This window comes from Silene latifolia, chromosome 2 (genome assembly GCF_048544455.1).
Source record: "Silene latifolia isolate original U9 population chromosome 2, ASM4854445v1, whole genome shotgun sequence".
Taxonomy (NCBI): Eukaryota; Viridiplantae; Streptophyta; class Magnoliopsida; order Caryophyllales; family Caryophyllaceae; genus Silene; species Silene latifolia.
The window spans coordinates 51,864,821-52,008,999 of record NC_133527.1 but is presented as its reverse complement, the minus strand read 5'-3'; the positions used below and the strand labels follow the sequence as shown (position 1 = coordinate 52,008,999).

Below are 144,179 nucleotides of genomic sequence, written 5' to 3'. Positions count from 1 at the left end.
TAATCCATTTTCATATTTGTAATCGGTTTTTACCATTTCAAGTATTTTCGAAACCCTTTTGTTTCATTTCACATGTTTTAACCATAAAGCATTTTTCACCCTTGGTTCTTCATACCATGACGGTTAAAATCTGTGTTTCGGTGATAATATTTGGTTAATGACATTTAAGAGGTATTTTAAAGCCTTTTATTTCATTTCTTTACATTTGCAAAACATGCATATTAGTCACCAACACGAAATCATCCTTGGTTCCATATACCATGCCGGATTTTAACCCGGGTATGATGATGAGTAACGGCTAATTACATTCAAAATGGACATAAAACAATTAGTCCATAATCATCTTCAAAACTATTCATGTCAAGCTTGCCAAATCGAACCCGACATCGAATATTATCAAACAATGATGATTATTCGAGTCTAGTTCTTCAAATCAACAAATACGGTCTAAACGACCCTTTCAAAATCAAACCGGGTCCAAATACCCATTTTCAACACGTTTTATAACGTTTTCTAAACAACCAGAACACGGCATACAGCCGTTGGCTAACTCGCGCCTCAAGAAGGCCTTTTTTTTCTCATTTTCAAAACCAGAGGGAGGCCCCTTACACCGCCGGCTGGCTCGCGCCTCTTATAGCCGTCTGGTACAGGGCCTGTTCCCTTCCAGCATTAGTCTAGGACGATCCCGACTCCGGTTAACCCGGATATAGGACGGATCAGATGACTATTCAAACCATATTTGCCAAATGCCTTACTAAGACAAATGGATCATGTTATGCACCCTAAACCTAATACAGTAAATGGATGTTTAATTTCCGTCTTGCATGCAAATCAATCATTAATCCAACTCGACATCTTATAATTGATACTTGGATTAAATCAACCGACTTAGAAAGCTCACATGTTAGGTTTAAATCATTGGATGCGCATTCATGCATTTAAACCGTTTTATCAACTCTTGCATTCAACCAACCAAGATCGATCAATAGAGGCCGCTAAACGCGGGCGGGATTGGGTGTCTGATTAAAGGGCTTCCCAATACGTACCTTCACCTCTTACTCAGAAACTTTGGATATTGGACGACCTTATCCAGCGCGTACGAGAGTCATTCTAGAGATAGGATGCTAAAGAGGGACGATTTCCTTATCTTTAGTACCTATGTCAAAACGCTGCTTTGTGCTTCGTTTTGACCGATGTATAAAGTGGACTTCGAACGGGTTCCAGGCATCCCACAAATGCTTGGTGGCGACTCCGAACATCTCTAATCGTTTCGAGACCCTTACCGAGACGAAACCGACCGATCTAAAACGATCCGGTCGAAAGCACCTTTACGCCGCCGAGCGTGGCTTTCAAAAAGAGACCGCCATTGTCCACGGATCGGTGGGCATACGCAGTGGGCCCATGTCCACAGATTGGCGACTCACTGGGGATAACTAGGACACTTACGTCTTTGTGATCCCTAGATGGTGAGACTCGAACGAGGTCTTGGTTGGAATGCATTAATTGATATTACGGTCACGGTCGGGTTCCTTGTCCGGGCCCACAACCTAACCTTTATCGACCAATTGGCTCATCTCGTCGGCGTGAGTTTTCTCATCCCCGCGGTTCGAATCCCGATTGAGTCAAGCATACCATTGACGTTACACATTTCTGTTTCGTCAAAGAGCTTTCATCACTTTCGAGCACGAGGCTAGGGCACCCTCCTTACACATTTTGTTTGGATTGGTATCCCTCTCGCAAATCGGGGTTTGATTGCTTGGTGTGTAACCCACCCTTTTAAGCCAAAACCCGTGTCAGCATGATGCATAATATAATGAAACTATGAGTGCTTATGTGCTACTTGATCATAAGTCCTTCCGTGTCATTTTGCAAACTTTCAAAACACCTTTTTGCGCCGTTATAATGGCCATTTCAAACCTCGGCCTTTCGCCGACCGTTGCACGCCTTTCTAGGCCGTTGTAATGACGATTTTCAAACTCGGTTTTGTATAACCATTTCAACACGCCTTTCGAGGCCGTCGTAATGACGATTTCCAAACCCGGTTTTTGTAACCATTTCAACATGCCATTCGAGGCCGTCGTAATAACGATTTTCAAACCCGGTTTTGTATAACCATTTCAAATCACCTTTTTACGTCGTTATAATCACCGCGTCTAGACACGGATTTTAACCCGTTTCGCGCCGACAATGGCTCTTTCAAAACCCGAGAAAAGCACACCCCCTTTTCTCGAGACACTTTCGGGATCCCGAGGACCATACACCGTCCCCGAGACCTCTTCAAACATTTCAAACTCGATTTTCAAAACATACAATTTTGAATTTCAAAACCGTCTTGGGAAGCAACACACAGTTTCCCGAGCCGACTCAAACTCAAACCGTCTTTTGCAAATAAACTTAGGACAACCCTTTCCAACTGATTGACTTGCGGAGATTTCTATCTTCAGAAGCCGCCCATTAAAGCGACAAATGAATCTTTTAAAAATTGCTATTTTCGAAAACTTCAGTCCACCATTCCAATTCCGCCTCGTGTCTATCGAGTCAAAGCAAATGTACTTATGGGTCTTTACTTATGAGTCGTCTCACCACGAGACCCGTCCAATGGCGTCACGCCGTCATGTTGGACCCGTGTCAAAGGTTCGGTCAAACACCGTCACGTCATAAATCGAGTCAGCGCCGAGGGACCACACACGGTCACCCCGTCTTGTTGAGTCGATCTTCGTCTCGTCCTCTGTGTTGTCTGCGTTCTGTCTTGGAACCGTGTCGGATTGAGTTGTAATGTGAGCCGTTTATCTTCCTTAGAGCCATGGCCCCGTCTTCAGCTTCGTCCAACAACAACAATGATAACAACAGAGATGCCACAACTGATCAGCTAGCCAGCCTACTTACCGCTCTTAAGGTCACCCTAGATCGCGTCGAGACCCGTATCGACGCCCTGGAAAACAAGGAAATTGGGGAACATAATACCCCACCTCTGACTGAGACTGAGAAGCGGCTGAAACTTTTGGAAGAGCAACTCCTAGCCCGGGGTAACAACATCCACCTTGAAAATAACCGAAGGTTCGAACCTGTTGGAGACCAGTTACCTGACAACTTCACCCTGAGTGATGTGCCTAAATTCAAGGGAATGGAGGACCCACTCAACCACATCCGTGCTTTCAAAGACTACATGGCCATTAAGGGGGTCAAACAGGAACTTTTCACCAGGATCTTCCCATCCTCTTTGGAGCCAATACCTCGCCAATGGTACTAGTCCTTGGACCCGAAAAACCTTACCACTTGGGATGAGATCGCAGTTGAGTTTGCTAAACAGTATGCCGACAATGTCGAGATCCAGGCCAACACCCGTACTCTCGAGGTGTTAACCCAAAACGACACGGAGGGATTCACTGAGTTCCTAACCCGTTGGAAGAGGGTGAGTACTCAGTTGGTTAGTAAGCCGAGTGAATCAACTCTGGTGGAAAAATTTTTCAACAACCTCCGCCCGGTTTATGCCAACCTGCTAAGGTATTAGAATATCAAAACTTTTCAAGATCTGCACATTCTAGGGACACGTATTGAGGACGACCTCCGAAAGGGTGTCTTAGCAAAGACCACAGGCAGGGGTTACCAAGGATCCACCTCAACCGGATCTCGCCGTTACGGTCAGACAAACAAGATTGATGAGGTCAACCTCGTCGAACCATCTGCCAAGAAAATTGAACGCCCCCAGAGAGTGTTCACCAACATAGGGTCAACTTATGCAAGTGCCTTGAAAAGGCTCATGGACCAAGGGAAGCTACAACCGATCGGGCCCACCCCGGACCCGGCCGACGCCAAGAAATCCCGATTTTGGAATCCCAACGCTTACTGCCAATATCATCGAGGGAAAGGGCATGATACCGAAAATTGCTTCAAACTCAAGCACCTCATTCAAGACATGATTGAGAAGGGAGACTTGCCTATACCCCCACCAACTAAGCCAAACAACAAGATGAATCCTCTGAGAATTCACGCCATCTCTGACGATGAGCCGACCCTAGACTGCTCTCATCTCATCTTGCCAATTGACGATGAGGTAAATGCTCTGGAAAAGGACCCTTCAGACGGAGTGTTCGTGTTGATGGCCGCCACTATGCTCACTATGTTTCAGCAAGTTGAGGAGGCCATTGCCAGCCTTTCTGAGAGAATCACCCGACTCGACGACGCCTACCGTCGACTCATCTTCAATCCCCCGGCACCACGTCCGTGGGAGAATTCCCCAAGCATTCAAAACTACCCACCCAGGATGGATTGCTCCTGCGACCGTTCTGGCATAGGCCCCACGAAAACCACCTTCAAAATAACCACCTTCATGAGAACTACCCTCAAAATAACTACCCTCACAAAAATCGCCTTCACAAAAATATTCCCCACAAGAACTACCCACCGAGGAATACCCCTCCGAGGTATCCTCGAGACCCTGAAATTAACGGCATATGGCGGGATGATGTTGAGGATGTCTATGTCGTCCAAGGAAAGGAGAAGCGGACAAAGGAAATCAGACATCTCACCCAGTCCGGACGTCCCTATCAGAATCCGAGCAACCCAGCGGTCGTTCCAACAACGAATGACCAAATCGTCCCAGAGGTGGACCCCCAACCAAAGGCTCCCGAGAACTCAATCCTGAAACAGCTCCAGAAAGCAAAAGCCGAGATCTCTATCTGGCAACTGATCGCAACGTCTTTTGAGCATCGACAGGCCTTGCTGCAAGCCTTGGGAAAATTAACCGTGCCCTCCACCTCTTCCCCAGAAGAAATAGTGGCACACATGACAAGAGACGCCCCTGATCTAAGCAATCTGGTCGTCTTCTCCGACGAGGATATCCCCCTGTTCGGAGCCAACCATAACCTGGCCCTATGCATCACTGTGCAATGCCTCCAAAAGAACATACCAATGGTCCTCGCGGATGACGGCTCCGCCGTGAATGTCATTCCTCTCAAAACTGGCCACAGGCTGGGTATTAAGAAATATGATTTAATCCCAACGAATCAAGGAGTACGCGCCTACGACAGCACTCGTCGCAAGGTCGCTGGGCTTATCACTATAGCCGTCGCAACCGGGCCACTAGAAAGACAAACCAGTTTCCAAGTGGTCGACATTGACGCGTCCTTCAACATGCTCCTGGGTCGTCCCTGGATTCACGCCGTCAAGGCAGTCACATCAACGCTTCACCAAAAGATCAGGGTCCCCTTCAACGGGAAAACGATCACGATCCCCGCTTCCCCAATCAAAGCAGTCATGAGAAGAGGGGTAGCCTCCCAAGCCATTGAGGAGGAGGACAATGATATGTGGGGTTTCCAAGCCGTGAACGCCATAACTGATGAGCTAACAACCTCTGAATGTGACCCGTTCGCCAGCCTCACGATCAACCATATCATGATGCGTCAGGGTTATTTCCCGGGTTTGCCGCTCAATCCGCTAAAGGACCCATTGCCTCCCTTGAAACAAGCTAAGGTCCCCAACATTCCCTTTGGGCTGGGATACGAACCTACCAACGAAGACATCCAGGAGATGAACCTCCTAATCCGAAAACGCAAGAAACACGGAGTCATCCTCCGTCCCTACCACCTGACTCTCAACGGATACTTTGTCCCCGAGGGAGAGTCCGAACTTTACCACGGCTTTCCGGAGCCTATCTATGACTCTGTGGCGAAGGCTAGATACCCGGGAGTGGAAGTCTTCCAGGACTGCTACTTTATTCCCGACAACATCGAAGCTGCATCAACCGAGTCCAAACCGTCACCATGCCTCGACGGATAAGCTGTCACACTACTCTTTGGGGAAGATAACATCAAACGCCTCGACTATGAGGACATCATTAACATCGCCCTGAAAGACAATCAGTTTGATCCAACCGCCTTGATCTCCGAATCGACCAAGAAAGCCACCCAAGGCCGGAGGAAAACCATCAAGTGGACCGATCGCCAAGGCCGCATTCTCAAGATCACAAATGGAGAAGGCCCTATATTCAAGGAGGAAAGTCTTTGAAGGATCGAGTCCGAGTCGAGTCGGAGTCGAGTCTCGTTATAGCTCCTAACACTCCGGAAGTCCCAGTCAAGGTCCCCTTCCCACTGTTTTATCACAAAGTTGTGGCTGATTCAGAGGCTGAGTCTACTAAGGTCACCCCCACTTCAATGAAAGGTGACAACCTGGAGCCTATTCCAGGGGCCACTTCCTCTGTCATGTCGTCTCTGACTGACCACGAGATGTCTGTCCTTTCCGAGCTTTTCGCTCGTGTCGACTTAATGAACGCTAAGTTTGCTTATGACTCATCTCATTTTAACTGCAATGCAATTCTGAATGATCATGAGGAATTTGACTTGAGTAACTACCCACCTCACTTAGCCAAAGAACTTGACAAACGGGAAACCAGAACCCCCATCATTGAGGAAACCGAGCCAATTAACGTAGGAACCGACAATACACCTCAAGAATTTAGGATAGGGATAACCCTGGACCCCTCGGAAAGACAACAGTTCATTGACCTCCTCAAAGAATACAAGGACGTGTTCGCCTGGTCTTACAGAGACATGCCTGGGATTGACAGAGAAATTGCAGAGCATCGGATACCCATCAAACCCGGGGCTAAACCTGTGAAACAGAAGCTACGCCGGATGCGTCCTGAGTGGGCCTTAAAAATCAAAGAAGAGGTGGACAAACAGTTCAGGCTGGGTTCATCAAAGTAACTGAATACTCGGATTGGGTGGCCAACATTGTGCCGGTACCAAAGAAGGACAGACGAATTCGGGTTTGCGTCGACTTCAGGGATCTGAACAAGGCAAGTCCAAAAGACGACTTCCCTTTGCCGCATGTTGACATTCTGGTAGACAACACCGCCGAACATGCTCTCCTATCATTCATGGACGGGTATGCCGGGTACAACCAGATTAAAATGGCTGAGGAGGACATGCACAAAACTGCGTTCACCACACAGTGGGGGACATATTGCTACACGGTCATGCCTTTCGGCCTCATCAACGCCGGAGCGACCTATCAAAGAACCGCTACCACTCTCCTACACGACATGATGTACAAGGAAGTAGAGGTATATGTCGATGACATGATCGTCAAATCAAAAGAACAGGACGGCCACATCAATGCCCTCCGGAAATTCTTCGCTCGTCTGCGGAAATATAACATGAGACTAAATCCTCAGAAGTGTGCATTCGGGGTCACCTCCGGAAAACTCTTGGGACATGTCGTCAGCAAAAGAGGCATTGAGATTTATCCAACCAAAATCAAAGCCCTTCAACAAATGCCTCGGCCTAAGAACGAGAAGGAGATTCGGGGATTTCTCGGTCAGGTTCAGTACATCAGCCGGTTCATCGCCAAGCTCACTATGATTTGTAAACCGATATTCAAGAAGCTTCGCGCCTCCGATCACACCGATTGGGACGACGACTGTCAGAAGGCATTCGACAGGATAAATGAAATCCTATCCAAACCTCCTGTTCTCATGCCACCTCAACCGGGGATTCCTCTGTCCCTATACCTGACTGTAACCAACACAGCCATGGGAGCGATGCTAGCACAAACAGTTGGCAACGAGGAGCGAGCCATCTACTACATCAGCAAAAAATTCATTGAGTACGAGACGAAGTATACCCAACTGGAAAAGACATGCCTTGCCCTAGTATGGTCAACAAAGAAGCTGCGGCATTACAAGCTCAGCTACTCGGTCCACATCTACTCCAAGATGGACCCAGTCAAATACATCTTCGAAAAACCCGTACTAAACGGAAGGCTGTCTAGGTGGACACTTATGCTGTCTGAATTCGATCTCAAGTTTGTACCTCTTAAGGTTATCAAGGGAAGAGCGGTCGCCGATTTCCTAGCAGAAAATCCCGTCAACGAGGATCCAACGACCGACACTTGGTCACTTCCTGACAAAGACATCCTTTGTGCCGACTCCGACGCATGGGACCTATACTTTGATGGTGCATCTAATCTGAGAGGTTTCGGGGTAGGAATCCTTCTAATATCACCAGAGGGAGAACACGTTCCGATCTCGGTTAAGCTAGACTTCGCCGTCACCAACAACGCCGCTGAATATGAAGCATGTCTCATCGGCTTACAAGCAGCCATCACACTTGGCATCAAGAGACTGAGGGTCCATGGCGATTCCTCACTCATCATCAATCAAGTATCCGGATCATGGAAAATCCGATCTGACAGCTTAGCTCCCTACCGAGCAAAGATCAATCAAGAGGCCGAGTTCTTCGACCAAATCGACTACTTCCACTTGCCGCGGTAGGAAAATCAATTTGCTGATGCCCTAGCAAAACTCGCCGCGCTCGACAACATACCTGACGACATGGCGTCGATGCCCCTATGTGTCGAAAGACGGAGCGAGCCAGCTCACATTTGTTCCATTATCGACGACGAGGAAAGCCATGATGAACCTTGGTACCAAGCCATCCTCAATTACAAAACCAAAAACGAATTTCCTCCCAACTCTGATCAAAGAGGACAAAGAGCAATCCGTTTACTTGCATCACAATTCGTGATAAACAAAATCAACTCTACAAAAGAACACCACAAGGAATTCTCCTCCTTTGCGTTGACCATCACAAAGCCAAGAAAGTCATGGGAGAAATTCACAACGGAGAATGTGGCCCTCACATGAATGCAATGATGCTTACACGGAAAATCATGCGGCTGGGTTACTACTGGACAACCATGGAAGCCGATTGCCGTAACTACGTCAAACATTGCCACAAGTGCCAAATCTTCGCCAACATACAACACATACCACCATCCCTTTTATACACCATGACATCACCCTGGCCTTTCTCAACCTGGGGCATCGACATCATCGGGAAAGTCAACCCGGTAGGCACCAAGGGGCATTGCTTCGTCCTCGTCCCCATCGACTACTTCACCAAATGGGTGGAAGCACAGTTATATGCAGTATTGACCGCCAAACAAGTGGCCAAGTTCATCCAAAACAACATCATCTGCCGATATGGGGTACCCCATGAAATCATCAGCGATCAAGGCTCTCACTTCCGGGCGGAAACTCAAGCTCTGCTGGACAAGTACAAGATCAAACGACATCGATCATCCCTCTACTGTCCCCAAACCAACGGAGCGGTGGAGGCAGCGAACAAAACTCTTGTTACCATCATCAAGAAAATGCAAGACAACTACCGCGATTGACCGAGCAAACTCCCATTCGCACTCTGGGGATACCGAACCTCCATTCGAACACCGACAGGCGCTACACCCTTCTACCTAGCATACGGTATGGAGGCGGTTCAACCGGTGGAGTTAGAGGTCCCATCTCTACGCATTCTACTGGAGAGTCAAGTCCCTGAGGCGGAATGGACCCGTCGAAGGTACGAACAGCTCACTCTTCTAGATGAACGGCGACTCAACGCCTTGCACAACGTCCAGCTATACCAACGATGTATACAACAGGCATTCAACAAGAAGGTCAAACCCTGAAACATCCGGGAGGGCAACTTGGTCCTCAAGTCAGTCCGGGCACCATTACCCGTCGATCCGAGGGGAAAATTCAAACCCAACTGGGCCGGGCCATACCTGGTCAAGAAAATACTTTCGGGGGGCGCAGTGAGACTGAGTGACCTAGACGGGGAAGACTTTACAAACCCGACCAACCTAGAGCAACTCAAGAAATACTATCCTTGAACCCTATCAACAAACAACCTAGCCTAGTTTTGCAACTAGCACCAACCTCAACCCTTTTCAAGTCAAGTTCCTCAATATGTTCTGATTTGAAATTGCATGTTTTATCGAGTCTAATCTGCGGCACCTTGCCCGTTTCAAATGTCCTTTGATCCGTCAAAGGCAACGTCCATTTGCACTACAAAAACCAAACCCCCTGAACTACGAGCATGGTTTGATTTCACCTCTTCAGGTGGATACGTAGGTAGTCCCTCTTATGCTTGAGGGATACAACCACAAAACCCAATTCAAATTCACAAAACATTTCGAACTACGATCATGGTTTGATTTCACCTCTTTAGGTGGATACGTAGGCAGTCCTTTATTACACAAGAAGGATACAACCATCCCCACATACAAAAAAATCCCATCAAATAAAAGGAAAGGGAAAACTATTCCCTTTCCCCACAAAATACAAAATAAGCCTTTTCCCTTTCCACAAAATACCACTTTCCCAAGTGCAAGCGTTTAGGACGATTCAAATCGAATTTCCTTTACCAAACGGATGGAAGAAACAAGCGTTCACAATGTTCGACACGAGCAATCCTCTTATTTAATTAATAATGGGAGGGATTACAATTTCAACGACAAATAAAGCTCGACGAGTCTACAACTTGTCAAAGCTAAGGTGTCCACTAACACACCTCACATAGTAAAACTAGCACAAAACACACAATAACTAGCTAGTACAACATAATAAAAACTCACAACAATAATACAACATAATAATAAAGTGGGTAATGGGGGTCTTCACTCTTCCATTTTACCCTTGCCTTTTCCCTCGGGGTACATCTTCCCCTTGTTCTTCTTGTTGGCCCGCCTAGCATGAACTTCCTCTTTGGAATGGATCCTCAATGTTTGACCCAAGACGAGCCAATGCACGGCCTACCATACTCTTGGGGCCGGAACTCCTCCTCTTCGGTGGTCTCATCACATCAGGAGTAGCTCCATCAACATACTCTTCAAAGAAGGCACGGTTGGCCTTGCCAACCTCTCGGTACTTCAAGTCGACAACCTCGTCCTTACGGAATTTGGATCTCTCTTCCAAGGATGGAGCTCGTGACCACTTGACATAAGCGGGAGTCACCCATGTCGTGTCAACGGGGTTTGGCACCACCCAAAGCGGCCGAGTGGCCCACCACCTTTTAAAGAATTCCACAAGCTCGAAGTTCCGGAACACATTCTCTTGGACAAGAGTATCTTGAGCGGGCACCTTTTGTTGACGCCCCATTTGCCTCATGAGCCTTTCGGGATAAATGAAGGAAACAACCTTCAAACCCACCACCATCAAAGAACGAGGAATAGCACCCGAAGCGGGAAACCCCGTGAAGGACCTCAAGTGCCACCACGGCACCACCCAACGGATATGAGGACCACCCTCCTCCGCCAATCTTGCGGCCCAATAGGCCTCGGTGGAAGCAAAACTATCCGGATACAACTTCTTCCTCATATTAAAGTGACGGAAGGAGTAAGAAGAAGGATTAACCAGAGGCTCTACATACCTTAGCCTCTCCAATAGCCACACTTGGAGGATCCTTGGCGATCCAAACGAGGGAGCTTCTCCACAAGAGTCTTCCTTGTCCAAAGCTTGGATAATCTCTCCAAGCACCAACCACGATGGATCTCTACCATGCTCCATTTGCTCAATCACATGGATAAGGGTCATGCTACCATGGCATCTTGGCCCCTCCTTCTTCAAGACGTCAACAAAGAGGTACACATGGACAAGGCAAAATGCAAGAGCCCTTCTCCTAGCCACCTCCGAGACATTAGCATCTAACCGATTCGAGAAGATGTTAATAAGAGCCAACATATCCACACCATGGGGAGCAAGAAGAAAGTTGACTTGGCTTGTTGATAAGCCCAACATGGAACTGAATTTCTCCTTGTAGCACAACCGAGTCGGAGGAAGCACCGGAGTACAACCCGGCCACCCACCAATGACTCCAACTTCTTCGGCAAGAGGACAAATCTCACCCTTCGGGAAAACGAAAACATGATGTTTCGAATCCCAAAACCGAGAACATGCTTCAAGAAACGAAGGTTGCACCTTGACTTGACGAAGCACCAACAATTGACCAACTCCCATGCAATCGAGTTGATACTTCTCGGGAGGCGACAAATCCCGGCACCATTGTCGCAATGCATTCTCCAAAGCATCCATGAAATATTTTTGTGGAAGAAGAGGAGGTTTTGTAGAGATGTTTTTGTGTTTCGGATGCTGAAACAATGAAGCGCAAACGTCTCTATTTATACAAAATGATCAACGCATTTTTCAGAAAAAAGAGGAGAGCCGGCTTCCATCGCCAAGACGCTCGCGCCTCTTTGAGACTTCCCCAGGATTCCCGCTGTTGACTTGTCTCTTTCAACATGTGTTTGCTCCTGACACCTCAAACCTCCCGCCAGGAACCTCGCGCCTCTTCGGGATGGTCCGGAAAATTTTGTTTTTCTTCACACTCACATTTCATTTTTTGCGCGTTTTACGAAATCCGACACGGTTTCCATGACGCAGCTTTAAACATACGGATTTTTCTTTCTTTTTTTTAAGGGGGGAAGGGCTAGTCGCCCCGATCCACGACGGATCGTTTCCATGTCAGTCGAAATTCCGAAAATTTTTCGCTTTTTCGCAAATCAAAAATCAAAATCGAAAATTGATAACACGACATCAATTTCCCTCCAAAATTCAAGCACTCACAAATTCGAGTCTTGACCTCAAAAGCCAAATGCACTCGCAAAAATCCTTTTCTAAAAATTCTTTCCAGACGGCCTGAGTTTGAATTTTTCGAGTCAATATTCAAAATTTCGATGCAATTTAATTCACGACACGAGTTAATTGCTCAAATTTTCAAATCAATTCCTTTTAAATTCCAAACGTGGCGATTTTGCCACGGAATTTTCAAAAATTCATTTTCAATATTTCAATTTTAACTTCAAGTCATCTTGGTTAATTTTGATTTTTCAAAGAAATGCTTTACGTGATCAAATGCTTCTACGTGTTTATATGGTATCTGTTGCCTGTTTTTCTACACTAACGATGCAGGAACTAGTGCAAAGCAAAAGGAGAGTCAACAGCCAACAACGCTCCTCCGAAACACAACACAAAAAAAGCCAAAAATCACAAAACAAACCACAATCCAAAAACACATATATACAAACCGCCTCACGCAAAATGTAAATATGTACAGGCAAAAGTCCAAGACACGGACAAGCTACAACAACTACTCGACGTCTCCCGTCGGACCAGTCCTGGTCTCACTAGGAGTCGCCGCCAACGCAGACACCACCACCAGCTCAGACTCCCTCTCCGGGGAACTCTCTTGCGTCTCACGCTCCATCTCAACGTGAAGCTCCTCCGCTGCAGCCAACTGAGCCTTCAGAGAGGCAATCTCCGCGTCTCGACCCCGCAGCTCGTCCTCGTGACGCCTCAACTCCTGGTCTTGACGGGTAATCCCCAACCCCTGGGCCTTGATCATCGACCCGGCTGCCTCCAGCTCAGCACGGACCCGAGCAAGCTCCGCCGGATCCGTTGTGCCCTGCCAAACACAATAACAGATCCTCAAGATCTAAAAACGTGAAATACAACACCAAATATACAAAAATAACACACAAAACGTACCTGAGAAAGTCGAGCCTCACTCGTAGCCAGGTCACTAGCCAGCGCCCTCCAACGGTTAGCCATCCGCCACAAGTTCTGGTGACTAACAGTCGTCACCTACAAAACAAAATGTCCTTCAATACAAGGCAAAGAATAATTGGAGAAAGTGTTCAAGTCAGGAACTCACCCTCAGAACAGTCAACCTCCACTCCATGCCAGCATCGGCCACCGCAGGCTCCGGTAAGCGCAACTGAAGCTCCTCGCCACTCGGCCCCTGAAAAGTGGTCTCCGTCGGGAAAGCTGGGGGCTGAGTTCTCATCAGCGGATCGACTCCCTGCCATTTGGATCCACATCAAAAATGACGAACCCTCCTATCAAGGGAGGCAATGAAAACAAAGAAAAGAGGAAAACATACCTCGATCGGGTACCAAGCGAGCCTCGACAACCGGAAGGTGTCGTAGTCAGCGTCCCGCAGCAACAGCTCCTCACCTCCTCGACCGTGAAGGTGCTCCTCAACCTCATCAGGAGTCGACTTCTGGAACAACACCCCAGGCGGGTCAACCGGCACAACGAAAGTCTCGTTAAGGCACTGGCGAACTAGACGCTCGCCCAAGTACCAAACCGGCTCAATCGCCGTCTCTAAGTACAGGCGCAGGGAGCTGCGAGGTCGCAAACGCTCCGTGACGGCAGCTGGCACACCCGTGTAGTGCTCCCAAGGCCGCCCAACAAACTGCATTCAAAACCAAGCTACTCAGCTAACTGGGGGCTTCCTAAGCTACCTAGTCATCCTATCTCTAGCTACTGCTATAAAGGAGAAGGGAAAGCGGAAACTTACATCAGAAACCCGAAGCTTGTTCACGCGACGCCTGCAATCCTCGTAAGTCGACTTAGTCGACTTCTTCCGACCAACCGTCCAACCCCTCACAGCAGGGTAAGCCGAGGGAACACCGTCTGCAGTCCCCGGACGCAGAGGAGTGAAGTAAGCGTACAACAAAGCCTGTAATCAAACACAACAAACACAAATTAGCCAATTTCTCAAAAATTGCCAAAATCAAAACCAAAATCAAAAAACCACCAAAAAAAAAAAACTCGTACCTCAAGGATGAGGCCGGGACCAACCAAAGCTGGAACACTGCCTGCTCCCACTGTCTCCGGACGCACCGTCGCGTGCAAGTACCGGGTGAAACTCGCCAAAGCTGGCGTAACCCAGTCAAACCGGCCCAAAGCGTCAAGGTCGGCAAGAAGAGGAAGCACCTTGGTCGACAAGCGCTCGCCCTTGTCGCCAAAGTACGTGGCACCCAAGAAGTACCACAACCACAGCCGCGCCTCCCTCGCGTCGGCCTCAGCCTCTGCCTCCGGGCTCGCTAACGGCGCTGGAACAACACCTGCCACCTTCTCAGTGAAGTGGTCCTTCACGTAGGAACTCGCAATCAGGTACGGAGTGACGTCGGAAGGCTCCGGCAAAAGCAGTACCAATCAAAGCAAGTGACCGCAGGAGAGGACACTCTCTCCGGAGTCGCGGTAAACTCAATGGGCAGCTCGCCACAGGGAAGGCCGGACACCATGGCAAAGTCCTCTAAAGTCACACCGACCTCCCCAAACTCCATGTGGAACGACGACGTCGTGTCCCAGTACCGGTCCAACATAGCGCGGATCAAACACAGGTTCGACCTAATCGAGGGCCCATGAATATCCCGCCAAGCGGCCACCAACGGCCCAAACGCCGACCTCTCTATCAACGCTCTCGACCCAGCTCGGAGAACGTCGTAGAGGCCCAAGCAGGTAGAAAAGACCGAGAAAGTCCTCATGGTGCCGATCTCCTGAAATCAAAAAACAAACAAACGTCAGAACGCCTGTTTAGGCTCAACACTTCAAAAATGAATGACAAATTTCAACCGGGAACGTGACTCACCATGCCCTCGTGAGCACGGTAGGAAAGGTGTCGGTCCAGTCGAAGCAACAACAGGCTACCGTCAAAACCCTCGGCCCACTCTGGCGCCGCCCGTAAAAGCAACCCCCGCGGGGCTGTGACTCGCCTGGCACGGAAACTCGCGACGTCAGCGTCATCCTGGGCTGTCTCTGCTCTCCGCCTCTTGTGACCGCGAGAGTCAACGTGGTGGACAGGGCCCAAGTCAACAACCCTGTTGACGTCCCGCAACGTCCGCCTAGTCCCCCGAGGACGTCGCTCCCTCGAAGTAACCCTCCTCCCAGAGGTACCTGCCTCAGCCCCAGTGTGAGCTTTACCAGCACTAACAGCCCCAACAACGGGCTCTACACGCTCCCCAACGGCCCCTGAGGCCCCAGCAGTCTGCTCAGAAGGTCTCTTCTCCTCCGTAACGTCCTCCACGACCACGACAGGCGTGCTAACCGGAGTACTACCCGGGGCCGGCCCGAACAACTCCTCGAAAGTCGCAGCCATGAACCCGGCCTGCTCCGAACACTCTCCTAACAACAAAAAAACGTCAGCCGAAATTTCGGCATTACGACGGCATGAAATGGATAAATCCAAAAACAACAAAAACACAACCTGCAAACAAAAAAACAAGGGGCAATCCCGCCCTGAACCATTCACAAAAAAACAACACAAAAACGACTCGCCCCTCTTTTCAAGCAAAAGACGAGTCAAAACCACAAAAACGGCATTTCAAGACCCATACAAGGTCTGCCAACAACCCAAAGTACATTCCCGACACAATGGAGATTTTTCTATGGTTTAAAAAGGCAATTCATACGCTAATTTGAGCCCGAGCCGGTCAAAAATTCAAAACACGACCGCAAAAAGGCAAACGTGATTTTATCACGCCTCAAGGTGACCTAAAATACCAATAAGGTCCATTTTAAGGCTGACTGACTCAATTCAAGCCCAAACAAGCGCTTATTTTGTCAGACGTAAGACCGTCGCAAATGGCAAAAATTCAATTTTGCCCACAAACGTCCAATGAAGGTCCTTAAATGGCAAACACGGGTTTTCCCAACTACAATGCAACCTAGTGGGACCCACTACCCAAACAAATAAACTTGGCATTGTGAAATGAGACGGTTTCTCGCCTCAATCACGTTTTTCGAGCATAGGGAGCGGGAACGGGGACCAAAATGCAAACTAAAAGCACCCCTATACTCCTAAACAGGTTTCTAACCTAATGAAAACATCAATTTCACTCGAAATTGGCCCAAGCAAAAACGCCCAATTCGATTTTTAGGGCAAAATCCGCCCTAATTCAATCTAGCGAACAACCAACAAATTTGAAAGGATTCAAGAGGAAATACTTACCTTGAGATGACATTTGTTGACAATGGCACGGATGAAAGCAAGCTTGAAGGTCCGTCAACGGCAATTTTGGGCGATTTTTCGAGGTTCAAGATGAATGTTCATCCGCAACTCAACCTCGCGTCTTTTTAACAAAAAATAAGGAAGCCGGCTTGCATCGCCAGGTGGCTCGCGCCTAAACCAGGCCTCCCCTTTTCTTTTTCAGCGAAATTTGGGCTTTGGGCCCAATTTCCCTCAACAGACTTCAAAATTTTCGTTGACGATATTAAATATTGTCATTTCCTCGAAAACAAACAAAAACAAATAGTGAAAATTCAAAACTCGCTATTTTCAAGCAAACGGCGATCAAAACCGCCAATTTCAAAATAATGGCGAAAATTCAAAATCGCTATTTCAATCAACGGCGGCACATAAACCGTCACTTCAATCAATAGTGAAGATTCCAAATTCACTATTTATTTCAAATGTTGACGGCGGCACATAAACCGTCACTTCAATAAATAGTGAAGATTCCAAGTTCACTATTTCTTTCAAACGTCAACGGCGGCACATAAACCGTCACTTCAATCAATAGTGAAGATTCAAAATTCACTATTTATTTCAAATGTCGACGGCGGCACATAAACCGTCACTTCAATCAATAGTGAAGATTCCAAGTTCACTATTTCTTTCAAATGTCAACGGCGGCACATAAACCGTCACTTCAATCAATAGTGAAGATTCTAAATTCACTATTTCTTTCAAATGTCAACGGCGGCACATAAACCGTCACTTCAATCAATAGTGAAGATTCCAAGTTCACTATTTCTTTCAAATGTCAACGGCGGCACATAAACCGTCACTTCAATCAATAGTGAAGATTCCAAATTCACTATTTCTTTCAAATGTCAACGGCGGCACATAAATCGTCACTTCAAATATAATAGCAGATTTGAAATTTGCTATTTCCTTTCAAAATTAAGACAAACGGCGGTCAAAACCGCCACTACAAATTCAAACCGAATGGCGAAAATTCCAAATTCACTTTTCCTTCAAATGCCAGAAGGGGGCTTCCTCGCGGAACCCGCTCATTCCAAAAGCAGTGATAGTGAGGATCCATACTTACTATTTCCACAGCGACATCATGAGTTCGCTACTTTCAAAGCAAGCCCACTCGACGCGGCTATTCCCATGGTCCATTAACCGACCTTTACCATTGGCTGGCGAGCCTTTGTCCGCAACCTTTCAAGGACACATCCCGAAGATGCCTCAGGTACATTTCCTTGTCTCGGCTGGCGAGCCTTACAATGCACCGCGGCTGGCGAGCCCTCCTCATATACGCACCGCGGCTGACGAGCCTTACAACGCACCACGACTGGCGAGCCTTACAACGAACCACGGCTGGCGAGCCTTACAACGCATCGCGGCTGGCGAGACCTCCTCATATACGCACCACGGCTGGCGAGCCTTACAACGCACCGCGGCTGGCGAGCCTTACAACGCACCGCGGCTGGCGAGCTCTCCTCATATACGCACCGCGGCTGGCGAGCCTTACAACACACCACGGCTGGCGAGCCTTAAAACGCACCGCGGCTGGCGAGCCTTACAACGCACCGCGGCTGGCGAGCCTTACAACGCACCGCGGCTGGCGAGCCTTACAACGCACCGCGGCTGGCGAGCCCTCCTCATATACGCACCACAGCTGGCGAGCATTTATCCGCAACCATGCAAGGACATATCCGAAGATGCCTCAGGTATGACTCCTTCTTATGGCTGGCGAGCCTTTGCACGTAGTCTAACGGACTTTAAACGACCCGCACGGACAGTCGACAGACTCTAAACTGTTCCCGACGACAGGTCCTTGACTCGTACCCTCGAGTCGCCTCGGAGTCGCCCTTCCCGAAGGCAGGTCCGTGGCCCGAATCCTTTCGAGCCGCCTCGACGTCGCTTGGGTCTTCAGGTTGTAATCTTCGATTGACCTGGGGACTCTACTTTGACTTTCGCCCTGTCCAAGCCTCAGTCAAAGTGGGGGCTCTGTAGATACCCAGTATCTGCTGAGACTCAAACAAACACCCGATGATTATCGGACTACAACATGTTTTGGGATCGCATCGTTTGATCGACAGTTTGTGTACAACTTTACGTCGGAAAACTTAAAACGATTTCGAAAACAAAACATTTCAAAACATTTCAAAAATACCTGGAGTGTTTAATGCACGGCGACGGGGTCGCGATGACACTAACTAGAGTCAAAACCGACACCGAGCCAAAAACCGACTCGAAAATTCAAAATCCCGACTCCAACAACGAGTCAAACCGAGTCAACCACAAAAACAAAATATCTTCAAGCCTTCTATACTAAGTTTTCCCGGATTCATGAATGGTCAAGTACCAAACATGTGACTACAAAACCTAGGATAGAACAAATCATGATTGCGTTTGTTGTGATAGTGACAACACAACTCGAAGTGCCGCGACTTGGCTCGCGCCTCTTTGACCGGCCCAGGTGGCCACGTCGCTCAAAACTCACACAACCACTCATTCTCCTATAAATAACCCTTAAATGTCGCCCATTTGAGACTTACGCGAGTGTCCGCCCCCTCTTTTCTCCCTTAAAATTCTCGACTCGACTTCTAAAGTCACAATCCGACGCGTGTTTACGACCTACCGATCGTAAACACGAGCCTTACACATTGTTTGGTACCGTCATCGTGCATTAAACCACTTGTCCGACCACTTTGACCACTACACCATCACTAAACATTTAAAACATTCTTTTACTTACCAAAACGGTTTTAAACCGAGTTTTTTCCGATCAAACAAGTTGTTATACTTACGTCGGTCACTCGCCATAACCAAACATGTAAGTATGAGGGTGTAAAAATCCTCTTTTATTATGTTTTCATTCGTTTCATGACTTTAACATGCTAAAACATGCATAACATGAACCAAAACAGGGAATAAACGAGCTAAAACTGATTTTTGGTCCGAGGTAGAAGCCCCTTAGGTCGCCAACTGGCTCGCGCCTAAATGGGGTGTTCAGACCAGAGATCAACCGTGTTTGTTCTCGTCATTTCTCTTAATCCATTTTCATATTTGTAATAGGTTTTTACCATTTCAAGTATTTTCGAAACCCTTTTGTTTCATTTCACATGTTTTAACCATAAAACATTTTTCACCCTTGGTTCTTCATACCATGACGGTTAAAATCCGTGTTTCGGTGATAATATTTGGTTAATGACATTTAAGAGGTATTTTAAAGCCTTTATTTCTTTTCTTTACATTTGCAAAACATGCATATTAGTCACCAACACGAAATCATCCTTGGTTCCATATACCATGCTGGATTTTAACCCGGGTACGATGATGAGTAACGGCTAATTACATTCAAAATTGACTTAAAACAATTAGTCCATAATCATTTTCAGAACTATTCATGTCAAGCTTGCCAAATCGAACCCGACATCGAATATTATCAAACAATGATGATTATTCGAGTCTAGTTCTTCAAGTCAACAACCGGTCTAAACGACCCTTTCAAAATCAAACCGGGTCCAAATACCCATTTTCAACACGTTTTATAACGTTTTCTAAACAACCAGAACACGGCATACAGCCGTTGGCTAACCCGCGCCTCAAGCAGGCCTTATTTTCTCATTTTTAAAACTAGAGGGAGGCCCCTTACACCGCCGGCTGGCTCGCGCCTCTTATAGTCGTCTGGTACAGGGCCTGTTCCCTTCCAGCATTAGTCTAGGACGATCCCGACTCCGGTTAACCCGGATATAGGACGGATCAGATGACTATTAATACCATATTTGCCAAATGCCTTACTAAGACAAATGGATCATGTTATGCACCCTAAACCTAATTCGGTAAATGGATGTTTAATTTTCGTCTTGCATGCAAATCAATCATTAATCCAACTCGACATCTTATACTTGATACTTGGATTAAATCAACTGACTTAGAAAGCTTACATGTTAGGTTTAAATCATTGGATGCGCATTCATGCATTTATACTGTTTTATCAACTCTTGCATTCAACCAACCAAGATCGATTAGTAGAGGCCGCTAAACGCGGGCGGGATTGGGTGTCTGATTAAAGGGCTTCCTAATACGTACCTTCACCTCTTACTCAGAAACTTTGGATAGTGGACGACCTTATCCAGGGCGTACGAGAGTCATTCTAGAGATAGGATGCTAAAGAGGGACGATTTTCTTATCTTTAGTACCAATGTCAAAACGCTACTTTGTGCTTCGATTTGACCGAGGTATAAAGTGGAATTCGAACGGGTTCCAGGCATCCCACAAATGCTTGGTGGCGACTCCGAACATCTCTAATCGTTTCGAGACCCTTACCGAGACGAAACCGACCGATCTAAAACGATCCGGTCGAAAGCACCTTTACGCCGCCGAGCGTGGCTTTCAAAAAGACCGCTGCCATTGTCCACAGATCGGCTAGGCATACGCAGGTGGGCCCATGTCCACAAAAGTCTGCTAGAGCCTGGGACTTGATTGCTGCCCGAGGTTCGAATTTCAGATCATAGCCACTCAGGTGTATGGACCATTTGACCATTCTGCTTGATAACTCTGGTTTCCTCATTGTCTTAAGAGGATAGTTAGTTACCACAGAGATAGTATGGGATACAAAATAAGGTCGCAACTTATAGGAAGTTGTGACTAGCGCAAGTACAAGTTTTTCGAGTGAGGTGTACCTGGTCTCTGCAGGTAGTAGAGACTTACTGACGTAGTATACTGGATGTTGTATACCTTCTCGCTCTCGAACTAACACTGCACTGACAGCCACCTCCGTTACTGACAGGTACAGAGACAAGGGCTCTTCGGGTTCTGGCTTTGATAGGAGTGGCGGAGTGCTCAGATATCGTTTCAGCTCGCTGAGTGCTGCCTCATGCTCCTCTGTCCACTCGAACTTCTGGATCTTCCTTAGGATGTCATAAAATAACCTGCATTTGTCTGAGGACCTTGCTATGAACATGTTCAGAGCAGCTACCCGTCCAGTCAGGCGCTGCACGTCCTTCGGCTTTTGAGGTGACTCTAGCTAGAGTATGGCCTTGATTTGATCAGTGCTGGCTTCTATCCCCCTCTGGGTGACCATATATCCTAGGAACTTCCCACTGGAGACTTCGAAAGTGCACTTCGAGGGGTTCAGCTTCATTTCATATTTTCTCAGGGTGCTGAAAGTGTCAGCCAGATGTTCAGCATGCTGGGCAGCTAGCTTTGATTTTACCACCATGTCGTCGATGTATACCTCCATGGTACGGCCTATTTGTTCTTTGAACATAGCGTTTACCAGCCGTTGGTAGGTGGAACCTGCGTTCTTTAGACCAAAAGGCATCACGTTATAACAATAGATACCTCGCTCTGACCTGAATGCCGTTTTCTCTTGATCATCAGGGTGCATCTTGATCTGGTTGTAGCCGCTCCAAGCATCCAGGAATGTGAGCATCTCATGGCCTGCTGTGGCATCTACCATAGCGTCTATGTGCGGCAGCGGGAACGGATCTTTAGGGCAAGCTTTATTTAGGTCCGTAAAATCGACACAAACCCTCCATTTGCCATTCTTTTTTGGGACTACCACCATATTAGATAACCATTCCGGGTACTTCACTTCCCTGATCTTTCCAGCAGCGAGCAGGTTGTCTACCTCCTGGTTTATGACCTGGTTCCTCTCTTGAGCAATCTTCCTCCTCTTCTGCTGGATAGGTTTATAGCTTGGGTCCACGCTCAGCTTGTGTGTTATTATACTAGGATCTATCCCTACCATATCTTTATGGGACCAAGCAAAACAATCCATGTTAGTTTTCAACAATTGAACAAGTTCCTGACGGACTTTACCTGTGCATTCCGACCCAATAAGTATGGTTCGCTCTGGTTGCAGCTCGTCCAGGCTGACTTCGTCTAGCTCTGCCTGAGGTGGCTCGACATATTCCTCCTGGATGCGCTGGCTCTGTAATTGCTATGCTGGCGGTCTGGTTGTTGGTTTTAGGGCTATCTTGTAGCAATTCTTAGCATCCTCTTGATCCCCACGTATCTCTTGCACTCCCCGGGGTGTTGGGAATTTCAGACATTGGTGGTAGGTTGAAGGTACTGCCTTCATTTCGTGGATCCAGGGCCTGCCAAGAATCACATTGTAAGTAGAGGGCCCATCGATAACCAAGTACCTTACCTGTTTATTGACTCCTTTGGCATAGGTTGGGATGACGATTTCTCCTAGAGAGTGCTTTGTCTCGCCACTGAAACCGACTAGAGGTACCTCTTTCGTTGCTAAGTCCTTCTTGCTGAACCCCATGACCTTGAGTGTTTCCAGTATAATCAGGTTGACGGAGCTTCCTGTATCCACTAGGATCTTCCTTACCTCACAGTTGCCTATGGGGAGGGTGATGATCAGAGCGTCGTGGTGTTGTTCTGGGGCGTTTTGTGCATCTGCTTCGTCAAAGGTGATTGCTGGGAGGTCCTGGCGGCTGATTCTGCAGGAGTATTCTGGCTTATCTCCTTTGGTTTGCGTGGCGTGCCTTTTGGCTGCAGAGTAAGTCAGGCCGCACAGTTCCGAGCCTCCTGTAATAACATTCATAATTCTAGTGCACACAGGTGGAGGAGTAGGCAGAACCTGATTAGTTTAATTGACTTTGGTGGAGCCTCCTGGCAAGAGATGGTCCAGGTTTCCTCGATCGTACTGGAATTTGACTTCTCTTCTCAAGGTGTAACATTCGTCGGTGTCATGGCCTATGTCGTCATGATACTCGCACCTCTTGCTGGAATCTCTTTTATCATTAGGGCGCTCGTCAGTCGTCTTCCTAGGCCACCTGACTCCCCGTATCTCCTTAAGGGCCTTGAGTACTCCTGCAAGGTTAGTTGAGAATTTATACTCACTTACTTTCGGAGGTGGCTCAGAGTTATTCTTTCCTCCTGGGCCCTCGGAAACTTTGTTCACGAGCTTCTTTGTAAGGTTTGGCTCTTTCGCTCTGCTTCTCCACAGGCGCCTTTCTGGATATACTATCTGTGCTATAGGCAGCTCTCCTGGGCCCTGAGTCTTCCTCCAACCTCATGACTGCAATTGCCTTCGTTTGTACCTCCTCGAAGGTAGTGCATGGGTATTTGGTCAGGTCCTTGTATAAGTCTGAGTCCTGGCGGAGCCCTTGGCGGAAAGCTTCTATGGCTGTGGCTATGTCACACCGGGGAATTGCCACCTTCTCTCTGTTGAATCTGTTCAGAAAATCTCGGTGGCCTCCTCGGGCCCTGTCTATTCGATATAGGTCTTTGGTTTGTTTTTAAGTGCTGTGGTGCCGCGAAGCTGGTGGAAGGCATTGACTAAGTCGGCGAAGCAGGTTATGCTCTTGTTGGGCAGGCTGACGAACCATTGCAAGGCTGCTCCGGACAAGGTAGATCCAAACCCTTTGCACATGCAGGCTTCTTTCAAGGATCCTGTCGCGGTGATCACCATCATCTTTTGCTTGTAGTGGTTGACATGATCAAGAGGGTCCGTGGTCCCGTCGTAGAGCGTCATGGCTGGAGGCACACACCCTTTGGGGACGCCAACAAAGGCTATGTCATCCACGAAATGGGAGTCCGCGTAGCTATCACGTGTTGCCTTCTCAAGGGGTCGTGCTACATCCGGAATCCTGTACATCAGGTCCCTTAACTCCTGATACTGTTGTTCCAGCAAGCTGCCTATTCCTGCAAGAGGGTTAGATACAGGCGGATAGGAGCCAACAGGTGTACCTCCAAGCCAGGCTCCTCCTGGGATTTGACTGCCTGGCTGACTCGCCAAAGGTGTGGCATGGATGATGGTTCCTGGTTGCCATTCTGGTACCTGCTGAGGAGAGGTTCCTCCCACCCAGGTCCCTCCGGAGAAATGCCCGCTTGCTGGGTTCATCATACCGGTGCTGGGTCTTGGATTCCATCCTGCCACCTGCTGGATAGGTGTTCCTGCAAAAGATTGCAAGTTAGTTCCTGGTTGACTATTAGACAAAGCACTACCTGGGGTTGGCTGCAAGCTGAGTGGTCGATCAAAAGACAGGAATCCTAATCCACTGGGCTCGATGGCTCCTCTGGGTGGTATTCCTTCAAGATCCAGTCTGGTGATTAGCTCTGATGGGATCTGCCTGGGGCCCGTGCTGGTGACCGAGACTGGGGCCTCAGAAGGTGGAGGCAACGCAGCTGACGAAGTCCTTGGCCTGGTTACTGTTGCGATCTGGTTTCTGAGGTCTTGGTTGTCCTTCCTCAGGCTTTCGATGGCTCGGTGCAGGGTATCCATTCCTTCCAACACCACTCACATTGGGTCTAGTGATGAGGATCCTGACTTCTTCGGGATTCCTCTTGATGCAGTCTCCTGAATCTGGGTCCTGCTGGGACTGCTTTCCCTGCTGGATCTCGTAGCACTGGGTGCTGCTGACGCCTTAGGCGCTTGGGGTGGCTTGAAAGGTGGTGGTATGGCCTTCGGGGATGCGCTGACCGGGGCCATCTGGCTGGCTGCTGACGGTGCGGTGACTGATCCTGCGGTTGCTGGAAGAGATCTTCCAGAAGATTGAGAGGATACCCCCTGGGTGCTGGACGAACTTGAACTGGCTTCAGACATGATGACGAACGGATTGCTTAATTTCAACTTTATGAGAGATTGATCACTGATGCCCCACGGTGGGCGTCAAATTGTTTTGGTAAAAATTTACCGGTTAGTCGTTTTATGTTAAGCGGGTCAAAGTGATCGTCTGTGATTGCGAATGTAATAATAAATTACGGTGCAAGAAAAAATGGAAGACGGTAAAGAAAAATCAACACGAGGAAATTTTGGTGACGCGGAAAACCCGTTGTAGGAACAACCGCGGGGGGAATCTGAGTCCGACCAAGATATGCACTATGATCGGAATATTTTTGCAAGTAAGTAAATACACTGGAGGAAGCTCCGATGAATAACAGTAAAGGAGATTTCTCAAGTGCAAGACGGTAAGGTTTGGTCGCTGTTTTTGTATGCCCTCTCTTCGTTTTTTTCTTCTGATTGAACTTCCTCCCTATTTATAGTTGCCTCCTCTAGGGTTAGCTCCTGCTGGGCCTTCACGAAACAGCCTCCTCGCATCTAGGAGATGTTACCACTTTTTCAGGGGTCAAATGCGTGGATCCCTCTCTCCCTTTGACTGTCAAGCCCTTTATCATTAAGAGTGTGTTTCTTCAGTTGATCCAACGGGCTTCTCTTTGCCACACAATCAATCCCAGCCCAATTATTTCCTCCATTCGTTGCTTGACACGTGTCTCTGACAAAAATGCAATTTTTAGTCCCAACGGTCATCACATCGCATGTGCGCGCTGAAGTGCCATGTCCAACACAATCTCAAAGAAGTCCTCGTAAAATTCTAAAATCCTTAAGTCAAGTGATATGTCGCAATTTCCGTCTCAAATGACTTTGCGACGAACTACCTATCAAACAAAGCTTCCATCTGTGACTAGATTATGTGACAAGGGCACTCATCCATAAATTTCGTTCAAAGCATCATTTGCAACAGATTCTTTCTTTTTGCGACGGATTATGTATGTAGCTATGGCGGATTCGTTTTTTGGCGGATCACTCTTTCGTCCCCCTTTATGTGTTTTTGTGATCTTTATACAGTTAATCGTATCCTTTTTATATTTAATCATGATTTGTGCCTATTTGATTAGGTATGCTACCATTTTTTTAGAAATTATAAAGTAGTTTATACAATAAATTTATGGTGATACCGTGTATGCTTTGTAGATGGATTAGTAAGGACATTTTATAGATTTACAAACATAACCAAATATGAGGTAGTTAATTTATCTCAATGACAACATTTTAAAAACACAAACTCTTGAACATGTAAAAGAAAGTTGGGAAGTGTTCGAATAAAAACATCCAAACTTATCGCTCAACGTTCATCGTTCACAGTTATGGCGGAGAGAGAAAATCTTTAGTTCATCAATTTATTGTCATATTTATTTTAAATATAAAACATTGAAATTTTATAATTCTATTTTCATCTAAAAACAGCGAAGATTTTGGGGGTGCTACCTGAGATTTCGTTACGATAAAATAATTGTTTTTGTTTAAATTTGGTAGGCTTAACGTTTTTGTCTCTCCTTCTTTCATCTCTCTACCATTTCAAGCATACAATTTTTTCACAAAAATATATAGTTTTTGTTGTTAAACTAATTGTTTTTTTTATTTTATTTTTGTCATTTGGGTTTTCTCTATTTTGTCCAGACAAGAATATTATGACGAGTCTTTGAATGAGCATTCAAATTTTGCATTTTCTTTATGAAATTTGAAAGGGGTATTATGTAAAGTCGTTATTTGTATAATAATGGTATATTACCTTTCATCCTAACAGTTTTTATAAAATAAAATAAAACTGTATTGCAAGATGCACGTTGTTTGTTTAAGATTTATTTATGAGCTTAATCTTTAAGGTTTATTTACTGATTGTGTATAATTAATGTATGCATGTCATCAGTTTTGAAGATATAATTGGAGATTGAGCAAAAGAATAAAAAAATACTAGACATTTCAAAATGTCTGCTTTTGAAGGTGTTGTTGTGTCTGATGCTAGATTACAAAGTCAATTCACTCAAGTGGAGCTTAGAAGCCTCAAATCTAAGGTTTTACATACATTGATTTATTTTTATTTTTTATGCTATTTGTGTGTTAATTTTATTAGAATAATTGTTGGATTGTTTGAGAACACTAATCATATTGTGGGATTGATCACAGTTTTCCTCAATGAAATCCAAATCTGGTCATGTAAGTGTATCGGATTTGCCACCGGTTTTGGCAAAACTAAAAGGAATTACTGGATTGTATACTGAGGATGACCTCCGAGATGCATTGGAAGATTCATATCCAGACAATACTCATGAAATTGATTTTGAGTCTTTCCTAAGGGTGAGTTATTTATTTACTCCATGATTTAAGTATTCAATCATTAGAAGGAGATGTTTGCCATTCACTTTACGACATCACTATGACAAGGATGGTAATCAACATCAATGTTAGACACAGTGTCGAAAATGATTTGTAATAAAAATATTAGCAGCCAAAATGAAAGAAAAATGTTGCAATGATAGATTGATAGTTTTAGAGGTCGTTATTCAAATTTCTAAAGTAGCCCTTGCATATCAACTAAGAAAAAGTTAAGAAAATTTCCAATAGAGTACATGATATTTGACAAAATTCCATTATTGGTAGTTGGTACTTAAGATATGTTGAATTCCATTTAGAATACCTCACATTTAATCTTAGTTCACTTAAAGGTACGTTTGTGTTGTGTAATTTTGGATTCCTCCTCAATTCTAATTTTAGTTTAATTTTGTGTACAATTATTAATAACGTAACTTCACAAATATTTAATTCACATAACATTTACTGTCAAAACTAATTAAAAAACAAACTTTAGGGGAAAAAAAAAACAATTTACCTTGAAACAAACCCAAAAATGATAATTACTTTATATTATCCATTAATCATCCCTCGTAATATTTTGGTTCATTGAAAGGCGAGTGATGCATTTCACTATAAAAATACCAATATTTGCTGCTTACCTCGTCCTATTACCATCAAACCGACCATGCCTTGATTTTATTTTCTAAAGAGCTACCATTTTTTTTTGCAAGGAACCCTTATGCTCCGTAGTAATTTTATAGCTTACGTTGTCATTTTGTTGGTCAATACCTTGTTAGCTTTAATTTTGGAAAGGGAAATTGATAAAACTAAGGTGGTGGAAACAGAGAGAGAATTCTAGAGAGGGAAAGTATAGTGAGAGAAAATCATTATGTATAAACTGAGTAAAATGAGGAAGTTAGTTACAATCTATAACTACTATCTATTTATACTAAGTTGACTATTCTAGCTACATTACATAAATATACCAAATACATATATTTCTACACCCCCCCCTTCAAGTTGGACTTGGTGGATTAGATACAAGTCATAACTTGGATATCAAATAAAAATGTTGCTGCTCTCCAAGGGGCTTTGTGAGTACATCAGCCAGCTGCTCAGAACTTTGTACATGCCGGGTGCAGATCAGGCCTTCTTCTATTCTTTCTCGTATATAGTGACAGTCCAACCTTAAGTGTTTGGTCCGTTCATGAAAAACGGGATTGGCTGCAATATGTTGGGCTGCCTTGTTGTCACAGACAAGTGTGATAGGCAGAGGAACCTGAACATGTAAATCTTTGAGCAATCCTTCTAACCATACCAACTCCCCAGCTGTGTGACTCATACTCCTATATTCTGCCTCAGCTGAAGACTTGCTGACAGTATTTTGTTTCTTGGTTTTCCAAGAAATCAGTGCTCTCCCTAGAAAGACACAAAAACCAGTTAAAGATCGTCCTGTGAAGGCACATGTACCCCAGTCTGCATCACAGAAACTAGATAAACTCAAGTCATTGTCTGTAGGATAGAACAATCCAGTGTTTATTGTGTGCTTGAGGTATCTCACAAGATGCAAAGCTGCTTGCATATGGGGTAATATGGGCAAACTCAAGAACTGACTCAATTGTTGGACAGAATAAGAAATGTCAGGTCTTGATAAGTTCAAGTATAAAAGTCTCCCTCCCAATCTCCTGTGGATTTCAGGCTCAGGTAAAGGATCTCCTTCATCTGTTGATAACCTTAGTCCCCTTGGTAGTGGAAATGGCACATCTTTACACTCCTCCATGTGTGTATCCCTCAAATTATCAACTATGTACTTCCTTTGATTAAGTGTAATGCCTTTGGAGAATCTTGCCACTTCAATGCCAATAAAATACCTAAGTTGTCCTAGGCCTTTGATTGTGAATGCTTTGTCCAGGGATTCCTTTAACTGACTTATATGATGTTCATTTGTGCTTGTGATTAGCAGGTCATCAACGTATACTAATACTGCTGTGAAATCAATCTCCCCTAAGGATCTTATGAACAAAGAGTAATCTTGCCTTGACTGCTCATAACCTTGTTTTTTGAGAAACTTAGTTAGCTCCAAGTTCCATTGTCTTGACGCTTGTTTAAGACCATAAAGAGATCTTTTAAGTAAACACACATCCCCTGGTTTACCTCCTTTGTAGCCTTTAGGTAGCTGCATATATACCTTCTCATCTAAGTAGCCATGAAGGAAGGCATTGTTTATATCAAGTTGGTGTAAGGACCAACCCTTAGCCGCAGCTAGAGCAATTAAAGTTCTAACACTAGTAAACTTTGCCACTGGGCTGAAAGTGTGCTTAAAATCTTTCCCTTCAATCTGATTATATCCTTTAGCTACCAATCGGGCTTTGTATATCTCCACACTTCCATCTGGCTTGAATTTAATCTTGTACACCCATTTGGCACCTATTGCTCTCTGTCCAGCTGGTAACTGTGTTAATTCCCAAGTGTGATTAGAATCTAATGCTTCAAGTTCTTTGTCGATTGCTGCCACCCATTGAGGATCCTTTGAAGCTTGTGCATAGGAGACGGGCTCATGTAGATCAAGCACATTATGCAAAGAAGCCATGTACTCAGGACTGTAAAGAGTGGTGTCCATTGCTTGAGAAGCAAGAAAAACCACAGAGGAAGAAAGAGTATTTTATGTGTTTGATATATTTGTGAGTGAAGGAGGCAATCCTGTACAGATAAAATCTTTGTTCTGCAATATTATGGACTGCGGTCTGGGTCTGGTAGACCTTCTGAGTGCAGCTTCATTATTAATGTTTATTAATGAGCTGATATTTTGTGAAGTAGGAGAATTTTGGATAGGAGAATTTGTGGGAGAAAAGAAGTGTGACCCATTATTAGGTGAAGTAGTAGGATGGGTTGAAGAAGGAGTGATATTAGTGGGTGTGCTAGTAAAAGGACTGGTAGTACCAGTACAAGAAGAAACAGTATTTGTATCCTTCAAACAACCAACAGGAGAGTCTTGAGAATAGAGACTGAAGTTCTATTGTCTTTAAAAGGGAATATTTCCTCTTTAAGGAGAACATCTCTGCTAGTGATAATTTTCTGTTGATCTAAGTCAAATAATTTGTACCTTTTCTGACCAAATGGATAACCCAAGAGTATACATTTTCTTGCTCTTGGCTCAAACTTATCACCCAACTTCTGAGTAGTGTAACAAAGACAACCAATGACTTTAAGGTGGGAGTAATCTGGTTTAACCCCAAAGAGTTTTTCATAAGGTGTCTGCCACTGTAGAACTGAACTTGGCATAAGGTTGATAAGATGTGTAGCTGCTAGCACAAGTTCACCCCAAAACCTCTTAGGAAAGTTGGCTTGGAACCTAAGAGCTCTAGCTGTCTCCAGTAGGTGCATGTGTTTTCTTTCAACACGTCCATTTTGTTGTGGGTTACCAGCTATGCTCTTCTGGTGTATAATACCCTTAGAAGCAAACAGAGTGGAACATTCTTCCTGAACTACCTCAGTCCCATTATCACTTCTAATAGTCCTAACCTTAGTGTTAAACTGAGTCTCAACATAGGTAAGGAAATTAGTGATAGTGGAACAAACTTGGACTTTATCCTTTAATAAGAAGGTCCATGTGGTTCTAGTTGCATCATCAACAATAGTAAAGAAATAAGAGGCCCTTGAGAGGGATTTGACTCTATATGCCCCCCAAAGATCCACATGAATAAGGTCAAAAGGATGCAATGCTAATGATGCACTTTTAAGAAAAGGGAGCTTATGATGCTTGGCTAAAACACATACTTCACAATGAATGTCATGTGAAATTTTATTATTAATATGTAAATCAGGTACATGTTGCAAAGTGGAAAAGGAACTATGTCCCATTCTGGCATGTAACAACATGAAATCATTAGGGCTATCTGAGACCATAGTCTTAGTAGCATTACAAAAAAGCTTATCTAGCTTTGCATTATCACTACTAGCCTTATTTCCTAGCTTAGCATTATCAATGCTAGCCTTATTACAGACACTTTTAGTGATATGTAAACTATCCTGAGACTGATGCAGCATTGCTCTTGGTTGAAGACGATACAGTCCATCTATTCTCTTTCCAGTATCCACCACTTGATTACTGGTAAGGTCCTGGAAGGTACAACCAAGAGCATTAAAAACAACAGATAGACCTGTGTCTTGTAGCAATTTGCCTACAGACAAGAGTGTATGCTTGAAGGTAGGGGTATAAAGGACATCCTTTAAAACAAAGGTAGACAAACACACATTACCAGTCTTTTTAACTTCAACAACTTCACCATGAGGTAATGTGACAGTAATAGGCTTAATAAGACTCTTTACTTCATTAAAATGAGTCAAATCATAGGACATATGGCCAGAGGCTCCAGAATCAACTATCCAATCATTATGCATTGTGACATAATCAGATATGGAAGCATTAGAGGCATAAGCCATACCTGCCATATGAGTAGAAGTACTAGCAACAGCAGCAAATTTGCCAGAGGGAGCAGTCACATTAAAATCCTCTGGCGTTTTCCCTTTCAAAACTTGAAAGAGCTTATGAAAGACTGCATTAACAAGATCTGGATCCACCTCAGCTTCTATACTAGAATCATCTTGAGAAGAAAAATCCAGAGGAGAATCTTCATCATCATAAGTAGAAGTCTCCACATTACCAGCATATCTCTTGGGAGCATGCCTTCCCCTGCCTCTACCCTTGCCTTTCCCATTCTTTGGAAAACCAACAAGCTCATAGCACAATGGTCTGCTATGGTCATCTTTGTTATAATGAGAAAATTTGAGTGGCTTAGGTAGAGGTGGCTTATTATCTTCATTCAATTTAGGCTTCTTTGAGTCACCATAGTCAGAGGCAGGCTGAGAACCTTGAGGAAAACTATGGTCAAATGACCAGATTGAGAAGAATATGTCTGATGTGCAGCAAGAGCAGCTCCATCAGAAATAGAAACATGCTGATTGGCCTGGACAGATTGTTGAACCTCAAGTTGATGTATCTTAAAATAGACTTGATTGACTGTGGGCAAAGGATCAGTGGCCAAGATTTGATTTCTGACTTCTTTATACTGAATGTCCAATCCCATCAAGAAATCAAGCATCTTGTTTTTGTTATCCCTCTCCACGATCTTCTTGAGAATATTACAAGAACACTTGTTAATAGCACCACAAGTGCAGTCTGGTAAAGGATCCAAACTGAACAAATCTTCCCAGACAGATTTAAGAAGACCAAAATATTCAGCAACAGGCCTTCCATCCTGCCTAATATGCATCATATCATAGCGAAATTGATACAAGAAAGGTGCATTCAATTGGACATATCTCTCCTGAAGTTCATCCCACAATTGTTTGACAGAGGTAACATACATCATACAACCGGAAATAGAATTGGTCATGGAATGTAAAATCCATCTCATGACTGTATAATCGGTCCTCAGCCAATCAATGAAATAAGGATCTGTTTCAGGAGGTCGTGGAAAAGTACCAGTGATAAAGCCCAACTTATTCTTAGAAATCAAGGCAATCTTGACACCACGAGCCCAATTAAGGTACATAGTGCCATTAAATAGTTCAGAAACTAAAGAAAGAATAGCACTATCACCAGGAGCTAGGTAAATTGGATTAGAAGGTAAAAGAGGAGCAACAGCACCAGAAGTAGTAGAAGAAACAGCAGTAGTCATGTTGTCAAATAATTAATGGAAGAAAAATTGCACAAAATGCCGTGATTCAGAGATAGAGCAATCAATTAAGAATGAGAAACACAAGATCCTGAGAATGCCGTAAAACAAATCCAATAAAATCGCGGATGAAGAACAAGAATCAACGTGATTAAACAGAAATGAACGCGAATCGAAACAAAGACGAAAGACGAGAAGAAAGATAGCACCAATTCGTAGATCCACGGAGAAATATGAAGCGAAAGAAAGCGAAAACCAGAAAAGCTTCAAAAATCCCTAAATATGAAGCGAAACAAGAAGATCGCCAGAAAATCTCCAGAAATCCCCAAATTATCCACCAAAAATGATGAATAAACGTCAATTTCTGTAATCATTCATCGCAAAACCAACGAGATGATCGTCAAAGAAGAAATCGCGAGTGAAACGAGCTAGAAATTGAAGAAAATCGAAGAAAAATTACGGAAGAAATGAAGGATCGAGGAATCGAAGGTTCGAGAAAACCCTAATATTCCTGAAAACCTTTGGTTGCTGATACCATGATAAAATTAAGGTGGTGGAAACAAAGAGAGAATTCTAGAGAGGGAAAGTATAGTGAGAGAAAATGATTATGTATAAACTGAGTAAAATGAGGAAGTTAGTTACAATCTATAACTACTATCTATTTATACTAAGTTGACTATTCTAGCTACATTACATAAATATACCAAATACATATATTTCTACACCCCCCTTCAAGTTGGACTTGGTGGATTAGATACAAGTCATAACTTGGATATCAAATAAAAATGTTGCTGCTCTCCAAGGGGCTTTGTGAGTACATTGAAAGGCGAGTGATGCATTTCACTATAAAAATACCAATATTTGCTGCTTACCTCGTCCTATTACCATCAAACCGACCATGCCTTGATTTTATTTTCTAAAGAGCTACCATTTTTTTTTTTTTGCAAGGAACCCTTATGCTCCGTAGTAATTTTATAGCTTACGTTGTCATTTTGTTGGTCAATACCTTGTTAGCTTTAATTTTGGAAAGGGAAATTGATAAAACTAAGGTGGTGGAAACAGAGAGAGAATTCTAGAGAGGGAAAGTATAGTGAGAGAAAATCATTATGTATAAACTGAGTAAAATGAGGAAGTTAGTTACAATCTATAACTACCATCTATTTATACTAAGTTGACTATCCTAGCTATATTACATAAATATACCAAATACATATATTTCTAAAGAAATCATAGGCTTTATTTGACTTCTAATAATTATTATTTGTGGATGTTAACTTTCATGTCATAAATACCATTGATAAGGGGAAGCACAAGAACAACTTCACAGCTATCAAGCTTCAAATAAAGGTCATGAGTACTACCATTCATGATGTAACCAACTATGTAGGCTAACGTGTATGATCTGTTTCTGGAATTGACAAAGCACAACATGTATATTAAGAGGATTGTTTTGTTTTTGCACTTGTATATGGATTAGTTGCATGGAGTACAATAAGAGTTATATGACAACTTTGTGAAGCTGATCGAACAATCCAAATTTTGTGTTAATTTGCAGGAGTTTCTCAACTTTGCTGGACGAGCCAGTGCTAGCGCAAAAGGTCCAGGTTATAAACGTGCTTCTTCAATCCTTAGACAATCAACCACCACTCATTTCCATACCATTAGTGAATCTGAGAAGGCCTCATTTGTTGCACATATTAACAATCACCTTGCTGAGGACGCTTTCTTAAACAAGTATCTACCTATAGATCCAAAAACAAACCAGCTATTTGATTTGGCTAAAGGCGGAGTTCTTCTCTGGTATACTTTTATACTTAGGTTCATCAATTTATAGTAGTTTAATTTGTACACAACCTGTGACATTACCTCATCAATTAATGTTATAACTTATTGCAGTAAGCTGATTAATGTTGCGGTGCCTGGAACGATAGACGAAAGAGCGATAAACACGAAAAGTTCCCTTAATCCTTGGGAAATAAATGAGAATCATACACTGTGTCTTAATTCTGCTAAAGCCATTGGTTGCACTGTTGTTAATATAGGGACACAAGACTTGGTCGAGGGCCGTGTGAGTCATTGTGATTTGTATTTTCTATTTCTTGATATCTTCATTAATTTTAATTTGCTGATCAACTTTACTTTCATTTTGTAGCCTCATCTTATTATGGGACTTATTTCCCAAATGATCAAGGTATACATACAATCTCACTTAACCTCTCTACTTCCCCTATTGGGTTGCTATACGAATTTGATGCTAACTAGGTTACGTAAATCAGATACAATTACTAGCTGATCTCAATTTGAAGAAGACGCCTGAACTTGTTGAACTATTGGAGGATGATAATGTATGAAGCTATTTTTTCCCTGTTATTTTCAGGTATTCTGGTATATATTCTCATTGTAAAAAAATCTAGTAGTTTATTTTATTGTTTTTACGTGCAGGATGTAGAGGAACTTATGAGTTTGCCTCCAGAAAAGGTTTTATTAAAATGGATGAACTTCCAACTTAAGAAATCTGGATATACGAAAGAGGTCACTAACTTCTCCACAGATCTTAAGGTCAGCTCCATTTTTACCTCCAGCTTCTTGCATTTGTTTCACTTGCTACTTCTATTAATAATAGTATGGTTCTTTGGAGAATATATTGTATGTTAGATCTTGTTAATCATTCATTCTCTTTCTATTTTCGTAGTCGACATGTCATATAGGCGCCAGTAATTAAGCCTTCGAAACTGATGTGCCTCATAACATAGCATGACAAGAAGTAATTAGACTTGCAGTCGTGAAATAGAATAACAATCGATTTATTGAGGTTTAAAGTTTTATCACGTAATTAAATTGAGGCGGTATCAATAGCATTTTTTAGCGGTTACCCAGATCATGTTAAAACGACTGTTCTGAGATCTTAGACCAAAATATGATACTAAATGCATCAGCATTTGGTTCTAAATCATAGACGTGCGACTTGAGTTACTAAAGTTTCATAACATATTGAAATTTCAGACATGATAAGAACATGTCTAAAACCTAAAAAGTTATGTTATAGCAATTGCAGTTTGTTTAATATAACCTTAAGCTCACTATCATGTATTTTTGACGGTTCACTTGATTTATCAAATGCAATTTAGGCTATGACTCTATGATGAAGAGTCGTCTTACTGTGTAGATAAGTTAAGAATTTAACCCCAATTATGTTAACTGACAATTGAATTTAAATTTCGGAATCGAGATACTTCAAGCATTTGGGAAACTTTAGACTTTGGAATTGGAAATTTAGACTTTGGCATTGGACCCAATTCCTTATCAATTCCAACCTAGTTATAATTTGGGCACAAATTCTCATTATAGACGGACACTATCCGTCTATACGTATAGACGTATACCATTTCCTCTCACAAAATATCTATTTGCCTTAAAGTGGGAAGCACATGGGGGTGCCCCACCTTGTCCCCCCTATCCATTTTATTAGAGGTATTTACCCGTTTGTTCGCCCCACCCGTCTATACCAAGACCTATTGTAATTTGGGAGTCTTAAATCCTCACCATATAGTACTCATTTCAATTTCATCACTATTTAATTACGTTTTTTTTTTTTTTTGCAAATTTCATTCTAATATTTTTATTTATGATTTTTTTCTGAACGCAATTATTTTCCGTCACAATATTTATTTTTCATAACAAAAAATTCTGAAAATAAATTTGGTGACTTCGTCACATACCCGCCCCGCCCAGTTCCAAATCCAAATCCAATTTCATCGGTTTCCTAAACACCATTGAAAAATTGAAATCCGTAATCCAATTCCACGTGATCTCGAACCGAATTTTTAGAAATGAATTAAAACATTTTGATTTTTTACAATTCAAATCTTATAAATGAAATCAACTCCACATTTTCAAACAATCCCTAATGTGTAATTGGAAAGATCTTTTTATGTTAACATTTATGAATATTTTTTTTTTGATTCCTCACTAGTACAATGATGTGTTACATATATATACAGGATGGTGAAGCTTATGCTCGTTTACTTAATGTCCTCGCACCCGAACATAGTAGCACAGCAACTTTGGAAACTAAGGATCCGAATCAAAGAGCAAAATTGATTCTTGATCAAGCAGAAAAGTTAGATTGCAATAAGTATATAAGTGCAAAGGATATTGTAGATGGATCCACAAATTTAAATCTTACATTTGTTGCACAAATATTTCAACATAGGTAATTTATATGTTTTTCTTTTCTCTTCTATGATTTCCAACAGATAACATTATAATGAAGGATGAGTCTTGAATTAATCATTAAATATCGTGACTGCACAGAAATGGCCTCACTGTTCTTGACGACGAGAAGATAAACCTTGCAACTGTCTTAGACGATGACACCCAAACTTCGAGGGAGGAGAGATGCTTTCGTCTTTGGATTAATAGTCTTGGAACAGCGACATATGTGAATAATTTGTTTGAGGATGTTAGAACTGGGTAATTCTCTAACCACATGTCATTTTTTTTTATGTGAATGGACTAATTTGAAACAACCCATAGGTGGTAATAATTCAACTTAAATGAACATTTATGAAGCGTCACGAGTGTCATAAACTAATCTGTAACCGTCTTTTTTTAGGTGGGTTCTTCTGGAGGTACTTGATAAAGTTTCACCGGGATCAGTGAACTGGAAAACTGCTACTAAACCTCCTATCAAAATGCCTTTTAAGAAAGTTGAAAATTGCAATCAAGTCATTGATGTTGGAAAAGGATTGAACTTTTCCCTTGTAAACGTAGCTGGAAATGACTTTGTACAAGGGAATAAGAAGCTAATTTTAGGTCAGTTTATTGTCATTTACTATCTTTATATTAACAATAGATTGTATTATTGGCGTTTGTGAAATTTATACTCCCTATTAAATTATGAGTTTTAGTCTTGATATCAAAATAGCTTATCACGACCTAATCTTGATCATTTCACCACAAGTACTATTATTACCTCCTAAAAAATGAGATCACACCAAACTTCAAAACCATTATAACCAAGTTATATTATGGTGTCGAAACTCAGAGTCAATACATACATATGTTATGTTTTACAAATCTAGCGTGTCTAATTTCATTTTCAAGAATATGTCATGTCAATGACTTCTACCTGCTAATGTATGTGAAGTATTAAATTGTTTGCCTCTCAGCTTTTCTTTGGCAATTGATGAGGTTTTCAATGCTGCAACTCTTAAGAAATTTGAGATCTTTCTCTCAAGGAAGGGAGATAACAGATTCTGATATCCTGAATTGGGCAAACAAAAAGCTGAAAAGTGCAGGCAAATCTTCACAAATTGACAGCTTTAAGGTATAATGCTACTAACCCGTATGCAGACTTCACATTTTTACAAGTTTTCCTTCTAATCAACTTAAGTTACTCATTTTTTTTATTGAATCCAACATCTTTTCAGGATAAAACCCTTGCTGATGGGAAATTCTTTCTGGAACTTCTTAGTGCCGTGGAGCGTAGAGTTGTTAACTGGACAGTTGTCACCAGTGGAGAAACCGGTACTTTATATTATAGAATGATATGTAATTTCGTTACCAACTACATTAATATGCCTGAAACAATAAATAATTATTAGGATATTTTAATCAAGCGTATAAAAATGAAATGAACCAAGCGAGTACGAGACTATATTTGATATATAATCATTGTTAATGCAACTCTTATGTTTTAACGTATTCTTGCAAAGCACATTATCAATGTACACAAGTTCTTTACTGGGATTAATGGGAATTGCGGAAGTGAAGTAAAAATCTTCATTATCACTGTTGCAAGAGTGATATATAATGCATGTGCCTACACCTGTTTAATGTGTAATTACACTAACTTGGTTCCATGTGAAAGCAATGTAGAAATATTGTACTGACCGATTAAATAATTCATTTATGTATTCAGATGAGGATAAGAGGATGAACGCAAGTTACATCATAAGTGTTGCGAGAAAGCTTGGTTGTTCTATATTCTTGTTGCCTGAGGATATCGTTGAGGTAAAAGCTGGATGTGTTCCATTTCACAATTTATTGACTTGTTCTTCGTAACCATCTATTTTATACTATCTTCACGTTGTGGAGGCCTTTTTTAATACTTATCAGGCTACAAATATTTAGGTTTATTTTGAACTACCTTTCTGGGGGGACATGTTTATTTTTGCTCGTGTTCTTTTTTCTTTTTCTTTTTTTGCATGGATTGTTAAACCATGAAAATGGACTTGAGCCGAACTCACAAGGAGGAGAGAGATCCCACTTCATAAGTTCATGGAGAAAACCAATTTGTGATAGAATGAAACCTCCGTGAGCTTATGAAGTGACTCTCTCTCCTCCTTATGAGTGCGACCCAAGCCCGTTTTCATGGTTTAACATAGACGAAAACATACATAAATAAAGACTGATTCCAATGCATTATAAATGATTGATTGAGTGGTTTAAAGGTTTGATTTGTTGTTCAGAAAAAAATTAAAGATAAATTTCTCTATTTTATCACTTGATAGAACATACGATCAATTCAGGTAGTATACTGTTTTCTTAATCTGATAATTATAACACTTTTTACAATGTAATTTTATTTTGAATAAATCCAACATGTATAGTACACATGGTTGCAATATTACAAATTCTATATGTTCTATTGGTCAAGCTTAATCTTATGGGATTGTGGCTTTGAGACAGTTTGTTCTTGCTTATATTTTGAAAGTCGAAATTAAGAACTTATTATCAAATATTGTATTCATTTGTGCCCCACGTGTTACTTCTGGTCCTTGGTTAACACATTAGACAATTGATATTTTACATGAATCATAAAATTAGACTCCTAGTAATCGTCATCCTTTTAACAGGTAAACCAGAAGATGATCTTGACTTTAACAGCAAGCATAATGTACTGGAGCTTGCAAAAGAAACCAGAGCAGCTCCAAATGGTTGAAGAAAGTGAAACTTTTGAAGCATCAGTCTCTGCTGTTGATGACCTCAACGTCTCCTCAGATATCGTTCCATCGCCTCAAGCAGCAACAGATGGAACAGCTCAGTTACAACAAGAAGAATAATGAAATATAAATTTTGAAATTTGTTTTATTGTTTTAAAAAGTGATCAAATAGAAAAACTTGCAATAACATACACAAATGAATATTACAAATATACAGGAAGTAGGAACCTAAAAAAGGAAACCAAGACTTAGTATTTTTGGCAGTTAACTACATAAAGGACAGTGGTAATTGTTCGATATTTCGTAGTAAAATATGTTGTATAATGTAGTAAAGTAAAATTGATCATGTAAATTTTGTTGAGGATAGAAATGTTATTAGGTATACGTTGTTGTAAGGGTTGTTCAATTCATTGTCAACCGCACAAGCTTCTAATAAAAGAAATTTGTTTATATTGATTATACCTATGTGTTGTAATTGTGAATGCCTTTCACCCCTTGTTTCCATGCATTTTGTATTTAAAGTATGCTCTTAGCAGCAATTTGGAATTCATATATCTTTTGAGTGATGTTTTTACTCTTTTATTGTCATTTTATAGGAATTGGCATAATGGAGGTGCATTATTTAGCCTTTTCTCACTTGTTTCGATTAGAAATTGAGCAAAAAGAAGAAATACAACTAACTGACATGGCAGGAGGAGCTTTGTTGCATAGCTGATTTTATCACATAAAGCGAAGAGGTAATAAGGAGTGGGTCAGTTAACTAAGTTTGGAAAAAGGGGAGGAAACAAGAAGTAGGATGCGCAGCAGGAGATATTGGTTAAAGGAGTTCAGCTAGATTAAAGGGTGTTTTATTCAAAGGATTGGAATGGATTCTAGTACCATAGAGGTATAAAGTTAGAATCCCATACTTGGTCATCGGTGTTTGGTTAGATACTGGAATGGATAGAGTAGTAGTAATATGGTGGAACGAAGTTAGAAACTTGTGTGTATTGATGGGTACGGGTTTCAAAGGCGGTGAAATCATGACACCCAATTTACCCAAGAGCCTTTAACAAGACATTTCCAAGCAAATAAGGGTGTTACCATGTCGGTTGTGCGAGTTAGTAAAATAAAATAAACAATAAAGGACAATTTAACAACTTTATTAAACTGGAGATGAAATAAGATTACATCGACACCAACTTCTAAAACTAAACAAGCGGATGCATAGTTTCAATATTAAACCGTCTGATTAGTAATTTAATTAATCAAGTGAGAAACCCTGATGGTGATAACACATCCTCAATTCCAGCCAACCATCACACCGCATCCAAGCTAATCACCTGTCAGAACTCACTGCTCACCATTTGTCGAAAATATCAAATGGTTACCGCAGGTGATGCGATATTAGTTGATGAGGAAGTTAACTTAGACTTGGAGCAGCTAAATGAAACAGTCCTAAAGACTGTTCAATTTCATCAGCTATTTGGTGTCAGGTCCGAGTCAGCTAAATGAGTCGTGTGTTTACTTTGGCGCCAAGTATAGTCTTACCTTGGACGCCAAGCAACAAAGACCGAGTATGGAGAAGCAAGGAAACGTGCATAGGCAAGCACAAAGTCGATTGCCATATTTTTCGTTATTCAAATTTTCCTAATTAGTAGTCTATCCGGTTTTAGGAAAGTTTCCAATTTTCTTAAAATCTGGATTAGTTAATTATTCCATTGTTCTTATTTCCTTTAATTAATCTCTCTAAAGTATTAGGATTACAATAAGGCAAATTAGCCATAGCTTAAGTCGTGTAAGCTTAGGAAAGTCGTTGTTTCCTTATTTCCTTCTAGGAGTCAGTCTAGCTTAGTATAAATAGGGAGCTATTGTATCCTTATTTCACATCCAAGAGTTATCAATAAACTTTCAAGTTTCGTTTACATTGTGTAAGCATCAAGGTTCGACGAGTTTCGTTCCAAATCCCGTTATTGTTTGACGCGTTTTCGAACATTAACACGAGTTATAATCAATAGCTCTTGATTATAATTCACCATTGGTTGAGCTATAGGTCTAGCTCAAGCAAATATCCTTTTATTTACTTGTTTCGTTTATATCATAAAAATCAAGTTTCGTTTATATCATAAAAATTACTAAGTTCAAGTTCTGAATCAGATAGTTCACTAAACCGTTCAAATCATATAATCCGACAATCAGACAGTCCCAAGCACTGTCCAGTTTTATTAATTCCGCTGCAACTCTAACGAATCTTATTCTTTCGAGTAATTTTCGTATCATTTGGCATCAGAGACAGATTTGTTGATCCAAGACGGTGATCATGAATTTTGATGATCCAAATTTTCTTCTAAAACTCCAAGAGGCGTTAAAGAACATGAACGTTCACACTGGAGGACCTTGGAAGCAACCACGTAGAGAATCGGTCAAGTACATGGACGAGCTCAAAATCAATGAACTTCCAGAGTTTATTGCTGGCACAGATCTCGGGGAATATTTTGAATGGGAAAGGCATATGGAGAGGATGTTCGACTTCAAGGATATTGATGATGAAAAGCGTTGCAAATATGCGATCTTGAAGCTACGCAAGAACGCATCTTTATGGTACGAGAGTTTGAAGGCTGCTAGGGCATGTGAAGGGAAGGAAAAGCTAGCTTCGTGGGAGTCTTTAAAACGTAAGTTACATAAGAGGTTTGTTCCTAAAACTCATAAGATTGATTTATATCGTAAATTGGCTGAATTAATGCAAGGGAGGATGAGTGTTGCCGATTATATTGCTGAATTTGAAAGAATAACTCTTATGAGTGAAGTAGAGGAGATTGAGGAACAAAAGATGGCTCGTTTCTTTCGAGGGCTAAACCTTAATATTGCTCATGCGGTCGAGATGCACCCTTATTCTTCTTTCGACATGTTATGTGATCTTTGTATCAAGGCGGAAGGGCAAAATAAGGCTAAACGTGCTAATGTAATTAACTCATCTAGAGTTAATCCTTGGAGTAGACCTGATTCATCAAAAAACATGGGAGCTAGTTCGAGACCTAGCATGGAAGGTTTTGTGATGTTTGTTTTTTGTGTTTGACTCGTTATTAGAGTCGGGATTTGAATTTCGAGTCGGTTTTTAGTCCGGTGTCTGTTTTGACTCTAGTTAGTGTCATTGCGATCCCGTCGTCGTGCATAAAACACTCCAGGTACTTTTCAAATGTTTTGAAAATGTTTTGTTTTTGAAATCGTTTTGAGTTTTCCGATGCGTAATTTACCAAGACCACCTAATGGATGAGAATGCTACCATCTCGGTTGCCCGAGGTAAAATATTTCAAATAGACCATCAAAGAAAATGTCATTTTAATTAAAGTGTTACATCAAAATCAAACCGAGAAAATACGGTACAAGGGTTCCAAACTAAAAATCCAACTGAATAAACAAAATGTCATGACACAACAATGGAAGACCACTAGCTGACTCGTGGTGACTCATCCCCAACTAACCGTCGCGTATCCAAGTTATACCTGCTCTACAATTGCTCACCATCCCCGAATGGATCACCATAATTTTCAAAACAATTAAACGGGTCAGTTACTGTACAACGATATAAGTTAATACAACAACAAGTACACAGTCACAATCCTCCAACACCGTCATATCACCAATCATCTGACTAGCCTGAAGGTCTAGCCCTGCCAGATTACCACTCACAACTGGTAATCCACAGCGCTAGTGGGAGACCGCAACCTTTCCTACCTAAGCCCCGCTCATCTCCATCGAGCAAATAACACATGTTCCTTAATGTGCACATCCATCTTGTAACGGGAACCACAAGGAGCAAATCAAAGGCGTGGAGCCACTCCCAAAAGTGACTCCACTCAGCCGAGGGCGTACCTCGTGAACCACAGATAATCAACAACAACCAATTACAATATCAATAATACCAAAACCAATTACGATATATTCACATGTCAATCAACCATCAACCATCTCATAATCATGTATACAATAACTGAGTAGGGAAACCCTATCTGGAATGCAATAACCACAATCAACACAAGCAGCGGATTAAAAGTGTTCCTCTACGAAATCACCTCCTATCAACTATACTAGGATCTTACCCAAAATACAACGGTCTCAACGGTATAAAGAACTTTGCAATCCGACGATTCTAGCCCTTGGATTTGATAGCAATGTGAGATAAGGATCTTACGTTGTTTGTTTTCTCTTGTAAAGGTTTTAGAATAAGTAAAAAGGTAAAAGAAACTGACGGAAATATTTATATAACCTTTTCACGTGTTGCTATCAAACCCGGCAAAAACCCGTATAAACCAACTTACTCGATCGAGTAACTGAGATACTCGATCGAGTACTGCCTACTCGATCGAGTATCCATCAGGCAAAACACTCTCCAGAACGGAAAACTAACTTACTCGATAGAGTAAGCTTTACTCGATAGAGTACCCAACAGCTCGTAAATCTGAGGTATTACAGTCTTCCCTCCTTCAAAATAAACTACGTCCCCGAAGTTCAAATCCAACCTATAAAACATGTACACCTAATACTAACTCCACCAACCATGCCTACCTCCACAACGCAACTCTCGGCATAGCCTCTGGACACTAACTAGATAATACTATTTCCACAAATGCCGCTAACTCCGTCTCACTAACATATTATCCACTAGCAAATCCAATATCAAGACATTCCACCAAACGGAATGTTGCATTGTACCACCCTTTAAATGAACTTCGTTCTCGAAATTTACTCATACTCATAAATATCATCACCCAATCAATCAACATTATCGAAGTTTTCTCATACTCATAAACATCATACTACTACAAGCACTGCCATGACCTTTAATAATATCAACCACAACACAAGTCCATCCTTTATTCTACACCAAGGCTCAACTCCCAAATATATCGCAACATGTACAACTATCAAACTCTCTTTGTCGCATCCTACTCCTCTTAAGATAAATGTTACGTCCTCGTAATTCACTAATACTAGATCCTTTGTTATACCTCCCATAACCCTCATCACCACCGCATGTCAACGATAACTGACTATAACCTCAACACCTAAAACTATTCCTATATCTAGAGCTCTCTTTCTCTAACAGCTCTTGTGCCACCAATTATTCTGCACTCCATCTAACCTATACCATAAAATCCACAGCATAGCCACTACTCCAACTCTTCAGCATTACCACAAAACGACATACTTCTTATACATGCACTTATCTCCAAAATCTTAACTCACAACCCACAATGTTACACACACTCACACTAGATCCTCAAGTTCTTTTCTTTTATTACCGCAAAACTTACCCATAACTTAACATGATACTAAGTCCCAACACTCCGTACCTACTGTCCCTATAAAAGTTATAAACCACCTATAGTTTCAAGTTCAGTACAACACATGTTCCACAAATCACTTGCCACTACTATGTCAACCAATGCCTCCTCTAAAACAAGAGCAAAAGTACCTCAACAACCTCTCAAAACTGTGTCCCATCAACAGAATATCACTATACCATGACAACAACATAAACATACGCAACTCTATTTCATATCATACTCTACCCTCACTCCCAAGCCGAAGCTGGTAAGAAACATCAATAAACAAAACAACAGTCTATATATCTAAACCGAAACTCACAGGAAACAACAGTAAACAAAGCAACAATCTATATAACTGGTATACACTTTCGAAAGCTTGTCACATAAGTATCTCGCCTACTCCCCCACAACCGATGACGGCATCGCAACACCGCCACCAACAGCCGCACCATAGCGCGAAAGTACCCGCATCACAACATAAAGTACCGTGCCCTAATCGCCACCTGAGTCACAACAACCACATCGATAGTCATCGCAACTTATACAATCCCATAAACACTTACTCAGTATAACTTCCTTGACCAAAAAAAACTTCCTTAAAACCGCTTTACTAGATCACAACGCAACATATTACACGGAATAAACAGATAACGACTTAATGACTATCACACTATGCCGCTACTTGTGAGGTCAGAACCTCACACAAACACTTACACACATCATACACCCGTAATCACATCTAACTAGTCAATCCTTATCACGTAAGTTACCACTTGTTAATGGTTATCTCTCACCCAAGCTTAAACGCATATGCCCTACATAACTCATTCTCCCGTCACATAAATACGACCACCTGGCACATGTAACCATATCATCAATACCTAACTACTAGCAATCGCCTCCTATAACCATATCTTATACTCCCTCACAACCATACATATCAATCCGGCCTCTACAAAATAAACCTCTTTTGAATGGCTATCTTTCCTATTTATCATCACCCTTAACCACTAGTGACAACACCACAACAACAACACCACTGTTCGTATCACAAACCTCTTACACTCACCTCTAAATATAACAGTTCCTTTCCTATCTTAGGTTAACATCCCAAAAAACGAACATCAAATCCATCAATTAAAATTACCTCAACATTCATTCCAATTTTATCCTTAATTGTATCATCACCTAACTCTCCACCAAAATTTCATATCGTGCAAATACTCTACCAACTTCTTATTCCCTTAATTCCTCAAAACTCATGGCTAACATGTGTCTTGAAATCCCTATATAACCATTAACTCACACCCTCATGATAGTATCATACATCTCGACGATTCTTTACTTCCTTATCGCATAACTCCGGTCAACATTCTCTTAGTTTACTCCCCTCATTCTTTTCCCTTTATACTCGGCAAAATTAATTAACAATTCAACTCCTTATTCCTACCACCTAACTCTTTAGTGTTCTGAATACCTTCTCATTGCTCCAAAACTCAAATTTCATTAATTCATATCAGTACCTTCTCACTCTTTCTTACCATGGATTTTCTCTCATCATGCTACTCACTCGCACTTGCCACCATTAGCTCCACACAACCAACGGTTACTCTTCAGTTAGTTGTATCTTCCTTTCGTATCCCTAAAAAATCAAAAATTGACCTCATACCATTAATTACTCAAAGAATTACACACTAGGCTCACCTCTTAATAATGCAAATTCCCAAACTCAGTCACTATCTACAAATCCACGTCGCGGCATAGCTCAATCTAAGTTCACTGTATACCATTATTCTCCATCTCTTTACAACGACCTTCCATTATATATATTCTTAATCAACCCAGTTATCTCCCTCCATAAATCATTAAACATCCTAAGTTACCACCATTCGCATCTATCATTTCAATCTTTTCATTCTCACATTCCTTATACTTACATCACCCCTTGCCCATATTCACTTTCCTTCACATTACTCAAACTCGCGATTATATCACTCACCACATGTCGCAAAACATGCTCCTTGTCTCGATAAACTCACCAATCTTTCCTTTCCTTTTCTAGTATCCATCACAACCACATATAACCCATGCCCTCCCCACCAAACTCATACCCATCAAAAGGTGCTACTCCTTACATCATAATATTGGGTAACTTACGCATCAGAACCAACACATATGTAAAACAATGCATAAAGAAGTAAAAGAACATCTTTGAAATAACTATGACATGCAGGGAGGTCAAGAAGATAAGCATAAGACCAATAGAGGGGTCACTAGATCGAGTACGGTCTACTCGATCGAGTAGGTGAAGATCAGAAGCACGAATAATAAATTACCAGAGCTACTCGATCGAGTAAGGAGTGCTCAATCGAGTACCAAGAGGTGTACTCGATCGAGTAAGGGCTACTCGATCGAGTACCCTACGCAGTTCTCAGCATTGTCCAATTTTCGTAAAACGGTCATATCTCACTCGTTTCTTGGTCATTTTGGGCGTGTGACCTATCGTTAGAATCGTAAGAAAACAAGCTATCGCCTCCAAGTGAAGTCACATCAATATAATATATGTATCTCAAGTTATAATAGTTTAAAGACAACTTCTCTATAATCGGACAACATAGTACTACTTGATTTTTCCTTCCAACTAACTTAAACGACAACAAAGTAAACAAAAAACAACTCAATACTCATAAAACCAGTATCCTTAACCACATGTTACTATTTACAAAAGCCAAACAACAACATCCATCATCCACATATAATATTCAACTTATCAATCATGTACTACCCGCATGCTTACTTAGTATAATTTTAACACACGTCAACATATATATACATATCATCATATCCTCCTAATATCACATGCTACTAATATCAACCAAACAATAAACATCAATCATCACTTAAACATATACCGCATCATACTTCACATACTTCTATCATTCCATCCAAATTCAACCACATATGTCATCCAACACATATACTGATACGTGCATTTTGTATAGTCTTTTTAGCCTATTTTAGCACGTATTTCCATGTACTTTTGTACTATTTATATCGCATTATGCCCCGAATTGGCTACTTTGGTTCGTTTTGTCCGTTTTGTAGGAATGAACGTGAAAGTAGTGGAATCGTACCATTTTCGTCCTACTTTGCATGCATTTTGAGGAGACAGGATTTTTCAGAGTGAGATCTTGCATTGGGATGCGTGAAGGAACGGTCCACGAAGCAGTCGGCTACGAGTTGGAGCTGTTTCAGAGGAAAAGTACTCGATCGACCCCTTTTATTGGTCGATCGAGTGGTTTTTGTGGCTGAGTTTGTAACACCCCGTAAATTTGAAGACCTTTATTATATTTTAAAAGTAATATTTTAATCTATTTTAATTTAATTTTAATTTATTTGAAATAAAATTTATTTGATAAAATATAATCTTATTTTATTTTGAAGAAATGTAATTATTTTTGATAGTTTAGAAATGTTTAAAAGTGATTGAAACTATATTTAAACCTTTTCCTTTGATAAAATAGATTTCGGATAAAAGTCGTAAAATTGGGACTTTCCCATTTCTTACGGTCGTTGGGTAAACGAGTTTGGATATTGGGCATATGAGTACTTAATCTTTTAGTAAAATCGTGTTTAAGAACTTTAATATTCTCGGAAATCGCGTTCGACGGATATTTCTAATTACCGTCGAAGAAAACCCAAAACGTAAACAATTGACCCACCTCCCCTTGCCATTTGACCGGCCACCCCTCCTCCATTTATCTCCTCTTTCAATTTTCATTTCCTCCATTCTCAATCTATCTCCTCCTTCTCTCAAACACCAAAAACCTACCAAAAATCCTCCTTACAAACCCTAAATCCTTCATAATTCCTCCATTTCTCCACCAAATTTCATAAAAATTATATGCTTGGAATCCTCTTTTCATTCCTCATCCCCTAGTAAGCTTTATTTTCATTTCCCCCAATTTTTGTTTAAGGCTCATCTTTTAGGGTTTCGAATTTAAGCTTAATAATTGTGTTTTTGTTGTTCTTATAGGTGAAGAATTTGAAGATGAGTTAGGTGACTCATATGTGGTTGAAGATGGAGAGTAATTTTGGGTTTTAGAAGCTTTCTCAAGTTATTACTTGTCTCTTTGCTAGCTTAAGGTAACTATTCCGAGTTACTCGACGATTTAATGTCACATAGATGTTGTGTTTGTTGTTTGTTAAGTGTTTAGGTGATTGATAATGTGTTAGTTTCATTTTTCACATGACTTGTGTTGGATGCTTTGGATGCCTTATGCTTGAGTCTTGTTGCCTCTTTGCCATTTTAGCTTGTTCTCATGGATTATGGTACTGTTGGTTAGCTGAAATTTGGATTATTATTGATATTGGAGATATTGTTGGATTGTCAGCTGAATATGCTCTTGCGTAGCCTTTCATATGCTAGGGTGTGTATGATCATTTGTGTGTGCAAGTTTGGACTCTTTGCCCCTCTTATGGTTAAGTGGGTGTCCTACTTGTCCTGTGTGGTGTTGGTATCTTAGACCATCGTCATAGATAGGCCCTTATAGTCTTTGACGAGTATATGTTCACCGCTTAATAGCCTTTGTGTCTTAGCTTGGTGGGTTTATATCCAAGTTAGGGTATGACTTCCTGACGTACTCTTAGAAGTATGTAGTCAGCTTAAGTACTAGCCAACCCTTTGGTGGACTCCTTAGGGGTACTCATGTGTTGTTATCATGGGTCTTGGATGCAGCAGTTTTCCGCATGTCGCTAGGTCTGCGCAGGTTTAGGACTAGGGTGTTTACCTTACCTCGTGGTATAGACTCGAGTTACAGAGTGACTATTGACTGTACTAGGAACTTATGCCTGTCTCTAGATATATTATCCTTTCTTGTTTGATGATTCTATGAATCATAGAAGGTGAGATGCAAGCCGGCCATGGTTGATAGAGTTTGGATTCCTGGATGTTATGTGATTCACATGATAGTGTAGTATGAGTCGGTCTAGTATTCACATGCTAGGACTATGTGTTGTTATATTGTTGTTCACATGATAAGCACGATTGTCTAGCATCTATATGCTAAGGCTATTTGTTATTCATATTCATATTCTTATGTTTACATGTTATATTAATTATGACATTTCGTGGCTGGGAGAACTCGAAGTTACTCCCCACTGACTGTAGCTTTCGTATTTGTATAAAATGCGATCGACAGGTATGGTGATGCTTATATGGGGTTCATGGACGAGCTAGCGAGCAAAGTAACCTTGGGACTTACTTAGATTTGGTTTTATTTGTAGAGACTCTTATACGAGTTTTTATGTCACATGCATTTTAGGGACATATGTCTCCCTCTTTACATTTGGTTGTATAACTTTGCTATTCGCGACTTTAGCGATGGTTACGTTATGAAACTTCTATTTAGACCTTGTATGTTTTGACACCCTTCAATTTGGATATCTTTATAACAGGTTCAGGTTTTAAAAATTACAGGTTTTTACCCAAATGAACCTATTACAAACATATCCATGCAGTTTTATTCTAGAATTACGTGTTTACTTTTCCGCAATGAATGAGGGTGTCACAGTTGGTATCAGAGCATATTTGCTCCCGACGCACGTTTGTGCACCCCCAATATAAATAACTTGACCTTAAAATAATAAACTTGAGAGATGGGTAGGATGGGTAGACTTAGGACCTTATGTTGTAGTCTCTTTGTGATTGCCATTTGTTAGGTGTTAACCAATGTTCTCTTTTGCAAGATGGCTCCTCCAAGAGCCGTAGATAATGCAATCTTGCAAGCTCTTACTCAGATTCTTCAGAATCAGCAAAACCAACCAGCTCCTCCTCCCCCTCCTCAGTTTCCAGAAGGTGGTAGACCCGGTTCTTACACTTGGGTGGCAAGTCAATTGACTCGAAACAAGACTCAAACTTATGGTGGTGAAGTAGACCCGGTGGCACTCACCGAATGGTTTCAGGAATTGGAGAAGAGCTTTGTCTTGTATGATGTTCGTGAAGAGGACAAGGTGAAATTGGCTTCTCACTTCCTTGTGAAAGAAGCTGATAGATGGTGGACCATGACTAGTCCTACTTCCACTCTTGAGCCTGGTTTTGGTTGGGATCGCTTTAAGGATCTAGTTGAGACTAGGTTCTATCCAAAAGAGCTGAGACAACAAAGGCTTAAAGAGTTTATGAATTTGAAGCAAGAAAGTCTTTCTGTCCAAGCCTTTACCGACAAGTTTAATGAACTTGCTCACTATGCTTCTAGACTTGTCAAAAATGAAGAAGAAAAGGCTTTTTTTTACCTTGACAAGCTTACTCCAAAGCTTAAGAGCTTGATCCGTAGGGATTCTACTTCCTTTGTCTCAATCTATGATGATGCATTATGGGCCGAGAGCTCTATTCGGGCTATTGATGAAGAGGCTCGTGCTTCTCGTACTTCCCTTGGCAAGAGGCCACTCTACTCCACTTCTAGGCCTTATGTTGCTCCTTCTAGACCCTTTGTGCCTACTTCTTCCCCTTCTTATACTAACAAGAAGAGGTTTGTTCTGAGTGGACAAGCAAATCAAGGTGCTCGTGTTCTATCTCCTAGCAACGACAAAAATCCTAAGGGTCGTATGTGCTATCATTGTAAGAAGCCTTTGCATCCCGTAATTGGTTGCTTTGATAAGCAATTTGTGTGTTTCTCCTGCAACAAGCCTGGACACAAGGTTAATGAGTGTCCTGAGAAGAAGACTACTACTACTCCTGTTGTTCCTGAGAGGCCGAGAGGTCGCATCTTTGTGATGAGCCGTGCTGAGGCTGAGGCACACCCAGACATAGTCACTGGTACGTTCTTAATATTTGATGTCCCTTGTTTGGTTTTATTTGATACCGGTGCTTCTTTGTCATTTATATCGATGAAATTCTCCGACAAGTTACCTCTTGAACATTCACTTGGAGATAGTACATCAATATCTTTACCCTCCGGCGACATCTTCTCTTGTTCTTATTTTTATTCGGATGTCCCTATATCGATAGCGGAATCTATTTTCCCGGCTAATCTCCTTCGATTTCCACTTGAGGAGTTTGATGTTATTTTGGGCATGGATTGGTTATCTACCTATCATGCTCGATTTGAATGTCGAGATCAAAAGATTGTTCTTAAAAGCCCTTTGGGTACTCGCGTATCTTATCAAGGGGTTAGAAAGCAAACAGGTGTGAACTTGATCTCAGCTATGAAGATGGTGAATGCTTTGAAGAAGGGTCATCAAGCATTCCTATGTGTAGTGACTACTTCTAATTCTCCTTCTTTTCCTCCCTTGAAGGATATTCCCATTGTTTGTGAATTTAGGATGTATTTCCGATGAATTACCCGGATTCCTCCGAAAGAGATGTTGAATTTTCTATTGACCTAGTTCCGGAACCGGTCCTATTGCTAAAGCTCCTTATCGTATGGCACCTTCCGAATTGAAGGAGTTGAGAGTTCAACTTGATGACTTGATTGAGAAAGGCTTTATTAGGCCTAGTGCTTCTCCTTGGGGTTCCCCCGTCCTCTTTGTGAAGAAAAAGGATGGATCTATGCGACTTTGCATTGATTATCGTGAACTCAATCGTGTGACAATCAAGAACAAGTATCCTCTTCCACGAATTGATGATCTCTTTGACCAATTACGTGGTGCTTCTACTTTTTCCAAGATTGACCTCCGATCGGGTTATCATCAAATTCCGGTGCGTGAGTCCGATATTCTTAAGATCGCTTTCAAAGACGAGATATGGTCATTTCGAATTTAAAGTGATGCCTTTCGGATTGACTAATGCTCCGGCTATCTTCATGGATCAAATGAAACGTACCTTTAGTGAGTACCTCGATAAGTGTGTGGTGGTGTTCATTGATGATATCTTGATTTTCTCAAAGAATGATGAAGAACATGCCCTACACCTCCGTATCATCTTAGACATTCTACATCGTCAAAAGTGGTATGCTAAGTTCTCGAAATGTGAATTTTGGTTGCATCAAGTAACTTTTCTTGGACATGTCATATCCAAAGATGGTGTTATAGTAGATCCTTCTAAGATTGAGGCCGTTGTTGATTGGAAGAGTCCGAAAAATGTGACTGAGATTCGAAGCTTTCTCGGTTTGGCGGGTTATTACCGTCGATTCGTGAAAGATTTCTCTAAGTTAGCTAGACCAATGACTCAATTGTTGAAGAAGGAGTCTAAGTATGTGTGGACCGATGAGTGTGAGAATGCCTTCTTAGAGTTGAAGACTAGGTTGACTACCGCTCCGGTGTTGACCTTACCTGAGGATGGTGTGGACTACGATGTTTATTGTGATGCTTCAAAGCATGGCCTAGGTTGTGTCTTGATGCAAAACCGAAGGGTTATTGCTTATGCTTCTCGACAACTGAGGGTTCACGAGGTGAACTATCCGACTCATGATCTTGAATTAGCCGCCGTGGTACATGCCTTGAAGACATGGAGGCATTACCTTATTGGAGTTCATTGCCGCATTTATACCGATCATAAGAGTTTGAGGTGTATCTTTACCCAGAAAGAATTGAATATGAGTCAAAGAAGATGGCTAGAGTTGGTGAATGATTATGATGCCGAGTTGATTTATCATGAAGGGAAAGCAAATGTGGTGGCCGATGCTTTGAGTAGGATGACTAGTCACTCTTTGAGCACTATCCGTATGTTACCTGATGAACTTACCACGGAATTTCAAAAGTTAGGGATAAGCCTTGTTGGGAAGGGCTTTGACTATCTTAGTGCCTTGAGTGCAGAACCCGACTTTTACCGTGAGATCCGTACGTGCCTACCTGAGGATGCTACTTTCAAGTCCATTCAAGCAAAAATCCAACTTGGGCAAGCTAAGGATTGTGTGGTGGATAGTGATGGATACTTTCGTTACCAAGGTAGGATGTATGTTCCGAGAGTAGCCGAGTTGAGGAAGAAGATCCTTGATGAAGCTCACCTTTCTCCTTACTCTATTCATCCTGGTGGTGACAAGATGTATAAAGACTTGAGATTACAGTTTTGGTGGCCTAGGATGAAGATTGATGTCCTAGAGTATGTTAGCAAGTGTCTTACCTGTCAGAAAGTGAAGAGTGAGCATCAGAAACCCGGGGGTTTGCTACAACCTTTGGATGTTCCCCTTTGGAAATGGGAGTCCATCTCCATGGACTTTGTGATGGCTTTACCTAAGACTGTTAGCGGAAAAGATGCGGTTTGGGTGGTTGTAGATCGATTGACCAAATGTGCTAGGTTTGTACCTATCAAGGAGACATGGAGATTAGATGTCCTAGATGGTGCCTACGTGAAGGAGATAGTACGCTACCATGGAGTGCCTAAGGATATAGTTTCATATCGTGACCCCAGATTCTGTTCTCGTTTCTGGACTGCTTTGCAAGAAGCCATGGGTAGTAAGCTACTGATGAGTACCACTTTTCATGCCGCTACAGATGGACAGAGTGAGAGGACTATCCAGACTTTAGAGGACCTCCTCCGTGCTTGTGCTTTAGACTTCCACACTTCTTGGGAGAAGTGCTTACCTCTTGTTGAATTCTCCTACAACAATAGCTATCATACTTCTATCAAGATGTCACCTTATGAAGCTTTGTATGGTAGGAAGTGCCGTAGTCCGGTCTGTTGGGATCAAGTCCAAGATGCTCATGTGTTGGGACCCGATTTGGTGACTGAGACCATCAATCAGGTTCAGATCATTCGAGAGCATATGAAAACCGCTCAAGACCGACAGAAATCTTATGCCGATGTCCGTCGTCGACCACTTGCCTTTGAGGTTGATGATCGAGTGTTCCTTAAGGTATCACCTATGAAAGGGGTGAAACGGTTTGGTGTAAAAGGAAAGCTGAGTCCCAAATACATTGGACCTTTCCGTGTGCTTGAGAAGATTGGTCCCGTTGCTTACCGTTTGGAGTTGCCCCCGAATTTGAGCAAGGTTCATGATGTCTTCCATGTATCTCAGTTGAGGAAGTACATTAGTGATCCGAGCCATGTCATTCAAGAAGAAATCCCAGATTTGGAGCCTAACTTGACTTTGGAAGAAAGGCCAATCCGAATCCTCGAAAGAGCAAACAAGCAACTTAGAAACAAAGTTGTGCCCCTAGTTCGTATCCTTTGGCGTTGTGGAAATGTCGAAGAAGAAACTTGGGAGCCTGAATCCTCTATGTTAGCTAAATATCCCGAACTTTTCTCGTGAGGTAATTCTATTTCCTTTATCTAATTCTTGTGAGTTTTAGCTATCATTTCGAGTGTTCCTCTCCTTTTCTTAAATACTCTCCGCGTTAGTAGTCCTTGCTTAGTTGTTTAAAAGTCGTAGTTAGAGTTTGGTCATAGCTAGTGGAGTTATTATCCTTATTATAGAGTTTCGAACTAAAGATTTTTGAAAATGTTTTAATGTTTTCCACTGGTTTTAACGTCAATGAGTGGTAAAGCTCGTTATTGAAGACGTCTGATATATGGTTTTCTCATTTGTTGGTGTAAAAATATATATTTTTATGTCTTTGATTTGGAATGTTGATGTTCTTGAACGGCCGACGAGGATATTCCGTTCCATTGAAAAGACACTTATTTTTCATACGTTCATATTTTGAAGATTTTGTTTACTTGATTTTAAAGAGATAGACCTACATATATACAATGTTCCTTCTTCTAAGTTTCGGGGACGAAACTTCTTAAAAGGAGGGATGATTGTAACACCCCGTAAATTTGAAGACCTTTATTATATTTTAAAAGTAATATTTTAATCTATTTTAATTTAATATTAATTTATTTGAAATAAAATTTATTTGATAAAATATAATCTTATTTTATTTTGAAGAAATGTAATTATTTTTGATAGTTTAGAAATGTTTAAAAGTGATTTAAACTATATTTAAACCTTTTCCTTTGATAAAATAGATTTCGGATAAAAGTCGTAAAATTGGGATTTTCCCATTTCTTACGGTCGTTGGGTAAACGAGTTTGGATATTGGGCATATGAGTACTTAATCTTTTAGTAAAATCGTGTTTAAGAACTTTAATATTCTCGGAAATCGCGTTCGACGAATATTTCTAATTACCGTCGAAGCAAACCCAAAACGTAAACAATTGACCCACCTCCCCTTGCCATTTGACCGGCCACCCCTCCTCCATTTGTCTCTTCTTTCAATTTTCATTTCCTCCATTCTCAATCTATCTCCTCCTTCTCTCAAACACCAAAAACCTACCAAAAATCCTCCTTACAAACCCTAAATCCTTCATAATTCCTCCATTTCTCCACCAAATTTCATAAAAATTATATGCTTGGAATCCTCTTTTCATTCCTCATCCCCTAGTAAGCTTTATTTTTATTTCCCCCAATTTTTGTTTAAGGCTCATCTTTTAGGGTTTTGAATTTAAGCTTAATAATTGTGTTTTTGTTGTTCTTATAGGTGAAGAATTTGAAGATGAGTTAGGTGACTCATATGTGGTTGAAGATGGAGAGTAATTTTGGGTTTTAGAAGCTTTCTCAACTTATTACTTGTCTCTTTGCTAGCTTAAGGTAACTATTCCGAGTTACTCGACGATTTAATGTCACATAGATGTTGTGTTTGTTGTTTGTTAAGTGTTTAGGTGATTGATAATGTGTTAGTTTCATTTTTCACATGACTTGTGTTGTTAAAGTTTACTAATTTGTGGTTATTTCATATACTTGAGTATTGAAACGAAATGGGTATTGTTGATTGTTGCTTGAGACGGTATTAAATTGAGCTTGAAACGGGTTTTGGTATGAAAAAAGGGAAAAGGGGCGGAAAAACCGCCCAAAACAGCCCACAAAGGGGTGCGGCATGACCCGGCAGGCCCGGTGGGTCCGGCCCGGATTTTGACCCGTCACTTTGGGTCGGGTCTTGGGTCTATTGTTTGATGTTTTGGGCCTATGGTTCATGTTTTGAAGTATGTTGGTATTTTGGCATGTAGGAAATTGTTTAAGCTAATATTTCCGTTGAATTGGTTATTTTATAAGTTGGCATATTTTCTCTATGTCGATAGTTTTCACATGATAGAAATTAAAAATGGCAAGAGTATGACATTGTGGTAAATTCCGTGATGTGGGCCAAAATGGGCCAAGACTCTGAGCTGGGCCAATTTGACCAAATGAGTTTGGTCAAGCTAGGTTTAAACCGGTCATCCTCGATTTGACTGATGACCCATCGCGGGACTCGGGTCGAGGGTTTGTCTTTGAGGTGAGATTGGTTGTTATTGGATGTTTTATGTTGATGCCTTAATATTTGTGATTATCATTTCACATGTTGGTTGTTGGATGCTTTGGATGCCTTATGCTTGAGTCTTGTTGCCTCTTTGCCATTTTAGCTTGTTCTCATGGATTATGGTACTGTTGGTTAGCTGAAATTTGGATTATTATTGATATTGGAGATATTGTTGGATTGTCAGCTGAATATGCTCTTGCGTAGCCTTTCATATGCTAGGGTGTGTATGATCATTTGTGTGTGCAAGTTTGGACTCTTTGCCCCTCTTATGGTTAAGTGGGTGTCCTACTTGTCATGTGTGGTGTTGTTATCTTAGACCATCGTCATAGATAGGCCCTTATAATATTTGACGAGTATATGTTCACCGCTTAATAGCCTTTGTGTCTTAGCTTGGTGGGTTTATATCCAAGTTAGGGTATGACTTCTTGACGTACTCTTAGAAGTATGTAGTCAGCTTAAGTACTAGCCAACCCTTTGGTGGACTCCTTAGGGGTACTCATGTGTTGTTATCGTGGGTCTTGGATGCGGTAGTTTTCCGCATGTCGCTAGGTCTGCGCAGGTTTAGGACTAGGGTGTTTACCTTACCTCGTGGTATAGACTCGAGTTACAGAGTGACTATTGACTGTACTAGGAACTTATGCCTGTCTCTAGATATATTGTCCTTTCTTGTTTGATGATGCTATGAATCATAGAAGGTGAGATGCAAGCCGGCTATGGTTGATAGAGTTTGGATTCCTGGATGTTATGTGATTCACATGATAGTGTAGTATGAGTCGGTCTAGTATTCACATGCTAGGACTATGTGTTGTTATATTGTTGTTCACATGATAAGCACGATTGTCTAGCATCTATATGCTAAGGCTATGTGTTATCCATATTCATATTCTTATGTTTACATGTTATATTAATTATGACATTTCGTGGCCGGGAGAACTCCTGAGTTACTCCCCACCGACCGTGGCTTTCGTATTTGTATAAAATGCGATCGACAGGTATGGTGATGCTTATATGGGGTTCATGGACGAGCTAGCGAGCAAAGTAACCTTGGGACTTACTTAGATTTGGTTTTATTTGTAGAGACTCTTATACGAGTTTTTATGTCACATACATTTTAGGGACATATGTCTCCCTCTTTACATTTGGTTGTATAACTTTGCTATTCGCGACTTTAGCGATGGTTACGTTATGAAATTTCTATTTAGACCTTGTATATTTTGACACCCTTCGATTTGGATATCTTTATAACAGGTTCAGGTTTTAAAAATTACAGGTTTTTACCCAAATGAACCTATTACAAACATATCCATGCAGTTTTATTCTAGAATAACGTGTTTACTTTTCCGCAATGAATGAGGGTGTCACAGAGTTGGTCGATCGAGTGGTTTGTTTTACTCGATCGACAGTGCTGGATTTCAGAGTTACTCGTTCGAGTGGTATTTCTACTCGATCGAGTAGATTGCTGGAAGAAGTACTCGATCGAGCTGTTTCAAACTGCTCGATCGAGTGGTTTGGTCTTCAATGGGCTTTAATTAGTCTGTGAACTTATAATTAGCTTATGGACTGAGTTAATTTCTATATAATTAGGTCATTAGGAGGCTATTCCATTTTCTATCTTTCAACTTTCATTGCAAACACTACGTTGCTTTTTCCTCTTCAATGTAACTTTTGCTTTCGGATTATTTCTTGCTCGGATCTAGTGTTCTTTACGCCGGAATTCTTGCCTTTGTAATCTCTCTCTCTTCTTTAATCTTAATCTTTCATTTGATTACTTTAATTACTTTTTTGTTCCCTTTAATTTCCACCCTAATTTATTTATGCACAATTATTATTGTTTTGTCATGTTTAATATTAGTTATTTCGTTGTTATTAGTCTTGATAATATTAATAGCATGAGTAGCTAATTTATTTCATGTTGGGATTAGGGGATCTACGGTAGAAATGTGACGATATAGTGAATAGGTTAGATGAATTATTTGTGAGATTCTGTCCCCATGGCAATATAACTGTATTTACCGACTTAGATGAGTGCACGCTTCTGAGTCACCCTTTAATCTGGTTAAATTTAATCCTGGATCGGAAGATTGGACTAAATAGACCTGCTATGAACAGTAGACTACCCTGACGAGGACGGAATTTAAGTTAGTGGCAATCTAGGATAGAAAGTGAACCGGAAGGACCTTTCCATATCCGTCACACAGTAATTTATCTAGACTATTTGCAGTTGAGTCACTGGACTACCGTAGTGAACTGAAATCCAGACATGTTCCTTCTTTATTGATAGTTTATCTCTATTTTCTGCCTTCACTGCTCTTTCCTCGCTTCTCTTTCTTTTACACCTTTTAGTTTAGAAAATCAATTATAAACCCCCCCCCCCCCCCATTTTGTGACCAAATAGACGGACTCTTTACAGATATCTTGTCTCCCTGAGCAGATCGACCTGACTTCCCTAGCTATATAGTTAGTTTAGTTAGTTATTTTTGATAGGTATACGACTGCCCTGTCAAATTTTGGCGCCGTTGTCGGGGAGGCAATTGCCCTATCTGTTTTTTGTTTCGTTTATTTTATCCGTCTCAGGGAATTCTTATTCCTTGAGACAGTTCTTATTTATTTTCTTTCAGTGTTATATAGGCCCAGGTCAAACAGGTTGGAGTTAGTTTTAGCTGATTCTGAGCCAGAGAGACTGTTCAGGCATAGACTCCGTCTGCAAAGAGAATCACAAAAGGAAGACTTGAGTACTTTCGAACCCGAGCTGCAACATTTCCTATTTACAGAAGATCAATCTTTAGTAGAAGATAATCTCAGTTCTGTAAACCAACCAGTAAAGATGCCGAATATTGCAAGTCATTCGGAGCCTAAAGCATCATCTATTCCTAAGGGTTTCAATCTCCAGACTGAGGATGGGAATACTTTTGACATCCGTCCGTCCTATATCAATCTGGTGGAGAGAAATCTCTTTAGAGGTGTGGCAGGTGAAGACCCGAGGGAGCATATGGAGGTCTTTACGGACTACTGTTCTACTATCCCCGCCACAAAGAGGGTAACTCAAGACAAGATTAAGGAGGTGTTGTTTCCTTTTTCTTTGATTGACTCAGCCAGGGAGTGGCTGGCTGACTTGGACCGTACGGCTGCAGGGATCACAGACTGGGAGACCCTTGCTCTTGCTTTTTATAAGAGATATTTCCCTCCGCAGCGCACCAATCAGCTAAGAGCAAAGATCACTAGTTTCAAGCAGGCACCTGATGAGACTTTCTATGAAGCTTGTTGTCGGTTCAAGAGGTTGGTGAGGTCTCTTCCTCACCATGGTTTTGACCATGGTTTCTGTCCAATCAGTTCTACAATGGGTTGTACGATGACCACAGAGCTATACTTGACGCATCATCCAACGGAAGATTTCAAAAAAATACTGATGATGATGATAAGGGGTGGGCCATTATTGAGGAAATGGCGACCCATTGTGCCGAGTATGGGAACCCGAGGGACGATATTCGAATAGTTCACGCGGTTGATAAGGCAGTCGTGGCTCAGCTGGAAGCCATGAATGCTCGTTTTGATAAATTGGAGCTGCATTCTGCTGGGGAGCCTCAGACGGTCCATTTTCTTACTAGAGGGGAGACCGTTACATGTGAGAGGTGTGGGAGAAATGACGGTCATACTGCTATTGAATGTCTTACAGAGAAGGAACAGGTCCTTGCTTTTCAACAATACAGGCAAGGAGGAGGTTCCTATTATAATAACCAAGGGGCAGTCCATCCCAATTTGAGGTGGACAAGTCAAAATGTGCTCAATCCTACCCTCCTCCGCAGCAGCAGCAGCAGCCATATGTCCCTCCTCATAAGGCTCAACAAGGCTTTCAAAAGCCTTCTTCCTTTCCTACACCTAATCACGGTGCATCATCCTCAGGTGGGGTGAGCGAGTTATCTGAGTTGAAGATGATGTTGCAGTCTTTGACAAAGCAGTGGCAGCTAAGTGACCAACAAAAAGAAGCATCTATTAAGTCACTTAAAACCCAAGTTGCCCAGTTAGCCGCGAACCAATCCACGAGGAAGCAGGGTTATTTACCGTCACAAGCTGATAAGAATCCACACGAGACGGTGAATTTAATAAATCTGAGAAGCGGTCGTTTATATGAGGGACCGGAATTGTTGAAATCAGACCCGAGGAAAGTAATTACTGCTGATGAACAGTGTACTGTTGATGAAAAAGAGCTGACAACAAAGAAGATACTCGATCGACTGGTTTCAGGTGGTCGATCGAGTGAAAAAGCTGAAGAAAGGACTCGATCGAGTGGCGTTTCTGCTTGATCGAGTGACCAGGAAAAAGAACAGCTCGATCGAGTAATTTTGTTGAGGATTCTGCTCGATCGAGTAATATATTTGCTCGATCAAGTGATGCTGATAAAAAAGACCTCGATCGAGAGCCTGCTAGTGCTCGATCGAGTGAAATATCGCCTGAAAGACCCCGTTCAAGAGGAAAGAAGTCTCGATCGAAGGATGTAGAGCTTGATCCAGCCGACACGTTGGAAGAGAGGAACAAGGGGCTTGAAACACCCATTACGGTGCCCTTCCCGAGGTGACTACAGAACACAAAGGCTAATCAACAGTTCGGTAAATTTGTCGAACTCCTGAAAAGCTTGCAAGTCACCGTTCCGTTCGCCGAATTGCTGACACAGGTACCCTCTTCGCTTAAATTTATTAAAGAAATTTTATCACGTAAGAGGCACATTAACGATCATGAGACGGTAGCTTTAACCGAGGTAGGGACGGCCCTAGTTCAGAATAAGTTACCTCCCAAACAAACAGACCCGGGTAGTTTCTCGATTCCGTGTCATATTGGTACCCACTTAATTGATAACGCGTTATGCGATCTTGGCGCTAGCGTGAGTGTCTTACCGCTGTCTCTTGCTAAGAGACTTGGTTTGACCAAGTTTAATTGCCCAAATATGACTGTTGAGATGGCCGACCGTAGTATATCACGGCCGTTAGGTGTCATAGAAGACATACCTGTTAAGAACGGGAGATTCTTTATTCCCGTTGATTTCGTTGTACTTGACATCTTGTGGACAGCGGGCCGCCCACGGGGGCGCTTGGTGAGAACGAAACAAGCGTTTGCATTTTGTATGGAGTCGCCACCAATTTTTATGGGAAATTGGAACCGTTCGAATACCTCGTGTCATGTCAAGACACAAAGTAGAGACATGAACACTAAGCAATCGTTACCCTTAGCATTCTATGTCTAGAATGACTCTCGTGGATGCCAATGAACACGGGTGCTCACAGATATCTGGAGTAAGGGGTGAGGGTACGTATTAGGAAGCTCTTTTGATCGAACACCTAATCCCGCCCGCCTCGATAGCGGCCTCTACTAATGATTAGGGATATCATTTATACTTGATATATCGTCGGCTATATGCATGCAATGCAACATCCATAGATTTAATCCTAACATGTGAAGATTAACTAAGTCGGTGAACAATTAGTTTATCATACAATTGGGTCGAAGTTGGAATTTAAGTTCAATTACATGTGAAAACATTCAAGCAATAAAAGAAACACAATAATTATAAATTACAATAATGAAAATTACAATAATTACAAAGGATTAGGCGATTTATGTCGAAAATACCTTTAAAACGGATAATTTGATAAAAAGGAATAAAAGAATAAAAGGATAAAATTAACGAACAGGAATTAGCGATATTACGGATATTAGTTAGTTAATCACGTAAACTAAACAAACTATGTCAAGGCGTAAACGGAGTTCGAGAGGTAAATCATCTGGAACAGCAGCAGCAGAAGCCGCCCTCTGGAAGAGGCGCGCAGCGATTCTTTTCGTCTGTTTCAAGGGTGAGTTCGGGCTGTGAAGCCGGAACTGCAAATCGTTAATGTTAATTGTTAATTTTAAGGATTGATTAGATTATTTGACTCGGATGGAAGTGATTAACAGGTTATTTAACATGTGAATGGGTCATGAAAACAATAAAATATGAATGAGACGGATGCAAACGAATTAATTTACATGAATGAATGATGAAAATATTAATGAGTCCTCTGTTGAAATAAATCAATTAGGCTAAATACGACGGATATACAACGAATATGTGAATAAACAGATGAAAACTATATCAATGGCGAATTCCAGAAATTCAATATTGACGAATTGAACCTCTAAAATCCGGGTTTGAATTTAATGACGAAAACCCGCGAACATGAATTACTTGGGATTTAAGTCGAATTTTATGACAATTTAAACATGTGAATGAATTATGAATTATAATATACATGTGAATTAATATGATTATGAAAGAATTAAAGAGAAACATACGGAAACAAATAAGAAAGACGAATTACAGAAGACGAAGGAAGGAGAAAAGAAAAGAAGCTGGCGGCCCTCACGAAGAGGCGCAGCAGAATCGCGCTCCTTCAAAGACGCAGCAGCGATTCTTTGCGTCTTTTCTCGATCGTCGATCTTCGAAAATCCGTAAAAAGAGGTTTTAAAGACGGTTTTAGAAATCGGTTTTAATGAGGTATTTTCGACGTAAACCTTACAATAATGGTACGATAAATAAATACAATAAATAGATAAGGATTATACACCCTCAGACTTACATGTTGACGAAACGAGAAGGACTAAGAAAATCGATTAGTGATGCTCGACGCGAATGCAAAGAAAGTGCCCTCGTAAGAGGAAAACGATTAAGTTGATTGATTAAATTGATTGATTATTGTGTAGTTGGTCAAATTGGTCGGTCATGCAAACGGAGAGGCTGGTACCCGGAAGGATCCGAGCTTACGTGGTCGAATGTTCAAGCACGTAGGCGCCAATTAGTAAGAACAAAGTCTAGAATGCAAAGGGAGAAGAGAAGGGCGGACACTCGCGTGAGAAATATGAGGAGCGAATGCTCCTATTTATACTAATCACGTGAAGGAATAGGGTTTCGGAGACTCTTTGGAAGTGAATCTCGGAAAGATATGAAAAAGATACGTGGAACATGCAGAGAAGGGCCTGGGAAGAGGCGCAGCAGCCACTGCGTCTCTTGGAAGAGGCGCAGACTGACTTGCGTCTATTCCCAGGAGGTTTCCTCTTGAAGAAAGATTTCCGCGTTTGAGTTATGGTAGGACGGAAATAATCCGATCTTCCTTAATATTTAATATGAATATTACGGGATATTATTTGCCAAAAGATAAAACTTGTAAAATATGGAAATAGAAATATCCGGAACATTCCAGAACATTCCGACTCGGGATTTAACAGTTATCAGAAAATGGAGACGGTTTTTGACCCGGACTCCGAATGTACTCTAATTACTGCCAAAACGACCGTATCGGGACGTAGATGACAACTAAGAGGTCGACATTAATATTTGAGCAATCACTTGACGATAATATTACGAACTGTCACAAATCGTTCCGCGTATCAAACATGCGGCCCAATCATCACCGGGTGGTTTGCGGGAGGTGCATAAATGAGGTGTCTACAGAGCCCCCACTTTGACTGAGGCTTGGACAAGGCGAAAGTCAAAGTATAGCCATCAGGTCAATCGAAGATTACAACCTGACGACTATGGCGACGCGAGGCGGTTCAAGGGGTCTGAACCAAGGACCTGTCGTCGGGAACATTTTAGAGTCTATCGACTATCGGGGAGGGTCGTTTAAAGTCCATTAGACTACGTAAGGAAGCTCGCCAGCCATAAGAAGAGACCATACCTGAGATACCCCTGGGTGAAACGGGACTGAAGACGCTTCGGCAAAACTCTTTGGTTTGAAGATAACTTGGTGTCTGAAGGCATTAGGGGTCACAGGGATTATGAGAAAACTTCTTAATACTTCTGAAGGCTAACTCTGAAGGATATCTCTCTCTAAAGGGACAACTCTCTTTAAAGGGAAGGCTGAAGGATAATTCTCTCTAAAGGGAAGGACTGAAGGGATAGTTCTCTCTAAAGGGAAGGACTGAAGGATAATTATCTCTAAAGGGAAGGACTGAAGGGATAGTTCTCTCTAAAGGGAAGGCTGAAAGGGGACTTAACTGAAAAGGGGTTATTTGAAGGTTACTGAAAGGATCAACATATGAAAGATTATCTTGAAGGGATAAGGCTGAAGGAAGGATTATCCTGAAAGGGATATCTAAGGAGTTATCTGAAGGGTATCTGAAGGTTATCTGAATATAGGAAGGTTATCTGAAGGGATAAGGCTGAAGGAAGGATTATCCTGAAAGGTTATCTAAGGAGTTGTCTGAAAGATTAAGGTAAGTATCTGAAAGATCTGAAGGGTTTATCCTGGTGTATGAACCTGGGTATATGAAAGGCTTGTATGAGAACTTAAAGGTTTGTGAACCTAAGAGGATTTGGGATCCTAGGGTTAAGTTTAGGAACTTACTGGGTTACTAATTCTTGTTTTGAACGCATGCACTTAAGCTTTCTGAGGGGTACGAGAACTCCAAAAGGATTTATGGGTTTATGAACCTAAGGACGTTTGGTATGGTATCTTAAAGGTTTATGAACCTAAAGGAGGCCATTTGGGATCTAAGAATCTAGGGGTAAGAATCCTAACTTTGGGTTTACGAACCTAAGGAAGGAGGCCTGGGAACTTTTGGAGAACGACACCTTTGCCGAACTCTATGAGGAAACAAAAATGTCAAGGGTAGCAGGACACAACTGGGAACTGCTGGGGAAGCTGCTTGGGTCGTCTTCAAACAAACCTCAGAAGAATCTAGGGTCGATGGTGATCTCCATGTCTCGAGAGGAAGTGACTGTCGGTCGTGAACTCTCGTTGGGGAACATAATCGGGATTTTATTTCCATGTCTTGAGAGAGATTGTCTATCCGCTTACTCTCGCTTGGGGAAATATAATGAAGGCGTGTCGAAACACCTGTCGGGAAATACTCGCTCGTTGTGACAAGCAAGGTCTTGGTAAAGTACTGCTTCTAATACTTACCTGTATGGTTAGTAGCCACACAAGAATGCAATCTAATATATGCACGTAAGCGATTATCACATGGACCTCGAATGAGGGAACACATAGGTTTTGCAAAAGTCGTTTCTTTTTAAAATTTGTTTAAAACTTGTTCAAAGAAATTTGTCGTTTGTAATGCGTTATGCATATTCAATGGGCTTTAGAAATAGTTCTTAACATGACACAGACCTACTAGGACACGACGCGGAATGTAGACTTAGGTTTGACTGACGCGACACCAACTTAGATTTGACGCGACACAGGGATGACTTTGATAGACTTTGTTTAAGTATGCGCAACCCCTAGCCAAGTGTGGGTGACAATGCGTATCAGTTCCAAAGGTAGAATAATTGAGAGAATGATGACGTCATATAAGGTCAAGGCATGAGCCATGGATCAGCTGTCTACTTGGACATCTTTTGACATCGTTTGCTATAAAAGAGACTCCTCTTGAGGCACGATGACTTGGAGAATTGATCTAAGATCTTTGTCATTGTCTGGACCGAGCACTAGCTAGACTTAGAGGAACAAAGGAAGGGTGGCATCTTGGAAGAGAAGCCCCCAGGATGAGAAGATGACTCTGGAATTCGGTAAAAAGTAGACTGGGCGACAAGATGGAGCCCCCAGTATAGAGGTGTTGGTTGTGCAAGGGATGTTAATTGAGGTTGGGAGGTTGAAATAGAGGTTGAAAGTTGATGGTTGATAATTGAGGTGATTGAAAGTTGTTAATTGAGGTGGGGATGGTTGTGTCCTTGAGGACTGCCTACGTATTCACGTGAAGTGAAATCAAACCAGATCGTAGTTCTGAGGTTTGGTTAATTTTGTTTGGGTGTTGTGGTTGTATCCTTCTTGTGTAAGAAAGGACTGCCTACGTATCCACCTGAGTAGGTGAAATCAAACCATGCTCGTAGTTCAAGTGTGTGCCTAAGCTATATTGTTAGGGCCTTAAAGTGCAGGGGTCACAAGGGTATGTTCCTTTGGTGACTCGAAGAATCGATTTGAGATAACTCCCTCTGATTATAGACCAAAGAGGTATAACTAATTTTGTAAAAAATTCCCTTGTCGTGTGAGCACACTTAGTGGACCCTAAGGATGATATGGGTATGTCCCGTCCTAGGTAGCAAAGTTTTCGAAGACTCCGTGTCTGGGTCAAGGTGAAACTGGATTGGATATTTGGAATGTGGAGCTCGGTAATAAGAGGCTTTGATGAACAAATCTCTGGAGCTTGATTTTGTGGTGTTAAGGCTTTATGGAGTTACGGCTTGTAATGTGGCTTGGAAATGGAGTCTCTTGGCTTGATGTAGCCTGAGCACATATAGGTAGGTTAAAATGACGCGGGTTCAAATTTCCATGTCTTGGCCCTAAAGGATGGGTATACTTGACGAGCTTGAGAGGATTCTCAAAATTCCTAACTATCTCCCCGGTAACGGTCTCGAGAAGGACTTAGGGTGTGTGATGTGTGAAAGGCTAAGTGAGGGTGCTAGATGACCATCTTCATCGATGTCTTGATTCTATATAGACTTCAGTAGTATTTCGTATTTGATATTGTTCTTGATTCAGACACAGATTCTTGGTCTAGGGTATATCTCGGCTTCTTGCTCAAATTTTTGATCAGGTTTTTGAGGATGACATTGACTTTCGAAATTGACTTGTTTGATTGAGCCTTCTTCTTTGGACTCTTTTGTCTTGGATTACGGGCATAATTGTGGCCTTGGATATTGACCTCAGTTTCTCTTGATTGAGCCTTTGTCTTTGATCGTGGCTCATATCGTCTTGGACTTTTTTGCTACCATGGATTTGGGTCAGACTAGCACCTTTGGTGTGAAATAGGGTTGGTCTTTAGTAACACGGGTTGTTTATTGTAGGGAATGGGCTTGCCTTCCGTCATGGATTGTTAACAAGGGAGATGGTCTGGATTCGTCCTAGAATCTCTTGAGATAGGCTCGTCCTAAAATGGGGTTATATTGTGGTTTCTATTGCCAGACATGGAATAGGTAAGAAAAGAACACGGAGTTTCAGGTCCTCTACAACTTGGAATGGAACATCGTTTAAGTGCACTCACATCGACTGTCATGTGTTGTTTTAAAAAAAATGTCTCAAACCAATTCTTGTTGTCACAGGAAAAGGGTAGAGGAAGAGATATGATAGAATATGTGGATTGAAGATTGTGATTTTATTGAAATGGATAATAAATGTACTTAACATAGACTCGAGAAGACATGTGACTCGTGGGACAGCCCCCAGGTTGTCACTAGAAATGGAAATGGACACAAAGAAAGATACTATAACAAATATGGGATAGAAAGCCTAAGACTCGGACTCGGACTCGGACTTTGACGTGATCTCAGACCCAGACTCGTAATCATCGGCCCATGCTTGAACATTTTCTCTTCCAGCAACTGGCTTTGGCATTTGACTTTGAGCATTCACCCATTTGAGCACCCCATCCTCATCATTGGGAACTTTGGAAGGATAACAGTTAAGAAGAGTTTCTTGATAAGTGGTATATCCATGAGGATTGCCTAAGTTGTCTTGTGAATTAAAAGTTGAGAGGGACAACTTTCCGCTTTCGATCATATCCTGAATGGCGTTTTTTAATTTGTAACATTTCTCTGTATCATGCCCTTTGCCTCTATGGTATTTGCAGTATGAGTTCTCGTCCCAAAACTTGGACTTCCTTTCGGGTTCGGGTGTAGGTCCTATAGGCTTTAACATTCGTTGTTCCATGAGTCTCTGAAAGGCATCGGTGTATGTAATACCAATGTTGGTAAATTTCCTAGGAGGTGTACCCTTATTTTCGGAAGCCTTTGTAAATGACCTTGGAGGGTTGTTAGGTTTCTTTGACGAAGGATCCATGAGGATGCCTTTATTGATTTTGATTCCTTGATGATAAGAACTAAGAATAGATTGCCCACTTGTTGCTTTCTCCTTAGGACTGTCAAGTTGAGGGTTTGTCTGGACACTTTTCATTTTGAGAGGTTGGGCATCAAGCTTCTTACCCATTTCGGCAAACTGGTTTTCTATGTTGGAAAGCCGAGAGTTTAAGCGATCAATAGCTCCCTCTATTTTGGAGAATTTGTTGTTAAAGGCCATGGAAAGCATGAGCATTCCATTTTGGATATCTTCGTCTTCGAGGACATTGATCGCTTCGTTATCATGACGATCGAGGAGATGAGAACAATCTAGAGATGATTCTTCATCATGTTTAATGATATTAGACCCAAGAGGGTCGGTCTTCTTGGATTTTTTGGCGGAAGGTGGCACAGGAAGCTTGCCCTCTTCGATCATATCTTGAATAATATGCTTTAAACAAAAGCATTCCTCCGTATCGTGTCCCCTACCTCTATGGTACTGACAATATGAATCGCCCTTCCATCTAGGGAATATCTTTTCAGGGTCTGGGGTTGGACCGATTGGATGAAGTTTTCCCTGGGAAACAAGTCTTCGTAGAGCTACTTCATATGTGGTTCCGAGGTCAACGAATTCCCTATAAGCTCGTTCCGGCCTTCTGGGTGGAGTTTCCAAGAGGTTAACTCCCTTGTCTTCATTGGCCTTCTTAGATGGGTTAGTTGTGTTGAAGCTATAACTTAGCCTTGAGGTATGAGAGGATGGTAAAGGTTTCATCATATCTATCTCGTCTTCCATATTGATGACACGAGTTCTCAAGTCTTCGACGGTGGCTTGGAGCTTAATGATTGCAGCACTTAGTCCCTCGACGATGACAGATAAACGTTCTTGAACTCTTTCATTGGAAATTGCGGAATTCCTACCGAGAAGAAAATGATGCGCATTACAACTTGATTTGACATGGGATCATGCATACTAAGGCAACAAACAAAGGAAGGGATAAGATGATAAATCTAGACTTGACTTGTGAATTCGTGAAATATCGTGAGTGACTTCTCGTGTTTGAATTCACGGTGCTTGACGTTGACCTTTAGACTAGAGTGTTGACTTTGACAGAGTGACATTTATGTGGTTGACTTTATTGACGGGATTGGCGACACGTGTTAACTCTAATTCGTGTGTTTAAGACAGACTTGACTCGAGGTTCGGGTAGGTGTGTCTTGAACGTGTCATTAGGAGAGTTCAAGAGACGGATTTTGGAATGACTCGATGTGTTAGCCCCGAGTGCATGAGTCGAGGTGTGGAAACGTTTAGACCAATTTTTATGGGAAATTGGAACCGTTCGAATACCTCGTGTCATGTCAAGACACAAAGTAGAGACATGAACACTAAGCAATCGTTACCCTTAGCATTCTATGTCTAGAATGACTCTCGTGGATGCCAATGAACACGGGTGCTCACAGATATCTGGAGTAAGGGGTGAGGGTACGTATTAGGAAGCTCTTTTGATCGAACACCTAATCCCGCCCGCCTCGATAGCGGCCTCTACTAATGATTAGGGATATCATTTATACTTGATATATCGTCGGCTATATGCATGCAATGCAACATCCATAGATTTAATCCTAACATGTGAAGATTAACTAAGTCGGTGAACAATTAGTTTATCATACAATTGGGTCGAAGTTGGAATTTAAGTTCAATTACATGTGAAAACATTCAAGCAATAAAAGAAACACAATAATTATAAATTACAATAATGAAAATTACAATAATTACAAAGGATTAGGCGATTTATGTCGAAAATACCTTTAAAACGGATAATTTGATAAAAAGGAATAAAAGAATAAAAGGATAAAATTAACGAACAGGAATTAGCGATATTACGGATATTAGTTAGTTAATCACGTAAACTAAACAAACTATGTCAAGGCAGAAACGGAGTTCAGAGACAGAAATCATCCTGGAACAGGCGCAGCAGAGCTGCGCCCTCTGGAAGAGGCGCAGCAGTTGCTGCGTCTGTTCCAAGGGTGAGTTCTGGCTGTGAAGCCGGAACTGCAAATCGTTAATGTTAATTGTTAATTTTAAGGATTGATTAGATTATTTGACTCGGATGGAAGTGATTAACAGGTTATTTAACATGTGAATGGGTCATGAAAACAATAAAATATGAATGAGACGGATGCAAACGAAATAATTTACATGAATGAATGATGAAAATATTAATGAGTCCTCTGTTGAAATAAATCAATTAGGCTAAATACGACGGATATACAACGAATATGTGAATAAACAGATGAAAACTATATCAATGGCGAATTCCAGAAATTCAATATTGACGAATTGAACCTCTAAAATCCGGGTTTGAATTTAATGACGAAAACCCGCGAACATGAATTACTTGGGATTTAAGTCGAATTTTATGACAATTTAAACATGTGAATGAATTATGAATTATAATATACATGTGAATTAATATGATTATGAAAGAATTAAAGAGAAACATAGGGAAACAAATAAGAAAGACGAATTACAGAAGACGAAGGAAGGAGAAAAGAATCAGGAACTGCGGCAGCCTCACGAAGAGGCGCAGCAGGAACTGCGCTCCTTAGAAGAGGCGCAGCAGTTGCTGCGTCTTTTCTCGACTGTCAGTCTTCTGAAAATCCGTAAAAAGAGGTTTTAAAGACGGTTTTAGAAATCGGTTTTAATGAGGTATTTTCGACGTAAACCTTACAATAATGGTACGATAAATAAATACAATAAATAGATAAGGATTATACACCCTCAGACTTACATGTTGACGAAACGAGAAGGACTAAGAAAATCGATTAGTGATGCTCGACGCGAATGCAAAGAAAGTGCCCTCGTAAGAGGAAAACGATTAAGTTGATTGATTAAATTGATTGATTATTGTGTAGTTGGTCAAATTGGTCGGTCATGCAAACGGAGAGGCTGGTACCCGGAAGGATCTGAGCTTACGTGGTCGAATGTTCAAGCACGTAGGCGCCAATTAGTAAGAACAAAGTCTAGAATGCAAAGGGAGAAGAGAAGGGCGGACACTCGCGTGAGAAATATGAGGAGCGAATGCTCCTATTTATACTAATCACGTGAAGGAATAGGGTTTCGGAGACTCTTTGGAAGTGAATCTCGGAAAGATATGAAAAAGATACGTGGAACATGCAGAGAAGGGCCTGGGAAGAGGCGCAGCAGCCACTGCGTCTCTTGAAAGAGGCGCAAAGACTGCCTTGCGTCTATTCCCGGGAGGTTTCCTCTTTGAAGAAAGATTTCCGCGTTTGAGTTATGGTAGGACGGAAATAATCCGATCTTCCTTAATATTTAATATGAATATTACGGGATATTATTTGCCAAAAGATAAAACTTGTAAAATATGGAAATAGAAATATCCGGAACATTCCAGAACATTCCGACTCGGGATTTAACAGTTATCAGAAAATGGAGACGGTTTTTGACCCGGACTCCGAATGTACTCTAATTACTGCCAAAACGACCGTATCGGGACGTAGATGACAACTAAGAGGTCGACATTTATATTTGAGCAATCACTTGACGATAATATTACGAACTGTCACAAATCGTTCCGCGTATCAAACATGCGGCCCAATCATCACCGGGTGATTTGCGGGAGGTGCATAAATGAGGTGTCTACACATCTCCGAGGACACACATACCCCTATCATTTTAGGGAGACCATTTTTATTCACTACTCGTGCAGTGATAGACGTCGGGGGCAAGACATTGACTTTTCAGGTTGGGGACGAGGAATTGATATTCCATCAGTCTAAGTCCCGAAGGGCTCCCATGCAAGCTCAGCCTTGCAATGCCCTCTCTTCTACTGACCCTCCTATTGACACTCCAAATGAAAATTTGGAATATTGTGCTGCTATCGTGACCCCTCCGCCTCAGATTAAGAGCAAAAAGGAGGAGAGTTCGTCTGTTTTCCTTGCTGCAGGTACAGATAAAAATAATGCAGGAGCTGCCAATGGTCATGGTGCAATTACAGCCAGTCAAAGTGGGAGTGATGATACTAAAGCTGGTGAGAAAGGAATAAGGATGAGGAAAGTTTGCGCGTATGTGGACGTCAACTATTCTCCTCCTAATGATTCAAGTACAAGCTCGTGGAGAATGAAGATGACGGTTAATGTTGCTGAGGTGTCGTCCTCCAGTCAGAAGCCCTCCGAGGGGCTGCTGAATTGCTTTGAGAAGTGAGCGGGGAAATGCCCCGTGTAACAAATTGTATAAATAATTTTTAATTTCCGTCGGATTTTGTTTATTGAATTTAATTAGGATAATTAGAATTTAGACATTTTTAGCATAGTTTAGAAGACTATAGACTGTTACTATTTATATTTGGTATTTTGGGATATTTTTGCGGATGTTTTTATGCAGGTTTGGGGAGATTACACGCAAATTCAAGGGCTTACACGAGGAAAAGAACTCGATCGAGTACTTTTTGTACTCGATCGAGTGAAATATGCTCGATCGAATGGTTCCAGAATGCTCGATCGACAAAAGCTAAAAAGGGGAGTACTCGATCGAATAAATTTTTACTCGATCGAGTGAAATGCATACAAGAGCTCTCGATCGAGTGGTTTAAAATCACTCGATCGAGTAATTTTGCAAATCACACGCAGGAAGTCTCTTTAACTTCCCTCCTTTTTCTTCTTATTTCATTTTCTATTTCATTCTTCACTTACCCAACACCATTTGCGATAAAAATCCCCAAAACCTCCATTTTTAGTGCCCTTATACCAAATCCAACACCTACAATTTGTTCATTGCTAATTATTCGACAATTGTCCCTTATTTGCCCTCTATTTTTCGTTGCTTTACGCGGTCAATTAGGGGTTTGCGGTTTTTCGATCGAAAATCGCCCAAATTTGCTTGTTTGTGTCGATTAATTGCTCTATGTAGGTTCCTTATCATCAAGTAAGTAATCCCTATTTTTCATTATCTTTTAATTGCTTTAATTTTTGCTTTTATGAAGATAATTAGGAATTAGGGTTTCGGGTATTCATTTTGGGTCGAATTTTTCGACTATTATTGTGATTCAATGCTTAATTTGCTTAACTTGATGATTAATTCCCTTACCTCATTGATGTTCACATGTTTAATTCGAATTTTTCGGGAAATTTGTGATTAGGGTTCATTTCAGTCGAAATTTTCGACTGACATTGGGTTGTTTCTGCTGTTATCGCTTCATTCGTTGATTGTCCCCCTTATCCCGTCACTGATTATCCGTTATATTCGAATATTTTGAGGAAAAATTTGGGAATTAGTTTTGCCAGTCGAAAATTTCGACTGTTTAAGGGTAATTCTCTGCTGTTTCATTGTTGATTTCTTATCGTTTTCCCCTGCCCTATTTGACTAGGATGGATTCTAGCTCTATACCTTCTACGAGCTCGACTGTCAGTCCGTCCCTGTCTGAGACGGTGGTCTTTGCTGCCACCACCGTCTTCGCACCTGCTAGTACAACAGCCTCTACCTCTGTTTTCCTTGTTAGCGCCGCTGGTACTGTCTTTGCTCCTGCTAGCACTGCTGCTAGCCCTGTTTCAGCCACCACTTCAGCCACAGCTGCTAGCACTGCTGCTAGTCTTTCTTCCTCTCAGAGCGGTCTCTTTGCATCTCTGCTCGCAGACTACACTTTCTACCTCAGTGCGGTGAGCACCTGCTGCGTGCTCACATGCGATGCAGAATCGCTTTCGTGAGCGGCCCTAGTACCTCGTACCGTCAGTGGACGGTCTTCTATTTCAGGTTCTAGAGGCCGGGGTCGCGGTCGTGGTCGTGGTCGTGCTACACCTGCTCCTAGCATTTCTTCTGGCACGGTCACTATTCGAGTGGACGACACCCTAGACTCCCACCCTGAGTACCCGCAGGTAACTTTTGTTAATAGTGTACATCGTGTTAGATTTTATAACTTAGTTGACTGCGAGTTTCTCCCTACGCGTTTCCTTTGCCATACGTCACTTGAGAGGCTCGGTTTCTATGAGCCAGTTTGTGAGCTTTTACGAGGCACGGGGATGGTCGGACTTATCACTATGAGTGGCCATACCTTTAGGGAGCTGAGTCTTGAGTTCTTCAGCTCCTTCACCTTCTCCTCCGGGGCACACGATGCTGCCCCCACTAGTCTTTCTATGTCCTTCCGGTTGTTCAACCGGACTTTTTCTATGACATTGGAGGAGTTTGGTACTAGACTCGGACTTTCCTTGACGGGTGCCAATGTTGCCCCTAGGCAGGTCCTCCGTCAGCTTTGGCGGACCTTGGCCCAGACCACCTTTCCTGAGCGAAAGCTCGCTCAGGTCCATCTTCCCCCTGCTCGTTACCTCCTCCGACTGATGGGAAGTACTATTTTTGGCCGAAAGGAGCCAAACAACATCAACAACAACGAGCTCTCTATTTTAGGCGGTTACCTGAACATCGACAGTGAGGGTTCCTTTACCCTCAACATCGCATACTTGACCGCCCAGTACTTCCAGGCTCAGGGAGAGAAGATCACGGGCACTATCGTCTGCGGTGGCATAGCCACCATTCTTGCCCGCTCTCTCCTCCATGCCTTGCCTCGTGACCTACCGTACATAGAGGGAGATAGGTACCTGGGCCTAACGTCTATGCACTCTTAGACCTGGCCGACTTATGATTACCGGACCTGGAAGATAGATGGTTCCTTGTCCGTAGACCTACCTTGCACTACTCTCCCTCGTCTAGTCCCTTTGCTTACTGTTGCACGGGGCGTCCGACCACCACCTTTACCCGAGTACCACCTACCGGTCCGACCACCTACTACCTTACCCACTTCTAAGAAGCGGCGTAGACTTGAGACCGGAGAGGGGTCCACACCTTCCGCGAGTGGCCAGCCTTCCACGGCCACTCCTATCCCGACCCCTACTCCTACTCCCGCGCCTGCTGACCAGACACAGACACAGCCGGTCCTACCGGCTAATTTTGTACCTCCTCCACCCTTTAAGGCATCCTCGGTCATGGACTAAGGGCACCGTGACGGTTTGTTGATTGAGATTGCAGAGAGACAGGCTCGTATGGAGAGGGACATAGCTCTCACTTTGTTCCCTCTATACGAGTATCACATGAGGCGACACCGTCCGATCCCAGAGGGTTGGCCACACCCTTGCTTTTACCGGTATCCAGCTGAGGGGTACTCGGAGTCTGCTAGTGAGGAGGAGGAGGAGGAGGAGGACGAGGACCCAGTGGCGGCCGCAGCGAGAGCTCAGGAGGAGCAGAGGAGGAGGAGAGAGCAGGAGGCGGACCCGGACTACACTGTGACGGTGGAAGACATGACAGAGGAGGCTGACGAGTAGCTGCTGGTCTACTCACTTCCCCATTTTTCAGGCTGGTTTGGGGAAGTTCGTGTTTTATATGTCTATTCTCGCTCTTTTATTTCTTTTTTCATCTTTTTATTTTATTGTTTTTCATTCTTTATTGGTTGGATATTCCCGTTCCCCTGTATATATCTGCTGGTGTATGCTGGAGGACAACGAGGGCGTTGTCCGTTTTGGTTTGGGGAGGGTATTGCATCCTTTTGAGTCTGCATTTGCATTTATTTTTCATTCATGTTTCTATTTTTCAGCTTGCATTTTTATTTATTTATTTCATTAAAATCCAAAAAAAAAATACAAAACTAAAAAATTAGAAAATTTCAAAAAATCAATAAAATATTCACGTTTATTTTTGCATATAGGTAAAGTCGGAACGGTCGATTTCCGTGATGATATTGCACTATAACTTGTCATTTTACTTGAGCCTTGCACTTTCATTGACAGTTATTAGCTTTGTCATACGCATAGTCTACAAGTTTTTGTTCAAATATAGCTGATTGTTTAGACTTGACCTGATAAATCGGCAACCTGCTTACAATTTATGAGATTTAGAGCCCATAACTGGTGAAATTCATGACCAGTTCATTAGGAATTGAGAGTAGTACTCCTTGCATAGCATGTTCATCATTTTTGCACTTTTATGACATTCGATTTCTTGTCAAATGCATACATTCGGGTTTGTGGTCGGTGTCACATGCAGGGAGGTGCTTGCAAATTTTTCCCTTTTCTTACATTTTTCACCCATTTAGCTCCACTTAAGCCAAATTTAGCCTTTTTGACCCATTAGCTACATCCAAAACTGAGCCTGCCTAGTCAAGCTAGTTTAGTATGTCTTTTGCGGTATGATTTTCCATCTACGATTTGGCCTGTGTGTATATTATTGGAGTTGGTGGAGGATGAAGGAAAGGAATATGAGAATGAAAAAAAAAAGAATTGAAAAGAAAAAAAAAGAAGGGAGAAAAACGTGAAGAAAGAAAGAAAAAAATGAAAAAAAATGAAAAATGAATGATTCACGTAAGTCAGAAAAAGAAAGAAAATGTTGAAAACAATATTTGATTTTATCAGCTGATTCATTAAGTTCGTATTAAAAAAGGGAAGTTTGTGACCGTCTAACTCCTCCGTTCCTACTCCATATTTTTGAGGAGATAGTGTATGTGATTAGTGAGTTGTGTGCCAAATGAAGGGCACTTGTACTTTATTTTTCGGTCGGTTGAGATTCGGACGGTGTTATATGGTCCTGTTAGGAACTAGCTTGACGTTTTTACCTCCACATTACCATAACTTGTTTTGCCTTTTCTCACCTGGATCTCACTATTCCCATATCATTTGTAAGCCCTCAGCTGTGACTGTAATACCCCGTATTTTATATAATATAATTAATTAAACGGATATTATTATATATTAATTATTATATATATTATTTTACTAATTATGTCGGGATAATAGTTGAGTCGAGTTAATTGTTTAGTCGTGTTGATATCGTAAGACCAAGTTACTCGTAAACTTGTTGAGACGGGCTTAACTGAACGATAGCTTACCCATGACCCATATCACGTTACCCATACCCATGACCCATTTACCTTCTAACTTGATTGTTTAACCTAAGTTTTTAACCTAATTTTACCCTAACCATACACACCCCTCATCTCACACGCCTCCCTCCTTCACCAACACCAAAACACCAGAATTCACGCTTAGAGAGGGAGAGGTTGTGGCCGTGAGTGTTGACAGCAAAGCAAGGAAGGGCTAGGGACTCTTGTCGACGGCTGTGGGTGGCCGTGGTGGCTGTTGTGTGGCGGCAAGGTAAGGAGTTAAACTCCCTTCTCTGTTTTTGTTTTATGTCGAGTTATTGGCAGTTGTTGTGTGTCTTAGGGAGGGGATAATGGTGGCTGGTGTCTGGGTATACGTAAAGGGTGGTTGGTGACGAGTGCTTTGGTGGCGGTTAGGGTGGTCGTAGGTGGTTGTAGGGGCAGAGAGAGGCGGTGTCGATAAGGGGGTAGGAAACAGGTTTATACACGGTTTTCAGGGGAGTTTAGACCAGTGGGTTTTGGGTGGCACCACCGTCGACTAGGGGGAGGTCGACGAGGTGGTGCGGTGTTGTCGGTGTTCATGGGTTGGCGGCGAAAAGAATGGTGGTGGTTTGGGCAGGGATTAGTTAATAGGAGCGGTGGTGGTGAGTGGAGAAAAGGGATGTTTGGTGTTGCGTGGTGGTGAACCAGGTGTTTTGGCGGCCGTGGTTCACCTCGCCGGCGGGAGTCGACCCTACTGGAGGTGGTCTCGGGTGGCTGGGTTGAAGTGGGTGTTGGGGCTGGTGGTTGACACGGCCTCACGGTGGCCTGTGGTGGTGCGTGGGTGAGTGTGAAGGGGTACGGGCTGTTTTGGTCGTTTGAAACGGTTTTTATTGATTTAATCGTTATTTTTCGTATCGGGTCGTATTCTAAATTAATTAATTAATTTCCTAATTATTCCAAAATAATTAGAGATGGACTTTGAGTCGGGACTGGTTAAAATGGAAAGTTACTATAAGGGGAAAGTTTCTATTTTGGGAAATTCTATATTTAGTAGTTAATAATAATAAATATTATAATTGTTTTAGGTGACGGATTCGTGAAGGATCGATAATCAAATTCATTGCCTTATTTCTAGACTGCTTGACTGCTTAGTTGGATTTGCTGGCACTTTGAGGTAGGGGAAACACACTTGACTCCTTATCGTATTATTGAATTGAGTTGACTCGTTTATGTTTCATATGACCAAGCTGAGATCGTTGACTTGTTCGTGGTTGTGTTTCATGTTGTGTTTCATGTAATGAGGTGGGGTTGACTGAACTGTTAGTGTTGAGTATATTATTCCAATATTTTGATAACTGGCATGATTTCATTCATTAATATACATGTTGTGTTGCATTATTACTGTTGAGCATGTCACATGCATTGGAGTTGGAGGATGGTGTAGGAGTGACGATGTTGAGATACGATGTGGATTGTGATAAGGCCCAGGCGGGTTCTGCAGGACTTGCCCTGGTGTCCTCAGCTGCGAGCTGGCAGATCGGCTACGGTCGATATATATAGTCTACCGGGGATCGGTATGGCTGGGTTGTCCGGGTTATGAGATATGAGAAAGGAGATATGAGGTATGAGTTGAGATGGAGACGGAGGTGACGGAGGATCATGCATATTATATTCTGTTGTTTAATTGTTTTCCCTACTCAGCTTCGCGGCTGACCCTGTGTATTCGTGTACGCCTGTGATGATTCAATTATTGGGGAGCAGATTGACAGGTATTTCAGAGACTGATGGGAGCTGGCCGGGAGGAGAGTTGGATGACGGACTTAGTGCCTAGCCCACCTTAGTCTTATTAGTAGTTTTATCAGACTGTATCTTTTGGTCATATTTTTTTTGAAGGCTTTGTTTTTATTCCAGTTGTAATATCACTTTAAACATTTTAATAAAGTACTGTGTTTCTTTCCTTTGTATCTACTACCTCGGGTTTCCGAGATGGTAACACCGTCATTTATCTGAGGAGTCCTAGTTCAGGCCCTTAAATAAATGGGGGTGTTACAAAGTGGTATCAGAGCGAACGATCCTCAGGCCTAAACCAATGAACCCAATGAACGTAGGATGCGTCTAAATAAAATGAACCCGGGAATAAAGCGCTAGGAGCTCACGGTGCGGTTAAGAAGGCGCCCTTAATGCGTGCTCTTTTGCCCTCTCGATTTTGAACAGGTAACCCGAGAGAAATTGAGTGAATGGGGTAGTTAGAAGGAAAACCTTGGATATAATCGAGTTGATGTATACCTTGGGACCCATATATTCTAACTGTTCTACAGGACAGCGTTACAGTAAGTGTTTTGTATAAATGATGACGTGACCATATAATGTCGTGGAGATGAGAATAAATTTTCGTGATCAGTTTAATAATCAATGAAGTGTTGGCTGTGGTAATCGTGAGCGTGAAAATAATTGCGAAGTGATGATAATTATCTGGATAGATGTTGAATGATGTGCTGATAGTATTGTTATGTCTAGTGATATGCGGTTATGTGACCCCGAAGCCATGCTAGTATAGTATCGTGATAGTAAGGAGAGACACCATTGAATTGCTTGTTTCTAGTCGTAGCAAACGTGATTAGATGTAAGGGGTAGGTCGGGATGCGAAAGGATTTCTATGGGGTAGATGTTTACGTATATACAAAAGTGCGAGATTTAAGTTAGGATGAGTTAGTGTCGATAGTATGGTTGTAAGAGGGTGGAACATGGAAAATGAATGATTTAGTGTTGAAATCCGTTTTGTTTGATTTTACTCTGTAATTGATCTTGCTGTCATTTCCTTGCTGTTAATTTTCTATGGACGAAAAATTTATGAGAAATATCCTCGTGAGTTAGTGTTCTTTTGGCGTTGGTTTCATGCTTATAGGGTATACGGATTAAGAGTAATAAATGTTTTAGTGGGCTGTGGTCGGGAAGTTCCTGTGCAGTGATGTGTTGACCAACGGTTTTGTAAAAATCCTCATTTAATTTGTGTAAATGATTTTTGCATAATTCCAACTCCATCGACTAGAGGTTTCGCATACGTTTCCAAATTGATAAGCCACGAAAATTCTTGATGTGTCTATATTAAATGGTAAGCTTTGCAAACTGACCCAAGTTTCGGACCAATTCTTTGTCACATACTTGTTTGGACCAACTGAGTTGTAAAATTCTTTAAAAATTGAATTCTTAAACTTTCGACCTCCTTCTTTTTATCACGAACTATTAACTCTCTGTATGTTATGAAAAGTAATGTAACTCAAGTTTTATTTGAACGGTACTGTTTATTCGTGATTTTCGAAAGTTATAACGTGAATCATGACCGGTAAAATGTGCGTACTATGTGAGTTTTCATATAATTGTTTGGTTATTTCATGAGCCTTACTAATGTGATCTTATAATGTTTTATATGATGATAGTAGCACGCATGTTCAGTAGTTATATATCTTAACAAGTGATAAAATTAAAACTTAGCTGATAACATTGTTGACATGATAGCATGAGCAAAATTGGGTAGCTTAATTTGATTATTAATCGAGGGTGAAATGTTTGTACGAGTCCAGTTGTTTGCATATTTTGTGGCATGTTGTAATACCTCTGTTGTTCATCATATTCGTATAGTGGTCGGGTATACATAAATATAAAACTATATTATCATATCTTGGTAAATTTGGTGGCGTTAAATGTCCTAATGTACACGCATGAATATTTACAATAATGATGTTAAATATTTACACATGAACGGTAGTAATGGTTATGTCTAAATGTTCCCACATGTAGGATGTCATCTGAGTCCTAAGGTCCTTTATGTGAGTCTGTGTGCCTATAGTTATACTTATTGCTTTCATTGCATTAAGTTATTTGATTGAACCTAAAACCTATAACATGATAATAAATGTGTTGTTATTCTTGTTATTGAATATGTTCGTTATTACAATGTCGTAAGGTACTAAAGTGATTCTTGCAAATGCATGGGTATGATATAAAGGAAACTGTTTGATATAACACGACAATTGGCATATTTATATTCTCGAGTCGTTACTATCAATTATATTAACATGAAGATTGTTATGATAACTATGTTGACAATTATAATAGGATAACCCTTGATGATTCACATGATATGCATTGGTTTAAATGATAGTCGTTATAGTTACATTTAATGGAGTCTACGGGTTGCCTAAGTATTTAAGTCGTGCAAATCAGTGAAGTTTCCAAGTTGCTAATCTTTTACTATAGCCAGAATTCTACAAAGTATACGATGGTGAATATATGTTTAAACTATTTATGCGATATCGTTTGTTTTCTTTGAAAATGAGTGGTACTAAGTCGCTGGACACAATTGAACAATATGGTTGCTATGATGTCAAACACATGTGTGATATGGAAGTAATGTTGTGTTGGCATGGATCATATGTTGTTACTTCTATTAGCGAATATGTTTCAGAATTTATATCAAACAAATTGGCTAATTCGTGTTGTATGTCTGATGAGTAAAAAGGTTTGGATTACGTGTTGTGTTTCTATGGTTTCAAGGTGTTTAAGTAATGCTCATGTACCGCATGTTTTAATACTCCTGGTGATTTACTAGTAATGATTGTTCAATTATTCGGAATTGGTAATGATTTTGACTTGGGAGTGGAATTTGGTGGGGTCAATGTAGATTGTATCTTTGGTTTACGTGTATTCTTGCGGTTGATATTTCTAAAATGATTGTTTCTACGGTAGATAATGCGAATTGTGGTGATCTTGAGTTGACCAAAACCCTGGTATTACAACATTTACCCTGAAAACTTGTTATATATCTTTCGCACACTTAAACCTCGAGGATGAATCCCTTGTCTTAACACCCTTGTGTCTAAATTTGTTAACCTTCCATTTTGTAGGATGGATCCCTACAAGGTACACCAAGCAAGATGTTACATGTCACTTGATGCTGACTTTAATGAGCATTGTGAGAGACTTTGCACTGCCATGGACATGTATGGCCATAATGGGCACCCTGAGTATTTAACTAATACTCGATTAAGAGCGTATACCCTTATCGATTCTATTCCCGACTACGGCATACTAAAGGACAAAGAAACGATTTTATTTGAAAGAGTTGACCACCCATTGCATGAGGCTATTCCGTGACCCCAATTACTGCGACGGGGCCAAATACCCGCCCGAGCATACCTTCGACTTTATAGCAGGCGACCTGAGATACGAATTTTACGCTAATGTACCTGATGCCGAAAGTACGACTGAACCACCCATGCCAGACTTCGGGGAAGAGGTGAACCAGAAAGGGAATGACATAGAAGTCACCAGAAACAGAGGAGGCGCGACCTAAGGACCGTTAGGTTAGGGCTAGTAACCCCATGATCGGTCAGTTGTGAAACCGTGTAAACCTTTGGTTCCTTCTTGTTGTTCTTTTAGTTTGATGTTGTGTTTTAAGTCAAGCATGAGCTAAGTAATAAGTGTTACTTGTTGACAATCAGTTAATTTCATAATAAGACCTTGTTTTCAACTTTAATGTTACTGTGCAATCTTTTGGTCATGTGTTCTTTTCTGTTACATGTTGTTGACAGTGTTTTGTTACATTGGAATATGAAAGTTGAGAAGAGGTTACGAGGACGTAACCATGTTTTTAGTTGGGTAGGATTGTAAAATCTTAAGGTTTATGTTCCACTTGTGTATATATTCCACTTGTGTATAGATTGTGGTTTTGATCAAGTTGTAGATCGTAGTTTGTTCAAGCTGATGTTTCGCTGATGTTTCGTTGCGTGGTACCCATACAAATGAGTTCTCTATGTTGTGTAATTAAACTGCTACTGTTATGGTGCTCCGATAGTTGCATGAGTTCATGAGTGGTGATAGAATTGCATGAAGTAAGTTCCGGGACGTAACTTTCTTTTTAGGAGGGTAGAATGTAACATACCGTTTCACCCGCTTAAGTTCATGAGTTCTGGTACTAGGAAATCTGTTTTGGTAACCACGGTGGTACTTGGAGGTTTGGTAGATGAGCGAACTTCGGGACGAAGTTCATTTTAAGGGGGGAAGACTGTAATACCCCGTATTTTATATAATATAATTAATTAAACGGATATTATTATATATTAATTATTATATATATTATTTTACTAATTATGTCGGGATAATAGTTGAGTCGAGTTAATTGTTTAGTCGTGTTGATATCGTAAGACCAAGTTACTCGTAAACTTGTTGAGACGGGCTTAACTGAACGATAGCTTACCCATGACCCATATCACGTTACCCATACCCATGACCCATTTACCTTCTAACTTGATTGTTTAACCTAAGTTTTTAACCTAATTTTACCCTAACCATACACACCCCTCATCTCACACGCCTCCCTCCTTCACCAACACCAAAACACCAGAATTCACGCTTAGAGAGGGAGAGGTTGTGGCCGTGAGTGTTGACAAAGCAAAGCAAGGAAGGGCTAGGGACTCTTGTCGACGGCTGTGGGTGGCCGTGGTGGCTGTTGTGTGGCGGCAAGGTAAGGAGTTAAACTCCCTTCTCTGTTTTTGTTTTATGTCGAGTTATTGGCAGTTGTTGTGTGTCTTAGGGAGGGGATAATGGTGGTGGTGTCCTGCGGGTATACGTAAAGGGTGGTTGGTGACGAGTGCTTTGGTGGCGGTTAGGGTGGTCGTAGGTGGTTGTAGGGGCAGAGAGAGGCGGTGTCGATAAGGGGGTAGGAAACGAGGTTTATACACGGTTTTCGGGGAGTTTAGACCGGTGGGTTTTGGGTGGCACCACCGTCGACTAGGGGAGGTCGACGAGGTGGTGCGGTGTGTTGTCGGTGTTCATGGGTTGGCGGCGAAAAGAATGGTGGTGGTTTGGGCAGGGATTAGTTAATAGGAGCGGTGGTGGTGAGTGGAGAAAAGGGATGTTTGGTGTTGCGTGGTGGTGAACCAGGTGTTTTGGCGGTCGTGGTTCACCTCGCCGGCGGGAGTCGACCCTACTGGAGGTGGTCTCGGGTGGCTGGGTTGAAGTGGGTGTTGGGGCTGGTGGTTGACACGGCCTCACGGTGGCCTGTGGTGGTGCGTGGGTGAGTGTGAAGGGGTACGGGCTGTTTTGGTCGTTTGAAACGGTTTTTATTGATTTAATCGTTATTTTTCGTATCGGGTCGTATTCTAAATTAATTAATTAATTTCCTAATTATTCCAAAATAATTAGAGATGGACTTTGAGTCGGGACTGGTTAAAATGGAAAGTTACTATAAGGGGAAAGTTTCTATTTTGGGAAATTCTATATTTAGTAGTTAATAATAATAAATATTATAATTGTTTTAGGTGACGGATTCGTGAAGGATCGATAATCAAATTCATTGCCTTATTTCTAGACTCGCTTGATCGCTTAGTTGGATTTTTGGCACTTTGAGGTAGGGGAAACACACTTGACTCCTTATCGTATTATTGAATTGAGTTGACTCGTTTATGTTTCATATGACCAAGCTGAGATCGTTGACTTGTTCGTGGTTGTGTTTCATGTTGTGTTTCATGTAATGAGGTGGGGTTGACTGAACTGTTAGTGTTGAGTATATTATTCCAATATTTTGATAACTGGCATGATTTCATTCATTAATATACATGTTGTGTTGCATTATTACTGTTGAGCATGTCACATGCATTGGAGTTGGAGGATGGTGTAGGAGTGACGATGTTGAGATACGATGTGGATTGTGATAAGGCCCAGGCGGGTTCTGCAGGACTTGCCCTGGTGTCCTCAGCTGCGAGCTGGCAGATCGGCTACGGTCGATATATATAGTCTACCGGGGATCGGTATGGCTGGGTTGTCCGGGTTATGAGATATGAGAAAGGAGATATGAGGTATGAGTTGAGATGGAGACGGAGGTGACGGAGGATCATGCATATTATATTCTGTTGTTTAATTGTTTTCCCTACTCAGCTTCGCGGCTGACCCTGTGTATTCGTGTACGCCTGTGATGATTCAATTATTGGGGAGCAGATTGACAGGTATTTCAGAGACTGATGGGAGCTGGCCGGGAGGAGAGTTGGATGACGGACTTAGTGCCTAGCCCACCTTAGTCTTATTAGTAGTTTTATCAGACTGTATCTTTTGGTCATATTTTTTTTGAAGGCTTTGTTTTTATTCCAGTTGTAATATCACTTTAAACATTTTAATAAAGTACTGTGTTTCTTTCCTTTGTATCTACTACCTCGGGTTTCCGAGATGGTAACACCGTCAATTTATCTGAGGAGTCCTAGTTCAGGCCCTTAAATAAATGGGGGTGTTACAGTGACGGACATTATTGGTTGGAGTGTGTGCATTAGTACTTGAATTGTCTTTTATTTTTGTTGCATGCATGCTATGTAGGTCGCAGTTTAGGTGAGTGACTGTTTCTCTTCCTCTCTTTTACATATATTATTCACCCTTTGCTTCATGAGAGAAGAGTGACCACGTGAGAGTCCGATTTTGTTGGTCTTGTAAGGTCGATAGGTTGGCTATATTTCTGAACAACTCATAACTCGTTTGCGTATTGACTGCATAGCTGTAACTGTTAATTTTTGTTGCATTAAACTGGTTCAAGTAGAAAAGTTAAGCTAGCTCCGAGTTTTCATTTCCGTTCCATTAGTTGCATTTTAGTTTACTCGAGGACGAGTAAAGGTTCGGTTTGGGGAGATTTGATACATGCATTTTGTATAGTCTTTTTAGCCAATTTTAGCACGTATTTCCATGTACTTTTGTACTGTTTATATCGCATTATGCCCCGAATTGGCTACTTTGGTTCATTTTGTCCGTTTTGTAGGAATGAACGTGAAAGTAGTGGAATCGTACCATTTTCGTCCTACTTTGCATGCATTTTGAGGAGACGGGATTTTTCAGAGTGAGATCTTGCATTGGGATGCGTGAAGGAACGGTCTATGAAGCAGTCGGCTACGAGTTGGAGCTGTTTCAGAGGAAGAGTACTCGATCGACCCCTTTTATTGGTCGATCGAGTGGTTTTTGTGGCTGAGTTGGTCGATCGAGTGGTTTGTTTTACTCGATCGACAGTGCTGGATTTCAGAGTTACTCGTTCGAGTGGTATTTCTACTCGATCGAGAAGATTGCTGGAAGAAGTACTCGATCGACCTGTTTCAAACTGCTCGATCGAGTGGTTTGGTCTTCAATGGGATTTAATTAGTCCGTGAACTTATAATTAGCTTATGGACTTAGTTAATTTCTATTTAAGCGTGAGATAATTAGGTCATTAGGAGGCTATTCCATTTTCTATCTTTCAACTTTCATTGCAAACACTACGTTGCTTTTTCCTCTTCACTGTAACTTTTGCTTTCGGATTATTTCTTGCTCGGATCTAGTGTTCTTTACGCCGGAATTCTTGCTTTTGTAATCTCTCTCTCTTCTTTAATCTTAATCTTTCATTAATTTACTTTAATTACTTGTTTTGTTCCCTTTAATTTCCGCCCTAATTCATTTATGCACATTTATTATTGTTTTGTCATGTTTAATATTAGTTATTTCGTTGTTATTAGTCTTGATAATATTAACAGCATGAGTAGCTAATTTATTTCATGTTGGGATTAGGGGATCTACGGTAGAAATGTGACGATATAGTGAATAGGTTAGATGAATTATTTGTGAGATTCTGTCCCCATGGCAATATAACTGTATTTACCGACTTAGTTGAGTGCACGCTTCTGAGTCACCCTTTAATCTGGTTAAATTTAATCCTGGATCGGAAGATTGGACTAAATAGACCTGCTATGAACAGTAGACTACCCTGACGAGGACGGAAGTTAAGTTAGTGGGAATCTAGGATAGAAGGTGGGCCGGAAGGACCTTTCCATATCCGTCTCACAGTAATTTATCTAGACTATTTGCAGTTGAGTCACTGGACTACCGTAGTGAACTGAAATCCTGACATGTCTCTTCTTTATTGATAGTTTATCTCTATTTTCTGCCTTCACTGCTCTTTCCTTGCTTTAAAGGCAATAAAAAATTAACGATACCATGCTCTTCCCTGAGGAGATCGACATGACTTCCCTAGCTATATAGTTAGTTTAGTTAGTTATTTTTGATAGGTATACGACTGCCCTGTCATATACTTTAAAGGCAATAAAAAATTAACGATACCATGCCTCACCCATAGTGGCCGGTTTAAAGTTGTAAGGCGAATTCGCGACTTTAGGACGTCTGCCAAGTCTTTGCATTAACTCCTAACAACTCGTATCCAGGTTCTTTTTAATTTGACTCTCTACATTCATTGGGCTTATTAGTTACAGGTTCCAAAATTATCGCTCTGATTCCACTTTGTAACACTCCTATACACTAAGGTGCCTTACTAAGACCACCTAATGGATGATAATTCTACCATCTCGGTTGCTCGAGGTAAAATATTTCAAATAGACCATCAAAGAAAATGTCATTTTAATTAAAGTGTTACATCAAAACCAAACCGAGAAATACAGTACAAGTAATCCAAACTAAAAATCCAGCTGAATAAACAAAATGTCATGACACAATAACGTAAGACCACTAGCTGACTCGTGGTGACTTATTCTCAACTAACCCTCGCGTATCCAAGTCATATCTGCTCAACAACTGCTCACCATCCCCGAATGGATCACCACAGTTTTCAAAACAATTAAACGGGGTCAGTTACTGTACAACGATATAAGTTAATACAACAACAAGTACACAGTCACAATCCTCCAACACCGTCACATCACCAATCATCTGACTAGCTTGAAGGTCTAGCCCTGTGAGATTATCAGTCACAACCGGTAATCCACAGCGCTAGTGGGGGACCGCAACCTTTCCCACCTAAGCCCCGCTCATCTCCATCGAGCAAATAACACATGTTCCTTAATGTGCACATCCATCTTGTGACGGGAACCATAAGGGGCGAATCAAGGGCGTGAAGCCACTCCCAAAAGTGACTCCACTCAGCCAAGAGCGCACCTCGCGAACCACAGATAATCAACAACAACCAATTACAATATCAATAATACCAAAACCAATTACGATATATTCACATGTCAATCAACCATCAACCATCTCATAATCATGTATACAATAACTGAGTAGGGAAAACCTACCTGGAATGCAATCACCACAATCAACACAAGCAACGGATCAAAAGCGTTCCTCTACGAAATCACCTCATATCAACATATAATCATACAATTACAAACCATCATCAACAATACTCCCAAACACCCCCAAATTACCCAATTAGGGTTTAACCAAAACTAACGAATTAACATAAAAATACTAGTAGGATCTTACCCACAATACGACGGTCTCAACGGTATAAAGAACTCTGCAATCCGATGACTCTAGCCCTTGGATTTGATAGCAATGCGAGAGAAGGATCTTACGTTGTTTGTGTTCTCTTGTAAAGGTTTTAGAATAAGTAAAAAGGTAAAAGAAACTGACGGGAATGTTTATATAACCTTTTCACCCGTTGCTACCAAACGCGGCAAAAACCCGTATAAACCAACTTACTCGATCGAGTAATTGAGGTACTCGATCGAGTACCGCCTACTCGATCGAGTATCCATCAGGCAGAACACTCTCCAGAACGCAAAACTAACTTACTCGACAGAGTAAGCCTTACTCGATAGAGTACCCAACAGCTCGTAAATCTGAGGTATTACAATCTACACATTGACATGAAAATTTCATATTTAGCAACAATAATGTTGTATAAAGCTATTTACTACCATGAATTAAACAAAACATGCAAATAATTGACAAATCTTGGACAAATTAATGTAGATCTAAACAAGTTAAGATGGAGAAAATAAGAGGAAATAATGGTCTACTTACATTGCTAGTTAAGAAAAGATTTGAGATAGCAAAATGAAGTAGAAAACTCAACCCAAATGATAAATCACAAAAATGGACTTTTGGATTTAATTTTAGAGGATTTTTGATGTTGAAGGTTATGAGGTAGAAGATGAAATGAAGAAGATAAGATTGTATAAAAAGGTGTTTTTACATAAAATATTCTACCCGAGTAGGCACTCGGTCGAGTGCCGAGTTCACTTTGTCGAGTGGAATTTCACTCGGTCGAGTGCCCGGTCCACTCGATCGAATGCCGCCATTTCCAGAAATTTTTGAGTTTCTGGAAATCGATCCATTAGGTCGAGTGCTCCATTACTAGATCGAGTGTGAGCTCTCAGTCGGTTGAGTCAGTGGCGAACCTACACAGTAGCAGGGGTAGCAGCTGCTACCCCATTCAACAATTTGTTTTTTGAGAAAATTAATTTTTGCTACCCTATTAAATATATTATATGATTTAATTATACAATAACTTATTAATATGGAAGTTAATCCCCTAAAAAATAGGTGTTTCCTAAATAAACTCAACCATATAGAAAAAAAATTCCAAATCCTAATTCCTATCAAAACGTACTGTGTTGTTCTCAAAAAAAAAAAAAAAAAAAAAAAAAAAAAAAAACTGCTAATTGTATACTTGCAGGATCTTCTTCTTCGTCCTTCTCGAATCCCGCCGTCAAATCGATAATCGCCATTAAAACTGGTATTCTGCCATTAAGGACGGTTAATCGATCTTGAGCTTATTCCCTTTTTATAAGGTAATCATAAACTCTTTTAAGCTAATAATTTTGTGATTTGAGTAGTAATAGTAAAATTATTGATTGATATTGATGAATCATGAATGTGATAATTTCTTATACTCGGTAAATTGAACTTTTGGATAATGAATTAGATCGGATTTGTGAATTATGATATATGATTAATATTTAATTGGTAATTTGGGAATTAGTTTGGTGAGTTTAATAGCAAAATAGATAGAGAAAGACGGAATAATGAATTGAAATTATTGAATAAATTGAGATGTTAATTAAATAAGAGGGATAAGAGTGAATTAAATTGATGAAGCTGATAAAAAATTAAAGCTGCAACATTTGTAGGTGTAGCGTGTAGAAGTCAAAGCCTTTTATTGGGAATTAAAGGCAACAGAGGGAGTCAGAGGGAGTGTGGGAGTTGGAACGGTAATCTTTTCTTTTTTTTTTCTTTTTTTTTTAAGTTTGGAGATACACTTTAACACTTAAACATTAAAACATTAGTATATGGTGTCCCTATATACTCTAGTATTTGGTTGCTTGAATAATTTATATGATTAAATTTTCAGAATGAAGAGAATTATAACGACACCTATTACGAATTTTTTCCCGAAAAGACATCATATTGATGAAGCACAAAATCACCGAAGTTCAAGTCCCTTAGACGAACGTGAAACCGAAGTTGAAGAGCCCCACGATGGCGAAACTAAAATGGGTACTAGTTCAAATCCTTTTAAAGAGCCAATTTTAGATAGGTTAGCCGATTTTGATGTTATTTCTCTTCCACACGATCCTGGGTTGAGGAGAAAGTTAACAGATTTTCACATAAATGACCGTAATATAATAAGAAGAGAGTATGTTCGAAGAGGACTATGTCAACCTCGTGATCACAAATTTCCAAAGACAAAACATAACTTTGTTGTTGCGTGGTTTGATAAGTTTAAGCCTTGGTTGGAGTATTGTAAAGAAAAGGATGCAGCATTTTGTTTTGTTTGTTATTTATTCAAGAGTGATTGCGTATCGGGTGGTGAGGCTTTTGTGAACGAGGGGTTCAGGACCTGGAGTAAAACTGATGCATTCACTAAGCATGTCGGTAACCATATGAATGCTCATAATAATGCCATGAGGAATTTTGATGTTTTTAATAAACAAAAATCTTCAATTGCGTGTTGCTTTGCAAATTATACTAAAGAAGCTAAAAATGATTATCGTATTCGATTGGATGCTTCAAGGGATGCATTACGGTTTATTACTTTACAAGGGTTGGCATCTCGTGGTCATGATGAAAGTGATGAATCCTTGAACCAAGGTAATTTTCTAGAGCTTAGGAAAGTATTTGCAGAGCGTGACATTAATGTGGCTAGAGCTCTTTTTGATAAAAAAAAAAGTACCTGGAAATTGTACTCTCACCTCATCTAGAATCCAAAAACAAATTGATAATGTCTTCGCAAATGAGACCACCAAAAAGCTTATAGAAGAATTAGATGGTGGGTTTTTTGGTATTCTTGCCGATGAGTGAGCTGATATATCTGATAAAGAACAAATGGCTCTTTGTTTGCGGTATGTTGATAAAACAGGGGAGGTAAAAGAAAAACTTTTGGGTATTGTACATGTGGGTAATACTACTTCTGTAACCCTTAAAGCTGCAATTGAAAAGCTGTTACATGCAAACTCTCTTACTCTTTCTAGTGTTAGAGGTCAAGGTTATGATGGTGCAAGTAATATGAGAGGTTCAATCAATGGTCTTAAAACCTTAATCATGGAGGAGACTCCTTCTACTTATTATGTTCATTGTTTTGCTCATCAATTTCAGCTAGCACTTGTTACGGTGGCTAAGAAAAATGTTGATTATAGTGTCCTTCTTGATTCACTCGGCATTTTATTTAATGTGATTGGAAGTTCCTGTAAACGTAAAGATATTCTCCGAGAAAAAAAAGCCGAAAATGTTTTAAAAGCATTACAGGCGGGTGAACTTGCATATGGAACTGGCTTAAATCAAGAGAAAGGTTTAAGTAGGCCCGGTGATACTCGTTGGGCATATCACTTTAAAACCATTTTGTACGTGTTTGATATATTTCTTGCCATTCTTGAAGTTCTTGATGCGAATGGTGAATTTTGTGATGGAAGTGAGCTAGTAAAGGTGGAGAGTCTTGCATTTACCATGCGAACATTTGACTATGTTTTTATTGGACAATTGATGATTACTATTTTTGGGATTACTGATAAGACGACATTTATCCATATTTACACTCCTTATCTTTATATTTTTATGGTCGTCTTGCGCATATTTTGAGCTGTGTGTTATCTTTTTACTAATATTGCATTTTGATTACTGAAATATTACTTTTATGACTAAATGGACTAATTTGGTTTCATTTCTAATTGTCAGGTTGTTATCCGTATTAACAAGACCAACTAGATTTGCTTTACAAAGGTGTTGGGCTGATCACACGTGAGAATCAAGCCCATTATGTTGCTGGTAGGATGTCCACGTATAAATGTTAATTGGAAATAATAGAAGTTGATCACATGAATACTTGGTCCAAGGGAGCAAAAAATACACAAGTGGGCTTTGTGCATTTAAATGGACCAAGTGAGTTAAATGGACCAAGTGAGCAAGGACTTTGCACGTGTGATTGGTGTGAGCAAAGATCAACAAAAGGGAAATTGAAAGAGTAAAACAAAGGCGAGTCCAAATAGAAGCTATGAGAAGAATCCCAAAGAAGCAGCGACATAGATGCTACTGGAAACATGAAACACAGCGATGAACTCCAACTCTGTCTCAAATTCAATCTCGTCTCGTCTTCTAATCACAAAATATATCCTATTCCTTGCAAAATTTATCTTCAGTCTTTAACCTTATCAAGTATAAATACCCAAGTTCCCAATCAGAATGGGCAAGCAAGTATACGCAGAATAAACTCCAAATCCGGCGACGGGAATCGACGATGATGTAATTCAAGATGGAGCGATCCCTACGGGTGGAGCGGCTCACCCGGAGGAAGATAGGAGGCGACTTGCGGAGGCGTTGCAACCAAAACAAGGGACGGTTTTCTGTACTCAATTTATTAGTTCTCATCTTAATTACTAGTTAATTTCGGTTTGTTCTTTGTGAATTTTGGAACCTTGTTGAACTAATCTTTCAGTTATTAATCGTTAATTTCGTATTAAGCTATATTCGTTTTATGGTATTCTCATTATACTCGTTTTAATCGTGGATGGTACAAACCGATTGCTAGTTGATTAATTTGGCGCGGCGTTAGATTAATTAACCGAGTAGCGACTAGTTTATTTTAGGACTGCAATGATGTCACTAGACTAAACTGGGAGTATAATTAGATGTGTTAATTGCTTGAGTATTGACAACACTTAGGTAATTAATATGGTTAATGTGGTCTTTCTAATTCTTAACGCGGCTAGTCAGTTTGCGGAACCTTGAAACTTGCGTGTAATTGGTTAGTTAGTATTGGTAGTCGAGCGGCTCGCTACCGATTAAAAGTAAGGAAAGATAGGGAGTTTTTAGCGGCTAAATTCTCTCTGATTAACCTATTGTTAAACTGAATATTTGCTAGACGATCGACATGTAACTGGAATATTATGAGCTTAAATGAGTTGCTTGTTTCACTTACTAGAATAGAATTAGTTACGGTTAGGTTGCTTAAAATCACCAAATGAAACCCCCCCAATTCCATAAATATGTTAATAGCATGTGAATATGTAAGTTAGTTTGTAAATATTACTCCATATTTAATTAGTTTTCCAATCTCTCCGTGGGATTGACCCTACTTATCCTTTACTATGTCTATATTTTTGAGGTTAAGATAGGTATTATAAATTATTAATTTGAATACGCTGAACGACACGTATCAAATTTTGGCGCCGTTGCCGGGGAGATTGATGCTAGGATTAATTTTCTATGTAGTTGTAAATTTGACACTACCTTCCATTTATATATAATTTGGGTTTTTTCTGGCTGGATTTGTTGAAGGTGGAAATTTTTGAGTAGATAACATGTTTGGTAGCACTTTTTGCATGTTGTTTGCTTATATTTTCCCCTTTGTATTTTTGAATCCAGCTACACCAATATTTTGACTCAGCTTTGTTTAGTGGAAATTTTTGTTATTTGAATGTAAATCATTTGATATTTTGGATGTGTCCTTGTTACGGGTGTATCCTTTATTGGAGTTTCCTATATTTTTGTGAGGCTAGTGATTATTAGGCCGGATTCTACTTGCTGGTGAATTTAGAACTTAGCCATTAAGCTTCCCGTCAGTCATTTAAAGGATTTGGCAATAGTATTGTGGTGATGGTACTTCAGCGTTTGAGGTTTACTGTCCTCTAAAAGATTTTTATGTAATATTCGAGCTAGCTAAACTATAATCGTTAAGCTGAGTTTGGTTAAAGTAGCAGGATGACATTGGTGGTTGAAAATGAGAGTTCAGAGAAATTAGGCAACAAGTAATGAGCGAATAATGGGTTGAGTGACGTTATTTTTAGGGAACTCGCAGCCTAGCTAACTACTTGTATTCTGTTTTACGTCTACTTGACCCTTATTGAATTATGGCTGTTGATCTCTACTTAAAATGCCTAAGTTTCTAGCTTCCCTACATAGTATTCATGGTACCTTAGTTGACGTTGAAATTTCCTTTGTGGTTAATAATAAGTGTGGGGGAGTGAGTGTTTGAAGCTGAGACATCGATAAGCTGACATTTGAGGAAATGTAAGGAGCTAAATATTCTGGGGAATTGCATGCTTTGAGATGTACTTACTGAGTATGATTGATGATAAAATAAGGAGTATTGTCTGAAATTTAGCGGTTGTTGTTGCTGCTGAGTGTGAGATTTAATTATGGCTGAGCTGGTTTAAGTGTGAGTTGTTGGAAGACATGGATGTTTAAGCTGACTTTTGAGAGGAGCTGGTTAATTTATAAGGCGGCTGCTAGTAACATTTGTAGTTGGCTGTAGAGGAGCTAGTTGGCTGTAGAGCTTACTGAGTTTTGAGGATATTCGAAGTATGTCGAGCCATGACATTAAACCAAGGCGCTTCTTGGGAGGCAACCCAAGCTTAATTATTTTTATTGCTTTCATGTGTGTTTAATTTAATATGCTTTATAAGTTAGTTAGTCGAGTCGGCTTAAGTGCCTCCCCGAGTTTCGCTACCTTTGTAGGGGGATGTTAATAGTGTCGGTAGCAACAAAAAAATTAAAAAATATAAAAATACAAAAAGAGATATTATTACTACTGTTGGATTTCTGGGTAATTTGCTTGTTTTCTGTTTCACTTGTCTTGGTAAAGTGCTTTATTTTGCAGGGATTGGGATACATATATTGTTGTTGGGACACTGCGAGTTGCTGATGTGATAAAGCAGGCGCTGCTGCCTTGCTAAACGCCATGGATAGAAGTTGATCAGCTCTGCTTAGAGGCTGGAGGCTGGAGGCTGACACAAACTACGAGGCACCTTCCTTACTGGTTTATACTGTTATTGCTGCTACTGAGAGCTTAGTTGGCCAGGACAGAGCATTATCATCACCAAATCTGGAGCATCTTGCTGTGAATGCTTCACATAAATCCGCTAAGTACCTTTATCCCTCTTATTTTTATTATATGTTTAATCTCATCGAGGACGATGTCGAGTTTAAGTGTGGGGGAGAGGTAAATTGTGATGAAACTTGTGGAGTTGGCGGGTGGCCATTGGTCTTTAATATGTTTTACAGGTTTTAAAAATTTTTGGATATGACCATTTTTAGGGGAGGTGCTGTCAAAATTTGGTCAGAAATCGGTATAACTAAAAAAGACCTTGTGTTTATTAGACTAGCTAGACTAGCGAGTCGACGACAAGCTCTAATCTAACAACTTTTCAAAAATACTAACTTAAAATAATTTCACTAATATTAGTAGTACTAAAAATATTTTGAAGTCGTATATACATGAGTTTTTCCTCCATTTTGAACTTGGATTGATTAATTAAGTGACATACATATTTTAAGTCTCCTTTAAATTAGAATAATAAAGCACTTACTTTGGCTATTTTTATTACACTTTTGTTGACTCTAGAGTGTGGGAGCGTAAGCCGGTCTTATTAACCAATTTACTTTCATAGGTGACTCTCGCTTTAAGTTCTTGACCTCAATTCTATCCGGTGCCCGAGTGATTAGACCCTTAGGGGAACCCAATCAATGTATTGGGAGAATGCCTAATGACTTGTCCGGATGGGCGGGATCCATTGGTCGAAAGCTCGCTACAAGGGACACTGGATATATCCACGGGTACGGAAGGTGGAGATGTTGGAAACAAAAAAAAGAACCAAGTTGAGGGAAAAAAAAAGAAAAGATTGAAAAAAAAAATAGAAAAAAGAAAAAAGAAAAAGTCCAAAAAGAAAAAAAGAAAAAAAGAAAAAAATGAAAAAAAAGAAAAAAAAGAAGAAGAAAGAAATAAAAACGTGGACAATGTGATGTGGTTATGGAATGTTGGTGGTAAGTTAATTGAGGTATGACGGATACACTTGAATGCCCGGGAGAACGATCCTCGTACAATGTACAGAAAGTAAATCCCCTTTCCCTAGGATCTTAAACTGCTGAACCCCTCCTCTACGAGTCGATACACTTGCACATGCGCACGAAGATAGTTGGACCGAGTGTATTGCTAATGCATTTATTTATCATTATAATTTAGAAGCGGTTTAAAATATTTATGTTGGCTAATTAGTTGGTTGTATAGTTTAGAGTGGAGGTAAAATTTGGTATATGTTACTTTCTAATCTAACTACAAATATTTTCCGTTAACTCACTAACTTAGATAAAATGATTTCTAAAAATGCTTTAGTTTGTCGTCGATAAACGGTCTTAGTTATGTCTAAAATCTCTTAGGTTGATGATTTGTTTATAGCTCGTGTTTTGTCATTGTCGAGGGCGACAATAAGCTAAGTGTGGGGGAATTTGATAAGACGACATTTATCCATATTTACACTCCTTATCTTTATATTTTTATGGTCGTCTTGCGCATATTTTGAGCTGTGTGTTATCTTTTTACTAATATTGCATTTTGATTACTGAAATATTACTTTTATGACTAAATGGACTAATTTGGTTTCATTTCTAATTGTCAGGTTGTTATCCGTATTAACAAGACCAACTAGATTTGCTTTACAAAGGTGTTGGGCTGATCACACGTGAGAATCAAGCCCATTATGTTGCTGGTAGGATGTCCACGTATAAATGTTAATTGGAAATAATAGAAGTTGATCACATGAATACTTGGTCCAAGGGAGCAAAAAATACACAAGTGGGCTTTGTGCATTTAAATGGACCAAGTGAGTTAAATGGACCAAGTGAGCAAGGACTTTGCACGTGTGATTGGTGTGAGCAAAGATCAACAAAAGGGAAATTGAAAGAGTAAAACAAAGGCGAGTCCAAATAGAAGCTATGAGAAGAATCCCAAAGAAGCAGCGACATAGATGCTACTGGAAACATGAAACACAGCGATGAACTCCAACTCTGTCTCAAATTCAATCTCGTCTCGTCTTCTAATCACAAAATATATCCTATTCCTTGCAAAATTTATCTTCAGTCTTTAACCTTATCAAGTATAAATACCCAAGTTCCCAATCAGAATGGGCAAGCAAGTATACGCAGAATAAACTCCAAATCCGGCGACGGGAATCGACGATGATGTAATTCAAGATGGAGCAGTCCTACGGGTGGAGCGGCTCCGACCCGGAGGAAGATAGGAGGCCTGACTTGCGGAGGCGTTGCAACCAAAACAAGGGACGGTTTTCTGTACTCAATTTATTAGTTCTCATCTTAATTACTAGTTAATTTCGGTTTTTGTTCTTTGTGAATTTTGGAACCTTGTTGAACTAATCTTTCAGTTATTAATCGTTAATTTCGTATTAAGCTATATTCGTTTTATGGTATTCTCATTATACTCGTTTTAATCGTGGATGGTACAAACCGATTGCTAGTTGATTAATTTGGCGCGGCGTTAGATTAATTAACCGAGTAGCGACTAGTTTATTTTAGGACTGCAATGATGTCACTAGACTAAACTGGGAGTATAATTAGATGTGTTAATTGCTTGAGTATTGACAACACTTAGGTAATTAATATGGTTAATGTGGTCTTTCTAATTCTTAACGCGGCTAGTCAGTTTGCGGAACCTTGAAACTTGCGTGTAATTGGTTAGTTAGTATTGGTAGTCGAGCGGCTCGCTACCGATTAAAAGTAAGGAAAGATAGGGAGTTTTTAGCGGCTAAATTCTCTACAGTTAACCTATTGTTAAACTGAATATTTGCTAGACGATCGACATGTAACTGGAATATTATGAGCTTAAATGAGTTGCTTGTTTCACTTACTAGAATAGAATTAGTTACGGTTAGGTTGCTTAAAATCACCAAATGAAACCCCCCCAATTCCATAAATATGTTAATAGCATGTGAATATGTAAGTTAGTTTGTAAATATTACTCCATATTTAATTAGTTTTCCAATCTCTCCGTGGGATCGACCCTACTTATCCTTTACTATGTCTATATTTTTGAGGTTAAGATAGGTATTATAAATTATTAATTTGAATACGCTGAACGACACGTATCAATTACTAAGGCATTGAACAAAGCTTTACAAAAGAAAGATCAAGATATCATGAATGTTGTATCTCTTGTTGATGTGACACAAAAGAATTTAAAAAAGATTAGAGAAGATGGGTGGACTACTCACATGGAAAAGGTGACGTCATTTTGTCAAAAGAATGAAATTTGTGTTCCTGTCATGAGTGATATGTATGTGGTTCCGGGGAGATGCAGGCGTGGAAAGAAAGAAGTAGATAATCTTACTCATTTTAGAATCGAAGTGTTTTTGAGCTTGATTGATCAAATATGGAGAGAAATTGATGATCTATTTAGCGAGAGAAGCAAAGATTTACTTACTTATATGTCTTGCTTCAATCCTAGAGATCGATTTTCTTCATTTAATATCCGTCATTTGCTTCAACTTGCGACCTTCTATCCGTGTGAATTTTCAAGTGCTGATTTGCTACACTTTGAATATGAACTTGGAAACTTTGTTGAAGATGTTAAAAATGATGATAGATTTTGGGATTTAGAGTCTAAACGATCTTTCCATGAAGCTTGTTAAGACAAAGAAACATTTGGTACACATGAAGGTGTATTTGCTCTTAAAACTTGTATTGGTTCTTCCTGTGGCGACAGCAAGTGTGGAAAGAGCTTTTTTGGGAATGACATATATAAAGAATAAAGTTCGCAATAGTATGGGAGATGATTTGTTGAATGATAATTTAGTTAATTTTATAGAGAGAGATTTATTTTGTAAGGTTACTAGCGAAGAACTCATAAACAATTTTCAAAATATGAGAACTCGTAGGTTACGACTAGATTAATATTTTCGAGTTAAGTTTGTAATTTGGAACATATGACTTATATTTATTACCTCGTGGTATGATTTTTTTATTTTTTATTTTTACGATTATGATGTATAGTTTTTCGCTACCCCATATTTAGATCTCTGGGTTCCCCCCTGGATTGGGTAATTCACTATAGGTAGGAATTTCCGATTGAATTCAAAAGATAGTATCCCTATAACAATAAGGAAAGGTTCGGGAGTCCACCGGCGATCGGTGACTCACCCGAGTTAGTCCATACGTCATCCCACTTACCAGCTTTGGTAGACTACCGTAGCACTAGTTGTAATACTACGGTTTTCTATGCCTATGGGTACTCTATCGAGTGGGGCTTACTCTGTCGAGTAAGTATGTTTTTATACGAAACAGTAGTATGCATGATGGACTCGATCGAGTATGTGTGGCACTCGATCGAGTAAGGGGTACTCGATCGAGTAAGTGAGTCTTACGGGTTATTTTGTCGGGTTTTGATAGTAACGCGAGAAGGATATAAAATCATCTTTCATCAGTTTCTCTTCATTTTACCCTTTTCCAAGTTTCTTAAAGAGTGAAAACATGTTATGTTACTCTCCTCTTTCGCATTGCTATCAAATCCTAAGGGCTAGAGTCATCGGATCGTTGTGTTCTTTACGCCGTTGAGACCGTCGTATTGTGGGTAAGATCCTAGTATAGTTTTTATATCGTTTCATTGACTTTAGTTGAAACCCTAATTGGGTAATTTGGGGGTTTTGGGGAGTATTGTTGATGTTAGATTGTGATTGTATGATTGTATGTTTGATAGGAAGTAATTTCATTAAAGGACAATGTTGATTAGCTGATTGTGATGATCTTGGTGATTGTTGTTCCAGGTAGGGTTTCCCTACTCAGTATTGGTTACATAATGTTGATGTTGATGTTGATGTTGATGTTGATGTTGTTGTTGTTGTTGTTGTTGTTGTTGTTGTTGTTGTTGTTGTTGTTGTTGTTGTTGTTGTTGTTGTTGTTGTTGTTGTTGTTGTTGTTGTTGGATTGGTTTTGGTGATTGTTGATAGTATAATGTTGATTGGCTGTGTCACTATCTGTGATCTTCGGGGTGCGTCCCTGGCTGAGTGGAGACACTTGCAGGAGTGGATTCACGCCCTTGATTCGCTTTCTGTAGAACCCGCCACAGAAGGGATGTGCACATTAATGAACATGGGTTTATCGCTCGATGGAGATGAGCGGGACTTAGGTGGGAACGGCTGTGGTCCCCCACTGGCGGTGAAGAGTATCTGTTGTGATGGGTACTCTGGCAGGGCTAGACACTTCGGTGTGTAGTCAGATATGTGGAGATATAGTGGAGTAGTGGAGATTGAGATCTACTGTTTAAGTTGTTTATAATATGGTTTCATTGCAGTTGTTGTTTTTATGTAATTAGTACTGACCCCGTTTAAATGTTTTAAAAACTGTGGTGATCCATTCGGGGGTGGTGAGCAGTTGTTTGACAGGTATATCTTGGATACGCGAGGGATCTAGCTGGGGATGAAGTCATCACATATCAGAGTCTTTAGTCTTCCGCTGTGTTTGTTAAGACAGTTTCATTTAGTTGGTTTATAGTTTGAGAACAGTTGTATTTTACTTTACAGTTGGTTTTGTTATGTAATCACTTAAACTAATTTAATAAAGTACGTTTCGTTATTGTCTATTTGATATACATTGCCTCGGGTGACCGAGATGGTAGCACTTCTATGCCTTAAGTGGTCCTGGTAAGGCACTTGGAGTATAGGGGTGTTACACTAGTAGTTACTTTACCAATATCTATTATTAATCATACACTATCGATTTTCTAAACTTGTTATGTAGGTACGTGATGTCGGTATTCGTTTTAGCATTCTTCACAAGCAACTATCCCGAAATTGTTGCTTGTGAAGAATGCTTGTAATACTATATAGACGATAATGCCTTCTTGGCATTCTTCACAAGCAACTCGAATCCCATATGATTCCGTCTCGCAAAACCGTCTTATGCCTATACTAACCATGTAATACTATCACAAATATATCTTACACAATTATACACTACAAAACCCCTTATTATTATCCACTAATGATCTATATTGCCCATATTAATTACTAATTAATTATCCCAAGACAAAACGCCCAAATGTTAGGGTTTAAACTAATTAAAGAAGGGTAGATCTTAACTTACTAGGTAAGAGGAAGGATGGAAAAGGATGAACAATCCCCTAGAGCAATCTTGAATCCCATGAAAGTGTGTTTGTGAGGGTTTTAGAGAGAAGAGAGAGGATTTGGAGTGAGAAGAAAGTAGATAGAATGAATGAGGATAAGGGTTTAAGATTTACTTATCCCGTATTCTGACTCAGCGCCACTCGATCGAGGGACGATTCCACTCGATCGAGTGCCGAGTTCAATCGATCAGGTGACCCTCACTCGGTCGAGTGCAACACAATTCTCAGCAATGACCAACTTTCGTAAAATAGTCATATCTCACTTGTTTCTTAGTCATCTTGGGCGTGTGATCTACCGTTGGAATCGTAAGAGAACAAGCTATCACCTACAATTAGAATCACATCAATAACATGTCTAGATCTCAAGCTATGACAACTTTAAGACGACCCTTCTATAGGCGGACATTATAACAACTCCACTAAGTCTAGTATAGGTTATACTCGGTCCACTTTATAGTTATACTTCACTTCCGAGTAGACTCATCAAACTCGAGGGTCCTCTCACGCATCCCAAGGTTTCTTTACGGGTCCCAAAATATCCAAGTATTACAGTTTGGGACTCGCTTCAGCAGTAGCAGTATCTGTAGCAATGGAACACCCAACAGCGATGCCCCCGGTGGCAACATCCTCAGTAGCTGCAACCCCCACAGGGGAGTTGACTTCACCTTCTTCAGGAAACAGGACGCTCGTGTCAGGAGGAGTAGCGAAGGATTCGTTAAGATGCCTTCTTTCCTCCTCTATATCTCAGGACAATTGTCGCCCTTCAGCATAAACTTGCATGCAGTTAATCTTGCCTTAACAGGTAATATACGTGGCAATATTGGTAGCCAGGTCCTTGATCTTAACTTCAGCTTTGGAAAGCCCATCAGTAAGCATCTGACACACCTTATGAGTCCAAGCAATCTTGTAATACTACGGATTTTATAGGCTGGTACTCGACCGAGTATGGCCTACTCAGTCGAGTAGTATGTGTCGTGTTGTCTGTTTGGCTACTGGCGAGGAACACTCGGCCGAGTATGCTGAATACTCGACCGAGTAGAGGATACTCGGCCGAGTATACTCTATACTCGACCGAGTATCCGGTCTGACGAGTAATATTTCAGCGGTTTGGTTCGGGAGTAATTAGGGCGTTATATATTTCGTTAATAAGTTTCTAAACACAATTTATAAAACCTAAACATTTGTACGACGCTCTAATCACTCCGAATCTCTCCTCTGTGTCTGGACAATCATAAGCAATCGTATTCAATCCTTTAATTCTTCGTCGGTATGTCTTTATTCCCATGTTTAATGGTGGTTATTTCTAGGGTTTGTCTTTAATCATGAATTGAGGGAAATGGGATTTTGCAATTAGTGATTGTGTTATGTGATTATTGTTTAGGCGAAGACTTCGTAGAGGAGCCGTTCTAGTTGCTTGATCTCCTTCATTGCTGTTGTGCTAAGGTAGGGTTTCCCTACTCAGTCTTGTTTAATTAATTTGTGATGTTGTGATTATACTGTGTATGATTGTTGTCTGCTGATCGTCGGAGTGTTGGTGTGGTGGTGGTGTGGTGGTTGTGATGATGTTGTGATGGTTTTGGTGGAGTCACTTGTGGGAGTGGCTTCACGCCCTAGTTCGCCCTCCGTGGAACCCGTCACGGGAGGGAATGTGCACATTAAGGTTCAGGGTTATCGCTCGTTGATGAGCGGGATTTTGGTGGGGATTGGCTGCGGTCCCCCACTGGCGGTGTGGGCTACCTGTTGCGATGGGTAGTCTGGCAGGGCTACACACTTTGGTGTGTATTCGGTTACTGTGTGAGATTGGGAGACCGGGAATGGAGGATGATCAGCTGGGTACTTTATGCACTTGTCTTATTTTGATTGAGTAGAACTGACCCCGTTGTTGTTTTGTAAAATCTGTGGTGATCCATTCGTGGATGGTGAACAGATTGTGACAGGTGATGCATTTGGTGAGCTTGGGGCGATCATGTGAGAGTCGTCACGCCAGATTAGTATCACCATCACGAGTCTTAGCTTTTGTTTTGTAGTCTTTGGCATTTGGATATTTATTTATTGGATTTTGGAAACCTTGTAACCTTTTATACTTACCGTACTTTAATAGATGTGTTTGGGACAGTTGCTTTTGATATGTACTAACCTCGGGCAACCGAGATGGTAACAGCCTTTCATGCTGGGGTAGTCCTGGTAAGGTACCTTGGTATGAGGGGGTGTTACAAAGCTGGTTAGTATCAATCCTGCTCTTCTTCTTGTACTCTGCCAGCTCCACTTTCAGATCCACCACCTGGTTCCTTAGTTCAGCCCTCTACTCCTTCAGCTCAGCACAACTACTAACCAGCTCCTTGTTCTTAGATATGGTAGCCAAGCATTCAGTTTGTGCCCTTTTCATCACCTTACGAGCATAGAGAGTAGACTGCAATGTTTGGGAGCAGAAAGAAAATAAGTAAGAAGGTGAAGAACATGTAGTCCAGCAACATCAAACGAAAGGAGTCAGATAGGTATTCACCTTGCCGTTACCTGCTACATCTTCAAGGTTCGGTGCGTCATACTCTTAGATGGTAGAAGGTAGTAGGAACTGCTCCATAGTAGGCCAAATGGGGGCTAGATTGGTGTCACCAAATCCCATAGGAACACGAATTCCATAGCTGCCCTCACCGGCAGAAGGGCTGGAGGGTGGAGACGGATTGAGGCGAGAGATGCGAGTAGCATCCATTGCTTGGGGAACAGGACGAGGAGTTTTCATGGGAGTGGATGACGAAGGGGCAGCTCAGGGACCAGGTTCGAAAGCCCTTGTTTTGGAGGCAGGAGCAGACGCTTTACCAGAAGCCTTCCTCTTGGCATTTTCTACGAGAGCATAAAAAAGGCTCAGCTTTTCACTTTCTGTTACATCAAGAGCCAGGTATCAGACGTCCATCGAGAACCACAACATACAAGATAACAGGAGTACAAGGAAAACCAGATAATGAGGCTAACCAAATGACATATTGTCCGTTGAAGCTTGGGGAGTTTAGGAGGATGTAAGGGAAAAACCAGTCAGCAAGTCGGGGAACTCCTTTTGCTCTGCGGGAATGGAGTACAGGTTGGCGACAGATAGGCCTTTGTCACTAGATTTTTAGGGTTGAGGGGTTATATATACAAAAAAAGGGTAAGAGGCATAAGCACTATAAGAAGACCAAAAGTCAAAGAAAGGGCTTACTCTTAGTCAGGACCTAGTCCTCGAAGATGTAGTCAGTAGGGACGCTGATAGACTCCACCTTGACAAATAAAAACTCATCATACCACCCCTCGTCCTTCGATTTGGACGCCAGCTTTAGAAAGCTCTATGAGTCGTCGACTGCCCTGAAAGAGATCTGACCTTTGCCTAGGGAGCGGCATTCAAATTTATAGGCCAGGTCATCAAGGCCAATCTCGGTGTCCAGGGTCTCATTTAAAGTGAGGGCGGAGAGAAGAATTCTCTAGACATATGGGACTAGTTGGGCCAATGGAGTCCGATTGAAGTAAATGAATTCTTGAACCATCGGTGGGAAAGGAAATCTCAAGCCAAATTTGAAAAGGTAAAGGTGCATACAAAACCAACCCTTCCTCAGACCATCGGCCTTTTGACCATAACTGGGGATATGGACCACCACATCATCACCCAGACCAAGGTACTCCTTGATTTTGGTAACAGGACTAGAGGGAGCAGAATGAAAGCCTAATGAACAGTCCACGACTGCCTTGGAGAACAAGCGAGCTAAACCCTACTAGGGTAACACTAGGGTTTAGCTCTATATAAGGCGATGAAGAGGAGACTATAAACCTAATCAAAGCATAACACTAGCACTCTAGCCGGCTTTCTCTATTGTACTCGTGACTTTATTTTGAATTGCTAGTAAAATCCTTGGAGGGATCGGATACAGTCTTTCTCCCGCGGTCGTTTTTCGTGTCACCAAATCTGTTGTGCTATTTATCTATGTTCTTTACTATTCACACAATAATTATACTTTTCCATATACAATCATATAATTACAACCAAATTAGGCGATTAACGAATAAGATTACTTTGACGCTAATTCTACCTTCAACTTGGTAAAATTTACCAAAATAGATTAAATAATGGTTGAACTAAAAATTGATTACCGAAATATTCAAATCAAATGTGATAGTCTTGAATACAAACAATTGATTGTCAAAGAATACACGAACGCCTAAACAATACTTAGTTATCTAAAAATTATACTTGATTGCTAAAGAAGATAAAAACTGTTAAGTGTTTATTAGTTATGTCGCATTGAGCTCTTTATACTAAATACGAGTCATAAAGAAAAGGCTAAGAAAACAAACAAATTGATCAATTAGCAACATCAAACTAATCAGTTACAAACAATGCCGATCGGTTGACCACAAACCCGATCGGTCATTGACAATGTCGATTAGTTAACCATACTTTCAAGTTTCGACTTCTTTTCCATTTGTCATCTATCATTGTATAGGGTCCTCAACCATGACCATCTTCATTAGCAGTCTCTGATTCTTCTTATGTAGTAATCATATTCTCTGAGTCTTCTTCTTTTCCATTTGTCATCATAGTATAGTAGTCTGATTCTTGGTTCAAAGCTTTCATGTGTTCCCAAGTGTATGCAAGTAAACTAGAAAAGTGTACCCAAATCGCCAATTTATACAAAATTCAAAACAAAATACCACAAGCCGAAGTCTAGGGAGAAAACTAGATAAATATTTCGAAAGAGCGCAAAAAATATCTCAAAATGGAAGAATTATATGGAATAAATCTCTATATAAATCGAACACATCAATTATTTTTTTTTTTTTTTTTTTAGAATGATTCGAAACATTGTTAATTATTAGCTGATTATTTAAATACAATGTGAACATTTTGTATTATATATTTTTGAAGACCGTGTTATAGTATAAAATATTTTAACTTTAGTTGTCAATACAACATTTGTTTTATGTGAATACTTATTTTTTTAATTAAAAAATTGTATATATATTTTTTTGAACATTTTGATGTAAACCTTACAAAGTAAGATTTGAAAAAGTTAAATTAATTTGTATTTCAGAGTATTTTGTATCTAGCTACTATTAAACCTCAGATTAGTTCAAACACTATTACAAATCAGGTCGGTTCAAGCGGGGTCAGTTCAGGTTGGGATTAGATAATTTTGTATTATAATCTCGAGTCAAGTTATTGAATTAAAGTGGTTAATCGAATCGGATTTAGTTGGATGTGGTATAGTCGATGATGAATTGGGCTAAAGTGGGGAAGATGAGCCCAAGATGAGCCGAAATGATAAGGAAGCAAACCCTAGTTAGTAGTACTCCACTAGAGAATATAATCCGCCGAAACCCTTATTGATTAGAGTGGGAAGAAGAAAAGACAGAAAAATGCAGATCTTCGTGAAAACCCTAACAGGGAAGACGATAACCCTAGAGGTAGAATCCTCAGATACGATCGATAATGTGAAAACGAAGATCCAAGACAAGGAAGGAATACCACCAGACCAACAACGACTGATATTTGCAGGAAAGCAGCTTGAAGATGGTAGGACCTTAGCAGACTACAACATCCAGAAGGAGTCAACACTTCACCTAGTCCTACGACTTCGTGGCGGTGCTAAGAAGCGTAAGAAGAAGACATACACAAAGCCAAAGAAGATTAAGCATAAGCATAGGAAGGTTAAGCTTGGTGTATTGCAGTTTTACAAAGTTGATGAGAGTGGTAAAGTTGAGAGGTTGAGGAAGGAATGTCCTAATGCTGAGTGTGGTGCTGGTACTTTTATGGCTAATCATTTTGATAGGCATTATTGTGGTAAGTGTGGTCTTACTTATGTTTATCAGAAGGCAGGTGCTGACTGATTAACCTTGCTTCCTTCCTTCCTAGTAATAATCTTTTCTTTCTTTCTTTCGTTTTTGATTATCAGCTTTAAGTGATGCTAGTTTACTAGCCCTCTCAACTTCTTGTCATGGATGAATTATTATGACTCTTTATTCTAAATCTTATGTTATTTTGAAACACGTTTAGTTTGGTATTATCTGTATCACTTGTTTTATTAATTTGTACAGTAATTGGTTAGCATTATAATCTTGCAGCTACCACTAACTATGACTTTGGGTCAATAGACAAGTCTTATTGTTTGAGGGGTTGTGTGATACAACCATTTTCACCTGGCTTATTATTATTATTATTATTATTATTATTATTATTATTATTATTATTGCAACAGAGTTGGTTTACTGTATGATTTTGTAGTCCAACTCTGTCTGCTTGAGGTTTTTCAATTTTGAGAACATCAAAGCACTGAATACCACTACACTTTTGCAAAACCGCTCAGAAACAATGATTTCATGCATGATGTGGTTGTAGACTTGGAATGCCTGTGGACGATAGTTTGCTTCTAATTCTAACTCCTGATCATTTGGGAAGTCTATTAGATTAGGGGTGGAATAAAAAGGATTAGATTAGATTGTGCTTCCGGAGTACATTTCAAAATACTCTAACCAAATACGTAATTTAGTAACTCTACTCCATTTCAAAATATCCAACTCCTTGGTCATGTTCTGAGTTTATCCAAGGCGGGTGTTCAATTCTAACTCCTGTTTTTTTTTTTTTTTTTTTTTTTTTTTTTTTGTATTTCTGGAAGATTATTACATTGGTGTTTTTATATGTAGTTAGGAAGAATACTTGTTTGGAGTTACCAATGATACTGTCCATCAGACAATTTGTGGTTACCATAACGCTAATTTAGTATAGCTCCTCATACGCCCAATATCCCAAATTCCCAATCAAACACCTAAACTAAGCCATCCCTTAAACACGTAACCCAGACCTACCACCTAGAGCATGACCATTGGACCCAGCAACCACCACCACAATTCAAACATCAGCAGCCATGCCTTACTATACATAGTTACATACCATCTAGACCACCAATGCATTATCAATCCGCCACACCCAAAGCACCACCATCACTCAACCTATTTCCCTAACCCACCAAAATCTCTACCCAGAATCTAAGGCAACTTGGTATAGAACAATGAAAGTTTTTATTGATCAACGTTTACTCAGTATTAGATTCGGGGTATTTATATATATACAATCAACAGCAAGCAAACCTATTGGGAAGATTCCTCCGTCCACACCAAGTCCCGAGCACATATGCCCGGAGTTCAGCAGCTGTCCTCAAGGAATAGGATTACTAGGATGAAATATTTACAGTATCATTTTAAAGTTTTATAGCCTAAAATGGTACAGTAGATTACAGTTGACATCCTTAAGCTAAGTTTCTTCGTCTTTGAAGGAGTTGAGCCGTCTAAACCTTTCATCAAGTTCTGCCATCACGGCTGGTTCCTGCTTTTTCCGCTGTTTTGATATCGTGTTGGTTGTCGTTGAACCAATATTATCAAAAGCCACCTGCACAAAGTTGCAGTAACTCAACATAGGTTCATACAGAACAAAAGTACCAACAAAAGTCGAAGCAAGAGATTCAACTTACAGTAAGTAAATCATCAGGGTCAAACATGCGATGAGTTGTTTTCTGTAAAATGTTTATTACATCACCAATTTGCTGAACGAGAAGCAACTCTCCCTCTTTAATCTACAATTTGATTCAACTTTTATCAGATGACTTCCACCACAATTGGAGTATTTCGTAGTTGTTGAAGAAAAACGATGTTCACCTTAAAAACTGCCAAAGCCACATGAAACAAAACTTGCGCTCCTTCGTAGAAAAGCACATCCCACACTCGCAGAGTCGTCTGAGAAGAGAGTAGCAAGTATCAACCACCGAGAAGTAATAGCAACAAAAAAAAAAGCCATAAAAATACACATTACTAGACCTCTGAAGGCATGCTTTTGGAGAAGAGGCACAAGAACCATTCAGTGGTGACAAGGGAGACATCGAACTCCAAAGCTTCCAAATGAGCATTTATCCTGCATTTTCTCTTTTTTTATTGTTCAATAAAATACGCTCACTACTCATGGGTAGACCTAGAAAACAATTCAATTGAGTAATTATGTCCAGATATGCATCGCGTGTATTAATATCGAGACATATAGGACTTTAGGAGTTACCGCGAGTTTGGGGCTAGAGAACTACGGGTCGGAATGGTCAATTCAGTTATGGTCAAGTCAATTTGGGTAGGATCATTCGGGTCAGGCTGAACATTCAGTTATCAACTTATTATGAAAAAAAGAGTACCGGGGATAATTTTTAGCGAGCAGATCTTTGAAAACCCTCTGCTCAACATGGCATCCGGATAAATTATTGGAGTAACAATCGTTAACTAGAACATCTTCCAGTAGCACAGCAAGCATCCAGAAAGCATCTTCTTCCGTCTTCATAACAAGTAACAATAATGCTGCAACGTAATTTAAACCCTAGACCAATCAATAAGTTAAGGTCAATTTGAAATATATTACCCTACTTTTGTTCAATTCTGATTACCATTAAATCTTATATGACTGTTTATATGTGAGATCAACCCAAATCTTATCTCATTTAATTAAAACCATATGCCGTTATGGGTTGGTCTAACGTTACAAACCGTGAAATACAAGTTTTTGCGCAAGACTAGATAATTACCTGACAGTAACCAACATGAGAATCACGAAATGAGTAACCAACAAGAACACGTCGTAGAGCTGCATGACCCTCTTTCGTATCCAACCACGAATGACCTGGGAAGGTCCGAGGCAAATCCTACAGAAACACAGGGAAGTAAAGTATCAGTTTATTACGGTTTTTCTACTGTATACTCTTTTCCAACTTACCATTTAATATACTGAAGGAAATTATAGATAAACTGTATTAACCTCAGTTATTCATTGACAACAGCATTGATAACGACCTTCAAAAGAAACCGACTATGCTGTAGCAGAAATTTCAGCTTGCTCAAAGATGTTTATGGCAATCATACATCAGTAGATCATTACCAATTTCACCTTAATAATAGATCATTACCAATTTCACCTTAATAACAAGTTAAAAGTAGGATGGCAAATTTGAAAACTACACCCATTCAGTAAGGACAATAATATTATCATTTCAACTTGAAAATTTTGTAGTGACAAAAATACTCTTATGTGATTAATGTGCACACTCGTTATATTTTTATCCTGCTTTTCCAAATTCTATGTGGTAACTTCAATGGTATGAGAATTGCTATACACCCTCTCGTTTTTACCTTCTCCTCTAATAACCGGTTAAAATATACTACGTAGTATATTTGGCCTCATCTACTTGTCATCCGACCCCACACGATATATTTTTATCTTAATCGATTGTGAGATGGCAAAGGGAGAAGTAGATAGCAATCCTCTAATGGTACCAAATCGGGTACCTATCTCTCCATTCACCATATATGACCTCCACAGTTTGGGTCTTGCCTGGTTGCCAAAGGGACTCTGAATTGGTGGACATGTTAGTGGAGGGCTGCATATTTTTTTTTGGGGTGTTGACCAGGAATATCCCCTACCGACAGTTGGGGCAATCTCATTCGGGTAAGTTTGGCTTTTTCATTCGCAAGAGTTAGGAATCGAACGCCTGATCACTTATTTAAGAGATGAGAGCTCTTACCAGTCACACCCGCCAACTTTGGTAGGAAGCTACATATTTATGATACCAAAATGAAAACTTAATTTCCAGAATCATCAAAGTAGAAATTAAATGAAGGTGGTAATGCAGAAACATGAAATATGAATTAACAAGCATTAAAAGGGCAGATGTGAGAAATGAGAATAAAATAAGCAAAATAAGAAAACTGACATGATCAATCTGCTTAGTAGCAGCGGTGGCAATGCCGTGAGTAGCCTTGATAAGATCAGCATAATAACTGTCAGGAACAGTGGATTTCTTTTTGGCAGCACCGGATAACTCAAACCAAATTAAAGGCCTTAAAGCCGGGGGAATACCCTTGCGAATTAACCTCTTCAAAGTAATGGCATTAGCTAAAGCCGAGAACTTAAGGGAAGCTTTAAGGGTTGAAGAAACACGTGTTTGAAGATACCAATTAGCACCTTTGGTTGATTCTAATGACCACCATACCCTCCCTTGTTGCCTCACCTTCTCCCTTACATCATTTAATACATTTACATCATCTACATTTCCTTCAACTCTAAAACCATATATATCTTGGAATTTCACTATTAGATTTGCCCTTCTTGTGTGTATACTTGGCCTGTAATTTATTACTTGAATCTTTCTTTTTCTTTCTTCTCTTCCATTCATTTCCTCAATTTCTTTTTTTTTGAATTATTATTATTATTATTATTATTATTATTATTATTATTATAAGCTAGTTACAAATTTGTACCTTAAACGCAATGATAAAAACACTAGATAATTACTGGGTAATTTCCTATTTACCTTTCCAAAATTCCAGAATAATGATGGGATTTCAGGGGAAAGGATAGGATAGGAAAATGAACATCAATAAATGAATACCCAGGAAATGTAATGGAAATTTTGTTTTAAAAATGATAAAATTAAGGATATGCTATATTTTAGGAGGGCAAGATTTTGTAGGAAGATCAAGGGTGCAACATCCAACACTAAAATTGAAACCCCGAACATATCGGATGATTGATTTTATTTGCTTTGAATTGGATTTTTGTTTGACAATTTCTTTTGGTTGTTGGTCCGAAGACCACATCTCTGACTTTGTTGGCCAATGATATACGAATCACTAATCTGAGTGTGAGCTTCATTTCCCTTCCATCCAGATTGTGTGCAATACATATGGTATATTTTTCATTTTGATAGAAAAAGAGTCAAAAAAATATGGTTTTGATACTCATGGGTAGACCTCGCAAAAGCAACCCGACCCGAGACTCGAAGTGACCCGAACTACATCACCTGAATGTGATCCGAAGACCCGAATTGACCCGACCCGACCCGAACATGACCCGAGTTTTCTTGACCCGTACTGGCCCGACCCGAAAATGACCCGATCCGAAACCACCAAACCCGAAAATGACCCGACAAAATATAACTCTAGTTGAACCGAAAAGACTTGAAATGGCTATTTCTCTATTATTCATTGACCCGAAAATGACCCGACCCGAGACAACCCGGCCCGCAACCGAAAAGACCCGTCCCGACCCGAATTAACCCGAACTCAACGAGAGACCCGAATTGGCCCGACCCGACCCCGACCCGTTGACCCGTTTTGCCAGGTCTACATGGGAGGTTATAAGCATCAATTTTCATAACATTACCAATTAAGTTAGTTAAAAGAACATGTGCAAAAATGAAAAAATGCACAATATATATGGATGACAAATAATAATTGATTCCGCATCTTAGCCAAATCTTGAGATCCAGATCCAACTGGTCGGATCTGGATTGTAATATTTTGGATTTGGAGGATATCGTTTATACGGTGTAAAAAAGAATCCAAAATATAGAACATCAGTTGGTCTTATTTCAAACGAGCTATTTTGGTTTGAAACAATAAGACGAGAATTTGTAACCATTTTACAGCCAAATGTTACTATTATTGAAAAACAAGTTATCATAAGCTGTAACACTGGATGTATCATTGTGGTTACAAATTAGACCTGGCAAATGGGGTCAACGGGTCGGGTTCGGGTCAGGCCAATTCGGGTCGGGTCATTTCGGGTTTCTAAAATATTTGGGTTAGTTCGGGTCGGGTCATTTCGGGTTTACGGGTCTGTTTCGGATTTGTTGGTCGGGTTGTTTCAGGTCAAGCGGATCGGGTCATTTCGGGTCAATGATTAAGAAGGAAAAAGTCATTTCAAGTCTTTTGGGGCCAGTTAAGGTTATGTTTTGTCGGGTCATTTTCGGGTTGAGTAGTTTCGGGTCGGGTCATTTCGAGTCGGGTTAATACGGGTCTATGAAAGCTCGGGTCATTTTCGGCCCGGATCGGGTTAATTCGGGTTTCGGGTGTCATTCGGGTCCGGCAGTTCGGGTCAATTTCGGGTCTCGGACCAGCCTTTTCGGGTCGAATCAATCGGGTCGGGTTGATTTTGCCATGTCTAGTTACAATTAACAACAAAATGGTCACATAAGCTAGACCTGGCAAAAGCAACCCGACCCGATTGATCCGACCCCAAAAGAGTGACCTGAGACTCGAAGTGACCCGAGCTACATCACCCGAATTGACCCGACTCGGCCCGAACATGACCCGAACTTTCTTGACCCGAACTGGCCTGACCGGAAAATGACCCGATCTGAAACCACCAAACCCGAAAATGACCCGACAACATATAACTCTAATTGAACCGAAAATACTTGATGACAATTTCTCTATTATTCATTGACCCGAAAATTACCCGACCCAAAACAACCGACCCGTTTGACACGGAACTGACGTGACCAACAAACCCGAAACAGACCCAAAACCCGAAATGACCCGTCCCGACCCAAGTTAACCCGAAATCAATGAGAAACCCGAACTGACCCGGCCCGAATTGACCCGACCCGAACCCGACCACCTTCAGACGAAAAGTGTTCGCCTTAAACAAAAATTTGTGATAGAAATGTACATGGTCGTGATCTAGATCATATCCTTAAATTCATTTTTATTTTATTTTTAAACAAAAGGGATGTGTGATTGATTGTGCGTGGTGAAGACAGGAGTAGAATTTAGGCTAGGTTTTACTTTTATTATGCTCTTCTTATAAAACAAGTAAACAACCATCACGGGCTTATATTAATAATATTGGGCTCTTTTCTTAATTTTTTTATATGGGTTGTTAGACGGTAGATCATACAGATTACGGAAGACTAGATTGTGTTAAATTTATTGCTTACATCAATTATTCTGAATGTAATATAAAAAAATAAGTTATTTAATAAATATTTTAATTTTAAATGATGTAAAAGTTATATACATGAACCAATTTTTCAAGTATTACTTCATCCTACTTTTATTGTCCTACATTTTTTTTTCTGGAAAGATTTAAGAAATATGGTAGGACAAATTAGGTAACATTGTCAAAATAAAATTTGTAATATAAATTCAATAAATATTTAACAAGTTAAAATAAATATTTATGCAATATAAATTTTAATATAAAATTTTTTATGTTAGTATTTGCCTATTTGGATTAAAAAAATATACATAACATATTCGATTTCACTTTTTTTTTTTGTCAAAATTAAGGGGGCGAATTAATCCATTTGAAATTTAAAGGATTTGGCTTCACAATTGGGCAAACTTAAGGAGGCTAATTAACACTTTCACGGTAAATAATTAACACCAACATGGGGTATCGACGTATCGTTTTAAATTTTGCTAAATAAGAAACAATAATTATCCAAAAAAACCAACCTGAAAAATAGTTTAAAATTTTTACTTAAAAATAATTAATGAGTAAACCCGTGCAATTTTGCACGGGTATAAAACTAGTATTTTTTATAGCAAAACACTAATGAGTTTCAATTTACTTTTTTTTGTTCAATTTTTTTTTTGTCTAATAACAACGATTTACAGTTTTGTTTTTATATGGAGTATGGTCATTGTCAACTCATCATCTAATAATGGAATCAGTAAAATATTTAGCAATTTATAGTTTATATCAGTTTTATTTTATTTTAATGAAAATATTTTACTAGTTTAGAGTTTATTGAAAATAATATAATTTGATGAAAAGATCAATTTTAACGAAAATATAATAGATGAATTAAATTGTAATTTTTGTTTCCTTATTTAGTGAATGAACATAATTATCATTACTTTCCTTTTTAAGAATATGCATTTTGGCGGAAAAATGATAGAAAACACCTATTCTTTTAATAAATAGGGAATTCTAAATAATTACTCTCAAACTAGTGTAGATCCCGCGCAAATGAGCGGTAAATATATGCCTTTTAATTTTTATTGTATTAGTTATAGATTTTAGATTTATATCTCGTGAATTTTTATAAAAATTAACTAATATTAAAATTAATCAAAAGAATTTTTATAAGAACAATTATGAATTTATTTAAAAAATTAGAGTTTATTTATAAGAACAATTCATTGAAAAGATAATAATGTAATGAAAGAAAATTTTATTTATTACCTTATTTAGCTATATGCTTTTTGGAGAGAAAACTAAGAGAATTTTTATTCTCTTAGTAGTAGGGGATTTTATTTTAATGAAAAAAATCTTAATTATGAATTTACTTAAAAAATTAGAGTTTATTTATAAGAACAATTCATTGAAAAGATAATAATGTAATGAAAGAAAATTTTATTTATTAGCTTATTTAGCTAGATGCTTTTTAAAGGGAAAACTGAGAATTTTTATTTTCTTAGGGGATGCAAACAATAGAATAAAGCGGGAGTAATACAATTACCCCTCTAAACTCCAAATACTAAGCCAATAATCATCATAAATAGACACCCTAACACCATACTAAATACGATACTTCAGTAATGTTGTGGGTTAAATAAAAAATGTTACCTTTAATTTAGCAAAGCGTCTTGCTTGTGACGAACATCCATTTAAAGTAAATGTTACTTTTAATCTAAATGGGAGGGAGTACTGGATAAAACTAAAGTGAATACAATGAAGGTAAAATTGGCTTAAGTTAAGGTAGAACGGAGATGAATTCGAGAATTTTTTTGTTAATTGGGTTAATTAGCAAAACAATCGAGGAATTAGCGTCCGTTTCAAACTATTTTGCCCCATGGTGTTCACGTAATCACTTTTATTTTATTTCGAATTTTGATGTGAAGCCGCTATGAATCTTAGCGGCTTGTATCCATACCATTTTTGTAGTTCCAAGTGGAAGTTATTAGCAATTTTTTTTGGTTGGCATTGAAAGTCGCTAAGGTTATTCAGTAGGTCTCCCTTGCGACGGGTCGGATATTGCGACGGGTATTATGTGAGTGGAAATGGGTAGAGGGGACAAGGTGGGCACCCACCCCATGTGCTTTTCTCTCACCCTTATGGGTTTTTTGTGAGACGATATGGTATCCGTCGCAAGTTTGCGACGGATACCCTCCGTCATAAGGGAGAATTTGTGAAGGTTATTAGTGTTTTTGCCTATTTGCATGAATTTTGAGTACAATGTTGCAGGAGTTGCAGGCTTCACATGCTTGGAAGATGACAAAATGTGGAGCCGCTAAGGATCTTAGCGGCTCCATATGTTCGGTATTTTTCTAAATTTGCACTTGATACTACAAAAATGGTATACATATAAGCCGCTAAAGATTTTAGCGGCTTCACATAAAAACAGGAAAATAAAATAAAAATAATGACTAGACGCCATGGAGCAAAATAGTTTGAAACGGACACTAATTTTCCAATTATCTTGCTAATTAACCAAAAAAATTCTGAATTCCATGTACCACAATAGGAGTGACACTCTGATATCTACTCTCAACACCACGTCTGTCTGCCTTTAATACATGGTTACCCTCTTCACATGGCTCTTTTCAGACACGTACACCATCATCAACAACTAGGAACTAACTGCATTTGACATCTCAATTTCATGCATGTCAAATTTCCTGCATTCGGTGCATCCTTATTCTAATTTATTGTCAGAATTTTTGTTTTTTGTTTTTTTTTTTGCTCACTTAATTTTCCCTATAAATTCCTCAACCCTTAAGGCATTTAAAACTAGTTGTAGTAAATAGTAATATACACAAAATACTCGACTGATTAATCAACTCTTTTTTTGTCACAAGCTTGACACTTTGATAATGAAGTTTAATAGTTATCTTTTGTTGGGGATTTTACTCGCCTCTGTTTTTCTTATATTCTCACCTGTTCTTGCTGATACTGAGGCATTTGATGACTTAGATAACAGTGAGTTCTTTTTACCCTTTATTTTATTCTACCAATTTATCATTCTATTGACTCAACTGTTTGTAAACATGTTTATTCTTACATTAGTCAGATGTTGGAAACGTCTTTAGTTCGTCTTGGTAATGTGACTGACCCCAAAGATCAGATTTTCATTTATTGGAGTACCTATAACTAGAACATAAAATTTGACGGTAGCACGTGTTTAAAAGAACATATAAACTTTTAAGATTTCACTAAGTGTGGCTTTAATGGATCCTGTAATCTTATTTATTTTTTGTTTTTAAAATTGAATGTTGACTATTTTGATCATTACTGTTAATAGGAGATGAAGCTGAAGATATCGTGTCTCGGAAGAACTCTATAACAGCCGAATATGGTTAGCATTATATCTTATTAAAAAGTTGATTCTCTACGACAAAATCTATTGTTTGCGATTATGATTGGTGTACACAATAATTTTTTCCCTTAATTATTTATACTAACAAGGATTTCGTTTTTATCTGTAGTTAATGGAGAAGTATTAGATGACAAGACTGGCGTAGGTATTGGAGGAGGTGGAGGAGTTGGAGTTGGCGGAGGAGGACAAGGTGGTAGAGGAGGGCAAGGTGGTTATGGAGGAGGAGGAGTAGGTGGGGGTGGTAAAGGAAGTAGTGGTGGAGTAGGTGGCAAAGGTGGAGCCGGAGGAAAGGGCGGTGGAGCCGGAGGAGGCATTGGAAGTGGAGTTGGTGGTAAAGGTGGTGCTGGAGGAAAGGGTGGAGGAGGTGTTGGAGGTGGAGCCGGAGGCAAGGGCGGTGGCTATGGAGGAGGAGGCGCAGGAGGTGGCGCTGGAGGTAAAGGAGGAGCGGGTGGTAAGGGTGGAGGAGGCGTTGGCGGAGGAGCGGGTGGTAAGGGTGGTGGAGGCGTAGGCGGAGGAGCGGGTGGAAAGGGTGGTGGAGGCGTAGGCGGAGGAGCAGGTGGTAAGGGTGGAGGCGTTGGCGGAGGAGCAGGTGGAAAGGGTGGAGGCGGCGTTGGCGGAGGAGCTGGTGGTAAGGGTGGTGGTAAAGGTGGAGGCGTTGGCGGAGGAGCGGGTGGAAAGGGTGGAGGCGGCGTTGGCGGAGGAGCGGGTGGTAAGGGTGGTGGAGGCGTAGGCGGAGGAGCGGGTGGAAAGGGTGGAGGAGGCGTAGGCGGAGGAGCGGGTGGTAAGGGTGGTGGAGGCGTAGGCGGAGGAGCGGGTGGAAAGGGTGGTGGAGGCGTTGGCGGAGGAGCAGGTGGAAAGGGTGGAGGCGGCGTTGGCGGAGGAGCTGGTGGTAAAGGTGGAGGCGTTGGCGGAGGAGCGGGTGGAAAGGGTGGAGGCGGCGTTGGCGGAGGAGCGGGTGGTAAAGGTGGAGGAGGCGTAGGCGGTGGATCTGGTGGAAAGGGTGGTGGATATGGAGGAGGGGTTGGTGGTGGAGCCGGCGGCAAAGGTGGAGCCGGAGGAAAGGGTGGCGGGGGAGTAGGAGTTGGTGCCGGAGGAAAGGGCGGTCGGGGCGTCGGTGGTGGTGGTGGTGGTGGATATGGAGGAGGTGGAGGCAACATTGGTGGAGGAGTTGGTGGCAAGGGCGGCGGCCAAGGAGGTAAAGGTGGGGGAGGTGTTGGTGGTGGACAAGGTGGTAGAGGTGGAGTAGGTGGCAAGGGCGGAGGAGGAATTGGAGGGGGAGCTGGTGGTAAGGGTGGCGCTGGGGGCATGGGAGGTGGATATGGTGGTGGTGTTGGAGGTGGAGCCGGCGGAAGGGGTGGAGCAGGAGGTAAAGGTGGAGGTGGTGTTGGAGGTGGAGGCGGTGGCAAGGGTGGTGGATCTAGTGGAGGCGGCAAAGGTGTTGGTGTCGGCGTTGGCGGTGGTGGTCGTGGTGGCATTGGCGGAGGAGGCCGAGTCTGAAGGCGTAAAGTTTTAACGTAATGTCAGGTGAGCTAGGATAATAAGTGTAGCTAGTGATAATGTATTGTTTTTTTTTTCTCTTCGTTCTTTGTCATTACTGTTAATGTGAACTGGAAAAATGTAATGTAATGTCAAACAAAGTGCAAATATTTTTCAGCGAATAAATGAAGGAAGAAGTTGACTCGTGGACTAAATTATACGACGAGTAAGCTAGTAAACTTGTGTGTTAAATATGCCCGTAGCCAACATCACCGGATCAATAAGAGGCAGGTGCCCGTACGTGCTCCTAGACTTCAGTAGTTCATTTTGCTAACATTGCATGCTCTTTGATGTTTATGCAGAACTAAAACAATAGTGTTAATTAACGTAGCTTATAGACTGTAATAATGTATTATTCAATTGTTTGTGTTGTTTTTTTCATACAATATTATTTAGTTCATACATGTAAGTTAATCTAGACACTAGTTTCAGTTATTAATCAATTTTAGATAGAAAATAACACTATGAATTCAAAGTAGACGTGATAATTAGGTGTACATGTGCATCTTATATATAGCCTTAGTTATAAGAAAAGTTTTAGACACACAAGAGTAATATAATTTCTTCATTAATTATGAGGAAAGTGTTATAAAATAAAGGGAAGAGAGAATTGTAGGGAGGAGTTAGAGAGAATATGGAGAGAGACAGAACTGTATATTATTTCATTATGAAGGGGTATATATACACATACAATGAGGGTAGAGTTTCCATAAGATAATACACTTTAGAATATTCTAAGATATGGACATCCATATAATATAATACTATAATATTTCATAACACTCTCCCTTGGATGTCCATCACTGAAAAAGATGCCTCGTTAAAAATCTTCCTAGAAAAACCCCGTGGGAAAACAATGGTGAAGGAAAAGAGTACACTAATTTTCAAACACGCATAATAAACTGCCTCGTTAAAACCTTTCCATGGAAAACCCAAAGGGACAAAACCATGGCTAAGGAAAAAGAGTACAGCGCGTGTTACTCCCCTTGATGATTACTGATACCGTCGTCAGGTACCAAAAATAAATACCTAGATACAACTAACAGAAGTTAGCAGCAAGTAGGGTCGATCTCCACAGGGAGATGGGAAAATGTCAGCCTTAATTAAGTCCGTCTAGGTAACCAATTTTGGGGGTTTAAAAGGGTTGTTCTAATCTAATGAGATCAAGAAAGAGAGAAATAGGCAAAAGAGTAGAGATTAAGCAAACATAGAGAAAACAGCTAAGACAGTCGGTTCACCATGATTCTTCAGTCATGCAATCTAGGTCTCAGGTCAATGCAAGTACGGTCTATGGGGCAGTGAATATCTCCTTCCTGTCTCAATTCGCCCTAAAGCACAAATAGCTTAGCTTCCGCCCTCACTGGGTGCCCTAATGTTCACTACAAGTCTCACCCTTCCCAATCTTCCGATCTAGGTCAAGATGTACCGAGGTTAATTATCTAATTGCGTCGACTCAAGTAGACAAGAACAATATGCAGCGATTAACAACATAGATTTAATTTGCATCAAGTTCTAATTACCTATTCATAATTCCTTTAAAATCATGGCTCCCCTATGTCTTAGCAAAAGGAATTAGTTATGCATAATTATTAGGTAAACAACAACAATACATAAACAATAGAAATTAAGCGTAATTGATGATCTAAGAGGAGAATAGAAACAATAGAGATTGAGAGAACAAAAGCAATAAGACAAGAACAATTAATTAATTACGAATAGAGAGTACCGATTACAAGGAAAAGTAAAGGAGAAATAAGTTCCAAATTTCCAATCCTAAGGGAGAATAAGGGCAGAGAAGTCGAAGAAGAGAGGAAGAGAAGAAGGAAGAAGGAGTCGAAGGAAAGAGAGGAGAAGAGAGATGAAGAAGAAGTCGTATCTCATACTCCTTAACCTAGTTTAAATCCTAATTACAAAGCCCAACTCGAAATAAGGCAAAAACACATATACAAGGTAAAACCTCTCGATCGACTGGAATGAAACCACTCGATCGAGGACATATTCAGCAATTCCTCTCGATCGAACATAAATGTTGTTCGATCGAGAACTTCTTGTATCAGCCCTATCGATCGAGCATCAGAACAGCTCGATCGAGTGAATCTTCAATGGGTAAAGCATTCGATCGACTAACAAGTGGTCGATCGAGGTATATTAGCACGTAGGACTTCTTGACACCTTCCGAGGTCAGCTCACGCGTCTTTTAAGTGATAGATTCCACAACTCCAATTCCTTATTCTCCAAAATGCATGCGGATGGGACAAGTTTAGGCCCGGTTTTGCTCCTTTCTGGTCTATACCTGCAATTTACACAAGACAAACCAAAGTAGACTATTCGGGGGTGTTTGTAGCTAGATGCCACATAAATAGTACAGAAATGCGTGTAAAAATGAGGTAAAAACCCTATATAAAATACACGCATCAAATCTCCCCAAACCAAACCTTTGCTTGTCCTCAAGCAAACTATGAATGCAACTAAAGACAACTAGTGGACTGGGACCAACTCATCAGCTACAAATCACCTACCCAAACCAATTTAATGCAACAACTAACAAAGTGTCAAGTGCAAACGAATTAAATTAATGCTTCAAACTACTGAACCGTCGACCTTGCAAGACTCAAAAATATCGGACTCTCACGGGCCGCTCATCACTCAAATTAAGCACAGGGTGAGTATATATGTAGAAGACAGTAAGAAGTAAAGACACTCACCTAACTCGACCTATAAGAGCATGCATGCAGTTTAACATGAGTAATGTCTCTACAACCGTACATATGCACTCCAACCAACTAATGACCAAGACACATGCCGAGGACTTACATTTGGGTAAGTGAGGTACTCGGTAAGAAGGGGCGAAGATGAATCTGGATATGTGGAGTTAGCAGCCAAGCTAGAAACAACGGATCCAAACTAGAGATACATCCCAACTCCATACTCGATAAATCGATACAAATCGGTGCTATATTGCAGCACAAAACTTACTAACCACCATACAATTTTTAACTCCCCATAAGGTATGAATAGAACCTGGGAGGTAAATCACAACATATTAAACTTCAGTTCATGATTTTTCATAATTTTTCTCTTTATCTTTTTTTTTTCTTTTTCAATTCTTTTTTCAATTTTTTTCTTTTCCACACAATTTTTCTTCTCGTACTTTTCTTCTCTCCATTCCCTTCAACATTTCCACCAACTTCTCAAATCGGATATACAACCAAACCGCAATGAAACATTCCCAATAGCTACTGATTACTAGCTCGGCTAGGGTAGGCATAGTTATAGATTGTAGCTAAACAGGACAAAGAAGGCAATTTTGCTATGTGAGGCTCATGGGTAGAATGAAATAAAGGGAACTGCCTCTCCTAACATGTGTCACCATCCATAGACCGAATGCATACAGGTATTAAGAAGACTAAATTCATGCTTATGCAAATTGATGTTACATGCCTTATAGAGAGTACTACTCACATCCAACATGAAACTGGACATGAATGTCACCAGTTTATTAAGCTCTAATCTCAGAATGTAATGTAGTTTGCCAATAAATGAGTCAAGTCTATTCGTTCAGATAAGAAAGAAATAAAAACTCGTGGATTATGCACATTATCATGCCAACAAAATGTTAAGAATATGCAGGGCAAGGGTAAAGACTCAAAGTAGCGTCAAAGTTCAATCGTTCCGACTCAAAATAAACGTGCGATTTTTTGGATTTTATGAAATGTTTTTGAATTAAATACGATGATGCATGCAAGAAATGAATAAACGTGTAAGCGTAAATGCAAGAAAACATGCAGACACAGATATGAATGCATACCTCCCCAAACCAAACCGTACAATGCCCTCATTGTACCAAAAAGAGGGAAAGAATGCAAACTAAAGAGAAAAAGATAACGGGAGTCGGAAAACTTACAAGACAGCGTAAAGAGGGACCTCCCCAAACCGACCATGAACATGGGAGGTCATGGGTAGCCACGAAGCAGTTCAACGGATGAAAAATAGCAGCTGGACCACGTAAATGCTCGATCGAACAGATCAGAGTATTTCGATCGAGAAGATTGGGTGTCAAAAGGGCTCGATCGAGAAGATGTTATACTCGATCGAGAGAAGTGGGTATGCAGCATTTCGATCGAAAGCAGCATAAGCTCGATCGAGTAAAATTCCAGCCAAAAAGGTTCAAACGAGTAGAAAAACCACTCGATCGACCTAAAGCACCTGCAAACCGCATAAAAGAAGTATAGGAAAGACGAGAGACGCATAGTTCAGCGTTCGAAGGTCAACATACAGCTAAAAGAAATAAAATAAGTTTAAACTAAATTACAACAAAACAGTCCGGGTTGCCTCCCGAAAAGCGCAGGTTTAAGAGGTCCCGCACGACCTTTCTGGCTTCGATTAGCTGGCTCATCAAGATTGTCGAAGTACAAGACTTCGACACGGTTGTCTGCATCATTTGCCTCATGATAATGCTTCACGTACTGCCCATTTACTTTGAACCTATTTCCCTCAGAACCTTCTAGCTCAACAGACCCAAATTTAGTGACAATCATCCATCGTATAAGGGCCACTCCACACGGACTTGACTTGTCGGGAAATAACGCAGTGATCGGGTATTAAACAAAGAACACCTTACGCCCGACATGAAATTCTCGAGGGATGATCCTTTTGTCGTGCCATCTCTTCGTCTTCTCTTTGTAGATGCGCGAGCTATCATAGGCGTTAAGCCTAAACTCCTCCAGTTCATCTAGCTGCAATAAACGATTCTGACCACACAACTTAGGATCAAAGTTAAGTTCACGAATTTCCCACCAAGCCTTACATTCTAGTTCGACAGGTAAATGACATGACTTCCCATAAACTAACCGATCAGGTGACGGACAAATCGGCGTCTTAAAGGAAGTCCTATAAGCCCATAATGTGTCTTCTAGTTTGAGACTCCAGTCCTTCCGTGATTTAGAAACTACTTTAGCTAAGATCTCTTTAATCTCGCGATTAGAGACCTCAGCTTGACCACTAGTTTGGGGATGATACCCCAAACCATGCCGGTGTTGAACACCGACCTTAAACAAAATAGCAGTTAGTTTCTTTTCTTTAAAATGCATTCCCCCATCACTAATGACGACCCTAGGGACACCAAATCGGGGAAATATGATTTTTTTTAAACATTTTAATCACGGTCTTGGCATCACAATGGGGTGAAGCAATGGCCTCCACCCACTTAGACACATAATCAACAGCTACCAAGATATACCTGTTACCTTTACTAGATGGGAAGGGTCCTTGGAAATCGATGCCCCAGACATCAAAAACCTAGATTTCTAGGATACCATTTTGTGACATCTCATGTCTCTTTGAAATGTTCCCTGATCGTTGCCAGGCATCACAAGCTGAAACAAAAGCTTTAGCATCAGCAAACAAAGTAGGCCAGTAAAAACCAGACGGAAGTACCTTAGCCACGGTGCGCGATGGACCGTGGTGACCACCATAAGAGGATGAGTGACAGCCTTCCAAGATCACTTTGGTCTCCCACTGCGGAATACACCATCTGTAGAGACCATCTGCACATTACTTAAATAAATAAGGGTCATCCCAGAAATACTGCTTAGCGTTATACAGAAAATGCTTCCTCTGTTGATAAGAAAGGTCAGGCGGCAGCGTGCCACTGACAACTTAGTTAGCTAAATCTGCATACCAAGGATCTTGGTTAACAATAGAAGACAGAACAGCAAACAAAGAGTCATCAGGAAAAGAATCATCGATAGGTAAAGAATCTTCTCCTTCTTGCTGTGACAGTCTTGACAGATGATCAGCTACAACGTTTTCAGCTCCTTTCTTATCCTTTATCTGCAAATCAAACTCCTGAAGAAGGAGTATCCATCTCAACACCCGTGGTTTGGCTTCCTTCTTAGCAAGAAGGTGTCTCAGCGCTGCATGGTAAGTAAAGACAGTAACTTATGACCCTATCAAATAAGAACGAAATTTTTCTAGCGCATATACCACAGCTAGCAGCTCTTTCTCAGTAGTGGTGTACTTCACTTGAACCTCATCCAGAGTTCGGCTCGCATAGTAGATTGCATTCAAAGCTTTGTCTTTCTTTTGTCCTAGCACCGCTCCTAGTGCATAGTCACTAGCGTCACACATAATCTCGAACGGTAAATCCCAGTCGGGAGGTTGTATGATCGGCGCAGATACCAAAGCTTGCTTTAACCTGTTAAAAGCAGAAAGACAGTCATCAGTAAATACAAAAGGGGCGTCCTTAAGCAGCAACTGTATAAGTGGTTTAGCAATTTTTGAAAAATCCTTGATAAACCGGCGATAAAAGCCAGCATGACCAAGGAAGCTCCTCACTCTTTTAACATTAACAGGAGGAGGTAATTGCTGAATCACCTTGCACCTTTGCTTTGTCAACCTCAATACCCCTATCAGAAACTAAGTGCCCTAAGACAACTCCCTCGTTAACCATGAAATGGCACTTTTCCCAGTTAAGCACAAAATTAACCTCAATGCAGCGCTGCAACACTTTATCAAGGTTAGACAGACAGTTAGCAAAATCACTTCCATAAACACTGAAATCGTCCATAAAGACTTCCATAATAGACTCAATATACTCAGAAAATATCCCCATCATGCACCTTTGAAAGGTGGCAGGGGCATTACACAAACCAAAAGACATCCTGCGATAAGCAAAAACACCCTGAGGACAAGTAAAAGTAGTCTTTTCCTGATCATCCGGATGAATAGGGATCTGAAAGAACCCTGAGTACCCATCTAGATAACAGAAAAACTTATGAGAAGCTAACCTTTCTACCATTTGATCAATGAAAGGAAGGGGAAAGTGATCTTTCTTGGTGGCGGCATTCAGCTGTCTGTAATCTATACACATCCGCCAGCCAGTCACTACTCGTGTAGGTATTAACTCGTTTTTGTCATTCGTGACCACAGTAGTCCCTCATTTCTTAGGAACTACCTGAAATGGACTCACCCACTTAGAATGACCAACAGAATAGATAATACATGTGTCAAGCAACTTCATTACCTCAACCATCACAACATCCTGCATTTTCTGGTTCAGTCGGCGCTGACCCTGTCTGCAAGGCTTGTGATCCTCCTCAAGCTCGATCCTGTGCATACAAATGTCGGGACTAATCCCCTTGATATCATCCAAAGAATAACCTATAGCTTTCCTGTTTTTCTTAAGCACAGTTAACAAAGCAGTCAGCTGATCATCATCAAGCTTAGCACTATAAATAACTGGATATTGCTCTGTATCATATAAGAAAGCATATTTAAGATGAAAAGGGAGAGGCTTACGCTCAGGTACCTTTACCTCTATGGCGCAAAGAGTACTAATCATCTGTTCCACTCTCTCTCCTTCTGCGTCGGTGAGTTCACGCTCATCTAAAGCAACTTTGAGCAAATCCAACACAGCGTCATTGTTATCTGGGTTATCTACACACTCATCCAAAAGCATTAGGGCTTCTAGTGGGTCCTTTGTAAAAGAATCCGACCAGAAGTCATAAACAGACTCGTCAACAATATCAACAGAATAACATGTATCCTCTATCATTGGCCGAGCCAAAGTACTAGGCAGACTGAAAGTAATCGCGTCGTCCCATACTGCAAGAGTCAAACGCCCTTGTTTGACATCAATAATGGCCCCAGCTGTACATAAGAACGGTCTTCCTAGTATAATTGGGGTCCGGGTATCCTCAGCTATATCTAAAACAATAAAGTCTACTGGTATAAAGAACTTGCCTACTTTCACAGGCACGCCCTCTAAGATACCCAAGGGTCGTCTTACAGATCTATCAGCCATCTGTAATGTGATATTAGTTGATACGTGCATATTCTATACACTTTATCCGCGGTTTTGGCACGTATTTCCATGCATAATTGTTAGCTTAAGGCTGCTATTTCTCCCGAAACGATTTACTTTGCATTTTCTATGTTTTATTGTAGGAATGAGTGGAAGTAAGCTAAATCAAGCCTAAATCGTCCTCCGGAGGCAACTTCATGGAAGCTTGGAAGAAGGAAGTTCGGATTTACCCACCTTGGGATGCGTGCAAAGGAGTGAAGGGCTGAGTTGAAGAGAGGAAGAGCTACTGCACAGCACCACCAGTCGATCGACCAGTCCTTTCAGTCGATCGACCGTTGAGGTTAAGCAGAAGCTGTTGTTCTGTATTTTTTCAGTCGATCGACCATGCTGACCTGTCGATCGACCAGCTTTCGAACTGGGATTTATTTCTTCGTGTTAGACTTTTAAAAGCCCAACTTGTAATTAGCTTTTGGTATCTTTTTATCAGTAGAACGCAGCAACTTATTAGGTTGCTTTTCATTATTGAAGAACTCAGTTTTTAGATCTAGCTTTGGGAAACAGAAAACCGGGAATTCGTTACTTGGTTAATCAATTCAATTAGTAAGTTTTTATGCAATTTTCTTCTTCTTCAATTCCTTGTTGTTTCAATTACTTTGTTCTCACTTTAATTTCAGCAATTTCAATCATGTCAAATTTATTCTTTGCTATTAATTTTGAAGTTAGTATAGTTTTAATTATGCGTAGGTAATTTCTTTGATTGGGAACTAGGTGAGCCATGGCATAAATTAGGATTGTTTTGTAGTATGAATTCTTCCGTTTTGGTCTTGTTGTCTTTTGATAAATCTTTTACTAGATTGAAAGATTAGTAATTTGAATTATCGTTAGATTTGGAATTTCCTCTGAGCGAAAGCTTCGAGAAATTCTAGGGAATTAATAGACCGTAAGGTTATTTGAGCATCGATCGAAATATTAGCTTATATCCCCTGAGACCATATTTTTCGACCTCTGCTACCTTACTGACCTAACATTTGCCATGGTTAACCGAAGTTCCCGATCTCCCTTTTATCTTATTGAGAAATCTTTATTTTAGCATTTAGACAATTTAGTCAACCAATTTCAAACCCCCAATTTAATTGTTACTCTTATAGACTGAAAAATAGCAAACAAAATCAACCTTGTCTCTCTGTGGTTCGACCCTTACTATCACTAGCTATAGTTTTAGTTTGGAATTATAAATTTTAATTTTGGTACTAAAACGACGGTATCAAATTTTGGTGCCGTTGCCGGGGAGACGGTGTAATTCTGTTTGCTTTATTTTTAGTTTATTTTTCTTGTCTCAAGGAACTTTGGTTCCTTGAGGCCGTTGCTTACCTTTGCTTCTAGTTTTGCTTTAGCACAGTTAGAAGACAGGTTTTTGAGAGGAAGGCTTGAGTACTCTCAGTTTTGCGAATATGGCTACAATATATGATAATTTTCAGCCAAAGGAGCATCACCTTCCAAAGGGGCACCAGTTACCTACCCCTACTACCGGTAATTTCGAGTTTCGTTCTTCTTATATCGATTTAGTGGAGCGAAATCAGTTTGCCGGTCTTCCTGATGAGGACCCCTTGAAGCATATGGAAACTTTCACAGACTACTGCTGTTCCATACCTATACCGGCTGGGGTGACTCAAGATGAAGTAAAAGGGTTTATGTTTTTGTACTCCTTGAAGGATTCGGCGCGAGATTGGTACCGCTACCTTGATAAGGCAGCAGCCGGAGTCACGGATTAGACATCTCTAGCATTAGCCCTCTACAAAAAATATTTCCCAATTGCTAAGACTGATGCCTTGAGAAGTAAAATCCAAAGTTTCCAGCAAGAAAATGATGAAGAATTTTGTGAAGCATGGGGGCGTTTCAAGAATTTGGTTCGGTCCGTCCCTCACCATGGCTTCCAGCAGTGGTATCTTTGCAACTTATTCTACAATGCTTTATATGATGATTACAAGGTCATCCTGGACGCAGCTGCGAATGGCAGATTCCAAAACAATACCGGTCAAAGTAAAGGTTGGAACACTATTGAAGAGATGGCAGTCCATAGAGCTGAGTTTGGGAGTTCACGTGGAAAATCACGAAAACAAAGTGATGAAATGAGTGCCGTTGTTACACTCATTACTTCTATTTCAGCCCGTCTCGAGAGGCTCGAGGCCTCTGAAGCTTCCAAGGAAAGAATTGAAATTCCTATCCATAATTCAGATAAGACCGAGAAGTTGAGAGAAATGGTTCAACTTCTTTTGGTTCAAGTGGCGAATATGGAAGCAGCCGGGATTGAGTCCTCAAAGAATTTTGTGAAGCAGTTGGAGAAAATGGAGGCTAAGCAAGTCGCCAATTCTTCAAACAAATGTGAAGGGCCAATTGAAACGATTAATGCCATTAATCTCAGAAGTGGCCTCTCTTATGAAAGTCCCGACAAGCCAGAAGAAGTGTGGAGAGCGGGCCGCCCACGGGGGCGCTTTGGAGGAAAGAGAAACAAGCGTTTGCATTTTTGTATGGAGTCGCCACCAATTTTTATGGGAAATTGGAACCGTTCGAATACCTCATGTCATGTCAAGACATAAAGTAGTGACATGAACACTAAGCAATCGTTACCCTTAGCATTCTATGTCTAGAATAATTCTCGTGGATGCCAATGAACACGGGTGCTCACGGAGATCTGGAGTAAGGGGTGAGGGTACGTATTAGGAAGCTCTTTTGATCGAACACCTAATCCCGCCCGCCTCGATAGCGGCCTCTACTAATGATTAGGGAAGTTATCCGTACTCGATATATCGTCTATTATATGCATGCAATGCAACATCCATAGATTAATCCTAGCATGTGAAGATTAGGCTAAGTCGGTTAACAATCAGTTTGACATGCAATTAAGTCAAAGTAGGATTTTAATGCTCAATTACATGTGAAAGCATTCAAGCAATAAAAGAAATACAATAATTATAAATTACAACAATGAAAATTACAATAATTACAATGAATCAGGCGATTTATGTCGAAAATACCTTTAAAACGGATAATTTGAGAAAAAAGAATAAAAGAAAGAATTAACGAAGCAAACGAACAGGAATTAGCGATATTACGGTTAATAGTCAATTAATTGCGTAAGCTAATTAAACTACGTCAGGGTAGAAACGGAGTTCAGGGACAGAACTCAGCCAGGAACAGGCGCAGCAGAGCTGCGTCCTTTGGAAGAGGCGCAGCATACGCTGCGTCTGTTCCTTGGCTCAGTTCTGGCTGTGAAGCCGTAATTGCAAGTCGTTAATGCTAATTGGTGATTTTAGAGATTGATTAAATTATTTACTCGGATGAAAGTGATTAATAGGTTATTTAGCATATGAATGGGTCATAAAACAGTAAAACATGAGTGAGACGGAATTAAGACGGATTAATTACAGGAGTGAACAATATTAATGAATTACATAATTTGATTGGATGAAACTAAACATGATGAATGAACATATTAATGACGAATATGTGAATAAACAGATGAAAACTATATCAAAGACGAATTCCAGAAACTCAATATGAACAAATCGAATCTCTAAAACTCGGAATTGAATTTAATGACTAAAACCCGCAAATATTGGATTATTTGGGATTTAAGTCGGATTTGACAATGATTAAAACATATTAATGAATGATGAATTATATACATGTGAATTATATGCTATTATATCAAAGAATTGACGAAAACAAATAAGAACAAATAAGAGCAACGAACTAACAGAGGACGAAGGAAGAAGAAAGGAAGCAGGAACTGCGGCAGCCTCACGAAGAGGCGCAGCAGGCACTGCGCTCCTTCGAAGAGGCGCAGCAGTTGCTGCGTCCTTTCTCGACTGTCAGTCTACTGGAAATCCGTAAAAAAGAGGTTTTAAACATGGTTTTAGAAATCGGTTTTAATCGGTATTTTCGACATAAATCTTACAATTGATGATTACAAAAAGTAAATAACAATAAATAAAAGATAGATTTACACCCTCAGACTTACATGTTGACGAAACGAGAAGGACTAAGATATCGATTAGTGATGCTCGACGCGAATGTAAAGAAAGTGCCCTCGTAAGAGGAAAACGATTAATTAATTAAGTTGATTATTGTGTAGTTGGTCAAATTCGTCGGTCATGCAAACGGAGAGGCTGGTACTCAGAAGGATCCGAGCTTACGTGGTCGAAAGTTCAAGCACGTAGACGCCAAAAAGTAAGAACAAAGTCTAGAATGCAAAGGGAGAAGAGAAGGGCGGACACTCGCGTGAGAAATATGAGGAGCGAAGGCTCCTATTTATACTAATCACGTGAAGGAATAGGGTTTCGGAGACTCTTTGGAAGTGAATCTCGGAAAGATATGAAAAAGATACGAAAAACATGCAGAAAAGGGCCTGGGAAGAGGCGCAGCAGCCACTGCGTCTCTTGGAAGAGGCGCAAAGACTGCTTGCGTCTGTTCCCAAGGGGTTTCCTCCTGCGGAAGAAAGATTTCCGTGTTTAAGTTATGGTAGGACGGAAATAAATTGGTTTTCCTTAATATCTTATGTGAATATTACGGAGATTTGTTTGCTAAAAGATAAAATTTATGAAATATGGAGTAGAAATATCCGGAACATTCCAGAACATTCTGACTCGGGATTTAACGGTTATCGAGAAAATGGAGACGGTTTTAAGCAGGACTCGAATGTACTCTAATTATCGCCAAAACGACCGTATCGGCACGTAGATGACAACTAAGAGGTAGACATTAATATTTGAGCAATCACTTGACGATAATCTTACGAATTGTCACAAATCGTTCCGCGTATCAAACATGCGGCCCAATCATCACCGGGTGGTTTGCGGGAGGTGCGAAATGAGGTATCTCTGAGCCCCCACTTTGACCGAGGCTTGGACAAGGCGAAAGTCAAAGTATAGCCATCAGGTCAATCGAAGATTACAACCTGACGACTATGGCGACGCGAGGCGGCTCAAGTGGTCTGAACCAAGGACCTGTCGTCGGGAACATTTTATAGTCTGTCGACTATCGGGGAGGGTCGTTTAAAGTCCATTAGACTACGTAAGGAAGCTCGCCAGCCATAAGAAGAGACCATACCTGATACTTCTTCCTGAGATGCTTCTGGAGGTGCATAGGAGCTAAGGTTAAGCGTAGGAGCTAAGGGTAAGACCTAAAAGTTATGTAAGGATTTGTGCTAGGGTATGAGGCCCTAAGGGAAAGCATCGATGAGAAGGAGGCCAAATATAAGTTCAACTTAAGGGTAACTAAGGTTTGGGTATAGGAACTCTATCGGTTTGGGAACTTAAAGGCTTATGAACCTAAAAGGATTTGGGATCCTATGGTTAAAAATCCTAATTTTGGGTTTACGAACCTAAGAAAGAAGGTTTGGGTTTGGGAACTTCTGGAGAGCAACACCTTTGTCGCATTCCGCGGGGAAACAAGAAACATTGAGTAGCAGGACACAGGCGGGAACTGCTGAGGAAATCTGCTTAAGTAGATGTGTAAGAAATAATTGCGAGTAGCAGGACACAGGCGGGAACTGCTGAGGAGGAATTTGCTTAAGTAGATGTTAATCTTCATGTCTTGAGAGGGACAGTACGCCCGCTTACTCTCGCTGGAGACACGATTGGGAAATATTCTTCATGTTATGAGAGGGAAAGTGTATCCGCTTACTCTCGCTTATAATGAAGGCGTATCGAATGCTGTGAAGGAATAAATGCTCGTTGCGACAAGCATAGGTCTTGGAAGAAATAAATAATATGCAACAGTCTGCTGCTGGCTGAGAAGATGCGGGCCGGAACGAAAGAAAATCGTCAAACGGACCAAAAGGATAAAATAACATCGGGGAAGAGGCGCACCAAGGATGGGCCCACAAATAACGAATTCATAACGAATTTTTGAAAATCCGTATGGAGGGAACACAAGGAAGAGGCGCAGAAAGAGCTGCGTCTCTTGGAAGAGGCGCAGCGCCTGCTACGTCTATTCCGCAAAGTGGTTTTTCTGCGTAAAAACGCGATGAATCAAAGGTTTGATGTTCATTTGTTCGAAACACAATTCACACAATCTCTCTCTCAAATATTCACCATTTCCGCCAAGGTTTGATCCAAAAGCTTGCATTAATCATGACTAATCGAGGTATGTGTCTTAATCTTGCATTAATCATCCATATTTGTCCAATTTTGAGCCGAAAAAGTTAGGGTTTATGACCCATTTGATCGAAATTTTGGGGCTTTTCCCCAAAACGCATTTGCCTTGTCAAATTGACATTAGAAATGGATAGTAGGTAATATTAGGAACATAACCATGTATTTGTCTTGAATTTTTGTTGAATTTTGAGCCCTTGAGCGAAATTTGAGACGGTTTCACAGCTAAACCATAAATTGCTTCGAAAATAGCCTTAGGATTGCCCATTTGCGATGAAACTTGATATTTGGGATCCTTGAATGATGGGTACACTTCCTACCATCTCGGAATTTTGGTTTGCGACGGCTTTTTCAGGGTACTTTTCTAGGGCATAATCGCCATTATAACGAAATGCTGCCGAAATTTCGACTCGAACCCGGAACTAGGCTTCAAATTAGGCTTGACTTAACCCAAATTACCACATGAGTGATCAGGTAAGTGAGAATATGGCCAAATATGGCGAGAAAAAGAACGATTTCAGGGCTTCCGAAGGCTCGAAAATCCCTTAACCAAGGCTTGTCGTCACGTGACGCGGCCTAAATTTGCTTTAATGTTGCAGGTGATGAGGCTTCTACTTCTGGAGGACTCCCATGGAGATAGACGTTACTACTGTCGAGGAGGCTTTGGAGCAGGCCTTCACCGTTGCGGTGATGGTTGCTGGGGGCGAGGCCCACGAGGAGGAGGCTGTTGAGGAGGAGGAGGCCCCGAGACGGGCCAACGTCGGACGAGGAGGTCGTCAGCTGAGAGGAGCTCCCGAGTGGGCCGAGACTTGGGAGAGTAGGCACCTGCTGTGGGCTGCAGAGGGTCACCTGTCCTACAGGACGGTGAAGAGCTTGGTAAATAGGAATTCACTAACTCATCACCTATCTTCTTTCATTCATTTATTCATATCTCTTCAATTTCATTCAAAACTAAAGATAGCTTTTGTTTCAAATCACAATAGGAGGCCGGGAACATCAGGTCGTTCTCGGGCTATACGACAGCGATGGAGCACTACGAGCGGTTGTTGGCAGAGGAGAGGGCCATGATCGAGCGTGGCGCGTTCGGTCCTTTGGTGCAGGTTTGGAGGGATATCGCGAAGAGGAAGCTGCGGGCTAACCTCGGCCTGGTCCGCGCTTTCTTGGACCGATTCTGGGATACGACTTCCACATTTCACATGCCTTTCGGTGAGGTGGGAGTCACTCTAGAGGATTACGGCATGATTTCTGGTCTGCCGTGCGGGACCGAGGAGGTGGAGTGGCCAGAGACTGCCATGAGGGTGGACTCGGCCGAGGCGAGGAGGTTGATCGGCTGGAAATTGTCGCCGAAGGCTGCTGCAGTGCCGGGTTTGATACCCAGCTCCTACGTTCGAGACTACTTTGCGGGGAAGACCCCGGCGCTGGTGACGATTGATGGGAGGGAGACGGCTCCTCCTCTTTGCACAGCCGAGCAGAGGGCTCGTCTGTGGCTTTGGTGGTTTCTGTCTTCGATTTACCTCGGAGACAAGGGAGAGAGGCTGTCGACGGAGCTTCTTCCCTTCCTTTCTGACCTGAGTTCCCTAGGGCGTTGGGACTGGGTCACTGCTGGTTTTACGGTCCTCATCGGCTTCATGGGGGCCATGGTTCGGCCGGAGCTGATGGAGAAGGGGAATTCTCCTGGCGCAGTCGGCCCTGGACTACTGCTGGGGGTATGAACCTTTATTCAGACTAAAATGAATTCTTTTCTTTATCAAATCTCGAAAGATCGTTATTGATTATCTTGTTTTGCAGGCGTGGGTGTACTCCTACTTCCCGAGCCTCGCGCCCAAGAGGACGGAGCCGCTGGAGAAGGCCTATCCCGTGGTGAGGGATTGGGTGATGTGCCGGACGAAGAGCAAGCGTTCTTCTCACAACGTCTACCGGCGGGACGTGAACGCTCTTCAGCTGGACAGCGTAAGCATTTCATATTTACTCATTTGCTTTATTTCTTCATTTTACCGGTCATAGGAATGATCCCTGTTTGTCTTGTCACAGTGGGTGCCCAGGCCTTGGGCGGAGTACGCTGACGTGCCTCCTTTTGTGGCTGAGGTCCTTCGACCTATGAGCTCGAACCGACTGCTGTTGAGGACGCCGATGGGTCCTGTGTGGTACTTGGGCGAGCACTTGGTTCGTCAGTGCTCTCGGGACGCGTTGACGGTTCCCATCGACCCTCCGAGGACGATGTTCAGGGAGCCTTCTGAGGCGGAGAGGGAGGCGGACTTGGCTGGCGCTAGTGGTGACGCCCTCCTTCTTCCTGGCGAGGACTACTCGGCGTTCCTCTACGGGAGGTTGGCGTACTGGCCGGTAGTGGTGAGTATTTCTGCTCTTCTTGATTTTCTTTTGAGAGTTTATGATGAAAGATCATCGGTTGATGAGTGATTTTTGACCTTTCAGGAGGTCGAGGCGGCGGGCATCGAGCCCCCAGCGTACCCCGAGACCCTCGAGTACACTGACGCGACCGGGAGGACGACGATCTCCGAGCTGCGTGATTTTGACGTAGCTGTGACGGATGCTGGCCTAGGCGACTGGCAGCATCTGATTCGGAGGGTACACCTCTAACTTTGCATAACTTTGGTGTAAGAACACATTTGGTTGAGCTTGTTCAATTATTGAGAACTTCTTTTTGAAAATGCAGGTCGCGCCGTCTCGGTTTGTGGCGTTGTGGAGGGTGACCAACCGGCTGCGAGCTACTGCCGTCGAGGCACTTGTCGGTGGTCGAGGCCGTCAGGTATGAACCTTATGCCTATTCCATTTTTGAGTTTTGACTTTTCCTTTGTAATTGTTTGAAACGATTGACATGAGCCAATTTTGTGTTGTTTATAGGGGAACCGTGAGCTGGAGCGAGAGTTGACCCAGTCTCGGGAGGAGACAGGTCGCTTGCTGAGGGAGCTCGAGGTTCGAGACGCCGAGATTGCCGCTCTTGCGGCAAGAGTTGCAGAGTTGGAGGGCGTCCAACAGTAGTTTTGTGTAGCTTTTGTTTGTGCATTTGTACATTTGGACCATCATTTTGAACATTTTTGGACTTTGTTTGGGGCTCGAGCCCCCAGTTTGTTGCACATTTCCTTCGTTTGGTATATATACGACGGCCTGAGTGCCTTTGCTGTTGGGTTGCGTTGCTTGTGTCTGCAGGTTAGCTTTGAACAGGTTTGGTAGATGACGGTTTACGCCGTCATGCTGCCGAAATTTACATAGAAATCACGCAAAACATGCATTTGTATATACATATTTGTACATTCATATAGCCTGAATTAGTGCAAAATGAAAGACTCAAAAGCATGCAAAATGAAAAAAATTTGGCCGAAAATGACCGGACGGTAGGGAGGGCTACCCCCTAAAAAAAAGAAAAATAGAAATCTATAAGTTAGAAATGAAATGAAAATGAAATAGGTATATACATTTTGAAATGAAAATTATTTCCTAAAAAAGAATTAAAATGAAAATGATTTCTTAAAATGAAAATGTGCAAGTGTGGTAAAATGGCGAAAATGTTGATGTCGCCTCGAAATGCGTGCCCGCGAAATTAGGAAACCCGAAACATGGTAATCTTCACGTATTTACCAAAATAATAACCCGTAGGAATATGAAATTATTCGTCACGGAATTAGGAAAGATCCAACGCGGAAAATCACAGAAGTGAAGCTGAGGAAGAGGCGCGAGATGAGCGTCCCTTTGAAGAGAGCGCGCAGCAGTGTCTGCGCTTTGTTCCCAAAGTGTTCTGTTCTGACGGATTTTTGGAAACAGCAATTAGTATAAATAGAAACGTCGATGGAGCTTTTATTCACACAAGTCCTTCGTCTTTTCTTCGTCTAATTACATAAAACCCTCAAAACAATTTTCGCATCATGAATACATTGGAGATTCGCGTGAAGGAATGGACCAACGAATTTTTGAATATGGAGAAACATGATATGGGTGCTTATAGTTTTGGATCATTGTTGAGTTTGAAACTCATCAAGGTTGTTAAACCGTTCTTGGATGCTTGTTTTGACTATTGGGACCCGAATTACCATGTTTTCGCATTCCCTGGAGGTGATATTTGCCCATTTCCTGAAGAAATAGCTGCTATTGGTGGGTGGGATCCTGAACACTTGCCTGCCATTCCGTCTGCTTCGCAAGGATATAAGAGTAAGTTCAGAGAGTTGCTTGGATTGACTAGACTTGAGGTGGACCGTCTAGTTACCTCAAAGGGCGTTAGAATGTTGGACTTCATTGATCGATTCATCAACAGGGTCGACCCCACCGTTTCTCATGTTGCTAGGCGGAGGGCATTTGGCTTTTGCTTGTTACATGTGTATGTTTTCCAAGGACATGTTGACGAAGACTTGAGAGGCGATCCCCGTCTTCTAGGCCTTATTGAGCAAATGGAGCTGCGCAGGAGCCCATCTTGTTTATGCTTAGGAGAAATTATTTTGGGCTTGGATAATAGGGAATCCAACCGTGATCTGCCATACTTGGGAAGTCCCGTCATCCTACAGGTAAAAGACATCTTTTTTTTTTGTTTTTTTTTTGTTCGTCTCTCTTTTTTTTTCGCCTTTTTTTTTTTTTTTTTTTTTTTTTTTTGATGTCTAATACCCGCTTTTGGTAGGTTTGGCTTATGGAACGGCTCCGATTGATCGAGCCCCCAGTTCATGTTCTTTCTTATCATGCCCGCTCGATCGCGATGAGGACCAGGTTGTATATGGTGGACTTCACTCGGGTTTGTGATTATTGGAAGAACAAGCTGAAGAGCGATGATGGTCCCTTGATCAGGTGGGTCGTACCGTGGTGGCACCTTAAATCCGTCACTAGAGTGTCTTCTTTGGATCCCACTAGGTCTGTACGCATTCCTGGATTGGAGTTTATGGTGTGCATCTTCCCGGAAAGGCTGATGAGACAAGTTGGGCTGAAACAGACTATCCCGCGGCTTGACACCGTCCCGCAGACTGCTGTGGCGCTTACTACAGAGAGCCGAAGGGAGTGGGCCATTAAATGGGCTCAAAGAAACATGTGGTTCTTGAATTTCTCCGCCAATGCCTTGTGGGTGTCGGATTCTTATCTGCAATGGAGAAATGCTACTACTCCGGAAGAGCGTGAAAGGTTGAGGAAGCGCGAGCCCGTTGACTACAAGGTGCGCGAGGTAGAGAAAGAGAAGGAGAAGCATCTGACAGAGGGAGAAGAAGAAGCCGGGTTTCAAGTTGTTCATCCTTCGAAGAAACCAAAGACTACTCCTGTCGTAGAGATGGTGATGGGCAAGAATGAAAAAGCTAGGCCTCGAGAAAGACCGTTGGTGATTAGATCTAAAGTGGTGCAAGAGCGCCCGGCTCGTGGTCGTGACAAGAAATATGACAAGAATGACAAGGGCAAGGGGAAGATGGAGGAATAGCCCGAGTCTTTTTATTATGTGTTTATTATTATTACCTATTATTGTTGTAATAAAAAGGTGGGGTTTTTAGAATCCTAGCCTATTCTATTTTTATTATGTAGCGTACTATTATTACAAGAATGAATGAAATAAAAAAGGTTTTAAATGGTTATGAAACCGTTGTGATTTTCTATTTATTATTCTTATCGAATTCCAAATGCAATGCAAATGTCCTTCTATTTACATTTTAAAATAGATGGGTTGAATCCCGTGAAGGATTGCCTACGTATTCACTTAAAAAAATGAAATCAAACCCTTGCGCGTAGTTCAAGTAAAAGTAAAAGAATAATTGTTCTAAGCAAGAGCTTGTAATGAACTTAGAAAATAAGCATGAGCTTTTGCTTGTTCTGAAGGTGCAGATCCGTTTATTTGATGATGTGAGGATGACAAATATGTCAGGATGCAGGAGCATAATGACATTAGCTTATTTCAGCTGGGCCAGGGGCCGTTTATTTAGTGCCACAAGAGCGACACGTAGGGTCACGCGAGGCGCGTTTTTGTTCCTATTCTAGGCATAGTACCGTTTTAGTTGGTCAAGGTTTGTCGAGTTTGAAAACTCATTCCCGTCTAGGTCTGTGATTCTAACCGCACCCCCTGGAAGTATGGATTTGACTAGAAATGGTCCGGCCCAATTAGGTTTAAATTTTCCCCGTGGGTCGACAGGTAAAAGAGCTCTAACCGATTTGAGCACTAAGTCTCCTTCCTTGATGTTTCTTGGCCTAACTTTTTTGTTGAAAGCTCGTTTGATACGTGCTTGATATGTTTGGACATTATGCAAGGCGCGTAGCCTGCGTTCATCCAGGAGGATGAGTTCTTCATATCTATCCCTCTTCCAATCGGCTTCCGGGATTTGACTTTCGAGTAAAATACGCAAGGATGGTATTTATAGCTCGACTGGTTGTACAGCTTCCATGTCGTAGGTCAAATAGAAAGGAGTAGCCCTAGTGGGCGTCCTAACAGATGTACGATATCCCCACAAAGCAAAGGGTATCTTGCTTGGCCAGTCCCTATAGTTGTCGATCATTTTCTTGAGAATCGTGACAACATTCTTGTTCGCCGCCTCTACCGCGCCGTTAGTCTGTGGTCTATAGGGTGAAGAGTGGTGATGCCTAATCTTGTATTTGGCTAGCAATTGCTCAGTCTCAGCTTGGAAATGTGATCCATTATCACTAATGATCTCATATGGGCAACCGTATCGACAGATGATGTTGTTTTGTATGAACTTTGCCACATTTTTGGCTGTAAGACTAGTGTAGGAAGCCGCTTCTACCCATTTGGTGAAATAGTCGATTGCCACTAGGATGAAACAGTGACCTCCTGTTCCGGCCGGGGTTATCTTCTCGATTATGTCAATTCCCCATGCAGAAAATGGCCAAGGAGATGTCATTGTATAGAGCAATGAAGGAGGGACATGTTGCACATTCCCGAAGATTTGGCAATTATGGCAATGTCTTACGTATTTGATGCAATCGGATTCCATTGTGGTCCAATAATACCCAAAACGTGTGATTTTCTTTGCCATCATGGGCCCACTCATGTGAGGACCGCATTCTCCATCGTGGACTTCTTCCATCAACTTTCGTGCCTGTGAATGATCAAGGCAACGTAAGACTACACCAAGAGGTGTTCTTTTGTATAATTCTCCTTGCATGAGAATGTATTGGGAAGCGAGTAGGCGTATAGCACGTTGTCCCCTCTTGTCCATATCGGGTGGATAGGTACCATTAAGCTTAAAATTCAGGATTGCTTGAAACCAGGGTTCCTGCGCTACTTCCTCTTCATCGGTGATTTGGTGTACGTAAGCCGGCTCTGACCGTCGTTCGATGCATAAAGGCATTTCCACCATGTGATCTGGCATATTAATCAATGATGCAAGTTTCGCAAGAGCGTCTGCAAATTGATTTTCTTCCCGTGGTAGGTGTAGGTATGTCACGTGATCAAAGAATTGGGCAACTTGGTCTATTCTAGCTTGATAAGGTGCAAGGCTTTCGCTTCGAATTTTCCAAGATCCTGTAACTTGATTGATGATCAATGATGAATCCCCATGTACTCGGAGGTTCTTAATGCCTAAGCTCACTGGCGCTTGTAGTCCAATGAGACAAGCTTCGTATTCTGCAGCGTTATTTGTCACCTCGAAGTCGAGTTTGACAGAGATTGGAGTATGCTCGCCTTCAGGAGAAATGAGCAACACTCCTATTCCGAATCCTCTTAAATTCGATGCTCCATCAAAGTACAGGTCCCAGGAATCTACATCAGTTTGGAGTATATCCTCGTCTAGAAATGACCAAGTGTCAATCGTTTGTGCGTCATTGTTGGGATTTTCTGCGAAGAACTCGGCGACGGCGCGCCCTTTTATAACTTTCAGTGGCACGTATTTGAGGTCAAATTCTGAGAGCATCAAGGTCCATCTTGCTAAGCGTCCGTTGAGGACGGGTTTCTCGAAGAGGTATTTGACTGGATCCATTTTGGAGTATATTATGACGGAGTAGCTAAGCATGTAGTGGCGTAGCTTCTTCGTTGCCCACACAAGAGCGAGGCATGTCTTTTCGAGTTGTGAATATTTGCACTCGTACTCCAAAAACTTCTTACTAAGGTAGTAGATAGCTCTTTCTTCACTTCCTACAGTTTGAGCCAGCATGGCACCCATAGCGGTTTCGGTTACTGTGAGATATAAACCAAGAGGTTGATCTCGTTGAGGTGGCATGAGCACGGGCGGTTTGGCCAATATCTCCTTGATTCGGTCGAATGCTTTTTGACAATCATCATCCCACATGGTGTGGTCCGTTTTCTTGAGCTTTTTGAAGATAGGTTCGCAAATCATGGTGAGTTTCGATATGAATCGAGTTATATATTGTACTTTTCCCAGGAATCCCCTGACTTCTTTTTCTGTTTGAGGTTGTGGCATTTCGATCAGAGCTTTGATTTTGGAAAGATCTATTTCTATGCCTCTTTGACTAACGACGTATCCCAGGAGCTTGCCCGATATTACACCGAATGTGCATTTTTGAGGATTGAGCCTCATGTTGTACTTTCGTAGCCTTGCGAAGAACTTGCGAAGGTTCGTAATATATCCCTCTCTTTCCTTGGATTTGACAATCATGTCGTCTACGTATACCTAAACTTCTTTGTGCATCATGTCATGTAAGAGTGTAGTTGCGGTGCGTTGATATGTAGCTCCGGCGTTGATCAATCCAAACGGCATGACCGTATAGCAATAGGTTCCCCATTGGGTGACAAATGCGGTCTTGTGCATATCTTCCATGGCCATTTTGATTTGATTATAACCCGCATACCCATCCATGAAGGATAGTAATGCGTGGTCTGCAGTATTGTCCACCAATATGTCATTGTGAGGTAGAGGGAAGTCATCTTTTGGGCTTGCTTTGTTTAAGTCCCTAAAATCAACACAAACACGGATTCTCCCATCCTTTTTGGGTACGGGTACTATGTTAGCTACCCAGTCAGAATACTCGGAAACTTTTATGAAGCCGGCTTTGAATTGCTTGTCAATTTCTTCCTTAATCTTGAGAGCCCATTCTGTTCTCATTCTTCGAAGCTTCTGTTTCACAGGTTTGAAACCTGGCTTAATCGGAATCCTATGTTCAGCGATATCCCTGTCAATCCCCGGCATGTCTTTGTAGGACCAAGCGAAAACGTCTTTGAATTCATTTAGGAGGTCTATGAAATCGGCCCTTTCGGTAGAGCTCAAGGTAGTCCCTATCCTAAGTTCTTGGGGTTCTAGTTCGGTTCCTACGTTGATGGGTTCGGTGTCTTCTATTACTGGTCCCCCTTCCCCTTCCTTTAGTATTTCTTTGGCTACGTAAGGAGGTATCTCGGTCAAGTCTAGGTCTTGGTCATCCTCCGTATCATCATAAACAGAATTGCACTCAAAAGAACATAGAGAGTAAGCAGAACCTGATTTATTCATATTAAAATTTGAGTAGAGTTGAAACAAAGAAGCCAACTGATCCATGGTCAGTGGCGGCAAAGGGACAGTGGTTGGGGCATTTCCCGAACTACTGTGGCTACTCGAGGCTAAGCTAGGAGAAATAAAGAGAGTGGGGATGACGACATGAGTAGACTCTCTAATGACTTCTCTAGACTCCGACTCTGACTCCGACTCCGACTCGAACTCATCGTCTTCTGGTTCTCCTTTGAACATCTCTCCTTCTCCAGTGGTGAGCTTGAAGAGTCTTCCTTGATTGTTGGTCCACTTGATTAATTTTCTCCATCCCTTCTGTTGACTTGCGCCAGTTTCTGTGATTAGCGCGGTAGGGTTGAAGTGATCGTCTTGAAGTATCATGGTAATGATCTCATCCTGCGCGGCCCTAACAAATCGATCTTCTCCGAACAATAGGCTAACAGCTTGTTCGTCTAAGCAAGGTGCTTGACGGGTTTTGACGGTAGGAACCGTTTCTGGAGGGATAAAGTAGCAATCGTGAAAGATCTCGATTCCAGCTAGCTTCCTTTCGAGATAGTGCCAAGGTTCGGGAAATCCGTGAAAGAGTTCTAGACTTCCTTCTTGAACAAAGTACCCATTTAGAGTAGGGCGGTAGGGTCGCATTTGGACTCCCACGTACTTACGGTTTTGAACTTGAGCAAGCATTTCGAGAACCTCTTCTTTTGTGGGTTT

At 41.1% G+C, this 144,179-nt stretch overlaps 8 protein-coding genes and 2 non-coding genes across 10 annotated transcripts; 6 read left to right on the top strand and 4 right to left on the bottom strand.

Annotated features, from left to right (window-relative positions):
• Window positions 1-22,524: 22,524 nt before the first annotated feature.
• LOC141640784 (uncharacterized) lies at window positions 22,525-23,139 on the bottom strand. Its single transcript, XM_074449465.1, has one exon. The coding sequence runs from the start codon at window positions 23,137-23,139 to the stop codon at window positions 22,525-22,527; it is 615 nt and encodes a 204-aa protein (XP_074305566.1).
• A 4,154-nt stretch (window positions 23,140-27,293) lies between these two features.
• Window positions 27,294-40,553, top strand: LOC141629628 (fimbrin-5-like). Its single transcript, XM_074442604.1, has 13 exons — window positions 27,294-27,456; window positions 34,687-34,931; window positions 35,028-35,199; window positions 35,284-35,322; window positions 35,408-35,476; window positions 35,574-35,690; window positions 37,133-37,344; window positions 37,446-37,604; window positions 37,747-37,946; window positions 38,303-38,460; window positions 38,564-38,660; window positions 39,055-39,146; window positions 39,992-40,553. Exons 1-13 carry the CDS (start codon window positions 27,295-27,297, stop codon window positions 40,196-40,198), a joined length of 1,929 nt encoding a protein of 642 aa, XP_074298705.1. The 5' UTR covers window position 27,294; the 3' UTR covers window positions 40,199-40,553.
• Window positions 40,554-60,803: 20,250 nt separating this feature from the next.
• Window positions 60,804-60,909, bottom strand: LOC141645045 (small nucleolar RNA R71). Its single transcript, XR_012544640.1, has one exon. It is a non-coding gene; the product is annotated as a small nucleolar RNA R71 (small nucleolar RNA).
• A 30,641-nt stretch (window positions 60,910-91,550) lies between these two features.
• LOC141640783 (uncharacterized) lies at window positions 91,551-92,258 on the top strand. Its single transcript, XM_074449464.1, has one exon. It carries the CDS (start codon window positions 91,551-91,553, stop codon window positions 92,256-92,258), a length of 708 nt encoding a protein of 235 aa, XP_074305565.1.
• A 124-nt stretch (window positions 92,259-92,382) lies between these two features.
• On the top strand, window positions 92,383-93,132 carry LOC141640782 (uncharacterized). Its single transcript, XM_074449463.1, has one exon. It carries the CDS (start codon window positions 92,383-92,385, stop codon window positions 93,130-93,132), a length of 750 nt encoding a protein of 249 aa, XP_074305564.1.
• Window positions 93,133-99,476: 6,344 nt separating this feature from the next.
• LOC141640781 (uncharacterized) lies at window positions 99,477-99,968 on the top strand. Its single transcript, XM_074449462.1, has one exon. The coding sequence runs from the start codon at window positions 99,477-99,479 to the stop codon at window positions 99,966-99,968; it is 492 nt and encodes a 163-aa protein (XP_074305563.1).
• A 7,805-nt stretch (window positions 99,969-107,773) lies between these two features.
• On the top strand, window positions 107,774-108,483 carry LOC141642755 (ubiquitin-ribosomal protein eS31 fusion protein-like). Its single transcript, XM_074451673.1, has one exon. It carries the CDS (start codon window positions 107,840-107,842, stop codon window positions 108,308-108,310), a length of 471 nt encoding a protein of 156 aa, XP_074307774.1. The 5' UTR covers window positions 107,774-107,839; the 3' UTR covers window positions 108,311-108,483.
• A 998-nt stretch (window positions 108,484-109,481) lies between these two features.
• LOC141642754 (uncharacterized) lies at window positions 109,482-113,094 on the bottom strand. The gene is made up of 7 exons (XM_074451672.1): window positions 112,219-113,094; window positions 111,037-111,153; window positions 110,653-110,831; window positions 110,291-110,384; window positions 110,132-110,209; window positions 109,948-110,049; window positions 109,482-109,865 (listed from the first exon to the last, which is right to left on the bottom strand). Exons 1-7 carry the CDS (start codon window positions 112,678-112,680, stop codon window positions 109,731-109,733), a joined length of 1,167 nt encoding a protein of 388 aa, XP_074307773.1. The 5' UTR covers window positions 112,681-113,094; the 3' UTR covers window positions 109,482-109,730.
• Window positions 113,095-117,738: 4,644 nt separating this feature from the next.
• Window positions 117,739-120,305, top strand: LOC141629625 (uncharacterized). The gene is made up of 3 exons (XM_074442601.1): window positions 117,739-118,217; window positions 118,540-118,593; window positions 118,724-120,305. Exons 1-3 carry the CDS (start codon window positions 118,112-118,114, stop codon window positions 120,109-120,111), a joined length of 1,548 nt encoding a protein of 515 aa, XP_074298702.1. The 5' UTR covers window positions 117,739-118,111; the 3' UTR covers window positions 120,112-120,305.
• A 9,473-nt stretch (window positions 120,306-129,778) lies between these two features.
• LOC141644802 (small nucleolar RNA R71) lies at window positions 129,779-129,887 on the bottom strand. The gene has a single exon (XR_012544409.1). It is a non-coding gene; the product is annotated as a small nucleolar RNA R71 (small nucleolar RNA).
• Between the last annotated feature and the right edge of the window lie 14,292 nt (window positions 129,888-144,179).

Coding starts and splice junctions, on each gene's coding strand:
- LOC141640784 (XM_074449465.1), bottom strand. CDS start 23,139: ATGAATGTTATTACAGGAGGCTCGGAACTGTGCGGCCTGACTTACTCT.
- LOC141629628 (XM_074442604.1), top strand. CDS start 27,295: ATGAAATCCAAATCTGGTCATGTAAGTGTATCGGATTTGCCACCGGTT. Junction 34,932..35,027: donor AAAGGCGGAGTTCTTCTCTG/GTATACTTTTAT, acceptor AACTTATTGCAG/TAAGCTGATTAATGTTGCGG. Junction 35,691..37,132: donor ACTTCTCCACAGATCTTAAG/GTCAGCTCCATT, acceptor ATATATATACAG/GATGGTGAAGCTTATGCTCG.
- LOC141640783 (XM_074449464.1), top strand. CDS start 91,551: ATGGGTACTAGTTCAAATCCTTTTAAAGAGCCAATTTTAGATAGGTTA.
- LOC141640782 (XM_074449463.1), top strand. CDS start 92,383: ATGGCTCTTTGTTTGCGGTATGTTGATAAAACAGGGGAGGTAAAAGAA.
- LOC141640781 (XM_074449462.1), top strand. CDS start 99,477: ATGAATGTTGTATCTCTTGTTGATGTGACACAAAAGAATTTAAAAAAG.
- LOC141642755 (XM_074451673.1), top strand. CDS start 107,840: ATGCAGATCTTCGTGAAAACCCTAACAGGGAAGACGATAACCCTAGAG.
- LOC141642754 (XM_074451672.1), bottom strand. CDS start 112,680: ATGAATGGAAGAGAAGAAAGAAAAAGAAAGATTCAAGTAATAAATTAC. Junction 111,154..112,218: donor CTACTAAGCAGATTGATCAT/GTCAGTTTTCTT, acceptor GTGTTTCTGTAG/GATTTGCCTCGGACCTTCCC. Junction 110,385..110,652: donor CTCGCTAAAAATTATCCCCG/GTACTCTTTTTT, acceptor GAGAAAATGCAG/GATAAATGCTCATTTGGAAG.
- LOC141629625 (XM_074442601.1), top strand. CDS start 118,112: ATGAAGTTTAATAGTTATCTTTTGTTGGGGATTTTACTCGCCTCTGTT. Junction 118,218..118,539: donor ATTTGATGACTTAGATAACA/GTGAGTTCTTTT, acceptor TACTGTTAATAG/GAGATGAAGCTGAAGATATC. Junction 118,594..118,723: donor CTCTATAACAGCCGAATATG/GTTAGCATTATA, acceptor TTTTATCTGTAG/TTAATGGAGAAGTATTAGAT.